General features: G+C 41.3%; 6 protein-coding genes and 2 long non-coding RNA genes across 8 annotated transcripts; all 8 read left to right on the top strand.

The window, feature by feature from the left end:
* Positions 1-38,999: 38,999 nt before the first annotated feature.
* On the top strand, positions 39,000-48,411 carry LOC108937235 (scavenger receptor cysteine-rich type 1 protein M130-like). The gene is made up of 13 exons (XM_029254137.1): positions 39,000-39,009; positions 39,581-39,886; positions 40,008-40,325; positions 40,512-40,832; positions 40,952-41,254; positions 41,347-41,421; positions 41,984-42,295; positions 42,452-42,619; positions 44,661-44,756; positions 47,184-47,255; positions 47,390-47,467; positions 48,058-48,180; positions 48,296-48,411. The coding sequence occupies exons 1-13, from the start codon at positions 39,000-39,002 to the stop codon at positions 48,409-48,411; spliced, it is 2,298 nt and encodes a 765-aa protein (XP_029109970.1).
* An 11,623-nt stretch (positions 48,412-60,034) lies between these two features.
* Positions 60,035-74,545, top strand: LOC114911070 (scavenger receptor cysteine-rich type 1 protein M130-like). Its single transcript, XM_029254136.1, has 19 exons — positions 60,035-60,056; positions 60,219-60,404; positions 61,181-61,366; positions 61,820-62,068; positions 62,485-63,207; positions 63,770-63,949; positions 67,740-67,900; positions 68,952-69,096; positions 69,218-69,535; positions 69,717-70,037; positions 70,153-70,455; positions 70,559-70,627; positions 70,971-71,198; positions 72,142-72,306; positions 73,232-73,324; positions 73,808-73,876; positions 74,000-74,068; positions 74,213-74,335; positions 74,427-74,545. The coding sequence occupies exons 1-19, from the start codon at positions 60,035-60,037 to the stop codon at positions 74,543-74,545; spliced, it is 3,729 nt and encodes a 1,242-aa protein (XP_029109969.1).
* Positions 74,546-95,205: 20,660 nt separating this feature from the next.
* Positions 95,206-104,032, top strand: LOC114911069 (deleted in malignant brain tumors 1 protein-like). The gene is made up of 8 exons (XM_029254135.1): positions 95,206-95,318; positions 97,452-97,784; positions 100,629-100,937; positions 101,198-101,512; positions 101,646-101,948; positions 102,229-102,543; positions 103,625-103,804; positions 104,025-104,032. Exons 1-8 carry the CDS (start codon positions 95,261-95,263, stop codon positions 104,030-104,032), a joined length of 1,821 nt encoding a protein of 606 aa, XP_029109968.1. The 5' UTR covers positions 95,206-95,260.
* Positions 104,033-106,081: 2,049 nt separating this feature from the next.
* LOC114911068 (scavenger receptor cysteine-rich type 1 protein M130-like) lies at positions 106,082-110,760 on the top strand. Its single transcript, XM_029254134.1, has 8 exons — positions 106,082-106,337; positions 106,536-106,841; positions 106,970-107,164; positions 107,479-107,799; positions 107,916-108,218; positions 109,003-109,230; positions 109,832-109,918; positions 110,681-110,760. The coding sequence occupies exons 2-8, from the start codon at positions 106,556-106,558 to the stop codon at positions 110,758-110,760; spliced, it is 1,500 nt and encodes a 499-aa protein (XP_029109967.1). The 5' UTR covers positions 106,082-106,337; positions 106,536-106,555.
* A 145-nt stretch (positions 110,761-110,905) lies between these two features.
* Positions 110,906-111,719, top strand: LOC114911073 (uncharacterized). Its single transcript, XR_003797868.1, has 3 exons — positions 110,906-110,962; positions 111,394-111,519; positions 111,663-111,719. It is a non-coding gene; the product is annotated as an uncharacterized LOC114911073 (long non-coding RNA).
* A 3,489-nt stretch (positions 111,720-115,208) lies between these two features.
* LOC114911067 (deleted in malignant brain tumors 1 protein-like) lies at positions 115,209-121,358 on the top strand. The gene is made up of 6 exons (XM_029254133.1): positions 115,209-115,321; positions 117,458-117,790; positions 119,932-120,240; positions 120,500-120,814; positions 120,953-121,255; positions 121,342-121,358. The coding sequence occupies exons 1-6, from the start codon at positions 115,264-115,266 to the stop codon at positions 121,356-121,358; spliced, it is 1,335 nt and encodes a 444-aa protein (XP_029109966.1). The 5' UTR covers positions 115,209-115,263.
* Positions 121,359-124,893: 3,535 nt separating this feature from the next.
* Positions 124,894-130,209, top strand: LOC114911066 (scavenger receptor cysteine-rich type 1 protein M130-like). Its single transcript, XM_029254132.1, has 10 exons — positions 124,894-124,906; positions 125,976-126,287; positions 126,483-126,788; positions 126,917-127,117; positions 127,426-127,746; positions 127,863-128,165; positions 128,260-128,331; positions 128,976-129,287; positions 129,804-129,890; positions 130,193-130,209. Exons 1-10 carry the CDS (start codon positions 124,894-124,896, stop codon positions 130,207-130,209), a joined length of 1,944 nt encoding a protein of 647 aa, XP_029109965.1.
* Positions 130,210-130,654: 445 nt separating this feature from the next.
* On the top strand, positions 130,655-131,692 carry LOC114911074 (uncharacterized). Its single transcript, XR_003797869.1, has 4 exons — positions 130,655-130,716; positions 130,852-130,929; positions 131,367-131,492; positions 131,636-131,692. It is a non-coding gene; the product is annotated as an uncharacterized LOC114911074 (long non-coding RNA).
* Positions 131,693-139,425: the final 7,733 nt, after the last annotated feature.

Raw genomic sequence — 139,425 nt, 5'->3', positions numbered from 1 at the left:
CCCCTTGCAGCCCTCATTCCTGGCCCCCACCTCAACAGCTGTGTTGGGAATGGAAGAAATGCACTTCTTGGTGATGTATCACTGAAAATGCTCCCTGTCACCAGTCCAGAAAATGCATTTTGGTGGTATGGCCTGCTAATGTCTTTGTTGACACAGTACATCGGTATGTTGGTGCAAAGAATTAGACCGAATACCACAGAAGGGGAATGAGATGGGCACAGAAATGAGCATATGTCCTCCTAGGTCAGCAAAAGGACAGTTGAGGAATAGTATGGTCCAAGTAATGATGGAACCAGTAGTTTAAGATGATGATATTTTCCAAGGAATAGGATGATTTGGCACAAATTGTTTGAGGGATACACACTTACACACTCAAGATGTATCACTAAAAAAAGGATTTTTGTGGCCTGGAATTCCGGCACAGGTTCTGGGCAGCTCCTTCTCTGAATACCTCAGCTCAATATGCAAAGCTGGTTGGATCCTCTGCAGTAAAAAGAGCCCCTTTCAGACCAACGCTGGAATTTTTGCAGGTTTCTTCACTGTTTGGGTAAGAAGAAAGCAGGAACTTTTTTGAATAAGTCGGTTCCAAGCACTAAAATGTCAATGTTTTCTCTTATCCAAACAGTGAGTGCCAGTTGGCATCTGTATCCCATGGGCATCCCATGGGTCCCATGGTCATTGTCTTTAGCCAACCTTGGGACTACACTCTGAAGAGCTATTACACAACTAAAAAGTAACAGTAATTTCCTTCATGTATCTGGCCTCCATCATATAAGCTGACTGTTTCCCAATGACCTGCAAAACTGATGGCAAAGGAGGAAAACACAAGGCTGCCTCCCCGTACAGGGCAGTTACCTTCTTTCGTTTTGCATCACAGTGCAGCAGTTGTAGGTGTAACTCAACAGCGCCCTCTAGTGCTCGCAACTCCTTCAACTCCTTACGCAACTCGACAACATCGCAATAAAACCACTAAAAGCTGCTTATCCCAAGCAGGGTTACAGCAAGCCAGAGGATAACCCCACAACACAGGGCATAAGCCTGGAGGGGACACCAGTCCATCACAAGGCACCCCAAGCAGGACTCGAACCCCAGACCCACCAGAGTGCAGCACCCAGCCAAGCCCACTGTGTCACTACACCACCTTCCACTAGAAGCAGTTAAACATTAACATAACATAAAACCAAGCCCAGATGTGGGGTGCAGAGGGTTCACTCTGTAATAAACATGACCAGCAGAGAGCACAGTGGTTATGGAGATGAACTTGAAATTTTTGGGGTGTTAGTTCAAGGCCCCCTTCCTGTTCTTGCTGCAGTAACATCAAGGCACTTACTGTGCATTACTCCAGTAAAAATACCCGTCTATGTATACAGATTAAATGTTGTACTTCACTTGGGTTTCTATGGACTCAAAAAACTGTGAAATACATTTAGCGTTGTGTTTATTCCGGGGCCCCTGTCTCGCCCCTCATGTGGGCATTTTTGGCTATGGTTTTTTTTCAAAATTTACTGGTTTCTACTCTTCCTAATCAGTGTAAGTAATGGACCCAAAGTAGTGTGGCACATGGTGCTCTGGGTTTGGATGGGGCGAAGAAGGACACACAGGAAGCGTTAATAATGAACATGTTATTAGCACAGCAACACATGACAAAATGATGCTGTCGGCCGAGAACCCTGTTTCCTCAAGGACCTGTACTTGAAGCCATCTGTAAGCGTTCATAATTGTATGTTTTATACTTTCATGCGGCTGGGAGAACAGTAGGTTTCTTTACATTAGCACCATAATGAACACGTAACACTTTGCTCTACGACGTTACGCTGTGCTACGACATCGCTAGTCAAAGAGTTGTTCAGCTCCATTATAATCTTATGGAACCACCGTCATATATGTACTCAGTGGTTAAGTGGCGCATGACTGTATACATATATATTTGTGTGTTTTGTAACACTGCTTTATTGTGACCTGTGAAGTCTTAGTGGAAAGAAAGACCGGCAGACCATTTTGAGAGTAAGCAAATTTTTATGAGTGAAATGATTTCCGCTGTGGTTAAAGTCACCCTACATTTGATGGTTGCCTAAAAATAACTTGACTATTGTCTAGTTGCTAAGGCTGCTGAGGAGTTCAAGATGGACAATTGCGTTTATTGGTTTAAACAGTAGGCTTCATCATCCCTCCAGTTTGACAGCATACCACCTTTAGAAAGTCCCCAATTTGAAGGTCAAAGCAAAAAAAAATCCCCCTTTGCCAGTGTATTTCCTGGACTGTGCACATGAGGCTTTTTGGGAACCAGCTAGGAAGCCTCGCCTGTTGTATAAATACGCAACAGCGCCCCAAGTGGTCAATTTACCTCATGGCAGCTGTCGTCCATCACTCTCCAGCGTCTTTCTCGGCCTTCCAGCAGCACCAAACCATGAATGTAAACGTCACCCCTCATCACTGTGTTGCGCATACACACAGTTTTTGTGTGTATAAATGATATGAATGATATATTTTTCTTAAAGACCACATCACACTAGTGAATAGGAACAGGAGGTCGCAGGTGTCCATTAGCACTTACACTTCTACTTTTCTAGCAGCAGCATTTCTGTAATAAGATAATAAATATTTTAGTGCTGCATTTGCTATTGAAGCCATGCAATGTGTAAATCCCAGCTAATATTCCATTTATTTTGGGGAATATCTATTCTATGTGATCTGCATTATAATTCAGACCATGTAATTAAGCAGGCTTGACAACTTTATGGTTATTGATTTTAATTTAATTTTTTTTTTCCTGCAGTCTTCCAGGCTCGTAGGATTTTGTACTTTAAACCTCATGGTGCAATACTTCTGTAATTACTAGCTTTGGATCAAGGTTTGGAGCCCACCTCCTGCTGTTGTATCCTTGATTAATGTACTTACCTTGAATGAATACAGTAAAATATTACCCAGCTGTATAAATGAGTAAATAACTGTAAGTAGCTTAATGGTGAGCTTCACTTCCACAGGAAAGTGGACACTGACTTCCAGGGTCTAGAAGAAGGAGATGCTATGCTGGAAATTTACCATGGTAGAATATCATCTTCACTAGTTTCACTTAACCCAGTCAGTGTTTTTTTTTTTCTTCTCTAGAGCGGAAGTTGAAAGTTTGAAAGTTCTTACCATACTTTGGTTCAGACTGTATGCTACCCTGAAGTTAAAGACTTGTACGAGGATCCACGTGCTTCATCATGGTCGCTATTGCCACGATTCTAATTAAGGTTGAAAACAAACCATTTGGCTCTGGACGGGTTGCTCTTGGCATGTATAGTGTTGTGGTAGAGTGTGTGCGTGTGTGAGTGTGAGTGTGAGTGAGTGAGTGAGTGAGAGTGTGTGAGGCGCAGGCCTGGAGGGGGTGGGGACACACCCTGGATGGGATGCCAGTCTGTCGCAAGGCACCCCAAGCAGGACTCAAACCCCAGACCCACCAGAGAGCGGGACCTGGCCAAGCCCACCGCATCACTGAGCCCCCCAGTTTATGAATACAAATATTAAAATACTGTAAAGGAGCTGAAGGGGCTGGTGTAAATAGTTGGTGTGAGTGTCTCTTCTTGTATGTAGTCCTGCTTTCCTTTCTGATAGGCTGTCATGTTACTGATGTTCAGTCTGGCCCTGGGGAATGCTGGGGTTTCAAGGGGTGACCCCCTAACCATTGTGTGAAGCAGGGGTACTCAGAGTGACCTGGGGGAACTCTAAGATGATCAGTTGATTGTGTGGTGTTGTTGCTTTTTATCAAGACTGCTGGTACTTTGGTGCTTGGAAGACAGCAGCTGTCTGAATGTGGCTGGTAGTTAGTGTTGCTAAGTGAGTGCTTTAGAATGTAGGGACCTGGTTGGTTGGGGCAAGAGTGGGATTTGCTGTCTGGAGTGCGTGCAACAACATCTGAGCTGTCCTCCCATTTAGCATGGAGAAGGGTGTCATACAAGGATCTTGCTTAGAAACCATCATAAACAATTATTTATAGTTTTTAGCCTTGGGATATGTCATCTAGTGTTGAAAAATCCTGCCATGCGGCGTTTATGTTTATTGATTTTATTTGTTTTCATTGGTGACCTTTTAGTACTTGCATGATGTTTTTAGAATTTATTTAATCATTGAACTCGGTCTCCTGAACCTTTCTCCAGTAGCTCCATGGGGGGATGCTATAATACAATTGGATTATCACTCAGTACAATGGCATTTCTGCCTGTAACATGCACATTTTATGCCCACAGTGGGTAAAAAAAAGTTTTATAAAAGGAGGCCAGTTGTTTTAGCTCTCCTGTTTTGTCAGCCATTGGCAGATTTAAAAGGAACACTTCAGTCCCAGTGCAGCACAGTGAGTGTTTCTCCAGTAATGATGCAATGTACTACACTGTGGCTCATTGAGCAATTCACATACATGTTTGCCCTGTATTTCTTGTTCACCTTTTAAATAATAATCATTTCAGGTGGTTTGGCACACAGCCGGCAGAACTCCTTCCTCACGATTGCTGGGTTGTCAGTTTGAATTGAAGCTCACTGGTTGTCTCTTTTAATGTGTGGCCTTCCTCCTTAGTCTTGGTGTTTCTGCTTTTCAAGAAGGAGAATGGTTTTCCATTTTTCATCCTTCCAGAGACGCTGTGTTCAAAAGGCACATGATTTTCTGAAAATGTATGATTTTACTTGCGTGAAATCCTGAAATCATTGATTAAGTTCCTCCATACTACTGCAGAACAGAAAAAGCTGAAGAGGTAGCAACCATCCCGCTGACAAAGGTAAGAGCACACTTAAACTGTCTCTATAAAATACATCTGACTTAATCTAATAGGTAAATCATAGTGACCTTCTGTGAGTGTCTGAACCCTGAGAAATCTTAGAATTCTGTGTGCTGTGGGGTTTCATTGGCTTTTCATTCAAAGGAAAATGTTGCTTTTGATATTGGTTTTGATATCAGATTTTAGTTTTGGGGATGATAGATGTTTGTACATGTTGCCTGCCCCTGACTGAAGGAGATAGCACTGAGGTTTTTATTTTTTGAGCAAATTTACTCACACACCATCTTTAGATAACATTTAACGGATAAATAGACTTAATGCTCATTCTGTAGCTTGGCAAAAAGAGTGTGTTTAAGCCATCCGGTGTGTCTCTTTTGCATGATGTATGAGGCTGATACTGGGAATGCAATGTTGCTATGCTTCTTTTATAGCTGTATCAGAATGACTCTTCATTCATTCCTGAAAAGAAAATGAAATTACATAGCTTTTCTCGCTGTCAGACAGCTTTTATGATTTTATGTTATTGTTTTATCAATATCATAACACTGTGCTTATGATTTTCTATCAGTGTGTTTAATATTCTATAGTACTGTGAAAACGTATTTGCCCCCTTTACGATTTTCTCTGTTCTTGCAGCTTTTTAAGAATACATTTGATCAGATCTTTTTTTTCAGTTTTATCAGCTTATGAATAGAGCATGAGAGAGAAAGTGAAAACAGTTTTGTTTTTGTGTAATTTCCTTGATGTGGAAGATAATGAAATGTGGAGTCACTGGTCTCATAAAGTGCTTGTCCCTTCACAGTCAGTAACTGGTTTCATCACCTTTAGCTGCTATGACCGCAACTAAATTATTCCTGAAACTGTTGACCATGATTTCACATTGCTGTGGAGGCATTTTGGCCCACTGTTCCATGCAGAACTGCTTTAGCTCAGGAAAAAATTTGCAGGCTTTTGCGCAGTAACAAATCTTTTCAGGTCTTGCCATAATATCTCAATTGGATTTTGGCCAGGACTTTGACCAAGCCATTTCATACCTTAAAAAAATAGCAAAAATAGAGAATGTGGAAAAAATACTTTTTCACAGCACTGCCATAATACAATAGATAAAGGGGCTGGAAGACAGATCACACTTTTAGCCAGCAGTTTAAATATTGTTGCTGAAGGTTTTACAGCAAGACAGTCTTGTCAAGTCACTCTCTTGTGTTGTCACACTCCTCTAAGAGAAGCAAACCTGTTAGTGGTGTTCATTCCTGCTGAATATTTATTTTGTTTAGAGTGCCCCCGATTCATATCAGCTCCCACTGTGTGCTGTTTCCTGTTGGAAACTTTCTGAGCAGGTGAAACTGGAAATCAAAGCATAATCTGAGTACAACTGTATGTTACTATAATGGTGACAAGTTAACACCAGACAGTGTTAGAAATCATTTTAGTGTGGTCAGTTTGAATATGCTTAACCATGATTTTAATTCCATATGTCTAGTTTGCTCTGCAGCCCTTCGGTAGAGCCAGTGCAGAGATAAAAGCATAACATTTCTTCCTATAGCTGACAGTTTTCTCAAAAGTGATTTATAATGTTATTATTACAAGTATTTACCCATTTAAAGAGCTGGGTGTTTTTTTATTGGGGCACTTTAGGATAAATACCTTGCTTAACAATACTATAGCTAGAAGTAGGGATCAAACCTACAACCTTTAGACCCAAAGGGAGCACCTCTAAGCACTACACTACCAGCTGTTCCAAGTTATACGTGTCTGCATGAAAACAGAAAAATGTTGTGCATAAATGAACAACTCTACAAACTCAGTTCCGTAATTCTGTCACACACACACACACATTTTCAGAACCGCTTGTCCCTTACGGGGTCACGGGGAACCGGAGCCTACCCGGCAACACAGGGCGTAAGGCCGGAGGGGGAGGGGACACACCCAGGACGGGACGCCAGTCCGTCGCAAGGCACCCCAAGCGGGACTCGAACCCCAGACCCACCGGAGAGTAGGACTGCGGTCCAACCCACTGCGCCACCGCACCCCCGCCTTAATTCTGTCACATTCATTTGGAATTTCATGCATGTAATCACCTTTCTCTAAGGTGTTTTATAATGTTAGGTTATGATACAGCATTTTTTTTTCATGAGATTTTAAAATAATCAGATGATTACCGCTTTAAAATATTGTTTAAAACATTCTAGACGAATCTGCAGTACCGTTGTGTCTTTTTCAACGTTGTAATGCACAGTAAGTCATTACTGCCATGGTAGAAGTGGGGGTTTCAGCAATGAGAAAAATGATATTTTCTGTGTCATTTGTCTTTTTTTCTATAAAAGAGGAAAGAAAAAAAAAAATTCCAGTACAAAATGAGTTAAATTTGAGATTAAATGTTCCTGTGACTAAGATTTAATTTTTTTTCATGCTTCCTTCACATCTGAACAGATCTTGGCTCTGCTAAAACAATTCATCTGAGAAAAAAATCTTTTTATGTGTCATTCCCATGGCCTGTGCTCTGAAAATCAGTACAGAAGAGGAATAGATGTGAACCATACATGAATAATGCATGACCCGGAATATTTCAAGCACAGCCATGCATTTGTCTTTCTTTTAATTCATCTTTACCCACCTTGTAATGAAGCTAAAGCATAAGTATGGAGAGCTTCTCTGCTAATTTGCACTCTATTTCAATTATTTTGCACTTCTATTTTTCTGTTTGCAACATGTGAAAGGCTTTGCACAGAAAAATTGTTTTGCTAATCATCTGAATAGATTTTTTCATTTTTTTTTTTAAAGAGGAGCATTTCTTAATCACATTTCTCATATTTTGCAACATTTTGAAGTGCCTTATTTCAAAATAATGTGTCATCCAAAGTTTGCTTTGTTTGTTTTCTACATGAAAAAATAAATAAAACAAAGACAAAATCATCAAAATCACAGATTCTGAAGAGAATGAATGATTTATCCATTTTTGCACTGAAATTCTTTTGTCTGTCATCCTTTACAGGATTTTGCTGCCTGTGTAATAAGAAATTTGGCATTGCAAGATGCTCCACTTTTTAGTTTACAAACATCCTTTTTAAGAGTCGTGTCTCTTTCGAAGTGTCTTTTTGACAACATGTCAGAATAGTCTTGGCCATTAACATCCCTGATAAATGCATACTGTAAGAGCTACAGCAACCCATACGCATAGCTATGCTTTATTAACATTTTCCTCCCCTATTTTTTTAGCACACTAAAGGTTACCAGCAGGGACTTTCAGGGGTTTGTGTTTACCTGGCATGGTTGCTTCTGTGAAATTACTGGGAAAATACTGTATCACATACAGTATAGATTAATCCGTAGCCTTAAACAGGGTACCAGTGTAATGTAGAGGTGGCATTATCTCAGGTCATTTTGTGAGCTAGCCTTTGGTCTTGTGGTCAAAATACAAATGCATGAACTTCAGGGTTATGAATTCAGCGCTGACCAGGAAGGTGAATATGGACCATATATCTGAGCCTGCCACTGCTCCAGCACTTAGGAATCTGTTGGTCTTCATGATGTCCTGTGGTATTTTGCGATGAATGGAAGGGAAAGAGTAGCTGGGGATATGAACCCCAGTCTTCCTGTACCCCTGTGCAGGTCCTTGGCCACTCCACCACAGCACTTGCATGAGAGTCTTTCTTCGATACTTGGGCCACTGAAGTTGGATCACCGAATGTCAACAATTCCTAATCACACTTTTAAAATTTTATTTATTTATCTATCTATCTATTACGGGGGTGCGGTGGTGCAGTGGGTTGGACCACAGTCCTGCTCTCCAGTGGGTCTGGGGTTCGAGTCCCGCTTGGGGTGCCTTGCGACGGACTGGCGTCCCGTCCTGGGTGTGTCCCCTCCCCCTCCGGCCTTACACCCTGTGTTCCCGGGTTAGGCTCCGGTTCCCTGCAACCCCGTATGGGACAAGCGGTTCTGAAAATGTGTGTGTGTGTGTGTGTGTGTGTGTGTGTGTGTGTGTGTCTATCTCTATCTATTTATGGGGGGGGGCACAGTGGGTTGGACCGGGTCCTGCTCTCCAGTGGGTCTGGGGTTCAAGTCCCGCTTGGGGTGTCTTGCGACGGACTGGCATCCCGTCCTGGGTGTGTCCCATGCCCTGTGTTGCCGGGTTAGGCTCCGGCTCCCCGCGACGCTGTATGGGACTAGCGGTTCAGATGGTGTGTGTATTTATTTATTTATTTGTATTTTTATAATGTACATTACATTACACAAGCTTACATTACACAAGCAGCTGCGTGAAGGTTTATCCATTGTATAACACATATGATCTCAAAGTTATAGAGCATGAACATTTACATAACATGAACTTAAGAGATCATGGGTAACGTGAGTCTGGAAGAAATGAGTTTTAAGACCCTTTTAAAATGTGGAAAGAGATTCGGCAGTTCTGAGTAAGAGGGGGAGGTTGAAGAAAAAGAACCTTTGTGCATCTGCTTTTGGACCTTCTGTGTGTGGGACCACCAAGCGGACAGAGGTGGACGAGTTGATGCAAAGGAAATACCTTAACCACCAGACTACCTGCTATGTGCTTCAAGAAGTACAGAGAATTAATAAAAAGTTGAATGTTTAGGTCAAGATTTAAACAATGAGCCATTTTGACCTATGTAAAGTGCCTTAACCACTAGGCCAAAGGATCCGAGTTATTGCAAAGTAGGATCTTGAAGTTAGAACCCTAACAAAAGTACACTGCCATCTAGTGGGAAATTGGAAAACTAACAGCAGTAGACTGTCATCTAGTGGGTAATTAGAAAACTAAGGACAGTAATGCATAAATGCATTTGTAATGCATACATTGCACATTTGCTGAGATGTACGTCGTTTTGGACAAAAGCGTCTGCAAAATGAATAAATGTAAATACACACACACACACACACATTTTCAGAACCCATACAGGGTCCCATACAGGGTCCCATACAGGGTCACGGGGAACCGGAGCCTACCCGGCAACACAGGGCGTAAGGCCGGAGGGGGGGAGGACACACCCAGGACGGGACGCCAGTCCGTCGCAAGGCACCCCAAGCGGGACTTGAACCCCAGACCCACTGAAGAGTAGGACCCGGTCCAACCCACTGCGCCACCGCGCACCCCTTAAATGTAAATATAAATTAGAAAACTAACGACAGCAGACTGCCATCTAGTGGGTAATTAGAATCCTAACAGCAATAGACTGCCATCTAGTGGGAAATTGGAAAACTAACAGCAATAGACTGCCATCTAGTGGGTAATTAGAAACCTAACAGCAGTAGACTGTCATCTAGTGGGATATTAGAATCCTTACAGCAATAGACTGCCATCTAATGGGAAATTGGAAAACTAACAGCAATAGACTGCCATCTAGTGGGTAATTAGAAAACTAACAGCAATTGACTGCCATCTAGTGGGAAATTAGAAAACTAACAGCAATAGACTGCCATCTAGTGGGTAATTAGAAAACTAACAGCAATAGACTGCCATCTAGTGGGAAATTAGAAAACTGACAGCAGTAGACTGCCATCTAGTGGGATATTAGAACCCTAACTACAGCAGACTGCCATCTAGTGGGTAATTAGAAAACTAACGACAGTAGACTGCCATCTAGTGGGAAATTAGAATCCTAACAGCAATAGACTGCCATCTAGTGGGAAATTGGAAAACTAACAGCAATAGACTGCCATCTAGTGGGAAATTACAATCCTAACAGCAATAGACTTCCATCTAGTGGGTAATTAGAAACCTAACTACAGTAGACTGCCATCTAGTGAGAAATTAGAAAACTAACAGCAATAGACTGCCATCTAGTGGGAAACTGGAAAACTAACAGCAATAGACTGCCATCTAGTGGGAAATTAGAAAACTAAAAGCAATAGCCTGTCATCTAGTGGGTAATTAGAAAACTAATAGCAATAGACTGCCATCTAGTGGGGAATTAGAAAACTAACAGCAATAGACTGCTATCTAGTGGGAAATTAGAAACCTAAAAGCAGTAGACTGCCATCTAATGGGTAATTAGAAGAGTAATAGAAATAGACTGCCATCTAGTGGGTAATTAGAAAACTGACAGCAGTAGACTGCCATCTAGTGGGATATTAGAAAACTAAAGACAGTAGACTGCCATCTAGTGGGTAATTAGAAAACTAACTACAATAGACTGCCATCTAGTGGGAAATTAGAAAATTAACAGCAATCGACTGCCATCTAGTGGGTAATTAGAAAACTAACAGCAATCGACTGCCATCTAGTGGGAAATTACAATTCTAACAGCAATAGACTGCCATCTAGTGGGAAATTAGAAAACTAACAGCAATTGACTGCTATCTAGTGGGAAAATAGAAACCTAACTACAGTAGACTGTCATCTAGTTGGTAATTAGAAAACTAACAGCAATTGACTGCCATCTAGTGAGTAATTAGAAAACTAACAGCAATTGACTGCCATCTAGTGGGAAATTAGAAACCTAACTACAGTAGACTGCCATCTAGTGGGAAATTAGAATCCTAACAGCAATAGACTGCCATCTAGTGGGTAATTAGAAACCTAACAGCAATCGACTTCCATCTAGTGGGAAATTACAATCCTAACAGCAATAGACTGCCATCTAGTGGGAAACTGGAAAACTAACAGCAATAGACTGCCATCTAGTGGGAAATTAGAAAACTAAAAGCAATAGCCTGTCATCTAGTGGGTAATTAGAAAACTAATAGCAATAGACTGCCATCTAGTGGGGAATTAGAAACCTAACAGCAATAGACTGCCATCTAGTGGGAAAATAGAAACATAACAGCAATCGACTGCCATCTAGTGGGTAATTAGAAACATAACAGCACTAGACTGCCATCTAGTGGGGAATTAGAAAACTAACAGCAATAGACTGCCATCTAGTGGGAAAATAGAAACATAACAGCAATAGACTGCTATCTAGTGGGTAATTAGAAAACTAACAGCACTAGACTGCCATCTAGTGGGGAATTAGAAAACTAACAGCAATAGACTGCCATCTAGTGGGAAAATAGAAACGTAACTACAGTAGACTGTCATCTAGTGGGAAATTAGAAAGCTAATGACAGTAGACTGTCATCTAGTTGGTAATTAGAAAACTAACAGCAATCGACTGCCATCTAGTGGGAAATTACAATCCTAACAGCAATAGACTGCCATCTAGTGGGAAATTAGAAAACTAACGACAGTAGACTCCCATCTAGTGGGTAATTAGAAAACTGATAGCAATAGACTACCACCTGGTGGGAAATTAGAAAACTATGAAGAGGGGGACACAGTGGCATAGGGGGTTTAGCCAGGGCCTCCTCTCTGCTGTGTATGGGGTTCAAGTCCTGCTTGGGGTCTCTCAGCAGATCAGCCTCTTCTGCTCTCAATCTTTTGCTGTGGGACTAGCTTCTCACTCTCTGTGACCCTGCTCTGGAGAATTGTGTAGAATATTGAAGACGTAATGACAATAGACTGCCATCTAGTGGGATATTACACACACACACACACACACACACACACACACACAAACACAAACACAAACACACAAGTCTGAAATCAGTTGTTCCAAGCAGGGTTTGCAGTAAACCAGAGCCTAGCCTAACCTAACTGCACAGGGTGTGGAGGGGCAGGGGACACACCCAGAATGGGACATCAGTCTGTCACAATGCATCCCAAGCAGACCTTGAATTACACACCCCTCAGACAGCTGGACCCAGCCAATCCTGCCATGCCAGTGTGCCCATGAGTGCAGAATTAGAAAATGACAATAGGCTGCCATCTAGGGGGAAATAAGAAAACTAATGACAGTACACTGCCATCTAGGGTAGTTAGATAAACTAATGACTGGAAAGCACCACAATGTGATTGGCTCTCTGGTCAAGTGGTTAGGGTTGCAGGTTATAGTTAAAGAAGTCTGAGGTTTGACTCTGTGTTTAGGGAACTTCTTGCTTTTCAATCTCTATGAACCTAATGTCTGTCAAAGGTACATGAGATGTTTGTAGACAGAGGCTTGTCAGCTCTGTAGATGTGGCTGAGTGGTTAGTGAGCTGCTCTACTAGATGGTAAACATGTGTATCAAGTTCTGTATGAACAACAACATGTGATGTTTTGACAACCCTGCAACAGTCACATTTAATAACACAAGTTCCCAAAAAATAAAGAAGCAGTTCAGGGTTGCTTCTGTGGTGTAATGGCTAAAGCCCTGGACTTAAATGAAGACACCCCAAGGTTCAAGTCTCAGACCAGCCTGTAAGGAACAGTATATGCAAGGTAAGTACAACAAATATATCCTACCTATCCAATGCATGACTGACTGTCCTTAGGACCAAACCTTCCTCTGTGTGCAGAGATGAAATTGACTGACCTAAGAAAGGTAAAAGCACAATGAAATGAGGTGAATGCAAGTGATTAGTAGAAAGGCACTTACAGAGGGCTTTTTTCCACATCCTGAAGCACTGGCACCAGAGGCAGGTGTACAATCCCTCCTAACTGGGGAATCAAACCAAGGATCTCATGGTTAGGAGTCAAGCTCCTTACCTGTTACACCACACCCCTAGAGCTCAGTCTTCTAACATCTCTATTGTTCCTCCACAGCTCAAGGCTTCAAAGAGAAAGGTAGGTTAGAGTGTCTTGCAATTAAAGAAACATAGCACTAAGACTTGAACCAGCAAGTCCAAAAACTTACAAGTGCACATTTGCACACAATGCCACCAAGCTTCTTGAGCTTTCGTCTCTGTGACTTTGCACCTGTGCCAAAGAGCTGAGCCACATGACTCAAGAAAAAACCACCTTGAAGTCACCAAAAGTGGAACATCAGGGGATTGAACCAGCAACCCTATCAAGGAAAGCACATGCACTTTCACAGCAGATTGCAGAGTCTCTTGGCTTCACTTAGTACCTACTTCCAAGGGTTAGGGCCACAGGGATTCAGCAAGCAGGACTCGAGTCAAAAACACCAAGAAGAACAATGCACACTGTTATCCACAGCCCTACCAAAGAATTGTTTTACGCTTAGGAGTACAAGCCATGTTATTCAAATGCTGTATGTCTGCTCTCAGAGGATTCAAACCCTCAGTGCAAGAGGTGACCATCCATCAACTGCAGTACCATATGGACCTATCACTCATCTCTCCACTGAAGCTCACTTTGGGTCACAAAGGAGTTGCAAACTGTTGTCTGAGCCTTGACCCAGACAGTGTTAGATCACAAAAGGGTTTAACAAGAAATGACAGGAGTATAAATGATTGTTTATATTAAATTGAGTACTTTACTCTCTGAAGAAAAGTGACATTCCTTAAAGCTCACAACAATGGACATTATTATAAAAGTAAACACCTTTGGTGCCACAAACACAAAGGGGGACACTGTTTTTTGACTCATGGGTGATTTTGATTTCATTTTATTTTTTTCGTTATTCTTTTATGATTTGCTTCTGAAAGTTCCCCCCCAAAATAAGCTTCTAATTATTGATGTGGATGTAAAGTTAAAGTAATTGTAACTTGTCAAATATATTTTAAAAATCACCCAAAGATTTCTGGGAAATTAAAAGGTAAACAAAAAAACACTCACAGGGGTATTTTGCCTTAGTACAAAAGCAGCAGAAAACATACCTACTTTGCATTGGTTTTTCATGTACTTGGGGTTAGTTTGGCAAGTGCCCACTGTGTGGCAGGTCTGGGGTTCAAGTCCTTCTTGGGGTGCCTTGCGGCTCACTGGTGTCCCGTCCTAGGTGTGTCCCCGCCCCCTCCAGCCTTGCACCCTGTAATGCTGGATTAGACTTTGGCTTGTTGTGACCCCGCTCGGGACAAGCGGTTTCAGTCAGTGTGTGTGTGTGTGTGAGTGTGAGACTCATGGATGGATGGAAAACTTTCTAGAATAGACTGCCACCTAGTGGCAAATTAGAAAAGTAATGACAATAGACTGCTAGCTACTGGGAAATGAGAACACTAAGGACAGTACACTGCCATCTAGTGGGAAATGAGAAAACTAAAAACAATAGACTGCCATCTAGTGGGAAATTAGAAACCTAATGAGAGTAGACTGCCATCTAGTGTGAAATTAGAAAACTAACGACAGTAAACTGCCATCTAGTGGGAAATTAGAAAACTAAGAAGAGGAGGGCACAGTTACACAGGTGGTTAGGCCAGCGGTTGCTCTCTGCTGCATTGGGGGTTCAAGTCCTGCTTGGGGTACCTTTCAGCAGATTGGTATCCCCTCCCTCTTTTGCCCTGGGTCTTGTATTGCGGGACTAGGCTCCAGCTCACTGCAACTCCTCTCTGGAGAATGGTGTGGGATATTAGCGAAGTAATGACAACAGACTGCCATCTAGTGGGATACTAGAGAAGTAATGACAATGGACTGCCACCTAGTGGGATATTACACACACACGCACTGTCTGAAATAAATTGTCCCAAGCAGGGTTACAGCAAACCGGAGCCTTACCTGACTGCACAGGCAGGGTGTGGAAGGGAAGGGAAGGGTAGGGTACACACCCAGGACAGGATGCCAGTCTGTCACAATGCATGCCAAGCAGGACTCAAACCCCAGACCCACCAGACAGCTGGACTCAGCCAAACCTGCTGCGCCAGTGTGCCCCTTGGTGCAAATTTAGAAAATGACAATAGGCTGCCATCTAGAGGGAAATAAGAAAATAAATGACAATACAGTGCCATCTGTTAGGTAATTAGATAAACTAACAACAGGAACACATCAGGGTATGAGTGGCTCTCTGGTCAAGGGGTTAGTGCTGCTGGTTATAGTTAAAGAAGTGTGGGGTTCAAATCTGCACTGGGGAACCTGCTTGCTTTTTAATCTCTAGGAAACTAATGTCTGTCAAAGGTACATGAGGTGTTTGTAGAAATAAGCTTTTCAGTTCTGGAAATGTAGCTGAGTGGTTCATGAGCTGTTCTACTGGGTGGTGAAAGCAGGTATCAAATCCTGTGTGAATAACAACAGCTTATATTTTGACAAACATGCAAAAGTCACATTTAATAAGATAAGTGCCCAAAAAAAAAGAGGCAACTCAGGACTGCTTCTGTGGTGCAATGGGTAATGCACTTTCCCTGAATGAAAGCAACCTGGGGTTTGAGTCTCAAGCCTCCCTCCTGTACATTTAAGGTAAGTAACAAATCTGTCATACTGAACCCATGTGTGATTGAATATCAGTATAACCAAGCTCTCCCAGGGGAGAGAGTCTCCAGTGTGGAGGAAAAGTTGACTCTTCAAAGAAAGTCAGCTAAGAAAGGTAAAAGCACAACTTAAATGAAGTAAACTACAAGTTAATAAATAAACTATTTTGTTCTTCTTAAAAAAAAGAATGTAGAAAGGCCCACTCACAGGCCAGTTTTTTTTCCTTTACACATTCACTCCAAAACACCCTTCCACCTCCATCACACACATCAATGGATCCTCAAGCGCTGGTACCGCAGGCAGTGGTGCGCTCAGGCAGAGGGTCCTTACTTACCTCCACAGGGAATCGAACCAAGGACCTCATGATCAGGAATCAATGCGCTTAACCTGTTACGCCACACCACTGCCCAAGGGTTACACCTTCTAACATCTCTGTTGTTCCTCCACAGCTCAAGGCTTCAAACAGAAGGGTAGATTAGGGTGGCTGGCAATTAAAGAAACATAGCACTGAGACTTGAACTAGGAACTTCTGAAACTTACAGAGGGGCATTTGCACACAATGCTACCAAGCTTTTGCATCTTCAACTTTGCACCTGTGCCAAACAGCTGAGCCACATGACTCAAGAAAAGTCCACACTGACGTCACCAAAAGTGTTACCCAAAGTACTACCAAAGAACTGCTTTGTGCTTACAAGCATGAACCATGTTATTCAACTGCCTTATATCTGCCCTCAGAGAATTCAAACCCCCAGTAGAATAGGTCACCATCTGTGCCACAAATACAAAGGGGGACAGTGTCTTTTGACTCATGGCTGATTATTATTTCTTTTTTTTGTTTCCCTTGTTCTTTTACGATTTGCTTCTGAAAGCCCTCCCCCTGCCAGTTACCTGCTAATAATTGATTTGGATGTAAAATTGTACAATTAAAATAACTGTAGCTTAAATATATTTTAAAAATCACCTAAAGGTTTCTGGGGAATTAAAAGGTAAACAAAAAAAGCACTCACAGAGTTATTCTGCCTTAGTGAAAAAGCAGCAAAAAACGGGCTTATTTAGCATCGTTTTTTGTGTACTCGCGGTTAGTTTGGAGCCCCACATGTTAGTGATCTTTTTATTTAGCTCTTTTTATTCAGAAATACTGTGCTTGTAATGCTGCATCAAAACTTGCACCAGTTGAGGACTCTTAGAAAAAAAATATTACTTAAAATACAGGTTTAATAGTACAAGTATTGAAAACAAACATCTTTACAAAGAGCCACGGCTGCCTTTGTCATGGTGCTGCACTAGTACCAGGTAACTTAATGGAAAAAATAAAATTTTTTGCTAAGTATGTGAAATTCCATTGACTTCGCTAAGGTTACCTGGGGTAGAAAGTTCTGGAAGTCTAGGTGGACTGGCAGATGCGCTACATTGGGCTTGTAGCACAGTAGACAATGTAGATTAAAAATAACATGGTCTGGGGACAAGAGTTTTCATGGAACTGTCCTGTCACCTATTACTTTTCCAGTCTGAAACACCCTCACTATTATTCATACATACATACAGATTCTGAAGTACCAGTGGATTTACATATACAGTCCATGCTTACCTTTCCCTGGGACTGACTCAACTTTACAGGCAAGAGTCAATCTTATTACCTGTTGCACTACACCACTTTCCAAGAGTAAGGCTTTGAAACACTTCAGTTTGCATCAAAATATTGGTTACGTTGACAAAGAGATAGAACTTCACACAGCAACCCTGACAATGTGCAACAAGGAAGAAGATGATATAAGCCCCATAGCTGCAAATTTCTCTGCTCTCAACCCATCTGGGTACATCATCAGACACAATAGGTGGCCGGCTATATCCATTGGAAAATGCGCAAACACCTGGGGGTCCAAGTGACTGATGAGGCTGAAAAACTCTGCAAGTACAAGAACCTGGAAACCAAAGTCAGTAGAATGTGCAATATCAAGAGCAGGGAGATAGATACCAGTAGTGGTGAGGGCATGAGGAGCAAGAAAGGCTCTATAACAACTTTGGAGATATAAACAGCCACAAAACCCATCAAGAAACACAGGCCAACAAAATGCATCTGAAGGTCAGAAGAGGAGAAGGCTGCAACGCACTTGTTCAGTTTCATTGCAATGTGTTCAGAACTGTAATTCATCTGTGGAAATCAGTTTTTTCTGCAACCTTTTTCAAAGAGTGTCAGTAAAAAAATACAACTGTTCTCCTCCTGTGGACGCAAGTCAGTATTGGAATTATATTCATAAAAAACTGAAGTTCTTTATACAAAGTCCAGTAAACTGAGAAGGTTATTTTTACAATATCATTCATCTAATGTCAATAACAGCTTCTCCTGAGCAAGGCTGTGGTGATTTGAAGCCTATCTTGGCATCACTGGGCACAAGGCTGGGGGAGCACACCCTGGATGGGGTGCCACACCATCACAAAAGTCTAACTGTTATACACTATTAATATTAATATTAGTTCTGGCAAAATTGTGACATAACTTTCATCTTGGATCAGAATACAGTGGAGGGATGGTACCTGCTGACCTGATGGCACCTGCTGACCTGATGGCACCTGTTGACGAAGGAGGTTGTTCTACCACCCCCAGGTAGGACACTTTTGAACAAAAGGGAGGTGGTGATGAAGCACACATAGGTAGCTTGACCAAAGCATTATCTACCTGACACTAGAATGAAGAAATGGTGGTATTTCTGTAATCCCAATTTAGGCTCATAAAGGAATCAAGTCATTTATGAACCAGCTGAGACAATTGGCATCTTTAAAAGATTAGACAACCATGAGGTGGGGAAAAAGTGTTCTTGAATCATAATGAATACTGGATCTGCTGAAGGAAATTCATCTATTCATCGACAATATAGAAGTCACTTTTTTTTTGTTCTCAAAGATGTATGTGACTTTGGTGAAAAGCATCTGCTAAATAAATGTAAATGCAATAAAGGGAGTTTTTTTTCCATGGTCTTTTGTAATTTGCTTTGCATCTTTCCATGTATTAGTATCTGGTTATCTGCTGCTATTTAGCACTAAATTGAAGGACATATAATAAAATGACCCCTGTAACTTTTCAGTTAATTGCAGTATTCAAAACAAAGTGGCTCTTATTAAATACAGCTCTTATTTCCTTTGAATTTCTCAGATCTTTAGACTTTTTTAAAATATGGTTGACATATTAATAAAATTGCATACCCAAGACCATCCATATGGAGCTTCTGTTGCAGCCTTAGTCTTGACAGAAGATACCATTTATTGTTTATAGTTTAGAAAGATGTGTGTGCTGCTTTAGTAATTTCACAGTACTTCACTTCTGGTGGTGTTGTGGCTCTTCTCAAGAAGATGCTACCGGTTCTTTGATGCCACCTGAAAGAAGCCCCGGACTAGCACCCGGGTAAAGTTGAAAGTGACTGGCCTCAGTACTTAATCTTTAACATAAGGACAATCACAAATCCCCAAAACAGGATTAAATTGTGATGCAAGCACTGTAAGGATCTTGAGCTGGGAAAAGTGGGTAACTTGTAAAGTGTAATCTGAACTGACATTATATAACCTGAATTACAAATTAAGGCACTGGATCCAAGTCAAAACAATATAAGTCTTGGTGGTGAAGCAAATTTTAGCGTAAAGTTTTCCATGGTGCCATTTTTCAGGAGGTGAGACAAATACAGCTTTAATGTCAACTTTGACATTGCCTATTGTGAAACAGTTTACTACCCCAAATCATTCATATATTGTACAAAGACAAGACACATGCCCAAGAGCTGTAAAGTTTTTAATACTGAGAAAAAGAAAATTCAGCCTTAATAGCCCTTCTACTACTTTATTCTCAGGAAACCTCAGAAAAATACAATCAGCAGAACAGAAACACCACAGCATGGCATCTGCAGTCCGCCTGACTGCTACAGCAGAACTTCGCTTTGCATTTCGTTTGATTCGGTAACATCAAAACACTCAAACAAGCTGTAAGCCAAATGAACAATAATCACTGGAACGTAAACTGAATTACTACATCTTTGACTTGACTTAAGTCCTTCCTCTTTAGCACAGAGGACCACAATTCAGTAATACTAAGAATCTATCAAAAACAAAATAAAGTACGTAGTGCAAAGAGGATGTGTATCTGAGAAAAAAAAAAAAACCTGTTTAAAAATATTGAAACGATCGGAGGGTCATCTATGCTGCTATAGAACAGATTTGGTGTTGTGGACCAATTCTCTGGCTTACATTCAGCTGCAGAGATCACACCCTGCAGTCATGCCAAGGTCTTTGACCACTTCATGGAATCAAGGCCAAAAAGATTTAATGTGGTCGCAGTCAAGGGCCCTAAACTGCTCATGGTGTCAGAGTAAACCGTAAGACCGCACTTGGCACAGCACAATCTTTATTACTTTAATTTTCAGTATGACAATAGTGTGATATGGCAGTCAGATGTAAGTCAAGAAGTTAATGAGTTTACTGTACCACATGGCCAAAAAGTAACACTGACCTATGAAACCCTTGGACAGCCTTCATACACAGGTTAACAATCTTAAGTCCATCACATCTTGGGTGTAAAAGTATTACTAGCTTTCAGCAAAATTTGCTGAGGTTTGCAGTTGTGAAATAGGGGTCTGATTGATGTAGGAGGTTCTTATCTGTACTTGACAAAGGGAATCAAGGTTTCAGTAACAAAAAAGTATTCAAGACAAATCAAAAAAAAAAAAAAAACTTTATAATAGCCCACATAAAAGCACAAAAACATTTTTTATATATACACACACACAAATTTACATTAATCAGCTATAGTTAAACAGCAGTCTTGAGGTTTGTAAACCTCTTACAACAAAATGTATCACTAACAAAGAACCTCCTCTCTTGTATTTAAGTGTAACTCACCCCTCACATAACTGGTATTTAATTTCTCTAACAAATACGCTTACTAATTGACTTACTAGCCTCACCCAAAGTAGCACTTCACCAGATTAATGTAGCCATAAAAACAAAAAAAGTGAATTAAAATAAAAAAAAAAAAACCCCAATTACTGACAAAGTACAATTTACCTTCAGTTCCTTAGGACTTTCCTCATAGCCACAGAGCAGAAAAGGTAACACTTCAGAGATCCATGCACAGATACATTTCCATTCCTCAAACAGGAGGGAACAGATAACAGTATATGCCACTGGAAGACACACCTGGGTTGGGAAGTGACTGGGAACAAATACACAGGTAACTTAAGTAAAATGGCTTTTTGGCTTTAAAACAACAATGAAACAGAAGATTTAACTTTTAATCAGACAGCTGAGAAATAAAATACAACACACTTTTTTTTAAATAACCCCCCAACATGACCAAAGACCAAAACAATACAGTCCAATACAAATATTTTGAGATATATAATTTCTTTATTATTATCATTGTTGTTGATAACAATAATAATAATAATAATAATAAAACTGCCACAACAGCTGAAAAACCAATCATCTTTCCACCTCCTGAAACTTTCTGTTAAATAGTCTTTAATTACATTAATTGGCCACACTTGGTGCTTCTTTCATCATAACAAACTCTAGGTGCAGTAAGGGGCTGGGTGTGTTGTATTGACTGCTTCCTGACGCACATTATTGTTATTAAATTGTTCTTCATTTGTAATGCAATAATACATTTCAGAAGTATTTTCTAGCCTGTCTAAAAGTGAAGTTAAAAAAGTGAAGTCAAAATATGCTGTTTTTCATTATTGAGAAAGGCCACCCCTGATCTGGCTGTTTTACTAATTCATTTATTCAATTAGGCTTTCAAAAAGTGTTTTTACCTTTAACTGTCATGTTGAGGGGAGCAGGAAATGCAGCTTAATGCATCTGTCTTGTAAAGGTCAAACTACCAAGGAGCGAAAGCAGGGAAGTGGGTGAAGTGTTGCCCTTGGCCTCCTTGTGCTCTGGCCTCCATCCAGGCTTTGAGGTTAATGTGATTTGGAGACTGACATTTGGCTTTCTAATTACTCTGAAGGTTTAAGCTGATGCAGGTATTCTGTGATGTCGTTAACTGATCCTCACCACCACCTCCTCCTTTTCCCATCCACCATCTGGATGGATTGCTGAAGAGGGGTGGACCTAGAGGTAAAGGGGTCAGTCTTATGCCTGTGAGCTGTCAGCTCATATGGGAGGGTGTTGGTTCTGCTCTTCTTGCTCTCTCTACCATAGGTAAGAGTCTTTAGCATGACCTCTAACTGCTTATTTGGTGAAGGTCAAAGGAGGGATACATAGTTCTAGAGCATCACAGTGAATGCATTTTCAATACTGGAATAAACTTTTGGTTAGCAATTAAAAAGGCTTCTTTTTCTTGAGGATTGTATTGCCTTGACATGACATGTGAATTTAGCGGTATTGGGATTAATTCTTTAGACCAAAGGAAAAAAAAAACTCATGGCTACTGGGAACCAAAGAATTGATGGTGTCCAGGGTATCATTACACTAACACTTACCTATCATTCACTTCTCCAGAGTGACTTGGTGTAATGTTAATCATTTATACATTTGAGTAATCATTGTGTCTGAATACAGTGTAAGTATCTTGTTCCAAGTGTACTACAGCAAGAGGTGAGATGTAAGCCTGGGTCCTTCAAATGTTGGCAGCTCTAAACACTGTTTCCTGCTGTGATGGTGTTTCCAGAATTGTGAATTGGTGAAATTTGTGACTGGAAAAGGCTTTTTTTTTTTTTTTTTTTTTTTTTTTTGAGGACAGTGGGTTGTCTTTCTGTATCATGTATGAATCATGTTGCACTGTTAATTTCATTTCACAGTGTTTATGTACTCATTTAGCTGCTGCTTTCCTCTAAAGTGATGTACAATGTTAAGGTTACACTCATTACAGGCTGGCAATTATTTGCACAGCTGAGTAACTTTTACCAGAGCAATGTAAGGTAAGTACCTTGCTAAAGGGTACTACAGTCAGAGGTGGGGCTGCAGCCTTTGGATTGAAAGGCAGCAGCTCTAACTACTACACTACCAGCTGTCCCCACAATTTAATGGCACATTTATTTTTAGTCTTCTGACACTAATTTCTTCAGCATAAGAGATGTTTGAAAGTAAAGTGTTTTAGTCACGAGAACAAACAAGTAGTCTACTGCAATTTGTAACACACTTGTGCCATCTATGAAGAAAGTGTGATATGGTCGCTTCCTGTAGTTGGGATCAGAAAACAAGCTGTACTTGGTGGATTTTTGCACAAATATTGTAGAACACTTGAATGTTGAGGGGATATCCCCTGCTGTTACACTTAACAGTAACATTCATGTGATTCATGATAATTGCCACCAAAACTTTTAAAAAAAAAAAAAAAAAAAAAAAAAAAAAAAAAATGAGAACTTGCATGTGAAATGTGTAACTTTTTGATTAAGTAACTTTAAATGGGTAATTAAAGTTAGACAACTACATGTGAACTTTCAAAAGTCTTTTACTAGCTAAGCACATTCCCTGCTGGTGGTCATGGTCTCCAGCCCAAGAAAAAGAACTTGGGCTGAAGATGGAACAGGGAGGGGGAAAAGCACAGATATAGTAGGGATAACAGATTACCTCCTAAAACTCCTCCTCTTGAGATTAAGGGTTTCAGAAATGGGAGTCAAAGCCTCTTTGGTACAAGGGCCTGTGTGATCTTGGTTAATACAAAATGGAAATACTTAGAATTAAATGGTAAAACTGAATAGATTGCAGAAGAGAGAAATAAAAGCATTTAAACTCATGAGAATTTGAGTCGGTCTTCTTCCTCTTTCTTTGTCTCAGGGCAATATGGCGTGTAACATGTCTGATATTGACATCCTCAAGATGGAGCTGCAGTAGCTCCAGAAAGAGGTGAAAAATGGATGGGAGCTGGTCCCTCTTGGTGTGCAGCAAGAGACAAAGGAACTGAAGAGACTACAGAATACACAACTATGCTATTCAACAAAGCAAACTACAGGAATGTTGAGCACCCCATTTAGGTGGATATTTGGACTGCTGTAGAAAGATTATTTTTTTTTTTTTTTTTTTTTCTCTCTCCCCAAAGTTTGTGATGGTAGGACATCTTGGTTCAGACTAATTCTCACACACCCATGTAATGATTATAGCTTTAAGAAAAGCTATAAGCACTATAATTACTTTAATGTATGTATATTTATATAGATACAAGAAAATTCTCACCTCAGTTATGGATGGTTGCAACAATGTCTCTTCCAAATACATAGTTGACACAGGTGAGAATGGTACCAGTGAAACCCAGTTCTTTGACCTAACTACTTGAAAAGGGTGTTTCTCTATCTGAAGAGAACGCAATCATACCTGTGACTTCTATACCAGGAAAAACCCCAAATGGTTCCCCCCACAACCATCCATATATCCTTGCTGTCCACTTATTGGCTCGAAGTGAAACATTCAAAGCCCCGTAGCAGTTCTGGGTGGTCAGGGTCTGTTGTTTGCCTGTAAATAAAGCAAGTTTAGCTATACAAGGTGTACCTTGTTTACTTTTTTTCCATCTGATACTTTTATTGGAGACACAAATTGTAAATTCATAATGCTAGACATTGCAGATGGAGCAATCCATGTTACCCTGTCTAAGGTCACAATGGTAGGACTTCTGGTGATGCTTTAAATATTTGTCATCTGTTGTCCTGCCTGTTTCCTCAAGCATTGCCCTGTCCAGAACATTGGGGTGGGGGGGATGGGCATGCTGATGCAGAGAATCTGTAAGATGCTGGCAAAAATACCAATGAAGTACTGAATCTTGTCAGTACTACCTGTCTACATGCATTTCACTTTGTGCTACTACACTGCTTCTTTTGGTCCAGTATTCCACTTAACATTTTTTGTTTGGACCGAGTTGGGTGCTGGAAAAGGCCTACTGGTATCAGTTTGGCATTGATCATTGACCTTTTATTAAAGTATGATAAGTACATGCAGTTGGTTGTTAAAAGTAAACACATTTACTGCAGTTCTCAAAAATCATTCCTGTAATCTTTTTGCTTACCATTTAGCTATTTGGCATTTTGTTGTGCTAGGTAGCCTGTGTTGCAAACCAGATGGAGTAAACCATTTGGGGTATTTCTAGGTGGGAGTCCTTGGGCACAACCAGCTTCACAGGGGTGTTTTACAGTGTAATGGGATAAGTGTTTTTAGACAGGGATATTTTTAAGAGACAATTGTATAATTTTGTTTATTTTTGTACTTTGGAATAGTTGTTGCTGTTATGGTGTAGCTAGGAAGGTGGAGTTACTGGTACAAAGCTGGGGCAGACAGGCACTCATAGCAAACAGGAGAGCTATGTATTGCTGTTGGTGTATGGGGTTAAGTCCATGGCTTTTAGGCCTTATGTTCTTTTATAACTTAATGTTTGTTTTTTGTATTTGGCTGGGGTTAATGTGTTTTGAAGAATGTCTTTTTAAGTAAAGAAAAATGAATCTTTTTGGTCCAACTACTTCAGTTCTCCACTGCTGCTTCCATCTGTTGTCTGTCCATACCCTCATGGGGGGGGGGACTTTTCTCACTTTTTCATAGGCCACAAAGATATCAAGAAGAAAATCAAAACAATTTTTGCTCCAGGGCCCTAAAGTACTAAGTACCTGAAGTGTTGAGGTTGTTCCTATGTTAAACACAGATTCTGAAGATGAATACCTGGAAGACATGTACTAGTGTATCCTCCTTTATTTTTCCTCCCTCTGCTGTCTGAAGGAAGCAGTTCCACCTTTCCACTAGCACGAATTAAGTACAATGATGGGAAAAGATCTGAAGTCTCAACAAAAATCAGGAAACATTCAGCCTGTTACTACAGATATGATTTCATTGATTTATCATGAATATACTGTATATCTGGAGACGCGACAGAAGATGTGCATGTAAAAGTCAAAAACGCCTTAGTTCACTATATGCTGAATAAAAAGATATCTGCACAATATGATGCATCGGCCACATAACATCTACTCTCCCTCCTACACTGGAGCGTAGCGTTCCTAGTCTTTTATTGTTTCTGAGTGAGACCTTCTTCTCTGGCAGTTCAAATGAAAAATCATATGTTGCCTGTCAGATATGGCTGAAAAAAAACACTGTGCTACTGTAGACACACAGGGTGGCGGTGTTAAGTTTAATGCAGTGCTCTTCCCTTTTCACATAACTTATTACAGGGCTTTACATTCTACTTATAAAAAAGTTTACTGTTAAACAGTATGCTGTGTTATGCCGGCGGCAGCGTCATACATCTCATGTTTACTGCCTCTCTTGACTGCATCAAGACTATATACCAGCTAGGTTTGTATAAATATACCCTATGATCAAAGCTATATCATCTAGGTTTCTATAAGTACACTATGATGTTCACACAATGACGAAATCGCCAAATGATGCATTTCTCAGGATGTGTCTTTAAGCGCCTCATGTCCGTATATAATATGACATGTATAACAATAAGAAACCTGAAAATGTTCAGATTTGTCAAGGCATCTCACCCTAAATTTTGTGCAAAAAGTCCCACCCCCATTTTCCACATGGAAGGTATGGTTCACCCAATTTCCATCTGAGACAGGAGCAATTTCCAAACAATCGTCAGCAAGAAGGACTGTCTCCACCCAATATCCATCGCATTCTCCACCCCACTTCCAACATTTGAGTTCCCGTCCAAGCTCCAGCTGACTGAAAGCAAGCAGTCTCTATGACAAGAATAACAGGTTCTACACAAGAGTTCAAACCATTAACAGAAACCAGAATGTTCACATTTGGCATGCCTGAGAGCAGCCGAATCAGTGGGCCACAGGTGTTTAACAAAATAGTAGAAGGTCCTTTTCCACAGAGGCAGCAGTACACATCTAGGAAAGGCAAAAAACCTTTCAGGGCTCACACTGGCACCCGAACACCCCAGCAACCCCCTAGAGGGTTTGTTTCTAGTTCAGGTGTTGCCCTCCTTTCAAAGAGGCCCCCCACCTTCTTCTTCCATTCGAAAGGTAATGGTGGACGAGAAGGTGAAAGGAGATCAGGAACAGAAACGTGGGGAGAGCTCTTGTCTTCACAGGAAGGCGTGCTCCATAGGGGGTGCGTAGGAGAATCCAGGAAAAGCACCAGCTGCTTCTCACACACTGCTGGTCATGAGCAGGCAGTCAGGGTTGCCAACAGAGCCTGACACGGGCAAGTGTGTAAACTCTACATCAAAGTGACGTAGGTCAATGGGTCCTGTCTGTAAAGGTAAGACAAGTAGAAGCATGTGTTGCAGAAATTCCAGAAAATCGAAACTTACAGTGTCTTGACTGATGTGATGATGACGATGATGATGATATGGCACATGGCACTGTTTGTCCACTGTAGCCTTTTAATTGAAGATACAACTCACCACAGTGGGCACAAATGGGGATGCAACCTTTTTGGCTACAGGGTCATCCCAGTTAATAGGTGAAAAAAAGCATGTGCCTTGATCTCCATCTGCAGGAAACAGAAGATGTGACTGAAAGCCATGTGCCATGAGCAACAGTGCAGTTACATGTACAGGCTGGATTGTGTACACTTGTCATACATAACAGTACATTCATCATCTGACATTGCTCTCCAAAGTGACTTTCAACATTAAGATGCTTTATACAATTGGGTCATTTGTACTGCAGCAATTCAGGGTAAGTGCTGTCATGACACGTCAGACATGACAAGTCAGACATGTCAAGTAGTGTAGTGTATATGCCTGCCAGGTGTTGTAAGAACAGATTCATAAAAACAAAGTTAAAAAGTGTGGTCTAAAAGTGGGTAAGAGACATTTTCAGTGCTTTTGTACGTTTCCCGCCATAAGTCTATCTCTAATTTTGCAAAGCTCTTCACTCATCTGTTACGGCTGCTGTTATAATGTCCCCTGAGCTCCTTGTAAGATCAGTAAAAAGAGAGTGTGCTTAAAAACTAGGTAAAACACTGGCTGGGATTCACAGCTGCTGCAGAAAAAGTGCCTTTTAGCAGCAATAGGATAAAAAGACAATGAGAGACGTTAAAAAGACCCTGCTTTCCCCTGTTGTTTTTACAGAAAAGCCCAGTAGCTTCTTCCTCAATTGACGTTCAGACCATGTTTAAAATATTATAGAAATCCTAATAACTGCATTGAGAGAAGTTGTTGATAATGAATGAAAATTCAAAATTTAAAGACAAGCTATGTATTTTTTTGTTATTAAAATGAAATGGTTTTTTGTGCTTAAAATACTCTTTATTTTTGTGTTTTAATTACTTATATGTGATTTTTCCCCAGGAACTGCTAATTTTTTTTCAATAAATATAACAATAATTTGACCCCCTCACAAGGGAAGTCTCACTAAACACATGATTTCACTCAACAAACCCTGTTACTTGAGGGATAGGGGTTTTGAACTCCTTGGAATTTTGCTCTGTCTATTAACTATATTAATTTCAAGTTAAAATTTACATACTGTATTACAGAACATGCCTTGGTTTATATAGAATCCTTTCAATTGGTAGTTAAAAGGTTGCCAGCTGAAATATGTTAACAAACATGTATTTCCATTATATCACTTTTAAAGTTGCAAACTTTACATGCTTGCTTACCACAAATTTCTGAAAGTAAGCTCTATGTGAATATGAAAGGGAAGAGCTGTCAAACTGTAGAGGCCCTGGAGATGGAAGAGTGTGATAATGAATCATGCAGCTGTGAGCTGTGGTTCGAGCGGAAGAGCGAGCGACGGGCTTCTGCTAAGCAGTGTGAGATGGTGCAGATAAGCATTAGCAAGGTCCCCAAAACCACTGGATAGGAAACTTCTGTAGGTAGCTGTGCTGTGATTGTATCAGTTTATGGATGAAGGGATTTCTGGGAACTTGGGACACAGCAAATGTAAAATAAAAAATCTCAGTAGTTGTTTCAGTTTGTATGGTGGTTAAATACAAACATTCTGACATTGTGACACTTATAAAATTACTACAGTGATAAAATAACATACTAAACAAAATCACTTAAAATTGTTATTACTATTATTGTTACAGGGCCAACAGACCATGGACATTGACTTAGCCTTAAGGTTGTGGGTTCAAGCTCACTGCTGTACCACAGCTTCATATGTAGATTATATACTGTGTCTCTTTGTAAAAAAAAAAAAAACACGAGTTAAGCAAGAGACCTTAGTCTGTAACACTTGTTAATCTAATTCATTTAAAGCAAATAATTTTGAAAATTCAGCCAAGGTCGGATGCATTGATTTTCAAAATATTAACCTTTATGTTGTGTCAAGATAATAACCCCATTACAACTGTTTGCTTTCTCATTCTTTGTCTTAGAGGTATTTCTATCTCTTTTCCTCTTTGTGCATTTCATGGTTATTGAAGCGGTCTTTCAGATGGGAGGTGTCTGCAAAAGAAATATGGTAAAAATGGTAACGTCTACAGCGGTACCTTCCTATTAGATACTCTACCTGTTTGAAACTTGTGTGTTTCCTGTCCTGTGTCTAATAAGGTAAAACGCAGTGTGATTGGTTGCGCTAAGCTTGGTGGAGGGCTGTGTCTTCACTTGGGTGCTGGAACATTGAGTAGCAACTCAGTTTCTCTAAGAGCTGTAGGTGAAGGTTAGTGTCTCCACATCACACAGAATAGTGTTTGTCTATTCTAATAAATATGGGGAACTGTTTGCTTCTCCTCTTCCTCTCTTTGCCACTTCTGCTCTCCTCGGCAGGTAAGACTATTATTTGTGTTTTTTAATCAAATATAGGTATGAATCAAGAACAATGGACAAAGTGTGGGAATCAAGCACTCGGTGACAGGACAACGAACAAGGTTTATGGAAGCATTTAGTCCAGTCAAGGTTTTGGAAATCTGAAGTAATTTAATTTTTATATTAAGGTCTCTTCAAATTACATTTGATAGTGGTGCCAGTAGTGACAGGAAAAAACATTTTGGCATTTGATATATAATTAGTGTTTTATTGTAATAATGATTTAGTTGTCTATAATGCAGAATGTATACTACTTTAGTTTAGTAAGGGTTTTAAAGTAAATGTTTACTATATCTACTAAGTCCGCTATGTTTCAAAAGAGAGACAATATGGTAGACTACAAGCATGCTCACATCCTTCTAGAACAAGTATTTTGGTGTTATCCAAACTGCTCTTATTGACTAAAATATGAAGAAAATAGGTTATATTTTTAAGGTTGGATAATTCTGTACCAATTTTAATAAATTACACTCCTGGACGTTGTCTGCGTAAACAATTTGTAACACATTCAACAAGATAATTCATACATTTACTACTTAATCCATCTCAAATGTGACCATTAAGCATTTATGAATACTTGTATATTTACATTTTTCTAAGAATGAAATGATCATTTTGGGAAAGTTTCATAATTTAGTTGCGTATCTCGTTTGATTTCTTGATCTGTGCTTCTTGCCTCTTTCCTTCCCTTATTTGTCATTATAGGGGTGTGTTATTGCACTGAAGGAGGTGTTTGCAAAGGAAACTGTTGTGTATTTTTGATATATATGGTAAAATATACAGTTGCATCTTCTGATTAGCTGTCTTACCTCCTTGAAACTTGCACATTTCCTGCTCTGTGTCTAATAAGGTAAAACTCAGTGTGATTGGTGGCGTTGGGCTTAGCAGATGCCTACGTCTTCATTTCAGTGATGCAACATTGAGCAGCAGCTGTGTCTCTCAGAGCTCAAGTTGAGGGTTGTTGTCTCCACATCGTACAGCACAGTGTTTCTGTGCCTTGTTAGCGCTGCTGTGGAGCTGTTAGTGAAATACTGTTTGTATCTTTTACTAATGGGAGTAAACAATACTATTTCAGATTCTTTTTGTGCAGCTCTTCTGCAGTATGTTATTTAAATTATAGGACTCCAAATGCATTGGTAACGACTTCAAGCCAGTGTGACAGACACAATTCGTTGAGAGTTGCTTGCCACATATTTTGATGCTGCAAATGCTGTGCAGTGTTGTAACTATCAGTCCTTGTTTAGCATTTGCGCAAAACATGTTGTACGAATGAAGTCTACTAATATGGGGAAAAATGTGCGTGGCGCAAACACGTGGGACGCGTTCAGCGGGTGAGGGTTTGTCTTTACATTTACATTTACATTTATTCACTTAGCAGACGCTTTTGTCCAAAGCGACTTACAACAGATACTATGTAGCGTTACTAGCCCACACCTTATTCACCAAGGTGACTACACTGCTAGATACACTACTTACAAGGGGTTACTCATCCATGCATCAGTGAAACACACTCACTCTGTGACACTCTTTATTTACATGTGCGACACGTCGGTGAAGGGGAAACTGTGCACATGGTAGGAATACTCTCTGTGCTCTTGGTGCAGGGCGTTGAAACTTCAGGGTCTGGAGTTGTGTTTCCTCAGGCTCTCGGGTCCAGTGTCCGTCTGGAACTCCCGAGTCAGTCTAGGTCTGATTATTACTAACAGGTGGGGTAAAATCACTACTCCTCACCATCCACCTCTCCCCTAGCCTGGGCGTACCACAATGTGTTATTAACTTTTCAATTAATATTTACAGCGTAAGTTTTGTATGCATCTAGGTTCCGTTCCGTTATCCTATCTTACCAGGGTTTACATTAACAAAATGGAAAGAAATGTTTAAACATCTCTTAATTTAATGAAATACCCATGCAAACGGATGGAAAGGACATTAAAATGTGTCACAACCAGACATCATCTTCATAGCCTATTAGATTAAAAAAAGTGATGAACTACAAAATTTTGTAAGACTTATTTCATTAGTTCAAAAAGACCTTTTCATGAATAGATTAAAACAAAATGACTGATCTGTAGATAACACCTGAAAAAAAAACTCAGTAATTTTTTCAGTTCCTTCAGATATTCCCTCGGATGTAAAATCTTTGCTGTACATTCTGAACGTCATGATGTGAAAGTAAAATTTTTACACTTCAGTAGTCCAATTGCCCATTTTCAACCAAGACATGGCAAAGACGATATATGTCTCTGTCCACTTGGCAACAGAACTTGAAGAAATTATTTCAAACCAGAAAAAAGTTTGATAATCGACACCCTACTCTGTCGAAACATGTAATAAAATTTGGCTGAAAACCAAAAAATATGAATGAAAAAGAAAAATATTTTCCCCCAGATCTAAAGATTGCCTGCAGTCTAACCAGGTCAAAACATCTGAGATGTTATACAAAGTAGTTTTTGGGTAGTGCTGTGGCAACACAAGTAAGCAGTTTGAATTATAATGATCAACCGCCATGATGAACGAGACGTTCTATGCCGAGCTGGGGATCCAAGATACCATTTAGCAACAATATCATTATTACTTGTAAACTGGCTTACAATTGTTACTTAATCTCGAATGCCCAGGAGGGGTGTGCAACCACTGGCCCGTGGAGCCCCAGAGGTTTTTTCTCCCTCACCTTTCAATTGGGCGTTTTGTTCCTTTCCCCGGTGGCCAGTAGGCATACTTATAGCTCTATGAAAGTACTTTATTACAGTAGCCATTAGTCGACTGTCTTTGTTTGTATCTGTTTTTCTTGCCTTATGCCTGTGTTAAAGTGCTCTGTGTCACTGTGTGAGAAAAGCACTCTATAAAAAAAATTGAATTGAATTGAATTCCATTTGGGACAGTAAACAGTACTATACATGCTTGAATACCCTGGGAATGTATGTACAGATGGTAAACCTGAATCACTGATTGCACATGGTGTGAACTACTAGGATCTGGTAGTATTAATGGTTTTCATAAGAGTTTGCACAAGAAAAAAGACTCATGATGGGGGGCTGTTGTGTCTCATAAAATAGCAGTGTCCAGTATTCACTCTTATTAATTAGTGCACATACTGTAGTTCCTCATCTTAGGCACAATTTATTTCCAAATTTTTGATAACTTTGCAGTGACAATCGCAGAACACAAAGAAAAATCAAGTTAGTTTCCTTATTTTAATTACTTTGTCACTTGTCTATTTTCTGAGATTTCTCTCTGTATAAGGGAAAAGCACCTGGCTTATTTGCAAAGCAATCAATGGCTGTAAAATGCACGCAGACAGGATGGGAGTGTGGAACCACCTAAATTCAGATAATTTCCACTGTGTTTACAACTTTGATGTTCATCAATGTTGGTGATCAATATAATAAGATGAAAAATGTTGCATGTCTGTGGGTTGGATAAGTCAACAACTGGGCCTGAACAGGAGTACACTTAAATGATAAAGTATCTGTGTCTGATCATCTGGGTCTATCTGTAGCATTTGTCAGAGTTTGTCTAAGTACTTCTTGTCTTCTTTCTCTAAAGGAACTGATGATGTCAGATTGGTGAAGGGAGGCAGTCGCTGTGCTGGGACAGTGGAGGTCTATCGTAAAGGACAGTGGGGGACAGTAGTTCAAAAATTTTGGGATGTTAATGATGCTGCAGTAGTGTGTAGACAGCTGGACTGTGGCTCTGCTATATCAGCACCTCGCAGAGCTCACTTTGGAGAAGGGTCTGGAAAAGAGCTTCTTACAGAAGTTTCCTGCAATGGGACAGAGTCTGTACTGTCCATGTGTCAGTCTGAAAATGCAGATCAAGCTAGAGCATTAGGTTTAATTCCTGCCCCTCACATATATGATGCTGGAGTGATCTGTTCAGGTAAGTAACTTTCTCCTAGCTGTCCATCATTGTAAAACTCACACTGTATTTTCTGCTTTGATTTTCTGCTCTCTTCAGCTGATCTTTGAGTCAAAAGATGTTAATATCAAATGTTGAAAGCAGGGGTTTCAAATTTTTCTGTTGCTTCTTTTTTTAAAATATTTATTTGAAATTAGTTTGTTGTTTGTCTCTGCACAAGTGGGATGGAACAAGGCAGAGTAAAAAATGCCGACAAACTTTAAAAGTAGGGGTGTCAGTTTTTCTAATTATAAATTTAAAATAAATTTGCTATTAAGCTGCTTTGAGAGCAAAAAGGCATGCTGTTTGTACCTGTTGGCCTCAAATTAGACTTTTCCGAAATACATCATGACGTACAGTTGATGATGCTAATGAAGCAATTGGTTATGGATGTTAGCCTTTTTCCTGTAGGTGATTAATAAGAAGAAATTAACTTGGTTTTAAAAAATTCTTTAAAAAATTGTTGACAACTGAGTAAAAATGTTTCTGTGTTTTTCATGAGGTTCTGAAATGGTTCAGCTAGTGAGTGGAGCTGATCGCTGCTCTGGGAGAGTGGAAGTGAAGTTCAATCAATCCTGGGCTACAGTGTGTGATGTTGACTTTGACTGGCAGGATGCTCAGGTGGTCTGTAGGGAGTTGGACTGTGGGGGTCCTTCAGCTCTACAAAAGGTGTCTCACTTTGGTCAAGGTGAAGGTCCCATCTGGTCTAAACACTTCCAGTGTGAAGGTCATGAGTCCTTCCTTCATCAGTGTCTCACCACAGACAGACCAGAGCAGAACTGTACACATGGAGTACAATTGACTTGTAAAGGTAAATATTTAAATTTGAAAGTCTCAGAAAAAACACATTAGGGATCTGTAATGCCAAATGACTGTGTTTGAACCACAAATACAAAGTACTAAATATAAATACATGCACAAACCTGAATATAAAAAAAATTCTTCTTACTCAGTGGTTGAGTCATCAGCGAGATGTAACTCATCCTCTCTAAGTTTGCTGGCTGTCTGAACAAACCTCATTGAGTGCCTCTGGCTTTAATTTAGTCACTGAGTTTTTTCTCCATCCCCAGAACCTGATGATGTGAGGCTGGTCAATGGAAGCAGCTCTTGTTCTGGGAGAGTGCAGGTGTTTCGTTGGGGACAGTGGGGGACAGTTTATCACCGTAACTGGGACATGAACGATGCTGCAGTCGTGTGTAGACAGCTGGACTGCGGTTCTGCTGTGTCGGTACCAAGTGGAGACCGTTTTGGAGAAGGTTCTGGGAAGATGGTCCTGGGTGATGTTTCCTGTAGTGGGACAGAATCTGCACTGAGGGAGTGTGGGTCACTGGATGGGAGGGAACACAACTTACCTCATACATTTGATGCTGGAGTGATCTGTTCAGGTAGGAGATGTTATGACAACAACTTTACACATAGGTTTGTTTGCACACAGACCATTTCACAAATCCATTGTTCTGACAGCTGTTTTTGGCTATTGCATTTTATGGCAAATTTTTCAAGACTGTAATTATTTATATCAATCCAGATATTGTGCGACTTGAGGGTGGAGCTGATCGCTGTTCTGGAAGAGTGGAAGTGAAGTTCAATCACTCCTGGGCTTCAGTGTGTGATGCTGACTTTGACTGGCAGGATGCTCAGGTGGTCTGTAGGGAGCTGGACTGTGGGAGTCCTATAGATATACACAGGGGGTCTCACTTTGGTCAAGATGAAGGTGCCATCTGGTCTAAACACTTCCAGTGTGAAGGTCGTGAGCCCTTCCTTCATCAGTGTCTCACCTCAGACAGACCAGAGCAGAACTGCACACATGGCAGTGATGTAGGACTGACCTGTTCAGGTAAATATAATGCATATTTTAATTCCTATTTGGAAAAGTAAACTTTTAGTCAGTTATTTTTGTTATTCTCTTTATGCACCAACTCTACAGATATGATGACACTCAATTAAAAATTCTCTGCATTGTGCTTATCAGCGGGGGGAGTGGGGGCATGGTGACACAGTGGGTTGGACCGGGTCCTGCTCTCTGGTGGGTCTGGGGTTCGAGTCCCGCTTGGGGTGCCTTGCGGCGGACTGGCGTCCCGTCCTGGGTGTGTCCCCTTCCCCTCTGGCCTTACGCCCTGTGTTGCCGGGTAGGCTCCAGTTCCCCGTGACCCCGTATGGGATGAGCGGTTCAGAAAATGTGTGTGTGTGTGTGTGTGCTCATCAGTGAGTGTCTTCTAAACTGTAGGCAAATGGTTCTATTAAGATTGTGTTTGTCAGTTCCTTCCTTTTTTAATGTGTTGACTAATAATTGTATTATGTATTTCTAGCTGAAGGTCTGCTGCTGTGGTCTAATTATTTCTCTTTTCCCAGGACCTGATGATTTGAGACTGGTGAATGGAAGCAGTCCTTGCTCTGGGACAGTGGAGGTGTACCGCTGGGGACAGTGGGGGACAGTAGCCCAGTATAACTGGGACTTAAACGATGCTGCAGTGGTGTGTAGACAGCTGGGCTGTGGCTCTGCTGTAGTAACACCAATTAGAGCTCACTTTGGAGAAGGTTCTGGAAGGGTGCTGCTCAGAGATGTTTCCTGCAATGGGTCAGAGTCTGCACTGAGGGACTGTGGAGCAGTTGACTTGAGACACATAGACTTCCCACACAAGTTTGACGCTGGAGTTATCTGCTCAGGTAGGATCCAGTATCTGGGAGACTGTCGACTGTAATGGTTGTCTAACACTCTATTTGCACTGTTAACCAAAATATCAGAGAGACAATTGGCCTAAGACAAAGGAACAGCACTCGTGGCAGAACTTTCAGATTTCTATCTTGAATATGGGGTTCTTTCTTTTCTAACGGAAATGCACGTTTATCATAAAATAGCAATATAGTAAAGCGTCCTATTACTTACAGATTTCAGGGAACGGCCCTTTCAATTAAAAATAAGGGTGGAAAAGTCCATTGGTCCATCCATTACCAGTATCTGCTTCTCCAAAGCAGGGTCACGGTAGACCAGAGTCTATCACACATGCATAGTGTGAGAAACAGGCTTCAGCCTGGATAGGGTGCAAATACATCCCATGGCAATTATACACACACACACACACACACACACACACACAAACACACATCTACTACAACTGCTTTGTGCTAATTTCAATATTTGTGATGAAACTTTACTAACATTTGTCTGAGCATTTCTACATTTGCATTTATTAATTTAGCAGAATTTTCTACATGTATTCCATTTTTCTATTTTCAGCTATTCCTTATTGATGAATTTCCTCTCAGGGATTAATAAAATAAGTACAGTATGATTATACAAAGTACGATTATATCACGTAACTATTAAAACAGGTTACTCACACTAACGTTAAAACAGGTTTCTCTCACACTGTTTAGACTTCATGACATGCTTTTATCCAGTAATTTCCAAGTTCTTTCTGAATTCCTCCTTATTGGGCCATTCTTTAAATTTTGCTTTGGTGCACTGGATCATTATATTGCCATTAATATATTCGGATCCATTTCACAGTCCACCAGTACAAATGCATTTTATATTCACAACCAAAAAACAAGTTACTTTTGCTAACTTTTAAGACCAGACTACCTTATCTGTTTTGCTATTCCAGATTTTTTACGGCTTGTGGGTGGAGCTGATCGCTGTTCTGGGAGAGTGGAGGTGAAATTCAATCAATCCTGGGCTACAGTGTGTGATGCTGACTTTGACTGGCAGGATGCTCAGGTGGTCTGTAGGGAGCTGGACTGTGGGGGTCCTTTAGCTCTACACAGGGGGTCTCACTTTGGTCAAGATGAAGGTGCCATCTGGTCTAAGAACTTCCAGTGTGAAGGTCATGAGTCCTTCCTTCATGAGTGTCTCACCACAGACAGACCAGAGGAGAACTGCACACATGGAGATGATGTGACATTGATTTGTACAGGTAAACTTTTAATGCTCACTTACTCCCTTGCTCGCTTACTTTAATTGCTTTACTTTCTTTACTTTTCATAACTGTTTCCAACTTGTCAAGGTCACGGTTGCCAGGACTTAATTAATTTATTTAGAAAATTATGTTTTGGTGGTTACACCCCAGCTGTCACAGCATGCACATCTTCTGAACCGCTTGTCCCACATGGAGTCGCGGGGAACCGGAGCCTACCCGGCAACTCAGGGCATAAGGGACACACCCAGGACGGGACGGGGCGCCAGTCCGCCGCAAGGCACCCCAAGCAGGACTTGACCCCCAGACCCACCAGAGAGGAGGACCCGGTCCAACCCACTGCGCCACCGCACCTCCCAACTGTCACAGCCTTATACGAAAACTCAAGTTTGTGTCATATCATCACAATAGTTAGCAGAAATATTTTTAGACAGAGGCTAAACCATATTGTCTTGTATCTATGTGCTTATGAAGTTGGGTGTATGTACTGAAATGCAGGTTAAGGACATTTCCCAACTTTCAGATCCAAGACCTTAAAATGTATGCAACTTGCACTGTCTGTATTGCATTTTCACATTTTTTGAAGGAAAACATTTTTCCATGCAGTACTCTTACTGAAGGGGGCGCGGTGGCGCAGTGGGTTGGACCGGGTCCTCCTCTCTAGTGGGTCTGGGGTTTGAGTCCCGTGTGGGGTGCCTTGTGACGGACTGGCATCCTGTCCTGGGTGTGTCCCCTCCCCCTCTGGCCTTACTCCCTGTGTTGCCGGGTAGGCTCTGGTTCCCTGTGACCCTGTATGGGACAAGCGGTTCAGAAAGTGTGTGTGTGTACTCTTACTGAAAAAATATCAGTCTCAAGGTACATTGAGGAGTGTGTTTCAGACAGTTACTCTGTCCCCTTTTCCTCCAGGACCTGAAGAGTTAAGAATGGTGAAAGGAGGCAGTCCCTGTGCAGGGACATTGCAGATGTATCGCTGGGGGCAGTGGTGGACAGCAATTCAAGTGTATGATGAGATGAAAAGGATCGAACCTCCTCTTAGAGTACTAAGCAGACAGCTGGGTTGTGGGCCCTTGCTTACTTCTTTGCAGTTCCTTGGTGGACCTGAATATGGAGGGTTTTTAGAAAAACCAGTGTTGACTGGTGAATATATCTGCAGAGGCTTGGAATCTGTAGTGTGGCAGTGTGCAGCAGATCTGTTCAATGAGATTGATTTTCCCCCCATATACGTCACTCAACTGACATTTTCAGGTATGAAACACAACATACAGCAGAGCACTTGGTTTTTCTCTGCTATCGCTGTGTTTTTCATTTCATCTCATTATATATAATATGTCTCCTATTTTTTGTTTTAACCTTTCATTCATTTTTAGTTTAACTGCTCATTCTTTCCTTATTGAAATCTTCCTCATTCAGACCTTCACAGAATCACTTCACTTGAGTGTTGAAAATAAGACATTCTTTATGTAGTGGTAAAAACAGTAAGCCTTACAATATTTCACTGTCAAAGTATTATGTTAAATTTACAAAATAAACTGATACGTTTATAAGTAGCACACTAAAAGTTTTCATGACTAGGATCATAGCTGTGTATCTGTGGTATTACAGAGCAATTCATCAGTGACTACAGTATATTAGTGATGAAAGCTGGTTTGTTCCTTTGTCTAAATGTTGACAATTCTACTTTCGGAAGGTTAAGTGCTTTAACTTTCAGGTCATCGAGGGATTCGGCTAAAAGGAGGAGCTCACTCCTGCTCTGGGAGACTGGAAGTCCAACATGGAAAGATCTGGGGCACAGTGTGTGATGCTGACTTTGACTGGCAGGATGCTGAGGTGGTCTGTAGGTCCCTGGACTGTGGGGAACCTGCAGAGGTGGTGGGGACATCCAGATTTGGTCCAGGAGAGGGACAAGTGTGGGCCGAGGAGTTTCAGTGTCGAGGAAACGAGTCTCATCTTGTGTTTTGTCCAAAAGCAGCACACAATCAAAGTTGTGCCCATGACAAAGATGTTGGACTGGTGTGTTCTGGTAAGAGCGTTCTTAATCTTAAACTTTTACACTGGGTGCATCAAATATATAAACGGGGGGGAAAAAAATTATATATAATATATATATATATGTTAAATCTGCAAGAGTTCCACAATGTTGCTTTTTATACAAAACTAGAAGTAAAAACTGAAACATGTTCCTGCATTTAATTCTGTATCTTTCTGCTGCTCCCAGGATACACAGGGGTCAGATTACTGGACAGTCTTGACCGTTGCTCTGGTAGAGTAGAACTGAAATACAATGGAAAATGGGGGACTGTGTGTGATGCATCGTGGGATATAAGAGCCTCTACTGTCCTCTGCCATCAACTGAAGTGCGGTCATGCTGTGGGACAGGCCTGGTTTGGAGAAGGCCATGAGCCCATCTGGGCTGATGTGTTTCAGTGCCATGGGAACGAGACTCGACTCTCCCAGTGTGCTGTGTCCCCATGGAGTCGGGCAGCCTGCTCTCATGGACAGGATGTAGGAGTCATCTGCTCTGGTGAGGACCTACAAGTTAAACAAAGCTGAAGCAACTGAAGTGTACATTCACTGAAATTATAGGAGAATTTTTAGACCATGTGAAATAATTGAAGAGGCATAATATCTTCATGTGTTTACAGGTTCGTCTCCGTCCCTTTCAGTTGGGGGAGTCAGGCTGCTGTCAGGGGGGAGTGACTGTGAGGGCTGGGTGGAGGTTTTCTATAACCAGACATGGTGGAGGATCCACAAGAAGTCCTGGAGCTTCACAGATAGTTCCGTGGTCTGCAGACAGCTCGGCTGTGGCTCTGCAGCGAAGGTCCGTCCATCTGGGGCAGGTGAAGGTGACAGGTGTGTGACGGGATTCCAGTGTTCAGGAACGGAGGCTCATCTGGGGACCTGCAGCTCTCCACAAATACTCACCTGCAAACCCAGAGACCAGGTGTTCATAATCTGCACCAGTGAGTGTTACCAATGACATTAGATATCTCTCCATGTGAAATATTGTTACTTCATTCATTTTACACAAGCCAGACCAGTTGAATTTGTCAGCTGACCATGGCCTTGCACAGTAACAGTTCTGACCTGAATCGTGAAATGTTTCAGTTGGAGTCAAGTTGCTTTCCTCACACTGTCTGTTCTTATAGACCACAGATCCCTCCGGCTGGTAGGGGGTGGTGCAGACTGTGCCGGGAGGCTGGAGGTCTTCCACGGAGGCTCTTGGGGGACGGTGTGCGATGACTTCTGGGGTCCGGCAGAAGCTCAGGTGGCCTGCAGACAGCTGCGATGTGGGACAGCCCTCAGCGGGCAGAACCCGGTACCAGCCTACTTTGGCCCAGGATCTGGACCCATCTGGCTTGGGCGACTGGGCTGTACAGGAAGCGAGTCATCCCTGTGGGACTGTCCCTCAGCATGGTTTGGGCAGCAGGACTGTGGTCACAGGGAGGATGTGGGGGTTGTGTGCTCAGGTAAGAGATGAGCAAAATTCAAGGCATGTTAACACCTTCACCTTGTCAACTGGTTGAATAAAACAGCTCATGATTTCAGTATTCCTGGTTCAGCCTCCTCTTTTCTCTTTGACACTTAGAACACAAGCTTCTGCGTCTGTCTGAGGGCTGCTTTGGCCATACAGAGGTCTACTACAATGGAAGTTGGGGGAGCGTGTGCTTTAATTTCATGGAAAAGACTACGGCTGCAGTGATCTGTCGTCAGCTCGGCTGTGGAGACAAGGGAACAGTTGATGAAACAATCTCCAGGCTCAGTCCTGAAGCCATAAGAGATGATGTTGTCAAATGTCATCCCCACGACTCCTTACTGTGGCAGTGTCCATTCTCACTATCTGGCTGGAACACTTGTACTGATTCCAAGATGGCTAAGATTTACTGCTCAGGTGAAGTACATACTCAGTCAACATACAGTAGTATATTGGTGTGTTTCTTCATATTTCATACATGAATTGATGCTTTTTGTTTCCTTTTTTAGAAGTTAATAAGTTTAATGTCCCTTTTGACTTCACTGACTGTGAATCGTCCACAGATCCACAGAACTCATGTTCAAGTAAGTAATTTGAGTAGAACAAACATGATTGTGCTCTTTTTTTATGATACTTGAATAAAATTTAATAAGTAAAATAAAAGCAAGTTTTTCTCATAATTTTATGTAACACAGGGAAATTAAGGATTTGAAATACAGTACGTGCATAGATAATAAACGTGCATAACACATCAGTGTCGTAAACAGTGATCCTATGAATGAAAACAGTTGTCACTTTCTATTGTAACTTGTTGTTGACACAATTTGAATATAATGATCTGAATAAACAGAAACACAACTGAAATTGGATATTATGAAGTTCTTTGAAAAAAAGCAGTATCACAAACTCCATTTTCATTCACTATTTTTGAATGGTTTGTCATTTATTTGCAGTGAATTTTTTTGGAAGGTTAAGAAGTATAATTTAGGAGCATGCTATAAATCTTTAGTAGGTGATGGATAGTGAATTTAATATATGCTCCTCCTAACCCCATTTTATACCTTAAGCTTTTTTTCTATTATGCCAACTTCCATAATGCAATGTTTCATAGGAACAAAACTAATGTGAACATCTCTCCCCTGTCAGGCCATTTGCCCGTGAGACTCATGGAGGGCACAGATCCCTGCTCTGGCAGGGTAGAGGTGTACCATAAGGGCTCTTGGGGGACCATATGCGATAATTTTTGGGACCTACAGGATGCTGAAGTGGTGTGTAGACAGCTGGGCTGTGGACCTGCACTCAAGGCGGAAAAGAGTGCCAAGTTTAAGAGGGGAGATGGTGCTATCTGGCTAGATGAGGTAAACTGCAGGGGCAGTGAGCTCTACCTGTGGCACTGTTCTTTTTCAGTGCAGCAGAGCAGCTGCTCACACAAGCAGGATGCAGGAGTTACCTGTGCAGGTAAATCTATAAGGGACACAAATGCCTGACTGTCACACACAAACTGTAATGGTGTTAATACCACTGATGCTGCTTAATATGTTGATCAATTATTTGTAATGGTTGGTATGGCTGTTTGTATTCTCAAAAAAAATGTTTTCTAAACCATCAAACAAGGTCGGACTGTAACTGCTTCTGACATATCTGGACCTCCGAAAGCCAAAAACCAGCCAAAAACAAAGCAGTCTCCCCCAGCACTGTCCTTTGTCGTGTTTGGATCCCTGATCTCGGTTCTTCTGCTGTTAATAACTGGACTCATTTACAAGAACACAAAAATGAGAAAAGGTAGGAGTTACAGTAGGTTTATACAGTTACTATGAGACAGTTGGGCTTTGGATTTGTCATGTAACGTAGAAAATTGACAGCAGTACATTACACCAAACTGAATAAAAATGAGACTGAAGAAAGTAACTTAAATTTGTAAGAAAAAGTTTTTGAACCCTTTGGAATTATTGGATTTCTGCATGAATGACTACTAAAATCTATATGATATATACTAAAATCTAAATGGTCTGATGTTCTTCTAAGATACAATGATAAATTTTGCAAACAGCAAACACAACATTTTAGATTTCCATGTCTTTCTTGATCAAATTATTTAAATAATCAAGGTCACTGATTGAGTGGGGGTTGGGCCAGGGTGTGAACCCTTGTGTCTAGTAACTGCTGGAACCTGTTTTCTTAACAGTACCTTAACCAAATGCTTTAGCGGCTGATCACATCTGCACAGAAGTTAAGAGACATTAAAAAATTATCTATTAAAAAATTTGTCAGTTAATATATTTTTGGATTGTCTTGCTTGAATAGAATATTTCTGGTCACATGACATTTTAATGGGATTGAGAACTCTGGCTTGGAGCGATGTTTTGTTTTCTCTGAACAATTTTGCTTTTACCAAAAACTTCCAAACTTGAGATGGCCAGCAATGTGGTTTTTGGGAGAGCAATGTTTTTTATGTTTTAACTTCCCATGAACAACACTCTTGTTCAGTGTTTTTCTTGTGCTGGATTTGTGAAGAGACATTATCAGATGCAAGAGATACCTTGGCCATCACCATAGGGTCCTTTGTCACTTTTTTTGAGAACTGTACAGTGTGCCCTTGCACCGATCGTACTAGAACACCCGCTTATAGGGAGAGTAACAATGATTCTGAATTTCTTTGGTGTGTAAACTGTGTGTCTGACTATGGGCTGATGGAGGCACAGTTCTTTAGAAATCTTTTTGTAACATTTATGAACTTCAGCAGCTTTTCTTCTGAGGTCCTCTGAAATCCATTTTAATCAGAGTATAGTATTGCACTCACATGGCATGACCCACAGGGACAATACCTCTAGGGGTCAGAGCAGGCCCTGCTTAGCACCACTAGCCCAGACCCCATGCACTTGGTCATAATCTGGTGATTAGTGAAACATAAAGGGAACAAACAACTGAGGCTAGATTGCAGATTCCAAATCAGTGTTCCATTGCGATTTCATGGTTAGTTACTTAGTTACTACACCTTAGTTACTCTCCTGGTTCTCAAGTCTTATCCCATTTTGCCATTTTGTCACGCTTCCTAGTTCAAGTCCTACTCACAGATCCGTGTTTCACTTTTCACCTCTGTGAAAATACATTGACTGTCTCTGTGGCTCGTGTTCATCGTTTCACCGCTACACTGTAGTTCCCAGTTTGGACTGTACGCTTTTAGATACACACTGCACGTGGGGTCACTATACTTTAAGTCTGTGTTCGGACGTTACAGACATATGCGTCTGTGTCGGACTCATGTCCGAACGCAGCACTTGAACAAGTAGAGTTTTTAGCTAATTATTATTATTATTATTATTATTATTATTATTATTATTATTGTGAGTTAAGGGGGACGCGGTGGCGGGGGGGCGCAGTGGGTTGGACCGGGTCCTGCTCTCCAGTGGGTCTGGGGTTCGAGTCCTGTTTGGGGTGCCTTGTTACAGACTGGCCTCCCTTATGCCTTGAGTTGCCGGGTAGGCTCCGGTTCCCCGCGACCCCGTATGGGACAAGCGGTTCAGAAAGTGTGTGTGTGTATTGTGAGTTAGGTGATTGGGTCACATTCTAGGAGTCATTCATCAGAAACTGAGAAAATTCTAAAGGGTTCACAAACTTTCTCATGACTCGAAATTTGCATTTATTTTTGCCTGGAGGGACACTAACCCCTGATTAACACACTGACTATAAAACTGATACCACTGGTGCTGCTTGAGATATTGATCAGTTATTTGTGATGCTGTTATTTGTGATGTTGGTATTCTTGTAGTCTGGGCAAAGCAACATTTCTCACGGCTCTTCTACTGCTGAATGTCCACTGTAGAACTTGCTACAAGAGAAGAAAACCAGCTACATCCAGCCATCTATGAAGAAATTAATTATAGTTTTAACAGATATGCTATTCAAGAAAGTGAGAATGGTGAGTTTAAATAACCTTTTCAATTCTGCATAACTATAACCTTCAGACAAGAAGCAAAAGTTGAAAAATAAGCGACTTTGGGTCTAAAGGCTTTAAGTTGTGAAGTCCTGGTAATAACTTGAAAATCTTCCAGTTGCATAACATACCAATATACGGAAAGAAAAGACACAAGAAATTGTACATGGATTAGCAAATTTAGCTTTCATGATGGAGTATATATATTCAGCTCTGTAACATTCTTGATGTTGTCCGAGTTTGGTCTTTTAATTTGGGCTGCACAGGACACTGCTGTCTTTATGCAGTGTATTCCGAAAGTATTCAGACCCCTCCACTTTTTCACAATTTTTGCAGCCTTACACTAAAATTGTTTAAAGAAGTTTCCCTCATCAGTCTACACTCGCTACCCCATAATAACAAAGTGAAAACAGGATTTTAGAATTTTTTGCAAATTTTTTAAAAAATAAACAAATATCACACTGACATAAATATTCAGACCCCTTCCTATGACATTTGAAATGTAGTTCAGGTGCATCCCATTTCTACTGATCATCTCGGAGATGTTTCTACACCTTATTTGGAGTCCACCTGTGGTAAATTTAATTAATCGGTCATGATTCGGAAAGGAACACAATTGTTTATATGACGGCCCAATATTGAAAATGTGTATCAAAGCAAAAGCAAACCTGTGAGGTTAAAGGAACTACCTGCAGAGTTTAGAGACAGGATTATGCTGAGGCACAGATCTGGGGAAAGCTACAAAAAAATTTCTGCAGTTTTAAAGGTTTCCAAGAGCAGAGCTGCTTTCATAATTCTTACATGGAAGAAGTCTGGTACAATCACAACAATTCATTTAGCTGACACCTTTCTCCAAAGCAGCATTACAGTTGTTAACCCATTTATACCAGTGGGTTATTTTTACTGGATCAGTTCAGGGTGAACACCTTGTTCAAGGGCACTACAACCAGAGAGGAGAATCAAACCCACAACCTTCAGAGCCAAAGGCAGTAACATTAACCATTATGCTCCTAGCTGTTCTGTAGTCTTAGCCCGTCTTTCTAGAGCTGATTGTCCAGCCAAACTGAGCAATTGGGGGAGAAGGGCCTTGGTAAGAAATGAAACCAAAAAGCATATGGTTACTCCGTTTGAGCTCCAGAGATCCTGTGTGAAAATGGCAGAAACTTCCAGAAGGAAAACCACCACTGCAACACTCCACCAATCTGGGCTTTATGACAGAGTACCAAGAGGAAGCCTCTCCTCAGTAAAAGATACATGAAAGTCCTCTTGGAGTTAGCAAAAAGTCACCTAAAGGACACTCACACTATGAGAAACAAGATTCTATGGTATGATGGAACAAAGATTGCACTACTTGGCCTCAGTTCTAAGTCTTTTCAGTGGCAGGGAATAGGATACTAGTCAGGGTCGAGCGAAAGCTGGATGGAGCAAAGTATGAAAGCCTGCTCCAGAGCACTCTGGATGTCAGACTGGGAAGAAGGTTCACCTTCCCATGGGACAATGGCCCTAAGCAAAAAAGCAAAGACAACACAGTAGTAGATTAGGGATAACTCTATGAATGCCCTTGAGTGGCCCAGCCAGAACCTGGACTTAAACCCAATCAAACATCTCTGAAAATACCTGCCCATCAATAGTCCCTCTTCAACCTGACAGAGTTTGAGAAGATCTGCAGAGAAGAATCACAGGAAATTCCACAGTTCAGGTGTTCAAAGCTTGTCGCATCATACCCAACAAGATTCTGCAGTAATTGCTTCCAAACGTGCTTCAACTAGGGATGCATGGTGGCACAGTGGGTCCGACTGGGCCCTGCTCTCCGGTGGGTCTGGGGTTTGAGTCCTGCTTGGGGTGCCTTGTGACGGACTGGCATCCCTCCCTGGGTGTGTCCCCTCCCCCTCTAGTCTTACACCCTGTGTTACCAGGTTAGGCTCTGGCTCCCCATGACCCTGTATGGGACAAGTGGTTCAGACAATGTGTGTGTGTGTGGGTGCTTCAACTAAGTACTAAGTAAGGGTCTGAATACAAATGTCAGTCATCCTTCAGTTTGTTTCGAATAAATTTTCAAACATTTCTGAAATCCTGGTTTCACTTTGTCATTTTGGGGTATTGAGTGTAGATTGATAAGAGGGAAAAATTTATTTAAATCATTTATTATAAGACTGCAACATTTAAAAAGAATGTGAGAGTGAATGGGCCTGAATACTTTCTCAATGCATTTGCTCAGTAATTAAGTACTGTGCTGATGAAAGCATTTTTTGTGAAGAAAATAAGGTAAATGAAGCATTTAATTGAGGTAGTTTCAGATTGTTTGAATACCTATATATTTACTGGGATATCTAAAAGTCAAGCTCAATTGACTACTTTTCTAAAAGGTTGAACAGACAAAAGGAATTGAACTAACTCTTGTTCTGGTGGCAGTAGCTAACTTCCTAGATGAGCTGCCCTCAGACTATGAAGATGTGGAGGAAATTGAAGGAGACAATCTATTAGGTAAGTGATTAATAGCTGCAAAATACAGCATCAAACTGATGAAAAACAAATCGCTCAGAATTCCATGCACTTGAGTTCCAGCATACTATCAGGGAAAACCATTGACCAGATGTTGCATTTGTGATGGTTTTCAGACAGGAGGAACAATGAAGGTAACCCAGAACATCATGGTAATGTTTCTAACAGCAAGAAAAACTTAGGAACACAGTCAGGTGGGATGTCTTCTTTTCAATGTAATTTTAATTGTCAAGTTTTTGCTCAGATCTTTATAGTTTATTAGATTTGTTTTAGAATGCTATTAAAAAAATGATACCATTCTCTTTTCATTGTGTTATGGTGGTAGTCAGTGTTTGCTAACAACTTTATTTTAGATCAGGGTTTCTAAACCTGGGTTGACTATAATAATGTTGCTGCAGGGCAAGTTCTAAAGTTTCAGTTTGGTAAGCTGATGTAATACTGAAATTATTCCCCCTTACAAGGTCATTGATCCTGCTCAAGAAATTTTCTTTATTATTAAAAGTATTACTGCTGAATTGCCCACTTACTTTGAAAATCAGAGTGAAGTTGAAAATGTGTTGCTGTGCATGACAATTCTGCGTGAAGGTAATCAAGGTTGAGTGTAATATTTTGCCCAAATTTATGAACATTCTTCTAAGGTTGAGTTCTTAGCCTTTACCTGATTCTCAAAGGGATCTATGACTTAGAAAAGATTAAGCACTTCTGCTTTAGATTTTGGTTAAATTATTAACATCAAAACTAGAAATGTTGTGAAAAAAACACTCTTTTTTGATGGTTTTAACAGATACTCTAGAGTACTACAATGACTCCACTGCACATCAGACCCTTGAATATGATGATGTCACTGTAGACCAGACCGTTGACTATAATAATGTTGCTGCGGGGCATGGTCTAAAGTTTCAGTTTGGTAAGCTGATGTAATACTGAAATTATTCCCCCTTACAAGGTCATTGATCCTGCTCAAGAAATTTTCTTTATTATTAAAAGTATTACTGCAGTTAAACTGTATGAATTTCTGACAGATTGCCATCCAAGTAATCCTATGGGACACCAAGCTACTGTGACATCACTTACCTGCGATCAAAGATTTGCTGAAGTTGACAGCATTGACTATGATGATGTAAGAAACACAATATAAAGAAAGTGGCAGAACGCTGTTAAAGTAACTTGACAATTTTCATTGCTCTTCAAGTGTATGAATCTTTCCCTTGGTTTTATTTTCATATTTCGGTTTTGATTAAATAATGTTATACACATTTTACCCAGGTTCTCAAAGAGAAATATAATTAAATGTTTAGTTTTGATTTAATATTTACTGCATAAATGAGATTTTTTCAGTGATTTCCAGTTGTTGGTTTTAAAAATGAGAATATTTTTTCACCCTATTAAAGCTTTTGATGTTAATACACACTTCCATAATTCTGGTTAATAGCTTTATTGTGAACATACCAATTTATTTTAGGTGTCTGAATGAGCATGTGATTTAAAATGTAAATATGTCAGCTGCTTTAATTCCAAGAGCCTAGATGCACAATACTGACGTAATGAATCATACAGCTTTGACAAAAGTTGACTGGCAATAGCTTAGAACTAGAACGTTTGCTTTAGTATCTGGGACACTGAATAGAAAAAAAAAAAACAGGTAGAATCTGAGGTCTGTATTACTCAATTGCTTAAATAGAATAGAATAAGTTATTCTTTTGAATAGAGTCCATAAAGCCTATGCCTTTCTGCTTTCCCTTCTATTTCAGTTTTCTTCTGTGTGTTTTTTTCGGGTGATTAGGGTCACAAAATGCATATGCAGAAGAAAGAAATCAGACAATACGTTCAAATGAATTTGCATTTCATTCATGTATAAATGTAGACGTTTTCATTTCTTGGAACCTGTCCTTCTGTTTAGCCAGGTACAATAGGCCATTTAGTTCAGTTTAATTCTTCTAATTCTTTAAATTCTTTGCATTTTGATATGCTTGGTGTTTGTGCTGCAGTTTGGTAATAGAACTTTGTGGACAACCCCAGAGTGAGACAAATGGCTTCTTCACTGATCGTAACTTTCAGACACAGTCAGCACAGTCAGTTTGTACCAGTAGTGTCTTCACTCATGCTTTGGTCCACGATCATCTCTTTCACTGCTGAAAGATGCAAAACGTAGGAAACTGTTTAGTAGAGTTACTAAACCTGAAGTGCATGGTAGAATTTTTAAGCATTTGGTTTTGGATGAAATTTATGCAATTATGCAAGAGCTAAGCAAAATGTCTACTGATCCACAAATTTAACTTTGAAATTTTGTTTTATTGCAGCTGTACTGAATTCTTTACACTTTTCACATTTTGAACACAGACATCCATGAAGAATACACGCAATATCATAAACTGAACACATATACCATCCAGTCATTCAAAAGGGGTTCTAAAACTATAGTTCGCACAACCCACTGCAGCCACTACAGCATGTCCACAAAAAAAGAACCTGCAAACAACTCTAGCAAAATAGTTTTGATAAATAGAAGGTACTAGCAAATTTGTCTTTTGTGGGAAAAGATTGTTGTAATGGTTGTTCTCATAGTATGTGATGTCAGAGGTAAGTGTTATGTCACAATAATTTCATTTTCAACTTATATTTGAGCAAAAAGAAAAAAAAAACTAACATTCAAAATGAGTGACAAAGACATATTAAACAACAGGGTCATGATAAATATCACAAGGAAGTGAACACAAATGTACCAATAAGTGAAAACTTCTGAAAAGCAAACACGTTATAATAAAACAATCCCAAATCCACAATAACCTTTATAACCAAAACCTACCCATACACAGTTCAAAGCCGCTTGTCCCAACAAGCCAGAGCCTAACCCAGCAACACAGAGCACAAGGCTAGAGAGGGAGGGGACATACCCAGGACAGGACAGCAATCCACCACTGGGCACCCCAAGCAGGACTCAAACCTCAGACCCACTGGAGAGCAGGCCCTGGTTTAACCTGCAACGCCACCGTGCTCCTCTTAACCAAAACCAACAACCACAAAACTCTTTTTCTTTCTGTTCTTGACTCTCCTCTGCCTTTAAATAGAGTTCTTAAATTGGTTTCACTGGCCATACTGGCTCATTTCTTCATAATAAGCCCTCCCCAGGTGAGGTCATTGGTCTTAGAGCTAGAGGTGTGGGCTAGGCTATTGCCTACCACAATTATGGTAGAATTATAATTTAATGAAACTAGTTTAACTTTCTTATACATGTAACAAAGCTTAGCGGCTTCTTATTTGAAAGCTGTTTATGATTATCACTGGAGTACTTTGATGAGGCTGTTGCACATCAGACCACTGAAAAAACAATCGCCACTGACCATTCATTATGACTGTGATATCTCTGTGGAGAAGAGTTTAAATTTTCAAAAGGGTAAATTCACCTAAGGAGGTTATTATGCACCCCAGTAATATGAATCTGAGCTTATTTCAAACTACCTGATAACTGTTTCTAATATAATAGAAATTAGCATTACTGTTAAAATCATATACGTCCCTGCCACATCTCCTTAAATGTTCATACAAAAAGGTCTAAGATCCTCCATTACTCAAGATTTTATGCTATCTACATGCATATGTAAAAATAAAAGGTTAAAAAATGAGGTGTCACATTTCCAAGAACCTGCTGATGAAATAGTGAGATAATGAATCATGCATCATGTAGTACAATACTTTTTGCAATACAAAAGGAAGGGGGAAGGACAGTGTAGCAGTGAGCAGCATGACATGGGTCAGTGAGATGATGGATTTGAAGATAAATTAACTGTCTGTGGATGAAATTTAAATTGTTTGTGAAAGTATCTGTGACCACTATTGGATGTGATTCTTTAGGTTCCTGGTCTAAGATCATCTGCAAATTATTGATTTAAAGATTTCTGGGAAGTGTGAGTGGATGAATGGAAACACCTTCAATGTAGGCTCACTTTGCAGTAGTATCACAGAGACTAGCCAGAGACTAGAGAGACATAGAAAGAGATAATAAATGTCACTACTGTGATGATGAACAGGGGACACGGAGGAGGCTGGACCCAAATGCAGGATTGTTTACTCAGAACCTAGGGATTCAACCTCATGGTCAGGAACGGGCGAATAGTCGATCAGTCGATTGGCGACCTGAACAGAGGCGAGGATCCAAAATTGTGGTTGAGGGACAAGATAGGTGATCGATATCAAAGAGATGTGGAACGGGACTGAGGAACGATGAGGGACAGGACTCGGAAGGGGAAAGCAAGATAGTTTCGAGAACACAGAGGGGACGGTTGTCTCGAGTGAGATTCCGCAACTGGGAAGATGCTTAAAAGTGTCTTTTATTGGGAGTGCATCCTATTGAAACCAGGTGCTTAATTGAAGGTGTGAGTGTGGTTGTGACAACTACAGTATTTGTAATATATTTATATATATAGAGAGAACGAACATTAAAGAAACTTTAATGCTCGCTTTTCCAATGTTTGTTAGCATTCACCTTTAGCTTTAGTATTTCCACTTTAGTTTCAGTCATGATTGTTTTCCTTTTCTTTGATGCATCACCATTACTTGAATTACATTTACGCTTTGGTGCCATGGTTAGAAGGGTAAAAACAAAAAAAGGGAGGAATGGTGCCGGATGGAAGCTCTATAGCACAGTCCCATAGTCGGTATGGTGGTAGCTTGGCTGCATGAACTTTGCTGAAGACCTCTTGGAAATCCGCATACTCATTGGGGATCTCCTGCTGGGGAACCCCATCCACCCCTTATATGGACATGGCTCGGCAGGAAAGGCACAAGCATGTTCACAAGCACTGGGCCCCCCAGGACACGAGCTTCCCTATACTCCACCAGAACACTGGATCGTTTCTCACCAGCCATGGAAAACCTAGTATGATGGGGGTGTCTGGGGCCTGAATGAGAAAAAACACCGCATTCTCCTGGTGGCAGACATCCACCGTCATGTGGAGAACTCGGGTGCAGGTGTCCACAACCCCAGAGCCTATGGGTTGCAGTAGAATTGTACTGATGCTACGCATCCAGGAGGGAAGACTTCATGATTTTAGAATCATTTACTAAAGTGATGTGGAGAAGAGTTTCTGAAGGTGGCAGATAAAGTAGACGAGCAGTGTGCAAATGATTTCTGACAAATGTGAATCAGAAAGGTTTCATAGCTTTTAAAATATGTCAGTATTCCCATTGCAGCTAATGACTTTGCATTGCTTTTTATTCCATGATACAATTTAAATGCAATGTTAGTTTTTCCTTACCTTCTCCAATAAAATCTTACTACAATAATTTTATTTACAAAGATAAAGAAAATATTTATTTTCATAGATTTTATGCATTCCAATAAAATAGTTTGTCTGTAAATTATTTTTTTTCTTTGGTTTATACAATTACCAGTAATTTTTTATGCCAATTTTTGGTTTGAAAAATATTAACCTTAGTAAAGCTCTAGTTTTGGTTTAGAGAAGCCGACAGGCATGTGACTGAAGTTTAAGGACATATGTATTTCCGCTGTGCTGGTCTGTAATGTTGTTTAGTGCATGCTGGCTTACCACAGCGATCTAAACACATATGTGAAGATGAAAGGTAAAAATGTAAGCTGCCTTCCTTCCAAGAGTCTGCTGATGAATTAGTGAGATAATGAATCGTGCAGCTGTGTTATGAAAGGAAGGGGGGAGATGGAGTAGCGCTCTGCAGCATGAGATGGTGCAATGAGATAAATACGATGAAAGGTACACTAATTTTCTGTAGAAGTATAGCCAGACCACTAGAGGGTATGATTCTTTAAGTTCCTAGTCTCTGATGATCTTCCCATTATTTGATTCAGGAATTTCTGGGATATATGAATGGATGGACAGAAACACCCTAGATGTTGTCTCAATACGCTAGTGTCTCAAACTGTCACAGTCGTTTCTGTCTCTTTTCCCCTCTGTGTTTTCTTGTTATTGGGGTTGTAGGAGGTTACAGTACTCCAGTGTTCCACAGTACAATTTATCATAATATATGGAAAAGAGACTGTTGCATGTGTTTTGAGGTTAGCATTTCATAAAGCACAACCAGCTGAATTCACTGTAATGTACAACTGTGAAAACAGTAAAAAAGGCTATGGCTGCATTGATCTGTCATCAGCTCGGCTGTGGAGGGAAGGAGATAGTCACTGAGACAACCTCTGGGCTCAGTCCTGAATCCATAGGAGATGATGGTCTCAAATGATGACTAAAATGATGGCTAAGATCCACTGCTCAAGTGAAGTTGACACTCAATCAGTAGAACTGTCTTCCTTTTATATTTCCTTTGTAGAAGTCATTAACTTTAATTTGCTTTTGGACTTCACTGACTGTGACTCTTCCACCTACAAGAGCTCATGTTCAAGTAAGTTTTTTTTTTAAAGAAACAGCAGTGTTTCCACCCATGACTTGAATGAATTGATGGATGAATCAAGGATGATGAACAATCACAATTACAGAGCAACTCTGTAAAATCAATTTAAATAGGTATGCAAATCATGCAATCTTTTTTCTAATAGCTGGTGGCACATGGTGTCTGCCAGCAGGATGTAATACTCTGTTAAGAGAAACAGATTTAAGTTTAATCAGAACAATGGGCAGTAACAAATCTAGCTTTCATTTAGCCTGTCTTGCTATACAGCCATTCCATTTGAGTTGCGTGATACACCCATTACATTATAGACTGGAAACTGAAATTGCTCATGGGACGTAAATGATAAAGTATAGAAACTCTCACCGAGGTAACTGCAAGATGTGTTAACATAATTAATAGATTTACTGGGATATCTAGGAATTTATTAAGATGAACTTCTTCAGCGAAAGGTAAATTGAGTGAAAACCAACAAGTAGAACTGACCCTCTCAGTTTTTCAGCATCAAGTATTGACTTTGCATAACAATTTTGTTATTATAATGCTTTTCTGCAGCTTCCCCAGAAAATCTTTACAGTAATTCCAGTGTTTCAGTGTACACACAGAGAAAAATGTTTTTGATTGTTCTCATTCCATTTTAAAAATTTTCTTATAAATGAAATAAATTGTACAAATAGTATTTATTCCTCACTTATTAAAGTTACTTTAGGTTTAGCAAAACTGTGAGTCACATGACTGAAGTTAACATACAGATGACCCAGTTTCTCATTTTACACTGTACATGCTGGTTTACCACATTTTATGTGAAGATTAAAGGTATGTCGTACTTTTGCTGCTGTATTTGTGCTGCCAAGAACTTGAAGATGTAGTAGCAAGATAATGAAGCATGCAGCTATGATATGAAAGGAAAGCAATGGAGGAGGTGGAGAGGGGGTAGGAGGGAGTGCTGTTAACTAGTATGAGATGGTAGAGTGAGGAAAAAAGGACAAAATGTTAAGAAACTCTCTATAAGGTTAATCTTTTTCGAAATGTCACCAGACGATTAGAGGTTAAACTTCATAGGGCTTGTGATTAATGATCTATGATCATTAAGAAATTATAGATGTATGGATTTCTGTGAAGGGTGTATGACTAGAAAAACTTCAGTTGTTGGCTCAGCTGTTGTATCTCAGATATTGATGAGGGAAACTGGGTAAGGTTAAAGTTCTTTTATATCCTGCTATGTTCTACTGTTTATTTAAGTGAATTTATACAATTGTTTTGAGACAAAGGGCAGCACTGTCAAAGTTAGGAAAAGCAAAAATGGGTATAACTTGCATTATGTCTGTTTTTTTTCCCAATTTGAATTATGTCTGTACATGTTTGATTCCGGAACTCAAATGCAACCTTTAGTATTGTCACTAGAGTGGAGCATGTCATCCTAATGTTATGAATTTATGAAATGTTTTTTCCACTTTTATGCACATAATTAAAAGTATTTTTCTCCAGATCAATGACTTATATGACCATTTGCCTTCTTTCTTCCTTTCTCTTACAGTTCTTCACATTCTTTGTCTTAGAGACATTTCAGTCTCTTTTCGTTTTACTTTTTTCATCATTATTGGGGCGGACTTTCAGATTGTGGGAGGTATCCACAAAGGAAACAGTGACATCTATTAGGTAAATATGGTAAAATGTTCAGTGGCATCTTCTGATTAGTTATTCCACCTGCTGTGTGTTTCCTGCCTTGTGTCAAATAAGGCAAAGCTCATTGAGATTGGGCTTAGCGGGAGGCTGTGTCTTCGTTTAAGTGCTGGAACACTGAGCAGTAGCTCAGTGTCTCTCAGAATTTAGGGTAAAAGTTGATGTCTCCACATCACACAGCACAGTGTCTGCCTACTCTGACAATGGGGAGCTGTGTGTTCCTCCTGCTCCTTTCGGTGCCTTCTCTCTTCTCAGCAGGTAAGAGCTCTGGTTTTTTTATTTAAGTCAAAAAAAAGATGTTGATCTTGGTCAAGAGCATGGGTCAAAGTTTGGGAGTCAAATGTCAGTGGCAGGTACATGAACAAGATTTATGGAAACACTTAGTTCAGTCAGCTTCTTTTTTCCCCATTGCACTAAGGAAAACAAAACACAAAAGTACACACACTAAAAAATGAATAAATAAAAAAAGAGAAAATGACATGGGAGTGACACAAGAAAAAGAATATCACAAAAACCAAATAACTGGGCAAATTACATGTTAATAAGGATATCATGGTAAAACTCTGAAATTCACTACTTATACATTTATGATGTTTATATTTACAACAGTAACCATTGCAGTGGGATGACTTATATAATCAAAAATATAATAGTGTAGATATTGTTCTTTCCCAGTATTATATTTTTCAACAAGTTCGTTAAAGGTTATGAAGATATTATTCTGAAAAAATGTGGCTCAGATGTGTAATGTCTTTTAGCTCTCAATCTTTGAGAAATTATTTTATTATTGATTTGAAAACCAGGGATGTGCCAAAATGGAGTGTATTTGGCATCCTTTTGAAGTAAGTAAGGCATCCTTTTGGACTCAGCAATTAAATTTTCTATTAGGCTGTCAAAGCTGTTGAAATGAATATTCTTAAAACAAATATGTGATTTTATAGTGCTGTTAAGGAAAGGCAAAACAAAAAGAGAGGTTTCCTTACACTGACTTCAATTTCTGTCCAAAGATGATCCTGTTGATTAGGATAACGCCATTTAGTAATGGTTTGTCGAATAATAATATTTTTAAAAGTTGGGTGCTTCTAGTTCTTTTTGAATTGTATGTCTCTGCAAAGTGTTGAGTTTAATATTAGGTTTTTCACTTTTCCAGTAAAAGTTTATTTTGAATGAAATCAGCAAATACTGGGCCAAACTGCAATCATTGCAAATAAGTAATTTTAGGTAGAATTTAGATAGAATATTTTTAATGGTTGCTGTTCTCCCCATCATTGAAAAAGGTAACCCCATCCAGCATTGTTTTTAACAGTGTGTAGGTTAAGGCTGAAATAACTCCGAAATACTGGAGGAAATATTGATGTCTAGATGCCTGATATTACCAGCGGGAAGGGGTAGAGACTATTTGAAGCCCGTCTGCCTTGGATAAATTCTGTTTGATCCGAATATACTATAAACGCAGTGACGAATTCGATTTGAGTGGTTATTGCCATACTGATAATTTTGACATGGTCATTAATAAGTGATAAAGGACCTTAACTAGAAAGCAGAGCTCGGTCTTTATCGGCCTTCGGAAGGACTGTAATAGTAGCTGCATTAATTTTTGTTGGAATCTTTCAGTAGAGTTTAATTTCATTAATCATTCGAACAAATAATGGTAAAAGTATCTGCCCAAAATATTTATAGAATTCTGCAGGGAAACAGTCAGGTTCACGTTATTATTAGACACATCTGGTGTTAACGGCAATTCAGATTCCTGTTGTCTTGTTAATTGTGGAAGCTTTATTCAAAAATGAATCAATATCGATTTCAGTCGGTTCATTGTTTGAAGTGTACAAATTTCTATAGAATGAACGAAAACTTTTATTTATGTCCTGTACTGTCGCCATCATATTCCCTGCTGGGTCCCTAACCAGGGGGATAACCCTTTTTTTTTATTACGTTTTAACATGTTCATTTACCAGATATGTTCCTGATCTGTTATTAAACGTAATCTCGACACATTTTTTTTTTTTTTTTTTAATCTAGCAGACGCTTTTGTCCAAAGGCGGCTTTCAATGAACTCTATGTGGTGTTCTCACACCTTATTCACCAAGGTGACTTACACTGGGTCACTCATCCATACATCAGTTAAACACACTCCCTCTCTCTGTCACTCACACACGATGTGGAAACCTGAAGAGCATGTCTTTGGACTGTGAGAGGAAACCGGAGCACTCGGAGGTAACCCACGCAGACACGGGGAGAACATGCAAACTCCAGACAGACTGAGCGGGGATCGAACCCACGTTCTCTCGCGGGCTGCTCTCCCAGGCGATGTGAAACAGCAGCTCGCCTCGCTGTGCCACCGTCGTTAAATCTAGTTCTAGCTTTGTTTAATTCTCTTTGGATTTATTCCTTATTATTATTTTGCCCATCATCACCGCTTTGAAAATTTCCCAAAGCAGAGAAGATGAGGTTTCTGGAGATTAATTCATTTCCATTTATTATGTCCGTGTTTCTTAAAGACATTGAAAATACTGAAATCTTCATCTTTTAGCAATGATGTGTTAAACAGCCATCGATTAGTATGGTATTTCACCTGCTTACTATTCAGATTAAAAAAAACTGGGACTGATCGCTAATTGTAACAGGGCGGATTTTAGTGTTAATAATGTCAAATATAATTGAGTTAGTAGAAAGAAAGAAATCGATATGCGGAAAAGATTCATTTACAGCGGAAAAGCATAAAAAAATCCCGTGACAATGGGTTCTTTAATCGGCATCTATCACTAAGAAGAAAGTGATTTAAATACTGTTGTAACGTTTCAATGGAGTGCCAGTTCCTTAAACTGTCTGAAATACTTGAATTATCCAGTGCTGGGTCAATGGCAGTGTTACAGTCGCCCCAACAACGATTACTGAATTCGAAAAATCAAAAGTGATGAGGGGAAAAAGATAAAATATTAAATTTAAACATCAAACTTGACAAAATTAAAAAAATTAGAACTTCCATAAATAAGATTAAAATAGATGAAATTGTTGTTGTTAATAATAATAATAATAATAATAATAATAATAATAGCCCCTAAGAAGAAAGTTCTTTAAAAAGGCACAGATTAATATCTTTTCCCCGCACACGATTACGGTCGGTAACAGTGTTTTTTTAATGAATTAATGAAACTGCTAACACAATTTAAAACTAACTCGACGAGAGCAGGTTACTGAAATATTTCATTAAAATGTGCAGATTTTAATTTCGGATAGTCATTTTCTTAAATGTATTTTTTGGATAAAGCATATGTTAACCTGTAGATTTAGATGATTCCAATTTTAGTAATTTTCGCCTGTGAGCCAATACCACGGACATTCCAACTAACAAATTTCAGTGACAGCAAATTTTTTAAAGTATTTGTTGTGAATATTAAAGTAGTTTGTCCTAATAAGACAACTCGTCATATCAAAATTTACAACAAGATTATTCCAAATAATTATTCTCCCCCTTTTCCAAATTTCAGTTAATATTCCCACCCTCATATTACTACATATTCTTAATTAATGAGTAGACATACTAGATGAAGAGCCTTCTCAAAATATACAAAAAGATTATTTAGAGCGCTAATTGAAGGGTTGAGTACTGAAAATAATAAATAAAAGTTATACTAGCCCAGTGGGCACAACACGTGGAACACATGTGGAAATAAACAGGTTATAAACAAATGGAATATACCTGAACATATGGCGTAAAAGGCAATTCGAAATCACGTGGATATATTATTAGGACGTGGAATATACATGCGACAGGTCCGTGTACGTTGCGTTCATTCGTTTTTTGATTCGAAAATGAAAAAAAAAAAGCGAATTACAATGTAAACTAATGCATAATCCATCAGTGGCTTCATCAAAAATGCAGATCAAATCAAGGAAGGGATTTGAGTAACATTATGAACGAACACACACACACACACACACACACACCACCTGAACCGCTTGTCCCATACGGGGTCACGGGGAGCCGGAGCCTAACCCGGCAACACATGGCGTGGGGCTGAAGGGGGAGGAGACACACCCAGGACGGGACGCCAGTCCATCGCAAGGCACCCCAAGCGGGACTCGAACGACAGACTCACCAGAGAGCAGGACCTGCGCCACCGCCCCCCCCCCCCCCCATTATGAACATTGCAGACTTTTACTGTAAGAAATGCCTGAAATTTATTTTGTATTCTATTGTGTTGCCCATAGAAGCCTGACATAAGCGGTGAGGTTCCAGTTGTATGAAAGAGTTTATGAAAAAGTTCAAAAAAGGACAAACGTCTTGTGATGGGGCTGTTCAGTGTCTTAGAATAGGAGTATGAACATATTGCAGCAGCTCAGTATCTCTCACAGTTGAAGGTGAAAAGTCCTTTTTTTTTTAAAAAAAAATGTTTTGGTTCAAAACTTAGTTTAAGGTCACTTGCTCAGTGGGAAGTAGATTAAGCAGATGTACTGGAAAATTCAGCAGAATGAAGTTGTTTTGAAAACTGACAGTTTTGTGAAATTATTAATTCCATAATATTTTAGATTTTTTTAAATGTTTATTTGTGTTCCCTTATTTTTACAGTGATGTGATGTTAGGGGTTATTTGCATCTTTGATCAATTTCCATTAAAGTTTAAATAGCTTTATTTTCTATTATTTTTCTCATCTGAAAATGTGAACTCATTTCAAGACGACAGTATAGGCCATGAAACCTACATGTATGAATCTGACTATGATGGTAGACTAATGCTTCATCCTCCGTTGTTTGCTTTAGTTAAGGAACTACTGCTAGAATTTTAAAAAAAATCACAAAGGGTTCTCTGTAAAAGTGCAAATTAATACTCTAACAAAACAACTCGAAAAAAACATAATTTACTCTCACATTTTGCTTTGTTTCCAGAAGATCATAATGTGAGGCTGGTGAGAGGAGGCAGTCGGTGTGCTGGGACGCTGGAGGTGTATCACAAAGGAGAGTGGGTGACAATAGCTCCTTATAATTGGGATATGAACGATGCTGCAGTGGTGTGTAGACAGCTGGACTGTGGCTCTGCTGTATCAACACCTGTGAGAGCTCACTTTGGACAAGGTTCTGGAGATGAACTCTTATTGGCTTTTTTCTGCTCTGGGTCAGAATCTACACTATCTCAGTGTCAATCGGAGGAGTTTTTTAAACCGAAGGAGTTAGGAATAAATCTGTTTCCTCACATATTTGATGTTGGGGTGATTTGTTTAGGTAAGAAGCAACCTGCAAAGTGGTCACAATTGACAGCGACAACATTGTTTTTTATCACAGGTTTCATTAACTAATAATTTTAAACAAGATTAAAATAATTTAAATTATTTTGAGAATTGTAGTGTTAAGTAACATTTTAACTAAGACCAATTTTACTGTTAGTACTTAATAGAAACCCTTTCAGAAAAATAACATGACGAATCATTGCAAATTATATTTTAAAAATATTTTTTCTACATTATTTAACAAATTCTTGCTTTTATATTTAAAACCACATAAGAATTCAGCCTCATGTGAGCATCATTTCAACACACACACACACACACACACACACCCACACACACAGTCTGAAACCACTTGTCCCAAGTGGGGTCACAGTGAACCGGAGCTTAACCCAGCAGCACAGGGAACAAGGGATACACCCAGGACGGGACGCACCAGACCCACCAGAGGGCAGGGCCTGGCCAAACCCACTGCGCACCTGCACCTCCCCATCATTTCAACAGCATATTGCAATCTGCCAAATGTAATATGTAAATATCAACATAGTGCAGACAAAAATGAATATTAAAAGCTGTGTATGATAACACATTTCCTTGATGAATTAATTATCAGCTGTCTCCTTCCAGGCCAGCAAGTGGTTCAGCTAACTGGAGGACCTTACAGGTGTTCTGGGAGAGTGGAGGTGAAGTTCAATCACTCCTGGGCTACAGTGTGTGATGCTGACTTGGACTGGCAGGATGCTCAGGTGGTCTGTAGGGAGCTGGACTGTGGAAATCCTTCAGCTCTACTCAAGGTGTCTCACTTTGGTCAAGGTGAAGGTCCCATCTGGTCTAAACACTTCCAGTGTGAAGGTCATGAGTCCTTCCTACATGAGTGTCTCACCTCAGACAGACCAGATAAAAACTGCACACATGCAGCACAACTGACCTGTAAAGGTAACTATTTAATTCTGACAATCTTTCTGGCAAACTCATTCCTTCACTAATATACAACACTGGATATTGTGCTGCAATTAATTTCCCCATTGGTTTTAAAAATTTGCAGAACATAAAAGGAGGTCTTCCATGTGTAGAAGAACAGAACTGATTAATACCTATATCATTTAAAAGGACATGTAGATACAGAGACATTCAAAGTTTAAACATGTGTAATTAGTGTCCTCCTTGGAAGCTTACTCTGCTCCCTTAGATTTCTGGTTTGTCACCAAGTCTCACTAAATGTCTCTGGTTTGTAATTCACTCACTGAGTTTCTTCTCCATTCCCAGAACCTGATGATGTGAGGCTGGTCAATGGAAGCAGCTCTTGTTCTGGGAGAGTGCAGGTGTTTCGTTGGGGACAGTGGGGGACAGTTTATCACCGTAACTGGGACATGAACGATGCTGCAGTCGTGTGTAGACAGCTGGACTGCGGTTCTGCTGTGTCGGTACCAAGTGGAGACCGTTTTGGAGAAGGTTCTGGAAAGATGGTCCTGGGTGATGTTTCCTGTAGTGGGACAGAATCTGCACTGAGAGAGTGTGGGTCACTGGATGGGAGGGAACACAACTTACCACATACATTTGATGCTGGAGTGATCTGTTCAGGTAGGAGACATCCTTACATCCGTATTTGTTTGTTTAGCTGATGCTACCTACATCTATTTACACATTTTTACAGCTAGATAACTTTATTGGAGCAATTTGGTTAATTAGCTTGCCCAAGGGTATTAGAGCTGAAGGGAGACTCAAACCTGTGACCTTTGGGGCAAAGGCAGCAGCTCTTAGATACTATGCTACCAGCTGCCCCTAAATGTTATGGCAACAATGTACATGCTATGAATTTTTGATAAGACCTTAAAGAATTGAATTTCAACATAGAACTGAATTATTATCTGATTCACTGTAGTTTAATAATTGTTGGTTTCGATGAATATGGTGTTACTTTATAATTACAGATTTTGTGAGACTTGTGGGTGGAGCTGATCGCTGTTCTGGGAGAGTGGAGGTGAAGCTCAATCACTCCTGGGCTACAGTGTGTGATGCTGACTTTGACTGGCAGGATGCTCAGGTGGTCTGTAGGGAGCTGGACTGTGGGGGTCCTTCAGTTCTACACAGAGGGTCTCGTTTTGGTCAAGGTGAAGGTCCCATCTGGTCTAAACACTTCCAGTGTGAAGGTCATGAGTCCTTTCTACATGAGTGTCTCACCACAGACAGACCAGAGCAGAACTGCACACATGGAAATGATGTAGAACTGATTTGTTCAGGTAAGCATAATGTGCAACTTCAACCAATTGTATATTTTTCTGGTTTGCCTGTATTTTTTTTTAGCCTTTTTATTTTTTGTCACTCTTTTTTTCATACAGGACCTAATGATTTGAGACTGGTGAAGGGAGGCAGTCGTTGTGCTGGGACAGTGGAGGTGTACCGCTGGGGACAGTGGGGGACAGTAGCCCAGTATAACTGGGACTTAAACGATGCTGCAGTGGTGTGTAGACAGCTGGACTGTGGCTCTGCTGTAGTAACACCAATTAGAGCTCACTTTGGAGAAGGTTCTGGAAAGGTCCTGCTCAGAGATGTTTCCTGCAATGGGTCAGAGTCTGCACTGAGGGACTGTGGAGCAGTTGACTTCAGACACATGGACATCCCACACAAGTTTGATGCTGGAGTTATCTGCTCTGGTAAGAGACCAGAACTCTAGGCAAAGTTAACTTCCTAAAAGTAGTTATTGTGCCTTTTTTAACCACATTTTTTAAAATCAAGCCAGTATATATATTAATGTTTGAGGATTTAGGGGGGTGCGTTGACGCAGTGGGTTGGACCGGGTCCTGCTCTCCAGTGGGTCTGGGGTTCAAGTCCCGCTTGGGGTGCCTTGCGATGGACTGGCGTCCTGCCCTGGGTGTGTCCCCTTCCCCTCCAGCCTTATGCCCTCTGTTACCAGGTAGGCTCCAGTTCCCCGCGACCCCATACGGGACAAGCGGTTCCGAAAATGTGTGTATGTTGAGGATTTGTCGTTTAGTTCAGATATTTGCAGGTTTTCATCCCTGAAAGTGTTTTATTTTACTGAGTGGGAATCCAGGCATCATCAACGTATCACCCCCCATTTTTAGACAAAGACTTTCAGCTTAATAGCACATACTGTATCCTGCCCTGTTCTCATACAGTTATTGGCTGCTTAATGAAAATAAACAGATTTACATTCTTAAGACTGATTATTTGACCCTTTCAGTTGTGTGATTGCAGATTTTGTGAGACTTGTGGGTGAAGATGATCGCTGTTCTGGAAGAGTGGAAGTGAAGTTCAATCACTCCTGGGCTACAGTGTGTGTTGCTGACTTTGACTGGCAGGATGCTCAGGTGGCCTGTAGGGAGTTGGACTGTGGGGGTCCTTCAGTTCTACACAGGGGTTCTCATTTTGGTCAAGGTGAAGGTGCCATCTGGTCTAAACACTTCCAGTGTGAAGGTCATGAGTCCTTTCTACATGAGTGTCTCACCACAGACAGACCAGAGCCAGACTTTATCCATGCTGTGGAACTAACATGTTCAGGTAACTGTAACATGAGGCTTCAGTTTGTTAAGTATTGTTTGATTTGCTCTTCTTCTAACCCCCCCACCCGAAAGACACAAACCTAAGTGAAATTCATATACCTACAAATATCACTAATAACAGTAATATTTTTTTTGAGCTCTTTCTCTGAAGATGTGAATTATCTATGGTATCCTATCTCTGAGTTTTTCTTTTTTCTGTCTCACAGAAAAACAATTAATAGGTATTTGTGATCTTGTGACTGACTGCATTGTGTGCCTACTCAGTTGAGGTCTGCTGGTAAATAGTAATTGACTTATTTTTCTCTTCAGGACCTGAAGAAGTGAGACTTGTACATGGTGGAAGTCCATGTTCTGGGACACTGCAGTTGTATCATGGGGGAGAGTGGAGGACCATAATTCCATTTATTTTGCCCTCTAGATACTTTGACCTTTCTAAACTTCAAAATGGTGCTGCAGTTCTGGGTAAACAGCTGGGTTGTGGATCAATGGAAACGGAGATGCTACTTTCACAAAGAGATGAAGATATTCCATATCAAGCATTGCTGACAGATTTTTTCTGCAATGGATCAGAATCTGTTCTGAAAGAATGTAGAATTTATTTCTATAGCGAAGTGGATTTTCCTCCTATGGGCATCCCTCAAGTTTTTTTTTCAGGTAACATATCTGACAAATCCCATGTCTTGTTAAACATTTTGTGGTTTTACATTATACATTAATAACATATATATTCTATATACTTACTGCCATATTCAATTTGAAATGAGAAATTGGGGTTATTGGTAATTCTTGTTTTCTTGCAGACCTAAAATGATCATTAACCACTTTGTAATTATCATCAATACATAAATACAATAAGTCAAAAATATCTAAATAGTTACACGTGGAACAAAGGTAGAGTGTCAGCAATGTAAGCTGATTACAGTCCCAAATGGCATTGAAAACATGTCAATTTTACTGAAATGGCCTTTGAATTAATTACAAATTACACTCAAGCAATTTGATAAGTTTTTTCCTAATTTTCACAAGATCTTTTAAAAGGAAACATGGACACAATTTTAGTTTTGACTGTTTTATATAAAAGTTAAATGCTGCATGCTAATTGCCTTACTAAAAAGAAAGTTTCAAGTTTATTGTTGTGCGCATAGTATGTATTTGCATTGCGCAATGAAATTCTTGTGTGTTTCCTGCAGACTGTAAAAGTAAGAAATACGAACCAGACGATGAATACACTGACCAACACTGAAGCATGATATACAACATTGAAATAATATATAGAAACACACATCATGTCTTTTCCTGTACCTATCAATGGGTGTGGGTGTTGAGTAGCCTTATGGCTTGTGAGTGGAAGCTGTCCCTGAGTCTTGTGGTACAAATGTTAATAGTTCTGTGCTGCTTCCCAGAGGAGGGAAATGTCTGAGCAGGGTGACAGGGGTCTTTACATTTACATACATTTATTCATTTAGCAGGCGCTTTTCCCCAAAGCAACATACATCTCATAGAAAATACAATTTGTGCACTACCTTAGGAGAAAGAGACATAGCTGCAGATGTATGACTCTTAAGTAAAGTTAGTATGTTTCCTTCACCATATGCACCAATGTTCATCACACAAGTAGCTCCATAAAACTTTATCAGAATATCGCCGATTCCTAATAACCTTCCTAGTAGTTTTTTTTTTTTTTTTTTTTGAAATGCATATAAACATTTATGTTACATTGCAGGAGTGCCTCTGTAAAGGACTGATCTGAGCATGATCATGAACATTTATACCTTATATCAACTTAAGAGATCATGGGCGAAGTGAGTCCAGAAGAGATGAGTTTTAAGACCCTTTTAAGTGTGGCCAAAAATTCAGCAGTTCTGAGTGAGAGGAGATAGCTGGGAGCAGTTCTGCTGATGCATTTGTAGGCCATATCCAGAATCTTAAATTTGATCCGGGGAGCTATGGGAAGTCAGTGCAGAGAAATGAGTGGGGGAGATACAAGCGAACGCTTCAGCAAGTTAAACACAACTCGGGCAGCAGCGTTCTGTATCAGCTGTAGAGGTTTGATGGCAGCAGCAGGAAGGCCACACAAGCGAGAGCTCCAGTAGTCCAGATGGGATGTCACGTTGGGCTGAGTCAGTTGTGAGGTAAGGACAGATCTTGTGGATGTTACGCAGAATGTATCTGCAGGTCTGGGTTGTGGTTTCAATGTGCTGAGAGAAAGATAGACTTGAGTCAATCATCACTCCCAGACTCTTAGTAGAGGAGGTAGGCAAAATGAGTGAGTTGTCCAGTTTGATCGAGAGATCATGACAGGAAGACAGGCTGGGTGGATGGTGTGGGATTTCTGTTTTAGAGAGGTTGAGCTGTAGGTGGTGATCAGACATCAATGCAAAGATGTCCAGTAGGCAGGCAGCAATTCATGCAGAAATGTCTGATGGTCCAGGTGGAAAGGAAAGGAAGAGCTGGGTATCATCAGCGTAGTAGTAGTAGTATTTGAATCCATGGGAGACAATAACAGGGCCAAGGGAGGAGATTAGTTCGAGAAGAGCAGAGGACCCAGTTGAGAGAGGCAGAGGCTTAGAGCGGGAACCTTGCCAGATGACTTGGTAGGATCTGTCAGAGAAGTAGGACTCAAACCATCTTAGTGCTGTTCCTTTGATCAACAATGCTGTTTACTTTTCTGAAGCACCGTGTGTTATAAACATATTTTACAGGGGGCAGCTGAGTTTGTGATAGGCTGGGTTGACCTCACCACCCTCTGTGGCATTTTGTCATCCTGGACTGACCAGGTATCATTACCAGGATGTGATTCTGCCAGTCAGGATGGACTGAACTGTGTGCCTGTAGAAGTTGGTGAGCATCGATCAAAACATGGATCTTCCTCAGATGTCTGAGAAAATTATAGCATTGGTATGCCTTCTTGAAGATGACAGATCTATGTTGCATCCTTGGTGAAGCTGACTAGTAGAGATTTAGAGCTACTGACCCTCTCCACAGGATCACCTCTGGTGTAGGGAGTGTGGTCTGCCACTTTCCAAGAATTCCAGACCAGCTCTTTCATTTTGTGGACATTGAGGAAAAGAGTATTATCCTGGGACCACTGTGTCTGAAGGCAGATTTTATCTATGTATTCCATTTCATCATTGCTACTGATGAGGTGGAGATAGTGATGTCATCAAATAAGTTAATGATGGAGTTGGAGCTGTGTCTGATCACATAGTCGAACATGAAGTACAGCTGGGGGCTCAACACATGGCCTTCTGGGGTACCCCTGTTGAAGATCAGTGTGGAAAAGGTGGTGCTGCCAACCCACACATGCTGAAGTCTTCCAGTTAAGGTTTCCAATGCCCAGCTGAAAGGGTGGTACTGAGTCCCAAATCTTGGAGCTTGATGATAGGGTTGGTTGGCACAACAGTGTTAAATGCTAAGCTCTAGTCTATGATCAGTACTTGGGTGTGCCAGAATGGTACAAAGTGCAAACTGATGTGGCATGCTGTGTAGACCGGTTGTGACTGTTTGTGAAGTGAAGCTAGTCCAAAGTATGTGGGATAATAGATTTAATGTGTCTCAGCACTGGATTCTCAAAGCACTTCATCACAATTGCAGTGAATGTCAAGGTTATTTATGGCCATTTATAATAATGTGTAAAGTGAACAGTTTGTTCTCTATCCTTTTAGGTCATCGAGGGATTCGACTAAGAGGAGGAACTCACTCTTGCTCTGGGAGAGTTGAGGTTGAGCACAGGGATACCTGGGGCACAGTGTGTAATGCTGACTTTGATTGGCAGGATGCTGAGGTGGTCTGTAGGTCCCTGGACTGTGGGGAACCTGCAGAAGTGGTGGGAACATCCAGGTTTGGTCCAGGAGAGGGACCAGTGTGGGCTGAGGAGTTTCAGTGTCGAGGAAACGAGTCTCATCTTGTGTTTTGTCCAAAAGCAGCACACAACTCTACCTGTAGCCATGACCATGACGTGGGACTGCTGTGTTCTAGTAAGAACGTCATCTTTCCTTGCAAATCACCATTTAATCTATATAAATATACTTGAGAGAGGAAAAATATTGGTATTTATTTATTTAGCTGATGCTTTTCCCCAAAGAAGCACCAGTGTTAATATAGCAACAACTTTTTGTGCATTTTTACATTTGCGTAATTTTTTACTGCTGTAATTTAGGGTAAGTACCTTGTTCAAGGGTACAATAGCAGTAAGTGAGATTAAAACTAGAAGCCTTTGGTTCCAAAAGCAGCAGCTCCAAACACTGTGCAATCAGCTGTCCCAAGTAAGAACTCTGAAGCCAGCGTTGCAGGGTACATGATATATTATGTAATCCATATAATAGTCAATTTTACAGTAGTATACATTTAAATTTATTTGTTTAGTAGATGCTTTTCTTCAAAACAACTTCTAGTGAACTCACTGTAGTGTTATCAGCCCACAGACCTTATTCACTAAGGTGACAGATTACTAGATACACTACTTTCACTGGATCACTTATCTGTACATCAGTAGAACATACTCCCTCTGTCACTCACACACTATGGGGGAACCTGGAAGAACATGCAAACTTCACACAGACAGAGTGGGGATCAAACCCATGTCCTCTCGCACCATTCAGGTGCTGTGAGACAGCAGCGCTACTCACTGTGCCACTGTGCTGCAGTAGAGAAATATTTAGGGTGTAAAATCAAAAGCTCTCTTCATTCCATTTACTTCCATTCTGCTGTTGTCAGGGTACACAGGGGTCAGGCTAATGGGTGGCCCTGACCACTGTTCTGGTAGAGTGGAACTGAGATACAATGGAAAATGGAGGACTGTGTGTGATGCATCATGGGATATAAAAGCCTCTACTGTCCTCTGCCATCAACTGAAGTGCGGTCATGCTGTGGGACAGGCCTGGTTTGGGGAAGGCAGTGGCCAAATCTGGCCTGATGTATTTCAGTGCCATGGGAACGAGACTCGACTCTCCCAGTGTGCTGTGTCCCCATGGAGTCGGGCAGCCTGCTCTCATGGACAGGATGTAGGAGTCATCTGCTCTGGTGAGGACCTACAGCTTAAATGAAGCTGAGACAACTGAAGTGTACATTCACTGAAATTATAGAAGCATTTGTAGACCATATCATATAATTGAAGAAACATAATATCTTCTTGTGTTTACAGGCTCACCTCCGTCCCTTTCAGTTGGGGGAGTCAGGCTGCTGTCAGGGGGGAGTGACTGTGAGGGCTGGGTGGAGGTTTTCTATAACCAGACATGGTGGAGGATCCACAAGAAGTCCTGGAGCTTCACAGATAGTTCCGTGGTCTGCAGACAGCTCGGCTGTGGCTCTGCAGCGAAGGTCCGTCCATCTGGGGCAGGTGAAGGTGACAGGTGTGTGACGGGATTCCAGTGTTCAGGAACGGAGGCTCATCTGGGGACCTGCAGCTCTCCACAAATACTCACCTGCAAACCCAGAGACCAGGTGTTCATAATCTGCACCAGTGAGTGTTCCCAATGAGATCTGATTTCTGTATTGTCATTTAACAGATCATATTCAAACCAGACCAGTTAAATTTAATGTCAGTTTACTGAAATATGGGAACGCTCCTGTTATTATTTTTACAATCCTGAAATGCTTTCGCTGAAGTCAAATTAGATTCCTCACACTATCTGTTCCTGCAGACCACAGGTCTCTCCGCCTAGTTGGGGGTGGTGCAGACTGTGCCGGGAGGCTGGAGGTTTTCCACGGGGGCTCCTGGGGTACAGTGTGTGATGACTCCTGGGGTCTGGCAGAAGCTCAGGTGGCCTGCAGACAGCTGCGATGTGGGACAGCCCTCAGTGGGCAGAACCCGGTACCAGCCTACTTCGGCCCGGGATCTGGACCCATCTGGCTTGGGCGACTGGGCTGTGTAGGAAATGAGTCGTCCCTGTGGGACTGTCCTTCAGCACAGTTTGAGCAGCAGGACTGTGGTCACAAGGAGGATGTGGGGGTTGTGTGTTCAGGTTCAGTATGGAAAAAATTTATCACATCATTTTTTTAATCTTGATTACTAGGTGAATGCAATAGCCCGATTACAATATTCCTCATTCAGCCTCCTCTTCTCTCTTTGACACTCAGAGCACAAGCTTCTTCGTCTGTCTGAGGGCTGCTCTGGCCATACAGAGGTCTATTACAATGGAAGCTGGGGGAGCGTGTGTTTTAATCAGATGGAAAAGACTACGGCTGCAGTCATCTGTCGTCAGCTCGGCTGTGGAGATAAGGGGACAGTCGATGAGACAATCTCCAGGCTCAGTCCTGATCCCAAATGGTTGGACAATGTCGTATGCCAGGATTACGAATCCTCTCTGTGGCAGTGCCCGTCCTCCCCTTGGGGGCAGAATCAATGCACAGAGACTGAGGTGGCTGACATCAGGTGTTCAGGTAAAGCATAATGCACACTGCAGTCATTTGCAAAAAACTAATTAAATATAGCACTCAGATTTTATGGTTTTCTATAATCTGTTCATCTTGTTCATTCCTGCAGTTGCCGAGAACAAGAATATTTCTGACTTTTTCAACTGCAGCATATCCAGCACAGAGAGCTCATGCTATAGTAAGCTTTTTTTGTATGCTGAAGTCACTGGTATTTATTGTATTGTAACTGCAAGGGCATGTTTTAGTGAGTTCTCTGTATATTATATTCTCTGTTCTCTCAAACTGAAAGTACAGCCTCACAACTAATTTTCTGACTTTCTACTAAATAGGTTTAAAACCAGAATGTTTGAATACCTTGCACTGAACCTAATGTACATGCAAACTCTGTTTAAGATTTATAGAACACAGGTATTGGTGGGTCAATAATGTCCAAGATGATAGCTAAGTGTTCCCATACAGTAATTCCTGGAAGTTCTGGATACACCCTGTGTTGCTAGTGTGAGCATTTCTTCCCCTGCTAGGTAATTTGCCCCTGAGACTGACGGGGGGCTCAGACCCTTGTTCTGGGAGGGTAGAGGTGTACCATAAAGGCTTCTGGGGGACAGTGTGTGATGACTCCTGGGACCTTCAGGATGCTATGGTTGTGTGCAGGCAGCTGGACTGTGGGGCAGCCCTCAGGGCTGAAAAGGGTAGCAGGTTTGAGAGAGGAAATGGCCCCATCTGGCTGGATGAGGTCAACTGCAGGGGCAGTGAGCTCTATTTGTGGCACTGTTCTTATTCACCGCAGCAGAGCAGTTGCTCACACAAACAGGATGCCGGAGTTACTTGTGCAGGTAAATCTGGGAGGGACACTTTTTGCACACATATACCATGTAAGCTACGAAGGTTTTAAGGTTACTTTAAACTGAGGTTAAAACGTGGAGGTTAAAGTGATTACATCTCATTTTAAACCAAAAGTTGTCCACCCTTGTCTTCTCTGTCTCAGGATATATTTGTTGTTATTCTAGATCCCTTCATTTGTTTTCTGTTTATCAGCTCTAGTTGGGGTTTAAATGATGGATTAAGATAACAGTAAAGCAAATGCATTAGTTAAAACCTGTAACACTGTATTGTATGTTTCCATAATGTAATATCAACTTTGAATTAGTCTAGAAATCATTAATAGTATAAAGCTTTATTTTGCTTGGTAAAAATATAAAAAATTGCATCCATATTCTTAAAATTTGAGAACGTAGAGAACTTAATGGTCAAAAAGGCTGAAGTAAATAAAATTCAAGATATACTCCTACAAACAGAGAAGGGTATTAGAATTAGAGTATTAGAGACAGAAATACAATGGGTTCTTCAAAATGTTTATTTTAATGTTATCCCAGAATAGTCTGAGCTGTATCACAATCATTATATTGAGATATATACAGGACTCTGCACTATGCTTTAAATAAATTATTGCACTTTTAAAAATCAGTGTTTAAATATTAAAGTTCAGCTTTGTCTTTCTCTGTCTTATATCCCAGGTTCATCATCCTTAACTGTGCCAACACCCATAGTTCATTCTGCTACTGTAACATATTTTTGATGTGGTTATTCTGACTGATTATTTTAACATGATTGAAGCTTATTGATAAAGTAACTTACTGTTTATTATACAGTCTGGTTATCTAAACTAAACCTTTGTTTAAATCCCCAACAAAGGTGGGAATACAATTGCTCCTGATATGACTCCACCTCCCAAAACCACCCAGTCCAAAACAGTCCAGTCCATCTCACCAGTGTCCACTGTGGTGCTTGGGTCCCTGATCTCAATCCTTTTGCTGCTTGTGGGTGGATTGGTGTACAAGAACTGGACACTGAAAAAAGGTAGGAATAGGAGGAGGTTGGTTTGTACAATTATTGAAAGTATGCATGCAAGCATAATTTTGGAATTTCTTGCGTAATTTAGGAAAATAAATTTTACATTTCCCAAATAATCTAACTTACAGTGACATAAAGGGGTACAGTGGCATAGAGAGTAGTGTTGCTGTCTCACAGTGTCGGGGTCGTGCTAGAGAACATGGGTTCGATCCCTGCTTAGTCTGTGTGGAGTTTGCATGTCCTCCTTGTGTCTGCGTGAGTTTCCTTGGGGTGCTCCAGTTTATTCCCACAGCCCAAAGACATGCTGTTCAAGTTCCCCCATAGTGTGTGAGTGACAGAGAGTGTGTTCCACTGATGTATAGACAAGTGACCCATTCAAGGTAGTGTATCTAACAGTGTAAGTCACCTTGGTGAATAAGGTGTGTGGGCTGGTAGCACTACATAATATGCATTGTAAGTCACTTTAGAGAAAAGCATCTGCTAAGTGAATAAATGTAAAGCACTACATTAAGAACATTTTTTACATTAATTAATTTCACAGATACTTTTCTCCAAAGCAACTTACAGTGTAAAACTACTTAGAATTATTTACCCATTTATACAGCTGGACAATTTTTACTGGAGTAATTCAGGGTAAATATCTTGCTCACTGGTATTAGAGCCAAAGGTGCGATTCAATCCTGCAAACTTTGGGTTCAAAAGCAGCAGTTCTAATCACTACGCTATCAGCTGCGTGATTTGGCCAGCATAGCTGTGTGGGAAACAAGCTGTCCCTGTGAGAAAAAACAATTTTTCCCAAGTTTATCTTCCAAATAATATGTAAAAGACAAAAACTATCATTTCCATTTTTTAAAACCAGGAAAACACAGTAGTAGTTTGATCTCTGATCTTGGACCCACTCTACATCCATTTCTGTAAATTCCCTCTGCAGAAGTTACCAAAAACAAAGATCAGCTGGATCCAGCCATCTATGAGGAAATTGATTTCATAACTACTCAACAATCTAAGCAAGCAAGTCACAATGGTGAGTTCAGGCAACTTTAAAAACTGACAAGAACTGTCTTTACATATCACAGATTCTTTTGAACATTCAGAACAACTTCTTAAAAACATGTCATGTCTGTTTGGTTCTCTTTTGAGAGGCACAGGAATAGCTCAAGTATAGCTAGGGCCATTAGGAATTCTATCTTTCATGTATGTGGAATCAGAGGTAGCTTGGTAACGGCATTACCGTTTTTATTGCTTATATGCAGTTATTCTATTTGGCTTGTATGATGCACTAATTACGTTACAAATTCAGTAGTTAACTAGTAACCAGGCCAAGCAGTTTATGAAAAAAACAAATGCTAACTCAAACCTGATAACACTGTCAGTAATGTAGTTTTAGCTTCTATTATCATGATCTATTAATTAACTGAGATAACAAATTAAATTGTTTAAATAACCACTGCAGCAAAAGATACAATGACCTAAAGAAAAGTCAGAATAACTCTTATTCTTGTGGCAGTTGGTGATGTCTCTGAGCTGCCCTTAGATCATGAAGATGTGGAGGAAACTGAAGGAGACAATTTGTTAGGTAAGTATTTTGGTGAGTACCTTTAAACTGATAGAAAAATATTTCTGAATAACTGATAGAAGAGCATTTCAGGAGGAATATAGATCTGCAATTTTAATTTTGCACCTGCGATTTGTTATTTAGAGACTAAAAATGAGCCAGAAAACTATGATGATGTTTCAGCTGTCCAGAAGAATGCCGAAAGAGTTTCAGGTGAGATTTGCAATGACATTTCTTTGGTGTTTTTTTTTTTTATACTTTCTTCTGGTAATCTTGTTTCAGTTCAAAAGACATTATTTGGGGGAAAATGTAAAAGTGACCTCTCTCTCTCTCTTCACCTTGTGGTTGTGGCGGTAGATACACTGGAGTTCCGTAATGAAGCCCTGACACATCAGACCTTTGACTATGATGATGTCACTGAAAGCCAGAGTTGTGATTATGATGATGTCACTGTGGAGCAGGGTCCAGCCTCTCAGTTGGGTATGTAGATTTAATGTGATCATGATCTTGTGCAAATATTTCAGTTAGGAATGAAAAATATTACTGTTAAAACCACATGCATGTCTGACAGATCGCCACCAAAGTAACCCTGTGGTACAAAGGGCTGTTATGACATCACTCAAACATGATGGAAGACTTCCTGAAGTTGAAAAAACTGACTATGATGATGTGGGTGATCAGATTCTGTAAGAGTGAGAGACATAAGAAAAGTGGCAAAGTAGTACTAAAATAAGTGTTGACAAGTGTGCTTGACAGAAAATTTATTGCAATGTTCCTCAGTTTTTAATACATATAAATATTTCTGAATCAAATAATGTTATCACTGAGCTTTTGGTTACCTACCTGTTTAAATGCAATCCTGTTACTTATATTCACTGGATTCTTAAGGAAAAAATCAAGGATAATCTTTATTTACATTAATAAAAAGTGCTTTTAACTAATTGACTTTGATAAATTTTTATAAATTAAAAACTTTGACTGTGAAACAATTTTTGACCTCTCATTAAATCTGCTGAAATTCATACACACACACACACACACACACACACACACTGTCTGAACCGCTTGTCCCATACAGGATCGTGGGGAACCAGAGCCTAACCCGGCAACACAGGGCATAAGGCTGGAGGGGGAGGGGACACACTTAAGATGGGACACCAGTCCATCACAGGGCACCCCAAGTGGGACTCGAACCCCAGACCCACCGGAGAGCAGGACTCGGTCCAACCTACCGTACCACAACCATGCCCCCCTCTTGCTGAAGTTAACTTGCATATTTCTGTCATTCTGGTTTATAATTTTCCACAGTACATACTGATTTTACTGCAGGTGTCTACATACATGTAAAGATGTAAGCAGCTGTAGTTTTGAAAGCCTGAAGATGTAATAATGAGATAATGACTTACATAGCTTTGATATGAAACTGCAAGGGATGGGTTAGGGGGATGAGAAGGTACTGCTAGACAGCACAACATGGTAGAAAGAAATAAACAGGAAATAAGCTAAGAGTTTTCTCTATTTGAATTCTTTGTATAAGTGTCTGTAGACCACTAAAAGGAGAAGTTCTGCAGGTACCTGCTCTGTGATTATTCAAATTATGGATGTTTGACTGGCCTGGAAGCAGTGAAGTACATCCGGTTTAGTGCAATGACTTAGTTTGGGTTTTTTTACTCAGTGTTTAAGATTCAACTTTGTCTACATTGTGTCTATTGAATCAGGAGTACATGTGGAAATTGATTTTCAGGCAATGTTACAGCCATAAATTCAATATTGTCTATGTGACATCAACACAAAGAAGTTCATCCAGTCATCCATTTACATTTAATTATTTAGCTGGCTCATTTTCTCCATGCTGACTTGTTAAGCTTTTGCAGTTTTCCCATTTATGCAACTGGGTAATATTCACAGGAGCTATTTAGGGTAAATATGCAGCTCAAGGGCATTCCAGAAGGAGGTGGGACTCACATGAGCGACCTCTAGATGCAAGGCAGTACTATGCCTCCTGCTGACCCATGAAAAATTAAAATTACAAGTTTAAAAAGCTCAAAAATATTTTTGGTTATAAATTCAATACTCAAGCTAGGTGCTAAGATAGTTAAAATAGTCATTTAACTTCTCTTTGCAAACAGAGAAAAACTGATACATTGTATATACATATCCAATTTAATTGTTTTTCAGAGTTTTATCACACATTTCTGCTTGTTTGTATGTTTGTAAAAATGTTTTTTTTTTTTCTTTTTTTTAATTGATAAATGTCATTAAACCTACTTTTGTTTGGCAGAGTCTGGAAGTCATATGATTCAGGTTTAAAGACATATGAATGTAAACTGTACATGATGGCTTACAAGAGCTGTCTGTATGCATGTGATGCAAGATAAAAACATAAGCTGGCGTACACGTGTAACGCTGGTGCAGCTTTGATATGAAAGGAAGGGGGGAGAAGGTATAGTGTTAGAAGAACCTTAGAAGAAGACTCTTCTACAGTCTTCTACACTCTATTTCATAAATAGTGCTTTTTTCATTTAAACAATGTCTCTAAAACGATAAATAATTTACATATCGGACTGTGCAGCCTATTCCTTTCTTCTGTTCTACAAGTATTTTGTGTCTCTGTCACAGAGTTGTTTCCATGTCTTTTCCGCTCTCTCTGTTTTCTTGTTATCGGAGTTGTAGGAGGTGTCTGTACTCTTGTGTGTTTTTGGAATATATGGCAAAAACAACAGTTGCATCTTCTGCTTAGCTGTCAAACCTGTATGAGCCTCTAGAGCATTTCCTGCCCTGTGTCTAATATGGCAAAGCTCATTGCAATTGGTGGCATCAGGTTGGTTGGAGAACTGCGTCTTCATTTAAGTGCTAAAACACTGAACAGCAACTCAGTGTCTCCAAGTACAGGGTAAAAGTTGGAACAGCATTTGTCTACTCTGATAAATATGGGGAACTGTTTGCTTCTCCTCTTCCTCTTTTTGCCACTTCTGCTCTCCTCAGCAGGTAAGACCATTGCTTGTATTTTGGAGTGAAATACAGGTATGAATCAAGAACAAGGGTCAAAGTTTAGAATCAAGCACTCAGTGACAGGACCAAAATCAAGGGAACATTTAGTCCAGTCAGGTTCTTGGAAATACAGTGTTTTATTTTTTCCCATTCATCCATCCATCCATCCATCTTCCTCCGCTCATCCGGGACCTGGTCGCGGGGGCAGTAGTCCAAGCAGAGCCCCCCAGACTTCCCTCTCCCCGCACACCTCCTCCAGCTCCTCTGAGGGAACCCCAAGGCGTTCCCAGGCCAGCTGGGAGACGTAGTCTCTCCAACGTGTCCTGGGTCTGCCCTGAGGCCTCCTCCCAGTGGGACATGCCCGGAACACCTCACCAGGGAGGTGTCCAGGAGGCATCCGGAGCAGACGCCCGAGCCACCTCAACTGGCTCCTCTCGATGCGGAGGAGCAGCGGCTCTACTCTGAGCTCCTCCCGGGCGACTGAGCTCCTCACCCTATCCCTAAGGGTACGCCCAGTCACTCTGCGGAGGAAACTCATTTCCGCTGCTTGTATCCGCGATCTCATTCTTTCGATCATGATCCAGAGTTCATGACCATAGGTGAGGGTAGGAACGTAGATCGACCGGTAAATTGAGAGCTTCGCCTTACAACTCAGCTCCTTCTTCACCACAATAGACCGGTACAATGACCGTATTACTGCGGACGCCGCACCGATCCGTCCGTCAACCTGCCGCTCCATTTTTCCCTCACTCGTGAACAAGACCCCGAGATACTTAAATTCCTCCACTTGAGGGAGCAACTCCCCCCCTAACCCGGAGGGGGCAATTCACCTTTTTCCGACTGAGAACCATGGCCTCAGATTTGGAGGTGCTGATTCTCATCCCCGCCGCTTCACACTCAGCTGCAAACCTCTCCAGTACACGCTGTAAGTCTTGATTCGATGAAGCCAACAGGACTCAAGTGACTCAAGTTTACAACCTATACATACATTCCCAGCATACTGCACTGTCAGCCGTACCAACAGAATTCAGACTGCTTACTATTACTTGTACTGCAGAATTTATACTGCCCAAAAACCGCTTTTGTGAAACATCTCAGATATTTTAGCAATGAAGGTCAAACTGAGTTGGTCAATGACTGACTCAGTCAACTCAACAGTTTTACTGGAGATTTGAAACAACAACAACACAGAGACAAGGATTTTGCATCAACTAGCACATAACTACTGAAATTCATGCAGTTTGGTTTCCAAAATGTCCAACAAAAGCTGCTCCACAATGAATTCAAATAAAGAGATTTGGGAGTAATGGCAATCAACACTGCAGGACATCTGCAGCATGAAAATGTGTGGCAAGTGATACTCAGATGTGTCTGTTTGTAGCGTCCGGACGGGAGTCCGACACGGACGCGCGTTGCTATTACGTCCAAACACAGACGAAATATATAATGACTTCACGTGCAGTGTGAGGTTAGACGTGTACGGTGAGTATTGTAAGACACTCGGTGGAAGTGAAACAAGAAACACGAGACCAGGAAACACACACGGTGTTGGAACTACGGTGAACAGTGAAACGCTAATCTGTGAGTCTGACCGCAACCCTGAGACGTGACGAAATACCGGACAGGAACGATGGACCAGGACTGAAGAACAAGAGGCAGGAACTGACGGGACGGGCACTCGGGACTGGAACATGCACACCTAGAAAACAAACTGAGGGAACAAGAGACTACCAATCGCCAACGAAGCACAAGAGAACTGCTGATTAAGAATCCGCGACTAGTTCTGCTCCGCTGGCTCCTTTTATACCTCCATGTCCTACGAGACTGTGAGGTGATAGGTGAGCGTTAGCTAGCGGCACTGAGTGGCGCCGCCTCTGACCAGGAGGGGCAGTGACCCCGTGGGATGTGACAGTACCCCCTCCTCCAGGGGCGGCTCCAGCCGCAGAACGCCGGCGGGTAGGCGGTCGCCCCCGCCGTCGCGGAGCAGGCCGATCTGGATGACACTCATGGAAGTCCTCAATAAGAGCTGGGTCCAAGATGTCCCGTGCTGGTACCCAAGACTGCTCCTCCGGCCCATAGCCCTCCCAGTCGACCAGATAGTACAGCGTACCCCGTCTCCGTTTGGAGTCCAAGAGGGCCCTGACGGAGTAGGCAGGAGAACCATCCACATCCAACGGTGGAGGTGGAGCAACTGCTGGGCTCTGCAGGGCGGAAACACAATGGGGCTTGAGGCGCGAAACATGAAACGTGGGACAGATACGATAATGCGAGGGCAACTGAAGACGGTAAGAAACCGGGTTGATCCTCTTCAGGATCTTGAAGGGGCCGATGAAACGGGGGGCAAGCTTCCTCGAGGGCAAATGCAGTTTGAGATCCTGGGTGGACAACCATACTCTCTGCCCTGGCTGGTACAATACAGTCCTACGCCTTTTGTCGGCCTTCTCCTTTTGGTGGGATACCACCTCCTGGAGACGGACATGTGCGGATTCCCACACCGACTCACTCCTCTTGTACCAGTCGTCCACAGCTGGCAACCCACTGGTCTCCATCGTCCACGGGAACAGCGGAGGCTGGTAACCGAGCACACACTGGAAAGGAGTTAAGTTTGTGGACGAATGGACCAGGGAGTTCTGGGCGTACTCTGCCCAGGGGAGGTATCTGCTCCAATCCGCTTGATTCTGAGCACAGTAACTCCGCAGGTAACGTCCAACCTCCTGGTTGAGGCGTTCCACTTGCCCATTAGACTGTGGATGATAACCAGAGGAGAGGCTGACTGAGACTCCTAAGCGGGCAAAGAAGGCCGTCCAGACTCTTGAGGTGAACTGGGGTCCCCTGTCCGAGACGACATCCTCTGGCAGGCCATACAGCCGGAAGACATGTTGGAACAGCAGTTCCGCGGTCTCCAGGGCTGTAGGTAGACCTTTCAGAGGAATCAGTCGACAGGCCTTGGAAAAGCGATCTATGACGACCAATATGGTGGTGTTTCCATCAGAACACGGAAGATCAGTAAGGAAGTCCACCGCTATATGGGACCATGGACGGTTGGGAATCGGGAGTGGCTCTAAAAGCCCTGCTGGCAGCTGCCGTGGGACCTTGGCCTGGGCACATGTGGTGCAGGCAAGGACGAAGTCTCGTACGTCCCGTTTCATGGATGGCCACCAGAAGCGTTCAGCGAGAAGCTTCAAGGTTCGGTTGACCCCTGGGTGTCCTGTACTTGGACCATCATGGGCCCAGTGTAGGAGCTCGGACCGAACAGTGGACGGGACGTATTCTTTGTCTTGGGGCTGCTCGTTGGGACCGGGTTCTTGACGTTGGGCTGCTTGGATATCGTCCAATAAAGCCCAACGGATAGGAGCCACAAACTGCGTCGGGGACAAGATGGTGTCTGGTGGGGAGAGCTGAGGCGATACCTCGAACAAACGGGACAGGGCATCGGCCTTGCCGTTCTTGGAGCCAGGACGATAGGTCACCGTGAAACGGAACCTGGTGAAGAACATGGCCCACCGCGCCTGTCTGGAATTGAGCCTCTTTGCCTTCTGCAGATACTCCAGGTTCCGGTGATCAGTTAACACTAAGAATGGGTGCGTAGCCCCCTCTAACCAATGTCTCCACTCTTCTAAGGCCATCTTTATGGCTAAGAGCTCCCTGTTTCCTACATCATAATTCTGTTCAGTAGGCGACATCTTGTGTGAGAAATACGCACATGGATAGAGCTTCAGGGGACTTCCCTGGCGCTGTGAGAGCACTGCCCCTACCCCGGCCTCAGATGCATCAACCTCCACAATAAAGGGCAGTTTGGGATCAGGGTGCTTCAGGATTGGGGCAGAAGTAAAACGCTTCTTTAGGTCTTCAAAGGCCTGACTCGCCTCAGGAGTCCAGGTCAGGCGCCTAGGGGCTCCTTTTAACAGAGCAGTCAACGGGGCTGCAACGGAACTGAAGTTCCTTATGAAGCGCCTATAGAAATTCGCAAAACCTAGGAACCGTTGCAGGTCCTTTACTGTCTTTGGCTGGGGCCATGACAGAACTGCCGAGACCTTCTGTGGATCCATCGTGACCCCGTTGGGTGTTAGGATGTACCCCAGGAAATCCACAGAGTGCACATGGAACTGGCACTTCTCCCCTTTCACGTACAGCTTATGTGCTGCCAGCTTTTGCAACACCTCCCTGACATGTCCAATATGCTCCTCACGGGACCGAGAAAAGATCAGGATATCATCCAGATACACTAATACTGAGCGATTAATTAGTTCTCTGAGTACTTCATTAACAAAAGCCTGGAATACGGAAGGTGCATTCGCCAGGCCAAAAGGCATGACCAGGTACTCATAATGGCCGAGGGCGGTGCTAAAGGCGGTCTTCCACTCATCCCCTTCCCTAACGCGAATCAGGTTATATGCGCTCCTAAGGTCCAGTTTAGTAAAGATGGTAGCACCGGAAACCTGTTCGAGGGCCGACGTGATAAGAGGCAAGGGGTGCGGGTACTTCACAGTAATGGCATTTAGCCCCCGATAATCAATACAGGGGCGCAAACCCCCGTCCTTTTTCTCAACAAAGAAAAAGCCAGCGGAAGCTGGAGAGGTAGACGGCCGGATGAATCCGGCTTCTAGTGCCTCCGTTATATAAGCCTCCATTGCCTGATGTTCAGGTTGAGAAAGAGGGTATACCCGCCCCCTAGGGGGTGTAGTGCCCGAAAAAAGATCTATAGCACAATCCCAAGGTCTATGAGGAGGCAGTTCTGCAGCCTTGTGTTTGCTAAACACCGCCACTAGATCTGCATACTCCCTTGGAAGCTGCAGGGGCAGATCTGCATTAGGGCTCTCTATGGATGTGGAGTTACAAGATGTCTCCAGGTGTTCGGGACACTGCTGTCCCCAAGACAGCAGTTTCCCCTCCCTCCAAGAGATAATAGGGTCATGGGTGCATAACCATGGATATCCCAAAATAATGGGGTTATCAGGGGACTTAATCAGATAGAACCATATCTGTTCCTTATGGAGTGGCCCTACCTGCATAGTAACGGGCTCTGTGCGCTGCTCTACACGCCCCGACCCGATTGGAGCGCCATCAATAGCTTTAACAGCCAGGGGTTTGGGGCATCGGGCACAGGGCAAGCCCCAGGACGCGGCCATATCATGATCCATGAAATTCCCTGCAGCGCCACTGTCTACCATAGCTTCCGTCTGCTGCTGCTGGAAACCCCAGGATACTGTAACTGGTAATGTCAACAGGGAGGTATGGAGAGATACATCACTCACCAGTAAGTCGGTCCGTTGGGATCCACGGGGTGGCCGCACTGGACAGGAAACCTGCACGTGATCCGCAGCTCCACAGTAAAAGCACAAGCGTTGCAGAAAACGGCGCCTCCTTTCCTCCTCTGTCAAACGCCCGTTACTGAGTCGTATTATTCCCTGTCTGACGCACTGTTCTTCGAGCCCTGCACAGCTGACAAGGTTGCGTGCTTGAGCCGGCTCACTGTCCACAGGGCTGTAGGGCACCTGCTGCCCTGGCGGCGTCGGGGTCCGGCTGGACCCGGAGTTGCTCCGGTAATCCGGCGAGAACTCCTGAGAGAGTGGTCTTGACAATCGGGGGCTGGATGTCTTCTCCACTGGAGACCTGGAACGCACCTGAAAACTCTTGGTGCTGGGGAAGAACTGTCTCTCTGTCTTTCTGTCTGGGCTAGGGGGTGACTCTGGAGAGTAGGGCCCTGGGAACAGAGAGGCTGGACTGGAGATTGAGTATTCTGTGTAATTCTGGTTCTCACCTCTACTACCTTGCAAAGCCTCCGGGAAGGGAACGGACAGCTGCTCAGTAGCGCTGATCCCATTGGTCTGCACAGGGCTCGTGGGCTCTGCGCGAGGACCCGAGGAAGCATAAAGACGATCAAAAAGACATGTCCGCCAATCATCATGCGTTTGCGAACTGGTCGGATCGGCGCCCCGCCCACCGTGACTGAGGAGTCGTGTCAACTGCTCCAACTGATCTGTGAGGCGGCTAGCGGCGTTTGCGCAAACCAGGAGCCGTTCTTGGTTCGCCTCTGTCAGATCCGCCAGCTCACGCCATTCCGCTGAAGTCATATTAGCAGGCGGATTCTTCTGTATCGTCCGGACGGGAGTCCGACACGGACGCGCGTTGCTATTACGTCCAAACACAGACGAAATATATAATGACTTCACGTGCAGTGTGAGGTTAGACGTGTACGGTGAGTATTGTAAGACACTCGGTGGAAGTGAAACAAGAAACACGAGACCAGGAAACACACACGGTGTTGGAACTACGGTGAACAGTGAAACGCTAATCTGTGAGTCTGACCGCAACCCTGAGACGTGACGAAATACCGGACAGGAACGATGGACCAGGACTGAAGAACAAGAGGCAGGAACTGACGGGACGGGCACTCGGGACTGGAACATGCACACCTAGAAAACAAACTGAGGGAACAAGAGACTACCAATCGCCAACGAAGCACAAGAGAACTGCTGATTAAGAATCCGCGACTAGTTCTGCTCCGCTGGCTCCTTTTATACCTCCATGTCCTACGAGACTGTGAGGTGATAGGTGAGCGTTAGCTAGCGGCACTGAGTGGCGCCGCCTCTGACCAGGAGGGGCAGTGACCCCGTGGGATGTGACACTGTTACATTGGTATGAAGTCATTACCTGTGGATTTGGATCCATATGATTAAAATAAAAAACTACAGGACAGCTGCACAAAAAGAATTTTAAATTATTGTATTTTTACTAAAGGGGAGACCAGCAGCTCAACAGAGGGCAGAGAAGTATTTTGCTGTGTCATGTGAAGACATCGATATTCAACTTGAGCTCTGAAAGACACCGAGCTGCTGCTCAATGTTACAGCACCCAAGTGAAGACGCTGCTCCCTCCCATCACCCCCACCAAGCCCAGTGCCACCAGTCACACTGAGTTTTACCTTACCAGACACGGGGCAGGAAACACTGCAGAAACTCAGAAAAGGAAAACAACTAATCAGAAGGTGCCACTGCATATTTTACCAAATATAACAAAAATACACCACTGTTTCCTTTGCAGGCACCTTCATCAACTCAACAGCACACCCCTATGATGATGATGATTCAGAAAGGAAAACACAAAAAATGGTTTTGAACAAAGAACAGAACAAGAAATGGAATCAGCTACATAGCTCAAATATGAAACTTCCAAAAAAACAATTTAATTATTACATCCATGTAAATGTCTAAGTACACTTGAGAGCCTAATGGTTACCACAAACATGCTGTGACTGTACATAAAATCATTTACGTAGACTCAATGTCCAAGACTATATTTTATACAAGTTGTTATAAAAATAATTCAACAGCAAAAAAATCACTATCTTATATGTTTAGAGCAATAAAACCAGTATAAACAACAGTATAAACCCATCATGTGAACTGTAAGGATCCAGTGGTATTAATGCTATTGATAAGTGTGAAAAGCAAAAAAAAAAGGGTTTTACTAGTACTGCACTATTACTGTACACTAGCCTCCACATGTTAGGAATAGCTAATATATGAATTTTTAATGATTTCACAAAAAAAAATCAAAGAAACCTAAAACAATTATTTTATGTACTTTTGGTAACAGTTTCTTCACTTGTCTATGTCCTGAAATTTCTTTGTAGCAAAGTCACAGCAGGATGCGATTATTCACCAAACCTTTAGATGGCAAAACAGTGCATGGTGATAAAATTGGAGCAGGAAACCACCTTAATTCAATTAATTTCTACAGTGTTTACAGCTTTGGTGTTCTACGGTGTTGCGGGCCAGTATAATAAGATGACAAATGCTGGACCCATTTATGGGATCAATCGGTGAATAGCTGGGACTTGATAATGTGTCTCAACATAAGAGACATGATAATGTCTGTCAATCTAATGGTTCACGATTGTCTGTCAGGACTGTAATTTCTCTGTACTGATTCAGTTCTCTTTCTCCAGGACCTGAGGATGTAAGGTTGGTGAAAGGAGGCAGCCGCTGTGCTGGGACAGTGGAGGTGTATCGTGAGGGACAGTGGGGGACAGTAGTTAATTTTTATTGGGACATTAATGATGCTGCAGTGGTGTGTAGGCAGCTGGACTGTGGCTCTGCTATATCAGCACCTCTCAGAGCTCACTTTGGAGAAGGTTCTGGACAAGAGCTTCTTACAGAAGTTTCCTGCAATGGGACAGAGTTTGTACTGTCCATGTTTCAGTCTGAAAATGCCAATCATGTCAGAGCAATAGGTTTTATTCCGTCTCCTCACATCTATGATGCTGCAGTGATTTGTCCAGCTAGGTAACTGTTTCCCAGCCATCCTTCACTGCAAACCTCACACTATTTTCTGCTTGATTTCCTGCTATTTTTGGTTGATCTTTGATATCTATTTGCAGAAAAGATGCCAGAGTAAACAGTGCTACCATTAAATGTTAAAAGGGTATCATAGTTGGTGTGGTCTGATCTTCAAAATATGTTTTTCTCTATTGTTCAATTCAATTAACTTTTTAGAGCAATTTTCTTACTCAGTGATACAGAACACTGAACAAAGCATCAGGGGCATTATACAAATGAAAGTTTGCCTATATATTATCCTGACAATCTGGTTAAACTAGTAACAAATAGTTGTGCTTCTTGTTGTGAATACTGAATACATATTTTAAACATAAAGTTCAAGCTGAGAAAAGTATGCCAATCTCTGTATATAATTACTGGGACAATTCTGTTGCAGCAATAACCTCCAGCAGACATTTCCTATAGCTGCTGATCAGACTTGTGCAATGGTCAGGAGGAATTTTAGACCATTCCTCATCACAAAGCTGTTTTACACACACAGGCCACAATCGCTTGTCCCAAGTAGGGTCGCGGCAAGCCGGAGCCTAACCTGGCAACACAGGGCGTGAGGCTGGACGGGGATGGGACACACCCAGCATGGGACACCAGTCCATCACAAGGCAGTCCAAGTGGGACCCACCAGAGAGCAGGACCTGGCCAAACCCGCTGCGCCACCACACCCCCACTAATGTTGTTTCAGTTCATGGATATTTCTGGAATTCCTTATGTGAACAGGTCACTTCATGTCATGTGACAGCATGTTAATTCAGTTGAGATCTGGACTCTAGCTCGGCCATTGCAAAACACAATTTTTCTTGTTTAAGACATTCTGTTGTAGACTTTTTCCTGTCTTTTGGGTCATTGTATACAGTAGTTGCATTACCCAACATATATTAAGCTTCAGGTGATGAGCTGCAGTGGGGGGCATGGGGGCGCGGCAGGATTGGCTGGGCCCTGCTCTCTGGTGGGTCTGGGGTTCTAGTCCTGCCTGGGATGCCTTGCAATGGACTGGCATCCCCCCCTGGGTGTGTCCCCTCCCCCTCCAGTCTTGTGCCCTGTGTTGCCAGGTTAGACTCCAATTTGCAGTGACCCCGCTCGGGACAAGCGGTTTCAACCAGTGTGTGTGTGATGAGCTGCTAGCCAGAAATTCTTCTGTAAAATTTCTTGATACAATTTTGAATTCATCATTTCCTCTATTATAATAATTTTACAGGCCTTGAGCAAAGCAGTCCCAAACCATGATCTGTTTTTTTCACTAAGCCATCAAACAGTTTGACTAATGGATGGAGCTGATCACTGTTCTGGAAGAGTGGAGGTTAAGTTCAGTCACTCCTGGGCTACAGTGTGTGATGCTGACTTCGACTGGCAGGATACTTAGGTGGTCTGTAGAGAGCTGGACTGTGGTGGTCCTTCAGCTCTACACAGGGGGTCTAACTTTGGTCAAAGTGACGGTTCCATCTGGTCTAAATACTTCCAGTGTGAAGGTCACGAGTCTTTCCTACATGAGTGTCTCACCTCAGACAGACGAGAGCAGAACCGCACACATGAAGTACAACTGAACTGTCAAGGTAATTTGACAGTCTCTTTGTTGCAAACTAATTCTTATACCAAAAGATTACAAAGAATATTTTCCTATACAGTTGGTCCCAAACTTGTAAAGTTTTGAATGATGAATTTTCTCCAGTATGAACCTTTTCGAGCAGTAGTCAGTTTTTATTAATAGAAAGAGCTAGCATACAAATTTAAATTGTTTGCCAAAGTGTCACCTGGTGAACAGACAGATAAAGACTGAATTGTAAGAGCTGGCTGTAGTCAAAGGAGTGGATAGGGGGTAATAGAAGTAAAATACAAGGTGAACAAGGCATAAATGGTCCTATGCTTCTGCATTTAGGCAGTCAGTAAAGTGCCTCTTCTCCATCATCCTTTACCTCCAAGTAATCCCTCCAGCTCAAAGTTCATGGACAGGTCTTCTGAGAAAATAACATATAACTTAAATCAGTTTTTTTTTTACAATGAAACTTCCATTTTTATTATTATGGCTGTAATAGGTAGTGAATTTCATACAATGTGGAGGTAAAAGAAGGGATCTCTTTGCCGCAAGTGAGCTCCAACACCATGGTCCCTTTCTTTATTAGGCTTTCTTATTTATACAGTTTCATAAATACTCCTGTCATGCGGTTCAAAACACCCAGTTGCAAACATGGGCCAACCCAGCTCACCAGAAGGAGAGGCTGTTCTCCTCCTTGCTCTTCACAGTCTCTGAAACGTAGAGAGAGACTGTAATGACCTACTTGTGTCAAAAATGACCTGGTATTACAACCCACCCCGCAGAGATGTCCAGGCTGCTGGACATATTTATTGCATCTATTTATTTAGAAGACATTTTCATTAGAAGTGAAGTACAACTTAGAGGAAGTAGAGGAAAAGTTATAGATGCAGATATGTGAAATTCTTGGATTACAGTCGTTTTTGCAGATCTATGTTAGCCGCGTAGAAAACCGATGAGCCCCGTCTGCACCTTTTTGCTATTAGATCACAAACTTTTTGAATAACAAATCAACTACCATCCCAGTTAAGTGTGTAAGTATGACACCAACTGCAGTTTCCTAATTAAACACTTAATGAATACCAAACAGAAGCTTTTCTACTTTGAAAGAGTCTCAATAGTTTAAATAGACAAAACAAGTGAGGAAATTTGTAATTCCAAAAGACAGTATATGACAGAAAAATATAAAAATATGCACAAACTTGTTTATGCATAAAATACATGCTTCTTTTTTTCCACTGTTGTTGGCTGGTTAGTTACATAGAACTTTCTTGCCTTTAGTTTGCTGGTTTGTCATTGAGTCAAACAAAGCTCACGGAGTATTTTGGTTTGTAACTTAGTCACTGAGTCTCTTCTCCATCCCCAGAACCTGATGATGTGAGGCTGGTCGATGGAAGCAGCTCTTGTTCTGGGAGAGTGCAGGTGTTTCGTTGGGGACAGTTTATCACCCTAACTGGGACATGAACGATACTGCAGTCGTGTGTAGACAGCTGGAATGCGGTTCTGCTGTGTCGGTACCAAGTGGAGACCGTTTTGGAGAAGGTTCTGGGAAGATGGTCCTGGGTGATGTTTCCTGTAGTGGGACAGAATCTGCACTGAGGGAGTGTGGGTCACTGGATGGGAGGGAACACAATTTACCTCATACATTTGATGCTGGAGTGATCTGTTTAAGTAGGAGATGTAGTTATGAAAACAATTATCTACTTAAATATTCTGCACACAGACCATTTCACAAATCCATTGTCTTGACGTCTACTTTTACCTTCTATATTTTATGTTTAACACTGTTCAATTACTTGAATTGTGGCAGATTTTCTGAGACTTGTGGGTGGAGCTGATTGCTGTTCTGGGAGACTGGAGGTGAAGTTCAATCAATCCTGGGCTACAGTGTGTGATGCTGACTTTGACTGGCAGGATGCTCAGGTGGTCTGTAGGGAGTTGGACTGTGGGGGTCCTTCAGCTCTACACAGGGGGTCTCACTTTGGTCAAGGTGAAGGTCCCATCTGGTTTAAACACTTCCGGTGTGAAGGTCATGGGTCCTTCCTGCATGAGTGTCTCACCACAGATAGATCAGTGCAGAGCTGTAGACATGGAAATGTGGGGCTCACCTGTTCAGGTAAATACAAGAACATCTTCATTCCTATTTAGAAAAGTAAACTTTTAGTCAGTTACTTCTGATCTCTGACTGTCTTCTAAGTTGTACACAAAAGATTCTCTTCTTTATTAACAAAATGTCTGTCAATTCCTTCCTTTCTTTTAATGTATTGATTAATATATTCATTCCCTATTTGTATCTCATAAGGTCTGACATTGTGGTCTTACTGACTACTGTTTTCCCAGGACCTAATGATTTGAGACTGGTGAATGGAAGCAGTCCTTGCTCTGGGACAGTGGAGGTGTACCGCTGGGGACAGTGGGGGACAGTAGCCCAGTATAACTGGGACTTAAACGATGCTACAGTGGTGTGTAGACAGCTGGGCTGTGGCTCTGCTGTAGTAACACCAATTAGAGCTCACTTTGGAGAAGGTTCTGGAAGGGTGCTGCTCAGAGATGTTTCCTGCAATGGGTCAGAGTCTGCACTGAGGGATTGTGGAGCGGTTGACTTCAGACACATAGATTTGCCTCACAAGCTGCTGGAGTTATCTGCTCAGGTAGGATACAATATCTGGTATGAGACTGTAAACTGTAATGGTTCTCTAACACCACATTTGCACTTTAAAGCAACATTTCAGAGAGACAATTGGAGTAATATTGATGGTGTGGAACTTCGGGTTGAACTTTCAAGTTTCTACCTTGAAAAATGACTTATTTTTCTTCTAGTGAAATTGCACTTGAATTGCAGCTGTAAATATTGAACTCTGTTTGTGGCCTTTAAAGGTTTTATGACAGATCTAAGGTGAGCTGAAGGTGTACAACGAAATGGTGTGGGACTGATTTGTACAGATGTAATTTTTAGTACTTCATAAATTGATTCCAACAATTACATTTTTCTGGTTAAACTCTTGCTATTATACTCATATGATAACTTTGCTTTCTGAAATTTCATCACAATTTACTCAGCAGAAATATTGCTGAAAATGTTAAATTCCTTGTAACTGAATCTCAGCTCTACTAGCTTATCATTTTCATTTTAGTCAACAGAGGATTTCCAAATTGTTTTACTTATAGCCTTGTATTTACACTTACATTTATTCATTAGTAGACGCTTTTCTCCAAAGTGACGTACATCTCATAGAAAATAGAATTTGTGCATTACCTTAGGAGAAAGAGACATAGCTGCAGATGTGTGACTCTTAAGTACAGTTAGTTTGTTGCCTTCACGGCATGCACCGACGCTCATCACACAAGTAGCTGCATAAAACTTCACCAGAATATCACCAATTCCTCATCACCTTCCTGATAGTTTTTTTTTTTTGAGATACATTTATGTTACATTGCAGGAGTGGCTCTGTAAAGGATTGGTCCAAGCTCGTTCATGAACATTTATACCTTATATCAATTTAAGAGATTATGGCAGAAGTAAGTCCGGAAGAGATGAGTTTTAAGACCCTTTTTAAATGTGGACAAAGATTCAGCAGTTCTGAGCAAGGGGGGAGGTCATTCCACCGCTGCGGAGCCAGAAACAAGAATGTTCATGCTTTACTTTTCATGCATGGGACCACCAAGCGGGTAGATGTGGAAGAGCATAGCAGTCTGGCTGGGATGTAGCAGATGATCAAGTCTTCTAAATAGCTAGGAGCAGTTCTATTGATGCATTTGTAGGCCATAGCCAGCGTCTTAAATTTGATCCAGGTAGCTATGGGAAGCCAGCGCAGAGAAATGAGTAAGGCAGATACATAGGAATGCTTTGGCAAGTCAAACACAACTCGGGCAGCAGCATTCTGTATCACCTGTAAAGGTTTGATGGCAGTAGCAGGAAGGCCACACAAGAGGAGTTTCAAAAGAAATGAAAGAGATATTTACTCTACCTGTTTATGAAGTTGATTGTATGAACACCGTAAATTCATGTTAATAGCGTTTCTGAACTTACATATCCACAACTAAGTCCAAAAGGGTTTTGCAACATGTACTCTGCTGTATTGCATTTTTTCTAATTATGGGTATATGGCATGTTTGTGATACTTATAAACCGGGTACATAAAGCATGTTTTTCCATGCAGAACTGAGTTCAGTGATAACCATGATCATCTGACTGTAGAAATATTAGTCTAAAGGAACTTTGAGGACTGCATTTCTGACAGTCACACTATTCCCACTCTCTCTCCAGGAACTGAGGAAGTAAGGATGGCGAATGCAGGTAGCCCCTGTGCAGGGACATTACAGGTCTATCGCTGGGGACAGTGGTGGGCAGGGGCAGTAGGTCCAGTCTCTGCTGATATAAAAAGGGTTAAATAGCCTTCTACAGTGGCTGGCAGACAGCTGGACTGTGGTTCATTTCAGTTCATTGGTGGACCTGCGAATGAACAGGTTACTGAAAGTCAAGTCTTGGTTCGTGAAGATTTGTTTACTTCCCATGCACATCTATCAAGTGACTTTATCAGGTAGGAAGTACAATATGCAGCACACATGGTTCCTGTTTCATTTCAACCAGTAATTCGTTTTATAGTCATTTACCTGCTCATCCTAGAGGGGTGCAGTGGCGCAGTGGGTTGGATCAGGTCCTGTTCTGTAGTGGGTCTGGGGTTCAAGTCCCACTTGGGGTGCCTTGTGACGGACTGGCTTCCTGTCCTGGGTGTGTCCCCTTCCTCTCTAGCCTTACACCCTGTGTTGCCGGGTAGGCTCCGTGACCCCGTATGGGATAAGTGGTTCGGAAAATGTGTGTGTGTGTGTGTGTACCTGCTCATCCTGTTCTCACTTTTTTAAATTTAATGTGAAAACAAAAGTAATGATCCAAGACGAATGAAGCAACACTTGCATTTCTAAGTTCAGGTCTTTTTCTCCTTGGTATAATGTTAACATACACCAGAATAAATGGGGGCGCAGTGGTGCGGTGGATTTGGCTGGCGGCTTCTCTGTGGTGGGTCTTGGGTTCAAGTCCTGCTTGGGGTGCATTGCAGCGGAATGGTGACCCATCCTGGGTGTGTCTTCTCACTCTTTAGCCTCGTGTCTTACGTTACTGGGTTAGGCTCCAGTGCGCTGCAACCCTGCTCGGGACAAGCAGTTTCAAACTGTGTGTGTGTACACCAGAATATTCAGGACTGCCAAAAGCTGTCTTTTCATAGAGGTGGTCACACTTCCTTATGACCAACTAATCGAGTGCATTTTATTACCAACATCTGGCTATTCATTACATTTACTTTACATTTATTCATTTAGCAGATGCTTTTTCCAAAACAACGTATGTCTCTGAGAACAAAACACAAAGTGCATTACACCAGTGGAGAGAGTTGGATGCAGACACATGATTCTTAAGTAGTCCATTATCTTCGTAATTCCAAAAGAGGCTGTAAGGGTGTATTTCATTGTTTCCACATAGTTTTTTGCATTTTGGTTTATTTTCTGTAGGATAAAGAAATAGTGAAATCTTGTGTTTTTTCTTGTATGTGGCAATAGTTGTTTAATTATAGAAGTTGGTGAGGACTTGATGATAGTTATTTTTGGCCTGGAATATTTAACCAATTGAACTAAAAGAGAGTTTTCACATGACTGTACTTCTGATGTGTCTGAGGTATCACAGAGAAAGTCATAAATGACTGTGGTGAAGTGTGAGAAAACTTTTTTATACAGAAATGTATTAAAAGCAGATTATTTTCCTCTACTTTGAACTTCACAAGAAATGGCTGAACATGAACGGATGGATGAATGAAGAGATTGACTTCTGTATCACCCCAGGTCATCGAGGGATTCGGCTAAAAGGAGGAGCTCACTCCTGCTCTGGGAGACTGGAAGTCCAACAGGGAAAGATCTGGGGAACAGTGTGTGATGCTGACTTTGACTGGCAGGATGCTGAGGTGGTCTGTAGGTCCCTGGACTGTGGGGAACCTGCAGAGGTGGTGGGGACATCCAGATTTGGTCCAGGAGAGGGACAAGTATGGGCCGAGGAGTTTCAGTGTCGAGGAAACGAGTCTCATCTTGTGTTTTGTCCAAAAGCAGCACACAATCAGAGTTGTGCCCATCACAAAGATGTTGGACTGGTGACAATAAGTAGGATTAACTTTCCTTCTGGTGACAGTTTGGTGAACTCTTGATGAGATACCTTCATTTTACAAAAGTATAGAAGAAACTGAGATATTGAACTACACTTTGATATGAAAGCACAAAAAATATAGGTGAGGCGGGTGGGAAGGTGCTGCTAAGCAGCATAAGATGGTAAATTCTCTGCTGAATATATTACTTGAATTCAAGGAACTGAATTCAGTCACAAGGGGGTGCGGTGGCGCAGTGGGTTGGACTGCAGTCCTACTCTTCGGTGGGTCTGGGGTTCGAGTCCCGCTTGGGGTGCCTTGTGACGGACTGGCGTCCCGTCCTGGGTGCGTCCCCTTCCCCCTCCGGCCTTACGCCCTGTGTTGCCGGGTTGGCTCCGGTTCCCTGTGATCCCGTAAGGGACAAGCGGTTCTGAAAATGTGTGTGTGTGAATTCAGTCATCAAGTTATATTTTATTTAAGGAGCTGGTGATTTCTCCAGATTGACTTGTTAAGCTGTTTCTGAGTGACCTGAGCATTTGCAAAGGGACTGAATGAACAAGATTTTATGAATAACGGAATGTAACTCATTAGGAGAGGAACATTTTTCAGCCTTTACTAGTAGCATAGTGATTAGTGCTGCTGATTTTGGACCCAAAGGTTGCAGGTTTTAGTCTCATGTCAAGCTGTAGTAGCCTTGAGCAAGGTACTGAGTTGCTACAGTAAAAATACCCAGCTGTTTAAATGGGTAAATAATTGTAAGTTGCTTTGAAGAAAAGCATCAGCAAAATGAATAAATGTATTACAGTTTCAACTGTCAAACATTTTGAGGAGCAATTTAAGCTTAGTATTGTGCTCAAAGGTACTACAGCAGGATTCAGACCACGGGCATTTTAAGTGCAAGGCAGCAATACACTACCTGCTGCTTTAACAGGTGCAACATCTGTGGTGGAATCTGTTTTGTGGTTATGCTATACGACTGAATACGGTAATGACGTAGGAGCTTACAGACTAGCTGTGGGGGAGTTTTTCTTGTTTTTTTTTCTAGAATCTTGCATGTGGAATAAGGCACGTTTCAGCTTGTTTATTAAGAAAACTTGTTGATTTGTTGAAATTGATTTGGAGTGAATCCTGGGGAATTTTTAAGCTGGCAAATCTTTTAAAATGCTTCCATGAAATCATCCAAGCAAGGAGAAAGGTGAGCTTTGAGAACACAGCAACCACAGAATGATCACAATACAACACACTGCAATTCAGTAATAAGACATCAACCTGAACTATTCAAGTATGCAGTCATTCACTTTGGGTTGCGTGGGACACCAGCATCACTTAGCATTAGATTTGAAATGCAGCGCTCTATTCGTTGGAGGATTCATGGGGAAGACGTAAAGAAGAGAAGTCACAGTGACAGTTATTTCCTCCAGCTTCTCAAAGTAATTCGTGTTCAAATAATTGTTGTTTAATTTTCATTTACATTCACAGAAAAACGAAATAACTTTTTTGCAAACTGTTTGGAAAATGTTTTTAATTTACCCTCTCTATTAAAGCTACTTTGAATGACAGAAGCTTGCAGTCATATGACAGAGGTTTAAGTCCATATATATTTCCGCTATGAGGGATTATCATCTTAAACTGTACATACTGGTTTACCACAGCTATCTACATGCATATGAGAAGATGAAGGGTAAAAATGTGAGCTGCCATACTTCCAAGAGCCTGGCGATGAAATACTGAGATAATGAATCGTGCATCGTGCAGGTGTGATATGAAAGGAATGGGGGAGATCGCATAATGCTCAGTAACAAGACATGGTGTAACAAGATAAATAGGATGACAGGTCATTGTACAGTCTGTAAAAGCACTGCCAGAGACCACCAGAAGTATGTAATTATTTTCAAATTAATGACAGGGAATTATGGGAAGGTTGAATGAAAACACCAGAGACATATGTTCAATTGCTGTAGTGTCTCAGACAAAAAGAAAATAGTTAGAAGAAGACTCCTACATTTCACACTTCATTTTTTAAATACAGTTGTACTTTTTTCGCAATATACAGCCCATTCCTTTCTTTTTTCCATTCGTTTGCAGCTGTTGTCTCTGTCACAAACACATTTCTCTTTTCCCCTCTGTGTGTTTCCTCATTATCTGTGTTGTAGGAGGTGTCCACATTGTAATATTTCTTGGTAGATTTGGTAAAATGAATCATGGTACTTTTTCATTTGCTGTTATACCTGTGTGAGGGTTGAGAGCATTTCCTGCCCTGTGTCTAATAAGGTAAAACTCAGTGCGATTGGTGGCGTCAGGTTCGGCTGTGTCTTCATTTAAGTGCTGTAACACTGAGCAGCACCTCAGTTTCTCTGAGAGCTGTGGGTGAAGGTTGGTGTCTCCACATCACACAGAACAGTGCTTGTGTGCTCTGCCAACTATGTGGAGCTGTTTGCTTCTCCGTTTCCTCCCTGTGATTCTTCTGCTTTCTTCAGCAGGTAGGAGCTCTGGTTTGGTTTCTTGAGTCTGATGTAGGCATGGGTTCTGGTCAAGAGCACGGGTCAAGTCTGGAAAGCATGCATGTAGTGACAGGACCACGGACAAGGTCTACGGGAACATTTAGTCAAATCAGGTCTTTGGACATGTGGTGTTTTTTTCTCAATAAAATTAATTAAATTAAAGGTTAATTAAAGTTAAAAATCTTTTCAAAATTGTATTTGACTTCTGCCAAAAGTAAGGTGAGAAAAGTGATATCGCAATAACAACGGCTTGTTCTTCTTCTTCTTGATAAGAGCGCTAAATTAAATCTTTTCTATCATTCAGAGGAATGATATGTCAACCTACAAGCATCTCCACGCCTTTCTAGTGCACATCATATACTGTATTAATGTAAAAACTTTTTAAATAACTGAAATTTATTTAAGTAGGGGATTTTTTTATTCTTTGCATTGTTGGATAATTGTTTGTAGCAATTTGTATAAGTCACAGTCTTGCCCATAGAGAATCTTTGCATGAAATTTGGAATGCATTCATTAAGGTAATATATATGTGGTTATTACTTGAACCACTGAAATGTCACCACAGGACACTTATACTTTGTACTTTTCCTTCATAGACCTTATTAAATTGTCATTTCTCTTCAACTATCACTCATTCCATTTCTTCTTGTGTGGTTCTTTGTCTCAGAAGAATTTGTGTCTCTTTTCCGCTCCGATTCATCATTATAGGGATGTGCTTTTCAGTCGATGGAAGTGTCCGCAGAGGAAATAGTTGGGTATTTTGTATATATATGGTAAAATGTAGAGTGGCATCTTCTGATTAGCTGTTCACTTGTTTGAGACTTGTGTGCATTTCCTGCCCTGTGTCTAATAAGGCAGAGTTCATTGTGATTGGTCGTGTCGGTGAGGGCTGTGTCTTCATTTAAGTGTTGAAATGTCGAGCAGCAGCTCAGTGTCTCTCAGCTCAGGGTGAAGATTGGTGTCTCTTCATCATACAGAACTGTGTTTGTCACCCCTGTTACACCTGGGGACCTGTTTGTCTCCCCATTAGTGAAGTTCTTTTTGTGCAGCTGCCCTTAGTCTGTTCATTAAATCACAGGGCTCCAATAAATATTGGTAATAGCTTCAAACCAATTCAACAGACGCATTTAGTGAAGACTGACTTGCACGTGTTTAGATATTGCAGAAGTTCTGCACTGTTGACCACCTCTACCTCCAAATCTCGAATTTTGAATCTGTTGTGGAATTGGCTGAATGATATGTTCCTTGCCCTTAACTTGAACATTTTAAAACAATGACTTCAAGAAATTCTGTGGGGATGTTCTAAAGTTTGGAAGGAAAATCCTTGTCTCTGTTGTTGTTTCTAGTCTGCAAGTGACTAAAGTTGTTGAATTAATATCCAACTTTAACTTTATAACTTTATAGCCAAATTGAAACAACTGCAATATGTCACTGTCATGTTTGGTCTTTTTCGTGCCAACACAGGTCAGTGTGACTCCTGTTCATATGATACAGTTCTATACCCAGGGAATATATACATATATACTGTACATTTGAGTCACCCACTGTCCCACCCATTTGAGGCTGAGAATCCAGTGGTATTAGAGTTTTTGGTAACAGTGTGTAAAGGGAAAAACAAAACTTTATAATGGAGCTCTCATTTCTCTTAAAACATATTGCAATATAATGTGTTCACTTTTAGTGTACGCCGGCTGTTCATATTACAAATGATCCGTTTTTGAAATAAACAGAAACAAACAATTTTTCAAGGTATTTTATTTTTTTCTTCACTTGTCTGTTTCCTGAAATGTCCCTCTCTGGTGAAGTAAAAGCAACCTGTGTTTATTTGCAGAGCTGGCATTTTGCAGTCAAATTTACCAAAACTGAACAGAAGTCTGGTAGCACCTTAATACGACTCACTTCCACAGTGTTTACAACTTTGGTGTTCATCATTATTGGTGATTAATAAAATGAGAAGAAAAAATGTTGCACATGTCTGTGGGATGAATTAGTGAACAGCTGAGCCTGAACAAGAGTACACTTGCATCAAATGTCACTCTGTCTGATAGTCCAGGATTGTCTATAGTGCCTGTGAGAGTTTCTCTAAATACCGCCTGTCTTGTCTCTCTCCAGGACCTGAGGATGTAAGGCTGGTGAAGGGAGGCAGTCGCTGTGCTGGGACGGTGGAGGTGAATCGTGAGGGACAGTGGGGGACGGTAGTTAATTTTTACTGGGACATAAATGATGCTGAGGTGGTGTGTAGAGAGCTGGACTGTGGCTCTGCTATATCAGCACCTCGCAGAGCTCACTTTGGAGAAGGTTCTGGACAAGAGCTTCTTACAGAAGTTGCCTGCAATGGGACAGAGTCTACACTGTCCATGTGTCAGTCTGAAAATACAAATCAAATCAGAGCACTGGGTTTTATTCCAGCTCCTCACATATATGATGCTGGAGTGATTTGTTCAGGTAGGTGACCTTTCATATCACACAAATTAAGACAACTGCCCCAAAAAACATCCCAGAGTAAAGCAATGTCCACATTAAATGTTAAATGTAGAGATGTTATGGGTATTTCTAGTTATTTAATTTCTGCAACAATTTTTAATTTAAAATCAGCTTTTTATTAGGTTGTTTAAATACCTACACAATACGGCATACAGTTTGTAAGTGCATCATGAAGTAACATTAAAGAGCAAAACATTGTACGATGCTAATGAAGTGTGGCAAGAACTGGTGGTGGATGTCAGGGTTCTTCCAGTAGATGATTAAGTACCAGAGGTGGGTAATAACAAGTTACTTTTATTTAATTCGTACTCAAGTAAAATTTAGAAGAAATTGTACTTTTCAGCGAAAGGCATGGTGGCACAGTGGATTGGACCGGGTTCTGCTCTCCAGTGGGTCCGGGGTTCAAGTTCTGCTTGGGGTGCCTTGCGGCAGACTGGCGTCCTGTCCTGGGTGTGTCCCTTCTCCCTGCGGCTTTACGCCCTGGTTTGCTGGGTAGGCCTCGGTTCCCCGCGACCCCGTATGGGACAAGTGGTTCTGAAAGTGTGTGTGTACCTTTCAGAGTAAATTTGGACAGTGATACTTTTTACTGTTACTCTGTGGGTGGCATGGTGGTGCAATGCTTTTTGTCTCAGTGCATCTGAACGGTGTGAGAGAAGACGGGTTTGATCCTTGCTTAGGGATCTTCACAAGTACATTTGTAACGGAGGACTGTACTATGTACTATGACTGTACTCCATTATGTTTGTCACCCTCTTTTCATTATTTTTTAATTAAAAAAAAACAATAATTATTTAATTTTCATTCCTTCAGAACTGAGTCTATTAGAGATAAGCACAAGGTCTTATGTAGATTTAACTTGGTAGTGTTTATTGTGAGTCACAGTTACATTTATGATGGACAGTTAAAGATGTGTCTTTACTGTCAGATGATTTCACTGGCCAAGTTTGCTAGCAGTGAGACCAATCAAAGTTGAGTCTTGATAAGTCATAGCTACCGTTGAGTTTAATCTCTTTTTGATTAGGAAAAGAGTTCATTCATCTAAGGAAATGAAGTGTGAATTTAAACATGTTCAACATATAAAGAATATTTCTTTTAATGTATTGTGAAAATTTCAGACATCCCAAGTCTCCTGGAAATCAGTCTAAGAGTGATTCATAATCTCCCAGAAATGGTCCACACTCCCATTTTTTTTGTTGGTGATACCCCGTGCCAAAGGAAAACAAAAGAAAGATCAGCAATTAATTGAATTATATACCTGTGATTTTGTTTTGTGAATTGTGCCAGTCGCAAGTTTTCCCTAGAGGAATGACCCCCATCCTCTATTTTTAATTTTTTTTCACTTTAGCTAATTATTTAATTATATTGACATCTTTTTTTTTCCAAAGGAGGACTTCACTAGACTTCCCCGAATATTAGTTTTTCAAAGTTGGGATGTGTGGATTGAATAGTAAAAGAGTTAAAGATGTTCTCTTGCTCACACAGGCATTGGCAATATACATATGCCGCCCTGTTATTTTTTTCTTATTCTAATTCTTTTTTTCAAACTGTGTTTTTGTTTATTTTTTTGCCCTTCATTGGTTCAGGAGAGAATGAAATTAACTCAGGGAGTCTTTTCCAACTGTAGCTAGGCAGCAGGTTTTGTCACAGAAAGAATGGGGTCTTTCATTTGTCACAAGCACACACACACACACACACTTTCAGAACCGCTTGTCCCATACGGGGTCACGGGGAACCGGAGCCTACCCGGTAACACAGGGCGTAAGGCCGGAGGGGGAGGGGACACACCCAGGACGGGACGCCAGTCCGTCGCAAGGCACCCCAAGCGGGACTTGAACCCCAGACCCACGAAAGAGCAGGACCCGGTCCAACCCACTGCGCCACCGCACCCCCCTGTTTATCACAAGCAAACAACTTAAAATCCTCTGTAAAAACCAACTGACCATGTACGTCCAAAAGCATTGGACCATTTTCCAGCAATGACAGGAGTTATTCTGACAAACTGTACTTTTAATGTACAGAACAATTAACTTACAATAATTGATTGATTTGCAGTTTCTGATTCTGAAATTATCATTTGTAATATTCATGTCTATTAGCATCTGAAACATTTCTAAGTGGTCAGCCATAGCAGGGATCCATTTACATAAGTACTTCTCTGTAATGTTATACACAGTGTTTCTGAATTCAGTTTTTTTCTCTTTTTTATGGTCAGCACAAGGTCACAGCAACACACAGGCAGAGACTAAACACCGAGAAATAGCAGATACATAGACCATGGACAAAAGATCATACTAAATCATTGGTAGCTTCACAAAAAGGTGTCAACAATGATTATTCTGCAAATAAAAATGATATATCCAGCACCCCTTTAGACAGCCAATTCGGGAGCCCGAAGTCCACAACTGAATTTGAGAATGATCAGTTATATAGCTCTGAGCCAGAACCAAATTCTTTCTTATGTGTTCTAGGAAATTTGTAGTAGTGTAAAAATACTTTCTATCATTTTCTGCAAGGTCTGAGAACAGCAGAAAAAAGACCTGACATACAAGACCACTTAGAAACATGTATGCTCATCTAAACATAGAAAGAGGTTCTTATGTTATTGAGCAAAAAAGAGGTTTCAACCAAGGTAGAAGAAACAAGTACCTTCAGTAAGTTTTTGGAGGACAATTTTCTTTTACTTGAGGAGCTGAGAAATGGTGTCTGAATTCTCTACCCATATGTTAATTCATTGTTTAATTGTTGGACAGTCCTAGATTAAATAAAAAAGTCAAGTGTATAATATGCTTCTGTCTCTTTCAACAGGTCGTCAAATGATTCGACTAATGGGTGGAGCTGATCGCTGCTCTGGGAGAGTGGAGGTGAAATTCAATCAATCCTGGGCTACACTGTGTGATGTTGACTTTGACTGGCAGGATGCTCAGGTGGTCTGTAGGGAGCTGGACTGTGGGGGTCCTTCAGCTTTTCACAGGGGGTCTCACTTTGGTCAAGGTGAAGGTCCCACCTGGTCTAAACACCTCCGGTGTGAAGGTCATGAGTCCTTCCTTCATGAGTGTCTCACCTCAGACAGACCAGAGCAGATCAGCACACATGGAGTACAACTGACTTGTAAAGGTAAATATTCAAATTTGAAAGTCTCAGAAAAAAACACATTAGGGATCTGTAATTCCAAATGACTGTGTTTGAACCACAAATACAAAGTACTAAATATATATACATGCACAAACCTGAATATAAAAAAATTTCTTCTTACTCAGTGGTTGAGTCATCAGCGAGATGTAACTCATCCTCTCTAAGTTTGCTGGCTTTCTGAACCAACCTCATTGAGTGCCTCTGGCTTTAGTTTAGTCACTGAGTCTCTTCTCCATCCCCAGAACCTGATGATGTGAGGCTGGTCGATGGAAGCAGCTCTTGTTCTGGGAGAGTGCAGGTGTTTCGTTGGGGACAGTGGGGGACAGTTTATCACCGTAACTGGGACATGAACGATGCTGCAGTCGTGTGTAGACAGCTGGACTGCGGTTCTGCTGTGTCGGTACCAAGTGGAGACCGTTTTGGAGAAGGTTCTGGAAAGATGGTCCTGGGTGATGTTTCCTGTAGTGGGACAGAATCTGCACTGAGGGAGTGTGGGTCACTGGATGGGAGGGAACACAACTTACCTCATACATTTGATGCTGGAGTGATCTGTTCAGGTAGGAGATGTTATGGCAATTGGAGACAATGTGTTTACACACAGATCATTTACTAAATGTTCTCATAGTTACTTTTCACTCCAACATTTTATGGTAAATTTTCCACCACTATCGTATTATTTTATAATTACAGATTTTGTGAGACTTGTGGGTGGAGCTGATCGCTGCTCTGGGAGAGTGGAGGTGAAGTTCAATAACTCCTGGGCTACAGTGTGTGATGCTGACTTTGACTGGCAGGATGCTCAGGTGGTCTGTAAGGAGTTGGACTGTGGGGGTCCTTCAGCTTTACACAGGGGGTCTCACTTTGGTCGAGGTAAAGGTTCCATCTGGTCTAAGAACTTCCAGTGTGAAGGTCATGAGTCCTTCCTGCATGAGTGTCTCACCTCAGACAGACCAGAGCAGAGCTGCACACATGGAGTACAACTGACTTGTAAAGGTAAGTACAACATGAGCATTATTGAACTATTCTTATTAGAAAATGTACATTTTTAGTCAGTTACTTTCTGTATTCCATGTTTACAGGAACTATAATGATATGATGTTATTCAGATAAGAAGTGGTTTGTGTATATCACTGAGTGCTTTCCAAATTGTAAGGATGTCCCTTTTTTGAATTGTTCATCAGTTCCTTCCCTTTGAAAATATTCATTAATAATGGTATTACTTACTTGGAGCTAAAGGTCTGCTGCTGTCGTCTAATTACGTCTCTCTTCCCAGGACCTGATGATCTGAGACTGGTGAATGGAAGCAGTCCTTGCTCTGGGACAGTGGAGGTGTACCGCTGGGGACAGTGGGGGACAGTAGCCCAGTATAACTGGGACTTAAACGATGCTGCAGTGGTGTGTCGACAGCTGGGCTGTGGCTCTCCTGTAGTAACACCAATTAGAGCTCACTTTGGAGAAGGTTCTGGAAGGGTGCTGCTCAGAGATGTTTCCTGCAATGGGTCAGAGTCTGCACTCAGGGACTGTGGAGCAGTTGACTGCAGACATGTGGACGTCCCACACAAGTTTGACGCTGGAGTTATCTGCTCAGGTAGGATACAGTATCTGGTATTAGACTGTCAGTTGTAATGGTTTTCTTTCACCCCGTTTGCACAGTACACCAATGCATCGGAGAGATGGTTGGTGAAATAGGGAGGGTATGTGTCATACTGTGGTGCATAGTGCCATGTGTTCGAATGGGAGAAAGAAGGATACTCAGACAGCATTTATCTGAATTGTTTTATTAGAACACCCAAACACAGGGAAACGATACTTTCAGTTTTGGAAGCCCATTTCCTCCCTAACCTGCACCTCAAGCTAGGCTTCCCACCTAGTTTCGCACACCCAGAGTCTCTCTCATCACATTCCTCAACACAGTCACCCCATCATTTCCCCAGAAGTGCCCCCAGTGGTTGCACACTTACATTTCACATTTTTCCCATAATGCAACGATTTACAATAACCACATTCCCTGCTCGAACACCAGTAATGCAGGTCATTATAGTACTATAGCACTATAGTAAAATATCCTCCTCTTATTAAACTGCTAACCTTAGGACATTGCTATTTCAAGTGAATGGAAGAGTGGAAAAAGTCCATCAGTCTCCATATCTTCAGTAACTGTTTGTGCAAAACAGGGTCACAGTGGACCAGAGTCTAGCCCAGAAGTATAGGTTGTAAGAGAGGGTATACCATGGATAGGGTACAAGTATATCATATGGGAATCACACAAAGACACACACACTCATAGACTCACACACACCTACTACCGCTGCATTCAGTTAATTTTTGATATATGTGGAGAACCTTCATTAACTTTTTCCTGATCATTTCTGAATTTATTTCAGTCTACAGCTGTCCCTGGTTTCGCCACAAATGAAAGGAGTGACCCAGTTTCTGTCAGACTATTTACACGTAATGACACGGCTTTCTCTAGCTTATAGTATACCTGTGTTACTCCTTATTAATTTCTTAATGTAGTCTTCTTAGATTTTACACTTGAAGATTACCTTACTGGTTCACTATATTGCCATCAGTGCAATGAAATACAAGGTACAGCAATTCGTAATCAAACACTGAGTTGCTTTTGCCAATTTTAAAGCCAGACTGCTTAACCTGTTTTCGGATTCCAGATTTTGTGCAACTTGAGGGTGGAGTTGATCGCTGTTCCGGGAGAGTGGAGGTGAAGTTCAATCAGTCCTGGGCTACAGTGTGTGATGCTGACTTTGACTGGCAGGATGCTCAGGTGGTCTGTAGGGAGCTGGACTGTGGAAATCCTTCAGCTCTACTCAAGGTGTCTCACTTTGGTCAAGGTGAAGGTCCCATCTGGTCTAAGAACTTCCAGTGTGAAGGTCACGAGTCCTTCCTTCATGAGTGTCTCACCACAGACAGACCAGAGCAGAACTGCACACATGGAAGTGGCGTGGGATTGATTTGTACAGGTGAATTTTTAATACTTTAACACTTCCTTTACTTCATCGCCATGTAATGCTCATAACACTCTTACTCTTATGCTCTTGTGTGATCCCTTAGCTTTCTGACATTACAATTCATTCAGCAGAAATGTTTGTGAAAATCTCATTTTGTCTGTAATTGAAAGTGAGAAGTACTCCTTTTAGTTTTTATAATCATTAAATTGAATTAATATAAACTTACCATAATTCCAAATCCAAGACTTTAAAGTTTATGAAACCTGCATTATGTTGTACCTTTCTCAAATAAAGAACATTTCAAAGACTTCAAACTTGGTACCTAAAGGACATTTTTCAATAGAGTTGTGCTCTCCTCTACACAGCCTTAATGGTTGTGTCAGCTAAACTCCCAGCTAAACTCCCAGCCCTCACACGACTCTGAAGACATGTGTTTATTTTGCCCACAGGTTTAATGGTTTTAGGCAAGGGGTGAAACTAAGGGCATAAAAATGAATATACAGTATATCAATAACCTATGTTCACATAAGCATACAAACCATAATGCATCACAACCTTACTAATCTAATGTACAAAGTAAATATGCATTACTTAAAATAATCCTTAAAGATTCACTCTGATTTATCAAACATTAGCAGACAATTTTTACAGTATTTCCGTAAGGCAGCACTATCAATAACGATTAACATGACTACTCAAAATTATAACATCTTGTGACAAAATGGAGACTACAAGATTCATAAAGTGAAACTGAATGAAAACATACAGGCGATGCTGTTGCAGGGTTGAGGATGGAGAGAAGTTCACCATGTGCATTGATGATAACAACAGAACTACTTCCTGTCAAAGAAGAAGCGTAAAAGTCTGAGTAATACTTAAAATATACAATGAACCGCCAGTAGATGGAATCAGCTCACATTTTGCCTACTACAAACATGAAAAACAATTTACGTCTAAATAATTCAATATTTGCTCAGACAGAATCATAATTAGTTTACCAATAACTTCACTGTAACAGCACAACAGTAATGCATGAGTACAGTACACCAGCAGTACTAGTTTCCTGAGAGGGAAAATTTTTCATTCCTGTTGACAGCGTCTACATTGAGGATTGCATTTCAGGGGGTGACTCTGTACCTTGTCTTTCTAGGACCTGAAGAAGTAAGGCTGGTGAATGGAGGCAGTCCCTGTGCAGGGACATTGCAGTTCTATCACTGGGGACAGTGGTGGCCAATACGTTCAGTATCTGCTGATATAAATCGGGCTGTAAATGCTATCTCAGTGCTGGGCAGACAGCTGGGTTGTGGGCCTTTGGAATTCCTTGGTGGACCAGAATATGGAGCAGTCTTTGAAAAAAAGATCTTAACTGGAGAAGATGTCTGCAAAGGGTCTGAATCTAAACTGAGTGACTGTTTAAAAGATCTTTTCAGTGAAATGGATTTCCCTTCCATGTATTTCGGGCAAATGACTTTTTCAGGTAGGGAACAATCTACATCAGATTATATTACATTTTTCCCTGGTATCTTTTTTTTAATTTCATTTTTATTATGTGTAATGTTTCAACCTCCCTTTTTTGTTTAATTGGTTATTACTTTCTCCCGAAAGCATCGTCATTCCTCAATTTATTAATCACACCAAATGTCAATGTGCAAAAGAAGAGAATGTTCTCTTAGTATACACACACTTTCTGAACCACTTGTCCCATGCGGGGAAGCAGAGCCCACCCAGTAATACAGGGCGTACGGCCGGAGGGGGAGAGGACACACCCAGGACGGGACGCCAGCCCGTCACAAGGCACCCCAAACGGGACTCGAACTCCAAACCCACTGGAGAGCAGGACCCGGTCCAACCCACTGCACCACCGCGCCCCCCTTGACTGTACTACATTTACATGATTTTTACATTTATTTAGCAGACACTTTTCTCCAAAGCGACGTACAGCTCAGAGAATAATTGTGAAGTGAATAAAGATGATCTTTTCCACTATGAAAACACTGATAATTCTAATTTCAGTAAACAAAGTACTGTAACCTTAAAAGCAATATTTTTTTTTATATATATTGAAATGTATCATATGAGCAAGTAATTCTCTTTCTTACATCAGGTCATCGAGGGATTCGGCTAAAAGGAGGAGCTCACTCCTGCTCTGGGAGACTGGAAGTCCAACATGGAAAGATCTGGGGAACAGTGTGTGATGCTGACTTTGACTGGCAGGATGCTGAGGTGGTCTGTAGGTCCCTGGACTGTGGGGAACCTGCAGAGGTGGTGGGGACATCCAGATTTGGTCCAGGAGAGGGACAAGTGTGGGCCGAGGAGTTTCAGTGTCGAGGAAACGAGTCTCATCTTGTGTTTTGTCCAAAAGCAGCACACAATCAGAGTTGTGCCCATGACAAAGATGTTGGACTGGTGTGTTCCGGTAAGGTCTTCCTTCTCTGAAATCATTGTAAATATTAGCTTTTACATTACGTTTGCTAAAACACATGAAAAAATAAAAATCTAATTTAGCAAGGTCCTCAGTGTTGTGCTTTACTACAATACAGCAATAGTAAGAGTGATCGAGCAAAAGAGAACAACTGCCTGAATTTAACCACTTTGTTCATTCTGGTGTTCACAGGGTACACAGGCCTTAGGCTAATGAATGGTCCTGACCGCTGCTCTGGTAGAGTACAGCTGAGATACAGTGGAAAATGGGGGACTGTGTGTAATGAATCATGGGATATGAGGGCCTCTGATGTCCTCTGCCATCAACTGAAGTGCGGTCATGCTGTGGGACAGGCCTGGTTTGGGGAAGGCAGTGGTCAAATCTGGCCTGACGTATTTCAATGCCATAGGAACGAGACTCGACTCTCCCAGTGTGCTGTGTCCCCATGGAGTCGGGCAGCCTGCTCTCATGGACAGGATGTAGGAGTCATCTGCTCTGGTGAGGACCTACAGGTTAAATGAAGCTGAGACAACTGAAGTGGATGGATATTCAATGAAATTATAAAAGCACATACATGCCCAGCCCATATCAAATGATTCAGAGACATGTCGCCTTCATTTTTACAGGTTCGTCTCGGTCCCTTTCAGTTGGGGGAGTCAGGCTGCTGTCAGGGGGGAGTGACTGTGAGGGCTGGGTGGAGGTTTTCTATAACCAGACATGGTGGAGGATCCACAAGAAGTCCTGGAGCTTCACAGATAGTTCCGTGGTCTGCAGACAGCTCGGCTGTGGCTCTGCAGGGAAGGTCCGTCCATCTGGGGCAGGTGAAGGTGACAGGTGTGTGACGGGATTCCAGTGTTCAGGAACGGAGGCTCATCTGGGGACCTGCAGCTCTCCACAAATACTCACCTGCAAACCCAGAGACCAGGCGTTCATAAGCTGCACCAGTGAGTGTTCCCAATGAGATTTGATTTCTGTATTGTCATTTAACAGATCATATTCAAACCAGACCAGTTAAATTTAATGTCAGTTTACTGTGATATGGGAAAGCTACTGTTCTGACTAGTTGCTATTTTCACATTCCTAAAATACTTTAGCTGAAGTCAAGTTAGTTTCCTCACACTGTGTGTTCTTCCAGACCACAGGTCTCTCCGGCTGATGGGAGGTGATGGAGAGTGTGCTGGGAGGCTGGAGGTTTTCCATGGGGGCTCCTGGGGTACAGTGTGTGATGACTCCTGGGGTCTGGCAGAAGCTCAGGTGGCCTGCAGACAGCTGCGATGTGGGACAGCCCTCAGTGGGCAAATCCCGGTACCAGCCTACTTTGGCCCAGGATCTGGACCCATCTGGCTTGGGCGACTGGGCTGTACAGGAAGCGAGTCGTCCCTTTTGGACTGTCCCTCAGCACGGTTTGAGCAGCAAGACTGTGGTCACAAGGAGGACGTGGGGGTTGTGTGCTCAGGTACAGGATTGGAGAGATTTTATTTTCTTTATCTTCATCTTATCTACTGGATGAGTTCAGAAGCCCATGATGACAATATTCCTGGTTCAGCCTTCTCTTCTCCCTTTGATGCTCAGAGCACAAGCTTCTGCGTCTATCTGAGGGCTGCTCTGGCCATACAGAGGTCTACTACAATGGAAGCTGGAGAAGCGGGTGCTTTAATTACATGGAAAAGACCACAGCTGCAGTCATCTGTCATCAGCTCGGCTGTGGAGACAAGGGGACAGTCGATGAGACAATCTCCAGGCTCAGTCCTGAACCTACAGGAGATGATGGTCTCAAATGTCGCCTCCATGACTCCTCACTGTGGCAGTGTCCATTTTCACCATGGGGGCAGAACACTTGTACTGATCGCAAGATAGCTAAGATCCACTGCTCAGGTGAACTTTACAGTAAGCCCACATACAGCAGTATATTGATGTATTTCTTCATACGTTATTCATAAATTGTCTTCCTCTTAAATTTTCTTTGCAGAAGCCGATAAGGTTAATTCCCCTTTGGACTTCACTGACTGTGGCTCTTTCACGTACAAGAGTTCATGTTCAAGTAAGATTTTGAAGAGAAAAATCTTGACAGTAGTCTTTTTTACGGAGCAGCAATGTTTCATCTATGACTTCAATGAATGAATGAATGAATGAATGAATTGGTGTGTCTTGAGAAGAATAAAAATGTAAAATTTCTGCATAGAATTTTAGTGTCTTAAACAATAAATCCATGTCATCCCATGAATGAAAGGAATAGTCAGTTCAACCACAACACACATTTTCATTACACAATTTAAATAAACAGAGGAAGAAAACATAAGCTGTTACAGAGCAACTTGAAAGAAACAAAAATCTTTATTTCACTATTTTAAGGGTATTGTCATTATTTTCTAATGTGTTGTTTCATAGGTTTCAAACTATTTGAAAATGGTATGAATCTTTAGTAATTACTTATTAATGCTTTTAATTTGTTCTGCCCCAGCCATATTTTCCCCTTGAAAATATGTTTATTGGTTTTGATACATGTTTATTCTAACTGGCATGACATGGTGTTTCTTAGGAACACAGCTGTCAAATTAAAGCAGAAGAGAGGAGGATCACAAGAACTGACTGTATCTGTTGGATAAATGTGATCATCTCAGTTCTTGGTTGGCTAACATGAGTCTCCCCCCTCTGCTAGGCCACTTGCCCCTGAGACTCATGGGGGGTGCAGACCCTTGCTCCGGCAGGGTAGAGGTGTACCATAATGGCTCTTGGGGGACCGTATGCAATCATTTTTGGGACCTGGACGACGCTGCAGTGGTGTGCAGGCAGCTGGGATGTGGAGCGGCCCTCAGGGCAGAAAGGGAGGACAGTTTCAAGAAGGGAGATGGTGTCATCTGGCTGGATGAGGTGAACTGCAGGGGCAGTGAGCTCTATCTGTGGCACTGTTCTTTTTCAGTGCAGCAGAGCAGCTGCTCACACAAGCAGGATGCTGGGGTTACCTGTGCAGGTAAATCTGGGAGGGACATGAACCCCTGATTATCACACTGACTGTAATACTGTTACTACCACTGATGCTGTTTGGTGTATTTATCAGTTGTGGATGATATTGTTAGCATTCTGAACAAGACTTTGTCTAAACCTCCATTCAAGGTGGAGCTATAACTGCCCCACTAGTGACTGGACCTCCCAAAGACCTTCAGTCCACAACACACCAGTCTGTCCCAGCAGTGTCCTCTGTGGTTCTTGGGTCCCTGATCTCACTTCTTCTGTAACTGTTGGCTGGACTGATGTACAAGACCTGGGTGATGAGGAAAGGTAGGAAGTTAGTTAGTTTAAAAAAAAAATTTGTTCTAAAACATTCAGTATATGGATTTGTGATATAATCTGGACACTTTCAACAGTACAATGCATATATGAAGTTGAATAATAGCAAGATGAAAAAGAGTAACAATTCCGCTTTTATTTTTGCTTGAGCAAAACAATGTGCTTCTCGTAGTTCTTATGCTGCTCCACATTCTCTGTAGAACTCATCAAGAGTGAACATGACCGACTAGATCCAGCCATCTATGAGGAGATTGATAACAAATATACTATCCAAGCGACAGAGCAAGGTAAGGTTAAAGGACCTTTTCAACCCCCGAATAACTATGATCGCATTTTATAGTCACTACAGAAGAGCAAATAAATGTAGAGAAGATACAGACAGCTGTTGAAAAATTTAAAAACTGGACTGTAAGAGTGTCTGATTTGTGAAGACACAACAATACATGAAAAGTATATCTTCCAGCCTCAAAATATATTGATGCAGGTATTAGAACACCTTGACTACAAGAAATAACATAGTAAATGCAGCTTTTGTGGCCAAGGAAACATAGTTAGCTTTGTAACATTCTTTACTTTGTCCTAATTTTCAGTAATTTGGGTTACATGAGGCGCCAATGTCTCTAAACATTCAATAATCCAGTGAGCTGCACAATTAAAGCATTTTCTGGGAACAAATATTTAATGGTCTGTCAGTAAAAGGTGAGTTACTAGGTGGTACTTTTGGCTTTTCTCATCATCATTTTATTTAGTAGGGTGTCTAGATCAACCACTTCAGCACACACACACACTGTCTGTAGCTGCTTGTCCCAAGCGGGGGTCGCGGCGAATGGAGCCTAACCTGGCAAAACAGGGCGTAAGGCTAGAGAGGGAGGGAGGGAGGAAGGGAACACACCCAGAACGGGATGCCAGTCCATCACAACGTACCCCAAGCAAGACTCAAACCCCCACCCACCAGAGAGCAAGCACAGCCCAAACCCGCTACGCCACTGTACCCCCAAGAACGAAAACAGGCAAAACAATAACTGAACTAAGACCTTCTCTTTTCTAAGCTGATGTGCTAGACCAGCTGCCCTTAGACTATGAAGAGGTGGGGGAAACTGAAGGAGACCATCTGTTAGGCAAGTTATAGGTGTCTTTTAAATATCATATGGATTTAAAAACAATTTCGCTAAATTTTAAGCACTTCAGTTTTAGCATATTTTCAGGAACATAAACCTGCTGTTTGAAATCTGCATCTGTGGCTGTTTATTTAGATAAGAGAAAGACTGAAGGTAGTCCAGAAGATCACGGTAATGCTTCTATGCCAAAGAAGATCCAAGAAACACAGTCAGGTAGGATTTGCCCTTTGCCTCGACATTTGTGTCTTTTTATCAGGATTTTTGTTCCACGAATGTTGGTTAACTATTATATTTGTTTTAGCATCCTATAAAATTATAATACTCTTTCCAAGTTGGTTTGATGGTACCGAGTCTGCAGTAACATCTGTTTGTAAAAAACCCTTTTTGAACAGTGTATATGTATTTATCACTATGCTATTGGTGTCTAAGACAGTTCTGTGTGAGAGAAATTAGTTTTCAGTACAGTGTTTAGCTGAAATTTAAAGACAATTTTCTAAGGGGGGTCCTGTAAAGAGAATTTTAAGTCGACATGGGGCCTAGAAACGGTTATGCAGCTCTCCTTGAGATTTTGGTCCAATTTTTTTAACATCAGAGTTAAAAATGCTGTGAAAGTCACACATATTCTCTTCTGATGATTTTCACAGTAGATACACTGGAGTACTACAATGATTCCCCTGCACATCAGAACCTTGAATATGATGATGTCACAGTTGACCAGAACAGTGACTATGACGATGTTGCTGTGGAGCAAAGCCTGAAGTCTCAGTTAGGTAATCTGATGTAAAACTGAAATTATTCACCCTTTCAAGGTCACTGATGTTGCTCAGGAAATTACATTATCTATTATGCAAACCACTTTTGCAGTTCAGACCATATGAATCTCTTACAGATCTCTATCCAAATAATCCTACAGGACACAGAACTATTCCAACATCACTGACCCATGACGAAAAACTCCCTAAAGCTGACAGCACTGACTATGATGATGTACGAGAGGAGCCTCTGTAAGAAGAAGGAACATGAAGGGACTGACAGGATAGTGTTGAAAAACCTGCTGACAGTTGTGTTTGATAATGTTCTATTGTTCTTGAAGTGTTTGAATATTTGCTTAGTCTTCAAATGTTGTTTTATTTTACCAGTTTCCTTCAGAAAATGGCTAATGATTTAGTTTTTAACTATGAAAATTGAATTTTTCTATAAATGAAGTATTTTCCTTCTGTGGCACACTCTTTTTTGTGTGAGAACATTTAGACACCATAAAGCTTCTGAAGTTGCTATGAAGTACCTTGTTGTCTTTTTTTGGCTTCATATTTAAAATACAAATTTCTAACAGGTATCTAACTGTGTATGTGAAAACAAGAAATAAAAATGTGAGCTGCTGTCATTTCTAGAGCTGTAGTACTGAATTTACAAACATGTTGCTTCCTTGATACCAAATGAAGGAGGGAGGGTGAGGCAGGGTAACACTAGGCAGCCCATGGTAAAAAAAAAACAGGATGAAAGTTGAAGAAACAGTTTTTTCAGTTTAAGGTGGTCTCCAGACCACAGGATGACTACATCGCATTGTCTATAACTGCTCATTCCAAGCAGGGTCTTGGCAGGCTGGAGCCCACCTGGTAATGTGGGGCTGGAGGGGATACAGTATGGATGGGATACCCGTCCACCACAATGCACCCCAGGCAGGGCTTGAACCCCAGACCCACCACACAGCAGCCATAGGCCAAACCAGAAACACCACTGTACCCTGTCCCCTCATGGCTTAGTGCAGTTCCATTGTTACACAGTCTGTGAGTAGTATACAAGATGGTGCAAGAAGTGTTTGAGAAGCCTGAATGACTGGCAACAGCTTAGAAATAAAATCAGCTTGTTGTAGTGTTATCAGCCCACACACCTTATTCACCGTGGTGACTTACACTGCTAGATACACTACTTACAAAGGGTCACTCATCCATACATCAGTGGAACACACTGTCTCTCTGTCACTCACACACTACGGGTGAGCCTGAACGGCATGTCTTTGGACTGTAGGAGAAAACTGGAACACCCAAAAAAACCCACGCTGACACAGGGAGAACATGCAAACTCTGCACCCGGGTGCTGTGAGACAGCAGCGCTGCTGTTTATATGCAGTTATTCCATTTGGCTTCTTTGATGCACCAGTTTTATTACAGATTCAGTAGTCACATGTTATCCAGGTCGAAATGTTTATAGGGAACATGATAAATCAAGGTTGATGCTCTTAGTGATGTACCCTCAGGTACTAGTAATGTGCGATGTTTATTTTCTTGGATATTTGATGAAATTGCTGAGGTAAACACTGTAGTAAAAGATAAAATGAGTGAAAGGCAATAGGTAGAATTAATCTTTATTCTGGTGACAGTTTGGTGAACTCTTGATGAGATACCTTCAATTTACGAAAATATAGAAGAAACTGAGATATTGAACTACACTACTTTGATATGAAAGCACAAAAATATAGGTTAGGCGGATGGGAAGGTGCTGCTAAGGAGCATAAGATGGTAAATTCTCTGCTGAATATATTACTTGAATTCAAGGAACTGCATTCAGTCATCAAGTTGTATTTATTTAAGGAGCTGGTGATTTCTCCAGATTGACTTGTTAAGCTGTTTCTGAGTGACCTGAGCATTTGCAAAGGGACTCAGTGAACAAGGTTTTATGCATAACGGAATGTAACTCATTAGGAGAGGAACATTTTTCAGCCTTTACTGGTAGCATAGTGATTAGTGCTGCTGATTTTGGACCCAAAGGTTGCAGGTTTTAGTCTCATGTCAAGCTGTAGTAGCCTTGAGCAAGGTACTTACCCTGAGCTGCGCCAGTAAAAATACTCAGCTGTTTAAATGGGTAAATAATTGTAAGTTGCTTTGAAGAAAAGCATCCGCAAAATGAATGAACGCATTACAGTTTCAATTGTCAAACATTTTGAGGAGCAATTTAAGCTGGGTATTGTGCTCAACGGCACTACAGCAGGATTCAGACCAAGGGAATTTTAAGTGCAAGGCAGCAATACACTACCTGCTGCTTTAACAGGTGCAACATCTGTGGTGGAATCTGTTTTGTGGTTATGCTATACGACTGAATACGGTAATGACGTAGGAGCTTACAGACTAGCTGTGGGGGAGTTTTTCTTGTTTTTTTTTCTAGAATCTTGCATGTGGAATAAGGCACATTTCAGCTTGTTTATTAAGAAAACTTGTTGATTTGTTAAAATTGATTTGGGGTGAATCCTGGGGAATCTTTTAAAATGCTTCCATGAGATCATCCAAGCAAGGAGAAAGGTGAGCTTTGAGAACGTAACAACCACAATAAATCGCAACATAACACACTGTTAGACCACAACCTGAACTGTTCAAGTATGCAGTCATTCTCTTTGGGTTGCATGGGACACCAGCATCACTTAGCATTAGATCTGAAATGCAGTGCTTTATTCGTTGAAGGATTCATGGGGAAGACGTAAAGAAGAGGAGTCACAGTGACAGTTATTTCCTCCAGCTTCTCAAAGTAATTCGTGTTCAAATAATTGTTGTTTAATTTTCATTTACATTCACAGAAAAACGAAATAACTTTTTTGTAAACTGTTTGGAAAATGTTTTTTTTTATTTACCCTCTCTATTAAAGCTACTTTGGATGACAGAAGCTTGCAGTCATATGACACAGAGGTTTAAGTCCATGTATTTCCGCTATGAGGGATTATCATCTTATACTGTACATGCTGGTTTACCACAGCTATCTACATGCATATGAGAAGATGAAGGGTAAAAATGTGAGCTGCCATACTTCCAAGAGCCTGGCGATGAAATACTGAGATAATGAATCGTGCATCGTGCAGGTGTGATATGAAAGGAATGGGGGAGATCGCGTAATGCTCAGTAACAAGACACAGTGCAACAAGATAAGTAAGATGACAGGTCATTGAACAGTCTGTAAAAGCACTGCCAGAGACCACCAGAAGTACGTAATTATTTTCAAATTATTGACAGGGAATTATGGGAAGGTTGAATGAAAACACCAGAGACATATGTTCAATTGCTGTAGTGTCTCAGACACAAAGAAAATAGTTAGAAGAAGACTCCTACATTCCACACTTCATTTTTTAAATACAGTTGTACTTTTTTCGCAATATACAGCCCATTCCTTTCTTTATTCCATTCGTTTGCAGCTACTGTCTCTGTCACAAACACATTTCTCTTTTCCCCTCTGTGTGTTTCCTCATTATCTGTGTTGTAGGAGGTGTCCACATTGTAATATTTCTTGGTAGATTTGGTAAAATGAATCATGGTACTTTTTCATTTGCTGTTATACCTGTGTGAGGGTTGAGAGCATTTCCTGCCCTGTGTCTAATAAGGTAAAACTCAGTGCGATTGGTGGCGTCAGGTTCGGCTGTGTCTTCATTTAAGTGCTGTAACACTGAGCAGCACCTCAGTTTCTCTGAGAGCTGTGGGTGAAGGTTGGTGTCTCCACATCACACAGAACAGTGCTTGTGTGCTCTGCCAACTATGTGGAGCTGTTTGCTTCTCCGTTTCCTCCCTGTGATTCTTCTGCTTTCTTCAGCAGGTAGGAGCTCTGCTTTGGTTTCTTGAGTCTAATGTAGGCATGGGTTCTGGTCAAGAGCACGGGTCAAGTCTGGAAAGCATGCATGTAGTGACAGGACCACGGACAAGGTCTACGGGAACATTTAGTCAAGTCAGGTCTTTGGAAATGTGGTGTTTTTTTCTCAATAAAATTAATTAAATTAAAGGTCAATTAAAGTTAAAGATCTTTTCAAAATTGTAGTTGACTTCTGCCAAAAGTAAGGTGAGAAAAGTGATATTGCAATAACAATGGCTTGTTCTTCTTCTTCTTGATAAGAGCGCTAAATTAAATCTTTTCTATCATTCCGATAAATGATATGTCAACCTACAATCATCTCCACGCCTTTCTAGTGCACATCATATACTGTATTACTGTAAAAACTTTTTAAATAACTGAAATTTATAAAATAGGGGATTTTTTTTTCTTTGGATTGTTGGATTATTTTTTGTAGCAATTTGTATAAGTTACAGTGCTGCCCATAGAGAATCTTTGTAAACAATTTGGAATGCATTCATTAAGGTAATATATATGTGGTTATTTCTTGAACCACTGAAATGTCACCACAGGACTCTTATACTTCGTACTTTTTCCTTCATCAATCTTATTAAATTGTCGTTTCTATTCAACTATCTTCTGTCACTCATTCCATTTCTTCTTGTGTGGTTCTTTGTCTCAGAAGAATTTGTGTCTCTTTTCCGCTCCGATTCATCATTATAGGGATGTGCTTTTCAGTCGATGGAAGTGTCCGCAGAGGAAATAGTTGTGTATTTTGTATATATATGGTAAAATGTAGAGTGGCATCTTCTGATTAGCTGTTCCCTTGTTTGAGACTTGTGTGCATTTCCTGCCCTGTGTCTAATAAGGAAGAGTTCATCGTGATTGGTTGTGTCGGTGAGGGCTGTGTCTTCATTTAAGTGTTGAAATGTCGAGCAGCAGCTCAGTGTCTCTCAGCTCAGGGTGAAGATTGGTGTCTCTTCATCATACAGAACTGTGTTTGTCAGCCCTGTTACACCTGGGGACCTGTTTGTCTCCCCATTAGTGAAGTTCTTTTTGTGCAGCTGCCCTTAGTCTGTTCATTAAATCACAGGGCTCCAATAAATATTGGTAATAACTTCAAAACAATTCAACAGATGCATTTAGTGAAGACTGACTTGCACGTATTTAGATATTGCAGAAGTTCTGCACTGTTGACCACCTCTACCTCCAAATCGCGAATTTTGAATCTGTTGTGGAATAGCCTGACTGATATGTTTCTTGCCCTCAACTTGGACATTTTAAAAGAACGACTTCAAGAAATTCTGTGGGGATGTTCTAAAGGATGGAAGGAAAATCCTTGTCTCTGTTGTTGTTGTTTCTAGTCTGCAAGTGACTAAAATTGTTGAATTAATATCCAGCTTTAACTTTATAACTTTCTAGCCATATTGAAACAATTGAAATATGTCACTGTCATGTTTGGTCTCTTTCGTGCCAACACAGGTCAGTTCGACTCCTGTTCATATGATACAGTTCTATACCCAGGGAATATATACATATATACTGTACATTTGAGTCACCCACTGCCCCACCCATTTGAGGTCGAGAATCCAGTGGTATTAGATTTTTTGGTAACAATGTGTCACAAAAAAACTTTATAATTAAGCTCTCATTTCTCTTAAAATATATTGCAATAAAATGTGTTCACTTTTAGTGTACGCCAGCTGTTCATATTACAAATGATCCATTTTTGAAATAAACAGAAACAACGAATTTTTCAAGGTATTTTAGTTTTTTCTTCACTTGTCTGTTTCCTGAAATGTCCCTCTCTGGTGAAGTAAAAGCAACCTGTGTTTATTTGTAGAGCTGGCATTTTGCAGTCAAATTTACCAAAACTGAACAGAAGTCTGGTAGCACCTTAATACGACTCACTTCCACAGTGTTTACAACTTTGGTGTTCATCATTATTGGTGATTAATAAAATGAGAAGAAAAAATGTTGCACATGTCTGTGGGATGAATTAGTGAACAGCTGAGACTGAACAAGAGTACACTTGCATCAAATGTCACTCTGTCTGATAGTCCAGGATTGTCTATAGTGCCTGTGAGAGTTTCTCTAAATACTGCCTGTCTTGTCTCTCTCCAGGACCTGAGGATGTAAGGCTGGTGAAGGGAGGCAGTCGCTGTGCTGGGACGGTGGAGGTGAATCGTGAGGGACAGTGGGGGACAGTAGTTAATTTTTACTGGGACATTAATGATGCTGCAGTGGTGTGTAGACAGCTGGACTGTGGCTCTGCTATATCAGCACCTCGCAGAGCTCACTTTGGAGAAGGTTCTGGACAAGAGCTTCTTACAGGAGTTTCCTGCAATGGGACAGAGTCTACACTGTCCATGTGTCAGTCTGAAAATACAAATCAAATCAGAGCACTGGGTTTTATTCCAGCTCCTCACATATATGATGCTGGAGTGATTTGTTCAGGTAGGTGACCTTTCATATCACACAAATTAAGACAACTGCCCCAAAAAACATCCCAGAGTAAAGCAATGTCCATATCAAATGTTAATTGTAGAGATGTTATGGTTATTTCTAGTTATTTAATTTCTGCAACAATTTTTAATTTAAAATCAGCTTTTATTAGGTTGTTTAAATACCTACACAATAAGGCATACAGTTTGTAAGTACATCATGAAGTCATTTACTGTGTCTTTACTGTCGGCTGTTTTCTTTTGTTGATTTCACTGGCCAAGTTTGCTAGCAGTGAGACCAATCAAAGTTGAGTGTTGATAAGTCATAGCTATCGTTGAGTTTCATCTCTTTTTGATTAAGAAAAGAGTTCATTCACCTAAGGAAATGATGTGTGAATTTAAATATGTTTAACATATAAAGAATATTTCTTTTAATGTATTGTGAAAATTTCAGACATCCCAGGTCTCCTGGAAATCAGTCTAAGAGTGATTCATAATCTCCCAGAAATGGTCCGCACTCCCACATTTTTTTGTTGGTGATACCCCGTGCCAACAGAAAACAAAAAAAAAGATTAACACACACACACACACACACATTTTCAGAACCGCTCATCCCACACGGGGTCACGGGGGAACCGGAGCCTACCCGGTAACAGAGGGCGTAAGGCCGGAGGGGCAGGGGACACACCCAGGACGGGACGCCAGTCCGTCGCAAGGCACCTCAAGCGGGACTCGAACCCCAGACCCACCGGAAAGCGGGACCGCGGTCCAACCCACTGCGCCACCGCACCCCCTAAAAGATTAACAAGTAATTGAATTATATACCTGTGATTTTGTTCTGTGAAATGTGCCAGTCGCAAGTTTTCCCTAGAGGAATGACTCCAATCCTCTATTTTTAATTTTTTTCAATTTAGCTAATTATTTAATTATATTGACATCTTTTTTTTTTTCCAAAGGAGGACTTCACTAGAGTTGCCCGAATATTAGTTTTTCAAAGTTGGTATGTGGTGGATTGAATAGTAAAAGAGTTAAACATGTTCTCTTGCTCACACAGGCATTGGCAATATACATATGCCGCCCCGTTATTTTTTTCTTATTCTTAATCTTTTTTCAAACTGTGTTTTTGTTTATTTTATGGAGAAACATTTTTTGCCCTCCATTGGTTCAGGAGACAATGCAATTAACCCAGGGAGTCTTTTCCAACTGTAGCTAGGCAGCAGGTTTTGTCACAGAAAGAATGGGGTCTTTCATTGGTCAAAAGCAAACAACTTAAAATCCTCTGTAAAAACCACCTGACCATGTACCTCCAAAAGCATTGGACCATTTTCCAGCAATGACAGGAGTTATTCTGACAAACTGTATTTTTAATGTACAGAGCAATCAGCTTACAATAATTGATTTGCAGTTTCTGATTCTGAAATTATCATTTGTAATATTCATGCCTATTAGCATCTGAAACATTTCTAAGTGGTCAGCCATAGCAATGAACCATTTACATAAGTACTTCTCTGTAATGTTATACACAATGTTTCTGAATTCAGTTTTTTTCTCTTTTTTATGAACAACACAAGGTCACAGTAACACACTGAACACTGAGAAATTGCAGATACATAGACCAAGCGCAAAAGGATCATATTATATCATTGGTGGCTTCACAAAAAGGTGTCAACAATGATTATTCTGCAAATAAAAATGATATATCCAGCACCCCTTTAGACAGCCAATTCAGGAGCCCAAAGTCCACAACTGAGTTAGAGAATGATCAGTTATATAGCTCTGAGCCAGAACCAAATTCTTTCTTATGTGTTCAAGGAAATTTGTAAAAGTGTAATAATACTTTCCATCATTTTCTTCAAGAAGGTCTGAGAACAGCAGAAAAAAGACCTGACATACAAGACCACTTAGAAACATGTATGCTCATCTAAACATAGAAAGAGGTTCTTATGTTATTGAACAAAAAAGAGGTTTCAACCAAGGTAGAAGAGAGACAAGTACCTTCAGTCAGTTTTTGGAGGACAATTTTCTTTTACTTGAGGAGCTGAGAAATGGTGTCTGAATTCTCTACCCATATGTTAATTTATTGTTTAATTGTTGGACAGTCCTAGATAAAATAAAAAAGTCAACTGTATAATATTCTTCTGTCTCTTTCAACAGGTCGTCAAATGATTCGACTAATGGGTGGAGCTGATCGCTGCTCTGGGAGAGTGGAGGTGAAATTCAATCAATCCTGGGCTACACTGTGTGATGTTGACTTTGACTGGCAGGATGCTCAGGTGGTCTGTAGGGAGCTGGACTGTGGGGGTCCTTCAGCTCTACAAAAGGGGTCTCACTTTGGTCAAAGTGAAGGTCCCACCTGGTCTAAACACCTCCAGTGTGAAGGTCATGAGTCCTTCCTACATGAGTGTCTCACCTCAGACAGACCAGAGCAGATCAGCACACATGGAGTACAACTGACTTGTAAAGGTAAATATTCAAATGTGAAAGTCTCAGAAAAAACACATTAGGAATCTGTAATTCCAAATGACTGTGTTTGAACCACAAATACAAAGTACTAAATATAAATACATGTACAAAGCTGAGTATAAAAAAATTGCTTCTTACTCAGTGGTTGAGTCATCAGCGAGATGTAACTCATCCTCTCTAAGTTTGCTGGCTTTCTGAACAAACCTCATTGAGTGCCTCTGGCTTTAGTTTAGTCACTGAGTCTCTTCTCCATCCCCAGAACCTGATGATGTGAGGCTGGTCAATGGAAGCAGCTCTTGTTCTGGGAGAGTGCAGGTGTTTCGTTGGGGACAGTGGGGGACAGTTTATCACCGTAACTGGGACATGAACGATGCTGCAGTCGTGTGTAGACAGCTGGACTGCGGTTCTGCTGTGTCGGTACCAAGTGGAGACCGTTTTGGAGAAGGTTCTGGAAAGATGGTCCTGGGTGATGTTTCCTGTAGTGGGACAGAATCTGCACTGAGGGAGTGTGGGTCACTGGATGGGAGGGAACACAACTTACCTCATACATTTGATGCTGGAGTGATCTGTTCAGGTAGGAGATGTTATGGCAGTTGGAGACAATGTGTTTATACATAGATCATTTCGTAAATCCACTGTTCTGATAGTTACTTTTCACTCCAACATTTTATGGTAAATTTTCCACCACTATTGTGTTATTTTATAATTCCAGATTTTGTCAAACTTGTGGGAGGAGCTGATCGCTGTTCTGGGAGAGTGGAGGTGAAGTTCAGTCACTCCTGGGCTACAGTGTGTGATGCTGACTTTGACTGGCAGGATGCTCAGGTGGTCTGTAGGGAGCTGGACTGTGGGGGTCCTTCAGCTTTACACAGGGGGTCTCACTTTGGTCGTGGTAAAGGTTCCATCTGGTCTAAGAACTTCCAGTGTGACGGTCATGAGTCCTTCCTGCATGAGTGTCTCACCACAGACAGACCACTGCAGAGCTGCACACATGGAGTACAACTGACTTGTAAAGGTAAGTACAACATGAGCATTATTGAACTATTCTTATTAGAAAATGTACATTTTTAGTCAGTTACTTTCTGTATTCCATGTTTACAGGAACTATAATGATATGATGTTATTCAGATAAGAAGTGGTTTGTGTATATCACTGAGTGCTTTCCAAATTGTAAGGATGTCCCTTTTTTGAATTGTTCATCAGTTCCTTCCCTTTGAAAATATTCATTAATAATGGTATTACTTACTTGGAGCTAAAGGTCTGCTGCTGTCGTCTAATTACGTCTCTCTTCCCAGGACCTGATGATCTGAGACTGGTGAATGGAAGCAGTCCTTGCTCTGGGACAGTGGAGGTGTACCGCTGGGGACAGTGGGGGACAGTAGCCCAGTATAACTGGGACTTAAACGATGCTGCAGTGGTGTGTCGACAGCTGGGCTGTGGCTCTGCTGTAGTAACACCAATTAAAGCTCACTTTGGAGAAGGTTCTGGAAGGGTGCTGCTCAGAGATGTTTCCTGCAATGGGTCAGAGTCTGCACTCAGGGACTGTGGAGCAGTTGACTGCAGACATGTGGACGTCCCACACAAGTTTGACGCTGGAGTTATCTGCTCAGGTAGGATACAGTATCTGGTATGAGACTGTCAGTTATAATGGTTTTATTGCACCCCATTTGCACAGTACACCAATGCATCAGAGAGATGGTTGGTGAAATAGGGAGGGTATGTGTCATACTGTGGTGCACAGTGCCATGTGTTTGAATGGGAGAAAGAAGGATATACAGACAGCATTTATCTGAATTGCTTTATTAGAACACCCAAACACAGGGAAACGATACTTTCAGTTTTGGAAGCCGATTTCCTCCCAAACCTGCACCTCAAGCTAGGCTTCCCACCTAGTTTCGCACACCCAGAGTCTCTCTTGTCATATTTCTAAACACGGTCACCCCATCATTTCCCCAGAAGTGCCCCCAGTGGTTGCACACTTACATTTCACATTTTTCCCATAATGCAACGATTTACAATAAGCACATTCCCCGCTTGAACACCAGTAATGCAGGTCATTATGATACTATAGCAGTATAGTAAAATATCCTCCTCTTATTAAACTGCTAATCTTAGGACATTGCTATTTCAAGTGAATGGAAGAGTGGAAAAAGTCCATCAGTTTCCATATCTTCAGTAATTGTTTGTCCAAAGCAGGGTCACAGTGGACCAGAGTCTAGCCCAGAAGTATAGATTTTAAGAGAGGGTATACCATGAATAGGGTACAAGTATATCACATGGGGGGGGGGGGGGGGGGGTGCAGTGGCGCAGTGGCGCAGTGGGTTGGACCAAGTCCTGCTCTCTAGTGGGTCTGGGGTTCGAGGCCCGCTTGGGGTGCCTTGCGATGGACTGGCATCTCATCCTGGGTGTGTCCCCTCCCCCTGTGGCCTTACGCCCTGTGTTGCCGGGTAGGCTCCGGTTCCCTTCAACCCCATATGGGACAAGCGGTTCAGAAAGTGTGTGTGTGTGTATATCATATGGGAATCACACAAAGACACACAGACCTACTACTGCTGCATTCAGTTAATTTTCGATATATGTGGAGAACCTTTATTAACTTTTTTTCTGATCATTTCTGAATTTATTTCAGTCTACAGCTGCCCCTGGTTTTGCCACAAATAAAAGGAGTGACCCAGTTTCTGTCACCCTATTTACACATAATGACACGGCTTTCTCTAGCTTATAGTATACCTGTGTTACTCCTTATTAATTTCTTAATATAGTCTTCTTAGATTTTACACTTGAAGATTACCTTACTGGTTCACTATATTGCCACCAGTGCAATGAAATACATTTTACAGCAATTCACAATCAAACACTGAGTTGCTTTGCCAATTTTTAAGGCATTCTGCCAAACCTGTTTTGCTATTCCAGATTTTGTGCAACTTGAGGGTGGAGCTGATCCCTGTTCTGGGAGAGTGGAGGTGAAGTTCAATCAGTCCTGGGCTACAGTGTGTGATGCTGACTTTGACTGGCAGGATGCTCAGGTGGTCTGTAGGGAGCTGGACTGTGGAAATCCTAGAGATACACACAGGGGGGTTCACTTTGGTCAAGATGAAGGACCCGTCTGGTCTAAACACTTCCAGTGTGAAGGTGATGAGTCCTTCCTACATGAGTGTCTCACCACAGACAGACCAGAGCAGAACTGCACACATGGCAGTGGCGTGGGATTGATTTGTACAGGTGAATTTTTAATACTTCAAGACTTACTTTACTTCATCACCATGTAATGCTCGTAACACTCTTACTGTTATGCTCTTGTGTAATCCTTTAGCTTTCTGACATTACAATTCATTTAGCAGAATTGTTTGTGATAATCTCATTGTCTGTAATTGAAAGTCAGAAGTACTCCTTTTAGTTTTTATAATCATTTAATTGAATTAATATAAATTTACTATAATTCCAAATCCAATACTTTGAAGTTTTTTAAACCTGCATTATGTTGTACCTTTCTCAAATAAAGAACATTTCAAAGACTTCAAACTTGGTACCTAAAGGACATTTTTCAGTAGAGTTGTACTCTCCTCTACACAGCCTTAATGGTTTCACAGTCAGCTGAACTCCCAGCCTTCACACGACTCTGAAGACAAGTGTTTATTTTGCCCACAGGTTTAATGGTTTTAGGCAAGGGTGAAACTAGACACAAAAAAATTAATATACAGTATAACAATAACCCATGTCCACATAAGTATTCAAACCATAAAGCATCACAATTCGATCAATCAAATGTACAAAGTAAATATGCATTACTTAGAATAATCCTTAAAGATTCACTCTGATTTATCAAACATTAGCAGACAATTTTTACAGTATTTCCGTAAGACAACACCATCAATAACGGATAACATAGCTACTCAGAATGATAACATCTCGTGACAAAATAGAGACTACAACATTCATAAAGTGAAACTGAATGAAAACATACAGGCGATGCTGTTGCAGGGTTGAGGATGAAGAGAAGTTCACCATGTGCACTGATGATAATAACAGAACTACTTCCTGTCAGAGAAGAAGCATAAAAGTCTGAGAAATACGTAAAATATACAAAAAACGTCACATTTTGCCGACGAACATAAAAAACTATTTACGTTCAAATATGTTCAATATTTGCTAAGACTTCAACTCAGATCGAATCATAATTAATTTACCAATAACTTCACTGTAACAGCACAACAGTAATGCACGAGTACAGTACACCAGCAGTACTAATTTTCTCAGAGGGAAAATTTTTCATTCCTGTTGACAGCGTGTACATTGAGGACTGCATTTCAAGGCGTGACTCTGTACCTTGTCTTTCTAGGACCTGAAGAAGTAAGACTGGTGAATGGAGGCAGTCCCTGTGCAGGGACATTGCAGTTCTATCACTGGGGACAGTGGTGGCCAATACGTTCAGCATCTAATGATATAAATCGGGTTCTAAATGCTATCACAGCGGTGGGCAGACAGCTGGGCTGTGGGCCTTTGCAATTCCTTGGTGGACCAGAAAATGAAGTAGTCTTTGAAAAAAACATCTTAACTGCAGAAGATGTCTGCAAAGGGTCTGAATCTAAACTGAGTGACTGTTTAAAAGATCTTTTCAGTGAAATGGATTTCCCTTCCATGTATTTCGGGCAAATGACTTTTTCAGGTAGGGAACAATCTACATCGTCATTCCTGAATTTATTAATCACACCAAATGTCAATGTGCAAAAGGAGAAAACATTCTCTTAGTATACACACACACACACACACTTTCTGAACCACTTGTCCCATTCGGGGTACTGGAGCCCACCCAGCAACACAGGGCGTAGGGCCAGAGGGGGAGGGGACACACCTAGGACGGGACGCCAGCTCGTCACAAGGCACCCCAAGCGGGACTCGAACTCCAAACCCACTGGAAAGCAGGACCCGGTCTAACCCACTGCACCACCCCCCCCCTCCACTGTTCTCTTAGTAGTTAAAAAAAAAAATCTTACACAATTTTCCTGTCAAATTTCACAGATAAAAAAACGAACACACACACACACACACATTTTCAGAACCGCTCGTCCCATACGGGGTCACGGGGAACCGGAGCCTAACCCGGCAACACAGGGCGTAAGGCCGAAGGGGGAGGGGGACACACCCAGGACGGGACGCCAGTCCGCCACAAGGCACCCCCAGCCGGACTCGAACCCCAGACCCACCGGAGAGCAGGACTGTGGTCCAACCCACTGCACCACCGCGCCCCCCAAAAAAAAAAAAACGAACAATTATGTTAAATTTACAAAATACACACACACACACGCACTTTCTGAACCACTAGTCCCATACGGGGGTCGCAGGGAACCGGAGCCTAACCCAGCAACACAGGGCATAAGGGGAGGGGACACACCCAGAACAGGACACCAGTCCGTCGCAAAGCACCCCAAGCAGGACTCGAACCCCAGACCCACTGGAGAGCAGGACCCAGTCCAACCCACTGCGCCACTGCGCCATCGCGCCCCCCTTGACTGTAATACATTTACATGATTTTTACATTTATTTAGCAGACACTTTTCTCCAATGCATCGTACATCTCAAAGAATAAAAGCGAAGTGAAGAAAGCTGGTCTTCTCGATGATGAAAACACTGATAATTCTAATTTCAGTAAACAAAGTACTGTAACCTTAAAAGCAAGAAATTTTTCTAATATCAAACTGTATCATATGAGCAAGTTATTCTCTTTCTTACATCAGGTCATCGAGGGATTCGGCTAAGAGGAGGAGCTCACTCTTGCGCTGGGAGACTGGAAGTCCAACATGGAAAGATCTGGGGAACAGTGTGTGATGCTGACTTCGACTGGCAGGATGCTGAGGTGGTCTGTAGGTCCCTGGACTGTGGGGAACCTGCAGAGGTGGTGGGGACATCCAGATTTGGTCCAGGAGAGGGACAAGTGTGGGCCGAGGAGTTTCAGTGTCAGGGGAACGAGTCTCATCTTGTTTTTTGTCCAAAAGCAGCACACAATCAGAGTTGTGCCCATGACAAAGATGTTGGACTGGTGTGTTCTGGTAAGGTCTTCCTTTTCTCATACCATTGTAAAAATTAGCTTTGACACTGTTTGCTAAACATATAAAAAAAGAAAAATCTAATTTAGCAAGGTCTTCAGTGTTGTGTTTTACTACAATACAGTAATAATAAGAGTGATTGAGCAAAAAAGAAAAACTGCCTGAATTTAACCACGTTACTCATTCTGGTGTTCACAGGGTACACAAACATTAGGCTAATGAATGGTCCTGACCGGTGCTCTGGTAGAGTACAGCTGAGATACAGTGGAAAATGGGGGACCGTGTGTAATGAATCATGGGATATGAGGGCCTCTGATGTCCTCTGCCATCAACTGAAGTGCGGTCATGCTGTGGGACAGGCCTGGTTTGGGGAAGGAAGTGGCCAAATCTGGCCTGATGTATTTCAATGCCATGGGAACGAGACACAACTCTCCCAGTGTGCTGTGTCCCCATGGAGTCGGGCAGCCTGCTCTCATGGACAGGATGTAGGAGTCATCTGCTCTGGTGAGGACCTACAGGTTAAATGAAGCTGAGACAACTGAAGTGGATGGATATTCAATGAAATTATAAAAGCACATACATGCCCAGCCCATATCAAATGATTCAGAGACATGTCACCTTCATTTTTACAGGTTCGTCTCCGTCCCTTTCAGTTGGGGGAGTCAGGCTGCTGTCAGGGGGGAGTGACTGTGAGGGCTGGGTGGAGGTCTTCTATAACCAGACGTGGTGGAGGATCCACAAGAAGTCCTGGAGCTTCACAGATAGTTCCGTGGTCTGCAGACAGCTCGGCTGTGGCTCTGCAGTGAAAGTCCGTCCATCTGGAGTAGGTGAAGGTGACAGGTGTGTGACGGGATTACAGTGTTCAGGAACGGAGGCTCATCTGGGGACCTGCAGCTCTCCACAAATACTCACCTGCAAACCCAGAGACCAGGTGTTCATAATCTGCACCAGTGAGTGTTCCCAATGAGATTTGATTTCTGTATTGTCATTTAATACAACAGAATCAAACCAGACCAGTTAAATTTAATGTCAGTTTACTGTGATATGGGAAAGCTGCTGTTCTAACTAGTTATTATTTTTACAATCCTGAAGTGCTTCAGCTGAAGTCAAGTCAGTTTCCTCACACTGTCTGCTTCTGTAGATCACAGATCTCTCCGGCTGGTGGGGGGTGATGGAGAGTGTGCTGGGAGGCTGGAGGTTTTCCACAGGGGCTCTTGGGGGACGGTGTGTGATGACTTCTGGGGTCTGGCAGAAGCTCAGGTTACCTGCAGACAGCTGCGATGTGGGACAGCCCTTAGCGGGCAGAACCCGGTACCAGCCTACTTCGGCCAAGGATCTGGACCCATCTGGCTTGGGCGACTGGGCTGTACAGGAAGCGAGTCGTCCCTGTGGGACTGTCCCTCAGCACGGTTTGAGCAGCAAGACTGTGGTCACAAGGAGGATGTGGGGGTTGTGTGCTCAGGTACAGGATCGGAGAGATTTTATTTTCTTTATCTTCATCTTATCTACTGGATGAGTTCAGAAGCCCATGATGACAATATTCCTGGTTCAGCCTCCATTTCTCCCTTTGATGCTCAGAGCACAAGCTTCTGCATTTGTCTGAGGGCTGCTCTGGCCATACAGAGGTCTACTACAATGGAAGCTGGAGAAGCGGGTGCTTTAATTACATGGAAAAGACCACAGCTGCAGTGATCTGTCATCAGCTCGGCTGTGGAGACAAGGGGACAGTCGATGAGACAATCTCCAGGCTCAGTCCTGAACCTACAGGAGATGATGGTCTCAAATGTCGCCCCCATGACTCCTCACTGTGGCAGTGTCCATTCTCACTATGGGGGCAGAACACTTGTACTGATAGCAAGATGGCTAAGATCCACTGCTCAGGTGAACTTGACAGTAATCCCACATACAGCAGTATATTGATGTATTTCTTCATATGTTATTCATAAATTGTCTTCCTCTTAAATTTTCTTTGCAGAAGCCGATAAGGTTAATTCCCCTTTGGACTTCACTGACTGTGGCTCTTCCACTTACAAAAGTTCATGTTCAGGTAAGATTGTGAAGAGAAAAATCTTGACAGTAGTCTTTCTTATGAAGCGGCAATGTTTCATCTATGACTTCAGTGAATGAATGAATGACTGAAAGAATGAATGAATGAATGAATCAGTGTGTCTTTAGAAGAATAAGAATGAAAAGTTTTTGCAAAGAATTTTAGTGTCTTAAACAATAAATCCTTGTGGTCCCATGAATGAAAAGAATAGTCAGTTCAACCACAACACACATTTTAATCACACAATTTAAATAAACAGAGGACGAAAACATAAGCTGTTATAGAGCAACTTGAAAGAAATAAAAATCTTTATTTCACTATTTTAAGGGTATTGTCATGAATTTCTTATGCATTGTTTTCATAGGTTTCAGACTATTTGAAAATGGTATGACTCTTTAGTAATTAATGATTAATGGTTTTAATTTGTTCTGCCCCAGCCATATTTTCCCCTTGAAAAAATGTTTATTGGTATTTATACATGTTTATTCTAACTGGCATGACGTGGTGTTTCTTAGGAACACAGCTGTCAAATTAAAGCAGAAGAGAGGAGGATTACAAGAACTGAATATATGTACTGGAAGTGTTGGATAGATGTGATCAACTCATTTCTTGGTTGGCTAACATGAGTCTCCCCCCTCTGCTAGGCCACTTGCCCCTGAGACTCATGGGGGGTACAGACCCTTGCTCCGGCAGGGTAGAGGTGTACCATAATGGCTCTTGGGGGACCGTATGCAATAATTTTTGGGACCTGGACGATGCTGCAGTGGTGTGCAGGCAGCTGGGATGTGGAGCGGCCCTCAGGGCAGAAAGGGAGGACAGTTTCAAGAAGGGAGATGGTGTCATCTGGCTGGATGAGGTGAACTGCAGGGGCAGTGAGCTCTATCTGTGGCACTGTTCTTTTTCAGTGCAGCAGAGCAGCTGCTCACACAAGCAGGATGCTGGGGTTACCTGTGCAGGTAAATCTGGGAGGGACATGAACCCCTGATTATCACACTGACTGTAATACTAATACTACCACTGATGCTGTTTGGTGTATTTATCAGTTATGGATGATATTGTTAGTATCCTGAACAAGACTTTGTTTAAACCCCGATTCAAGGTGGTGCTATAACTGCCCCACTAGTGACTGGACCTCCCAAAGACCTTCAGTCCACAACACACCAGTCTGTCCCAGCAGTGTCCTCTGTGGTTCTTGGGTCCCTGATCTCACTTCTTCTGTTACTGTTGGCTGGACTGATTTACAAGAACTGGGTGATGAGGAAAGGTAGGAAGTTAGTTAGTTAAAAAAATAATCTATGCTTATACATTCAGTATATGGTTTTGTGATATAATCTGGACACTTTCAACAGTACAATGCGTATATGAAGTTGAATAATAGCAAGATGAAAAAGAGTAACAATTCCGCTTTTATTTTTGCTTGGGCAAAACAATGTGCTTCTCGTAGTTCTTATGCTGCTCCACATTCTCTGTAGAACTCATCAAGAGTGAACATGACCGACTAGATCTAGCCATCTATGAGGAGATTGATAACAAATATACTATCCAAGCAACTGAGCAAGGTAAGGTTAAAGGATCTTTTCAAACCCCGAATAACTATGATCGCATTTTATAGTCACTACAGAAGAGGAAATAAATGTAGAGAAGATACAGACAGCTGTTGAAAAATTTAAAAACTGGACTGTAAGAGTGTCTGATTTGTGAAGACACAACAGTACATGAAAAGTATATCTTCAGCCTCAAAATATATTGATGCAGGTATTAGAACACCTTGACTACAAGAAATAACATAGTAAATGCAGCTTTTGTGGCCAAGGAAACATAGTTAGCTTTGTAACATTCTTTACTTTGTCCTAATTTTCAGTAATTTGGGTTACATGAGGCGCCAATGTCTCTAAACATTCAATAATCCAGTGAGCTGCACAATTAAAGCATTTTTTGGGAACAAATATTTAATGGTCTGTCAGTAAAAGGTGAGTTACTAGGTGGTACTTTTGGCTTTTCTCATCATCATTTTATTTAGTAGGGTGTCTAGATCAACCACTTTAGCACACACACACACTGTCTGTAGCTGCTTGTTCCAAGTCGGGGTCGCGGCGAGCTGGAGCCTAACCCGGCAGAACAGGGCGTGAGGCTAGAGAGGGAGGGAGGGAGGGAACACACCCAGGATGGGACGCCAGTCCATCACAAGGTACCCCAAGCAGGACTCAAACCCCCACCCACCAGAGAGCAAGCACAGCCCAAACCCACTGAACCACTGCCCCCTCCAAACCCAAAACAGGCAAAACAATAAATGAACTAAGTGTTTTTGATTTTAAGGTGATGTGCTGGACCAGCTGCCCTTAGACTATGAAGAGGTGGGGGAAACTGAAGGAGACCATCTGTTAGGTAAGTTATGGGTGTCTTTTAAATGTCATATGAATTTAAAAACAATTTCGCTAAATTTTAAGCACTTCAGTTTTAGCATATTTTCAAGAACATAAACCTGCTGTTTGAAATCTGCATCTGTGGTTGTTTATTTAGATGAGAGAAAGACTGAAGGTAGTCCAGAAGATCACGGTAACGCCTCTATGCCAAAGAAGATGCAAGAAACACAGTCAGGTAGGATTTGCTCTTTGCCTCTACATTTGTGTCTTTTTATCAGGATTTTTCTTCAAAAAGTGTTGGTTAACTATTATATTTGTTTTAGCATCCTATAAAAATATAATACTCTTTCCAAGTTGGTTTGATGGTACCGAGTCTGCAGTAACATCTGTTTGTAAAAAAAACCCTTTTTGAACAGTGTATATGTATTTATCACTATGCTATTGGTGTCTAGGACGGTTCTGTGTGAGGGAAATCAATTTTCAGTACAATGTTTAGCTGAAAGAGAATTTTCTAAGGGGGGGGGGGGGGGGTCCTGTAAAGAGAATTTTAAGTCGACATGGGGCCTAGAAATGGTTATGCAGCTCTCCTTGAGATTTTGGTGCAATTTTTTTAACATCAGAGTTAGAAATGCTGTGAAAGTCACACATATTCTCTTCTGATGATTTTCACAGTAGATACACTGGAGTACTACAATGATTCCCCTGCACATCAGAAGCTTGAATATGATGATGTCACAGTTGACCAGACCAGTGACTATGACGATGTTGCTGTGGAGCAAAGCCTGAAGTCTCAGTTAGGTAATCTGATGTAAAACTGAAATTATTCACCCTTTCAAGGTCACTGATGTTGCTCAGGAAATTACATTATCTATTATGCAAACCACTTTTGCAGTTCAGACCATATGAATCTCTTACAGATCTCTATCCAAATAATCCTACAGGACACAGAACTATTCCAACATCACTGACCCATGACGAAAAACTCCCTAAAGCTGACAGCACTGACTATGATGATGTACGAGAGGAGCCTCTGTAAGAAGAAGAACATGAAGGGACTGACAGGATAGTGTTGAAAAACCTGCTGACAGTTGTGTTTGATAATGTTCTATTGTTCTTGAAGTGTTTGAATATTTGCTTAGTCTTCAAATGTTGTTTTATTTTACCAGTTTCCTTCAGAAAATGGCTAATGATTTAGCTTTTAACCATGAAATCTGAATTTTTCTATAAATGAAGTATTTTCTTTCTCTGGCTGCCACTTTTTTTGTGAGAACATTTAGACACCATAAAGCTTCTGAAGTTGGTATGAAGTACATGGTTGCCTTTTTTTGGCTTCATATTTAAAATACAAATTTCTAACAGGTATCTAACTGTGTATGTGAAAACAAGAAATTAAAATGTGAACTGCTCTCATTTCTAGAGCTATAATATTTGTCACACCCTCCACCTCCGCACAACAGGGAACATCTGCTACTGATCACCCGACGTACACATAAAAGGGGAGCTTGGATCGCAGCAAGATGTGGATCCTTGTTCAGCCTTGCTACTCACTTGTGTTTCTTGCCTTAGCTCTCCTGACTTCCTTGATTCCTCGCCCTTGCCCTCGTCCTCGCCCTTGCCCCGCTCCTTATTTTCCTGTTCCCTCTCCTGTATCTCCACGATGCCCTGGTTCACCACAACTTCTCGCTTGATTACCGGATTTCGACTCTCGGATTCTCCCTGTATGTCGTTTGCTCCTCGGTGATCCTCACCAGCTTCTCGGACAATGATTTTCGGATTTCCCTCAGCGAAGTATGCCTCCGCTCTGCACTTGGGTCCAACGATTCACCTCCCGGACGGAAACATGACAATACTGAATTTACCAACATTTTGCTTCCATGATACCAAAGGGAGGAGGGAGGGTGAGGCAGGGTAACACTAGGCAGCCCATGGTAAAAAAAAAAAAAAAAATAGGATGAAAGCTGAAGAAGCAGTTTTTTTATGTTTAAGATGGTCTCCAAAACACCGGATGATTACATTGCATTGTCTACAACCCCTGATCCTAAGCAGGGTCTCAGCAGGATGGAGCCCACCTGATAATGTGGGGTTGGGAGAGGAGAGGACACAGCCTGAGCGGGATGCTGGTCCACCACAAGGCACCCCAGGCAGGGCTTGAACCCCAGACCCACCACACAGCAGCCATAGGCCAAACCGGGCCACGCCACTGCATCCTGCCCCCTCCAAGCTTAGGGCAGTTCCATTGTTACACAGTCTGTGAGTAGTATACAAGATGGTGCAAGAAGTGTTTGAGAAGCCTGAATGACTGGCAACAGCTTAGAAATAAAATCAGCTTGTTGTAGTGTTATCAGCCCACACACCTTATTCACCAAGGTGACTTACGCTGCTAGATACACTACTTACAAAGGGTCACTCATCCATTCATCAGTGGAACAATGTGTCTCGCTGTCACTCACACACTATGGATGAACCTGAGCAGCATGTCTTTGGACTGTAGGAGAAAACCGGAACACCCGAAAAACCCACGCTGACACAGGGAGAACATGCAAACTCTGCACCTGGGTGCTGTGAGACAGCAGCGCTGCTGTTTATACGCAGTTATTCCATTTGGCTTGTTTGATGCACCAGTTTTATTACAGATTCTGTAGTCACATGTTATCCAGGTCAAGATATTTATAGGGAACATGATAAATCAAGGTTTTATCTACACTCTTAGTAATGTACCCTCAGGTGCTAGTAATGTGTTATGTTTATTTTCTCAGATATTTGATGAAATTGCTGAGATAACCACTGTAGTAAAAGATAAAATGAGTGAAAGGCAACAAGTAGGATTAAACTTTTTTCTGGTGACAGTTTGGTCAACTCTTGATGAGATACCCTCAAGTTACGAAAATATAGAAGAAACTGAAGGAGACAATATGGTAGTTGGGTGTTGATGGAAACTTTAGATGAACTTGTGAAAAAACAGATTGGCACAAGTACCCTAATTTGAACATTTCATGAAGGACAAAGGTTTGCTGTTTGAATGTTCTACCTATTGATATATGGATGAGTGACCCATTGTAAGTAGTGTATCTAGCAGTGTAAGTCACCTTGGTGAATAAGGTATGTGGGCTGATGGCACTACACAGAGTTCATTGGAAACTGCTTTGGAGAAAAGCGTCTGTTAAATGCATAAATGTAAATATAATATAAATGCATCTATGATTGATATTTAAAGAGGACCCAGAAAGACGGATATGTGAAATTAATTCAGAAACATTGACCACGATGATGTGGGGGATCCAATTCTGTAAGGGTGAGAGACATAGCAAACGTTGGAGAACAGTGCTAAAGTGAGTCTTGACAGCTGCACTTGAAAGTTTATTGCTCTTAAGATGGACAGAAATTATTGCATCAAATAATGGTATAACTTGGCTGCTAGTTCCATAACTCAGTTTAAATGCAGTTTTGGTGGTTTTTCCATTGGCTTTTAACGAAAATGCTGAATTCAAGCATAATTTTTTTATTTGTAGAAATGAGTTTAGACAAGTTATTTTAATATGGTAATTACTTCAGATTTTAATTTCTCTTTATAAATGAAAACAAATAGTCACTGTATTTGGGCTGAAAATGTTTGTTACCTATCTAATTAAAGCTGATGAAATTAATTTGTATTGTGGCATGCAGCACCATGGGTTTGGATGAGGCGAAGAAGGACACAGAGACAGCATTCATGACAAACAATTTATTAGAATAACAGCACCAGGGAAATAATACTCTCGGTCCAAATACCCCATTTCCTGTAGAACGTGTGTTTACAGCAAACCTTCCCAACCTCCTTATCACCCCCAAGCTTTCCCCAACACCCCCGCAGCCACAGTCACCCCATTATTTTCTCCGTAAGTGCCCCCAGTGGTTACACACATATTTAACATTATTTCCCATAATGCAACTATTTACATTAAACACACACTCCCTCTTACAACAGTAACGCGGGGTCGTTACAGTATATTTCTGTCATTTCATGTGTCTAGTGCCTAAATGCATGTGAAGATAAAAGGTAAAAAATGTGTGCTGCTGTACTTCTGAGCATTTGCAAAGGGGCTCAATGAACAAGGTTTCATGAATGTAACTCATTAGCAGAGGAACATTTTTCAGCCTTTACTGGTAGCGTAGTGTTTAGTGCTGCTGCCTGTGGACTCGAAGCTTGCGGGTTTTAGTCTCACGTGAAGCTGTAGTAGCCTTGAACAAGGTACTTACCCCGAGCTGCTACAGTAAAAATAGCCAGCTGTTTAAATGGGTAAATAATTGTAAGTTGCTTTGAAGAAAAGCATCAGCAAAATGAATAAACACATTACAGTTTCAATTGTCAAACATTTTGAGGAGCAATTTAAGCTTAGTATTGTGCTCAAAGGTACTACAGCAGGATTCAGACCAAGGGCATTTTAAGTGCAAGGCAGCAATACACTACCTGCTGCTTTAACAGGTGCAACATCTGTGGTGGAATCTGTTTTGTGGTTATGCTATACGACTGAATACGGTAATGACGTAGGAGCTTACAGACTAGCTGTGGGGGAGTTTTTCTTGTTTTTTTTTCTAGAATCTTGCATGTGGTATAAGGCACATTTCAGCTTGTTTATTAAGAAAACTTGTTGATTTGTTGAAATTGATTTGGAGTGAATCCTGGGGAATCTTTAAGCTGGCAAATCTTTTAAAATGCTTCCATGAGATCATCCAAGCAAGGAGAAAGGTGAGCTTTGAGAACACAGCAACCACAGAATGATCACAATACAACACACTGCAATTCAGTAATTAGACATCAACCTGAACTATTCAAGTATGCAGTCATTCACTTTGGGTTGCGTGGGACACCAGCATCACTTAGCATTAGATTTGAAATGCAGCGCTCTATTCGTTGGAGGATTCATGGGGAAGACGTAAAGAAGAGAAGTCACAGTGACAGTTATTTCCTCCAGCTTCTCAAAGTAATTCGTATTCAAAAAATTGTTATTTAATTTTCATTTACATTCACAGAAAAACAAAATAACTTTTTTGCAAACTGTTTGGAAAATGTTTTTTTTTATTTACCCTCTCTATTAAAGCTACTTTGGATGACAGAAGCTTGCAGTCATATGACAGAGGTTTAAGTCCATATGTATTTCCGCTAAGAGGGATTATCATCTTATACTGTACATGTTGGTTTACCACAGCTATCTACATGCATATGAGAAGATGAAGGGTAAAAATGTGAGCTGCCATACTTCCAAGAGCCTGGCGATGAAATACTGAGATAATGAATCGTGCATCGTGCAGGTGTGATATGAAAGGAATGGGGGAGATCGCGTAATGCTCAGCAGCAAGACGTGGTGCAACAAGATAAATAAGATGACAGGTCATTGAACAGTCTGAAAAAGCATTGCCAGGCTACCAGAAGCACGTAATTATCTTCAAATTAATGACAGGGAATTATGAGAAGGTTCAATGAAAACACCAGAGACATATGTTCAATTGCTGTAGTGCCTCAGACACAATGAAAATAGTTAGAAGAAGACTCCTACATTCCACACTTCATTTTTTAAATACAGTTGTACTTTTTTCATTTACGCAATCTCTTTGAAAAGACTGTTAATTTACAGATCGCAATATACAGCCCATTCCTTTCTTTTTTCCATTCATTTGCAGCTATTGTCTCTGTCAAAACACATTTCTCTTTTCCCCTCTGTGTGTTTCCTTATTATCTGTGTTGTAGGAGGTGTCCACATTGTTATATTTTTTGGCAGATTTGGTAAAATGAATCATGGTACTTTTTCATTTGCTGTTATACCTGTGTGAGGGTTGAGAGCATTTCCTGCCCTGTGTCTAATAAGGTAAAACTCAGTGCGATTGGTGGCGTCAGGTTCGGCTGTGTCTTCATTTAAGTGCTGTAACACTGAGCAGCACCTCAGTTTCTCTGAGAGCTGTGGGTGAAGGTTGGTGTCTCCACATCACACAGAACAGTGCTTGTGTGCTCTGCCAACTGTGTGGAGCTGTTTGCTTCTCCGTTTCCTCCCTGTGATTCTTCTGCTTTCTTCAGCAGGTAGGAGCTCTGGTTTGGTTTCTTGAGTCTGATGTAGGCATGGGTCCTGGTCAAGAGCATGGGTCAAGTCTGGAAAGCATGCATGTAGTGACAGGACCACGGACAAGGTCTATGGGAACATTTAGTCAAGTCAGGTCTTTGGAAATGTGGTGTTTTTTTCTCAATAAAATTAATTAAATTAAAGGTTAATTAAAGTTAAAAATCTTTTCAAAACTGTAGTTGACTTCTGCCAAAAGTAAGGTGAGAAAAGTGATATTGCAATAACAACGGCTTGTTCTTCTTCTTCTTGATAAGAGCGCTAAATTAAATCTTTTCTATCATTCCGATAAATGATATGTCAACCTACAATCATCTCCACACCTTTCTAGTGCACATCATATACTGTATTAATGTAAAAACTTTTTAAATAACTGAAATTTATATAAATAGGGGATTTATTTTATTCTTTGGATTGTTGGATTATTGTTTGTAGCAATTTGTATAAGTTACAGTCCTGCCCATAGAGAATCTTTGTAAACAATTTGGAATGCATTCATTAAGGTAATGTAAATGTGGTTATTTCTTGAACCACTGAAATGTCACCACAGGACGCTTATACTTTGTACTTTTTCCTTCATAGATCTTATTAAATTGTCATTTCTCTTCAACTATCTTCTATCACTCATTCCATTTCTTCTTGTGTGGTTCTTTGTCTCAGAAGAATTTGTGTCTCTTTTCCGCTCCGATTCATCATTATAGGGATGTGCTTTTCAGTCGATGGAGGTGTCCGCAGAGGAAATAGTTGTGTATTTTGTATATATATGGTAAAATGTAGAGTGGCATCTTCTGATTAGCTGTTCACTTGTTTGAGACTTGTGTGCATTTCCTGCCCTGTGTCTAATAAGGCAGAGTTCATCGTGATTGGTCGTGTCGGTGAGGGCTGTGTCTTCATTTAAGTGCTGAAATGTCGAGCAGCAGCTCAGTGTCTCTCAGCTCAGGGTGAAGATTGGTGTCTCTTCATCATACAGAACTGTGTTTGTCAGCCCTGTTACACCTGGGGACCTGTTTGTCTCCCCGTTAGTGAAATTCTTTTTGTGCAGCTGCCCTTAGTCTGTTCATTAAATCACAGGGCTCCAAAAAATATTGGTAATAACTTCAAACTAATTCAACAGATGCATTTAGTGAAGACTGACTTGTACGTATGTAGATATTGCAGAAGTTCTGCACTGTTGACCACCTCTACCTCCAAATCTCGAATTTAGAATCTGTTGTGGAATAGGCTGAATGATATGTTTCTTGCCCTTAACTTGGACATTTTAAAAGAACGACTTCAATAAATTCTGCGGGGATGTGCTAAAGCAGGGGTCTCCAACCTTTTTCTGAGTGAGGGCTCCCTGAAGGGATAAAATAGTCTATAGGGCTACTTGTTTAATATACTCAAAAAATATATAATTTGTTATAAATATGACAAATCGAAACACAATGGTGCTTTTTAAACTTTCAATTAACAACATTATGTCAAAGGGATAATAAAATACCTTGATATGTGTATAAGTATATGCCCAGATGAGGCATACAGTTTTGCTTTTTTTACGAGAAATTCTGTCTCCCACTCCTCGTCAAAGTAATAAGTCTTTTTGTTTTTTGCAGGACCTGGTGCACCATCAGCCATAATTAATCCTTTGTTGTTTTTTGTTATAGTTGTTTTCACCTTGTTTATGCCGTCAGCTCGCTACCGCCTCAAGAATAGCCTATGGGAAACGAACTCTACGTACGTTAATAACATGCGTAAACTTCCAAATATTTAAATTTTTTAAATGATGATTTTATTTTATGTTTTAATGTTATATGATATGTTAACATAACACTTTTTCATTTTTTTGTAAGTATAATAAAAAAACTAAAATCAATAATTAAAATTGAGCCTATTTATAGAACGTGCTTGGCGGGCGACTCGCAGACTACATGCGGGCTACCAGGTGCCCGCAGGCACCATGTTGGAGACCACTGTGCTAAAGGATGGAAGGAAACTCCTTGTCTCTGTTGTTGCTGTTGTTTCAAGTCTGCAAGTGACTAAAATTGTTGAATTAATATCCAACTTGAACTTTATAACTTTCTAGCCATATTGAAACAATTGAAATATGTCAGTGTCATGTCTGGTCTTTTTCGTGCCAACACAGGTCAGTTTGGCTCCTGTTCATATGATACAGTTCTATACCCAAGGAATATATACATATATACTGTACATTTGAGTCACCCACTGCCCCACCCGTTTGACGTCGAGAATCCAGTGGTATTAGATTTTTTGGTAACAATGTATAACAAGAAAAACTTTATAATGGAGCTCTCATTTCTCTTAAAATATATTGCAATAAAATGTGATCACTTTTAGTGTACACTGGCTGTTCATATTACAAATGATCCATTTTTGAAATAAACAGAAACAGAATTTTTCAAGGTATTTTATTTTTTTCTTCACTTGTCTGTTTCCTGAAATGTCCCTCTCTGGTGAAGTAAAAGCAACCTGTGTTTATTTGCAGAGCTGGCATTTTGCAGTCAAATTTACCAAAACTGAACAGAAGTCTGGTAGCACCTTAATACGACTCACTTCCACAGTGTTTACAACTTTGGTGTTCATCATTATTGGTGATTAATAAAATGAGAAGAAAAAATGTTGCACATGTCTGTGGGATGAATTAG

Source organism: Scleropages formosus, chromosome 8 (genome assembly GCF_900964775.1).
Source record: "Scleropages formosus chromosome 8, fSclFor1.1, whole genome shotgun sequence".
In the NCBI taxonomy this organism is placed as follows: Eukaryota; Metazoa; Chordata; class Actinopteri; order Osteoglossiformes; family Osteoglossidae; genus Scleropages; species Scleropages formosus.
This window is presented reverse-complemented; position numbering and strand designations above follow the sequence as displayed.

Excerpts from the sequence above, each read along its gene's own strand:
- LOC114911068 (XM_029254134.1), top strand. The coding sequence starts at position 106,556 with ATGAATGGTCCTGACCGCTGCTCTGGTAGAGTACAGCTGAGATACAGT. Across the intron at positions 108,219-109,002 it reads AGCTAAGATCCACTGCTCAG|GCCACTTGCCCCTGAGACTC; the intron begins GTGAACTTTACA and ends CCCCTCTGCTAG. Across the intron at positions 109,231-109,831 it reads TGAGGTGAACTGCAGGGGCA|AACTCATCAAGAGTGAACAT; the intron begins GTGAGCTCTATC and ends CATTCTCTGTAG.
- LOC114911067 (XM_029254133.1), top strand. The coding sequence starts at position 115,264 with ATGTGGAGCTGTTTGCTTCTCCGTTTCCTCCCTGTGATTCTTCTGCTT. Across the intron at positions 120,241-120,499 it reads AGTACAACTGACTTGTAAAG|AACCTGATGATGTGAGGCTG; the intron begins GTAAATATTCAA and ends CTCCATCCCCAG. Across the intron at positions 120,815-120,952 it reads TGCTGGAGTGATCTGTTCAG|ATTTTGTCAAACTTGTGGGA; the intron begins GTAGGAGATGTT and ends TTATAATTCCAG.
- LOC114911066 (XM_029254132.1), top strand. Across the intron at positions 126,288-126,482 it reads TGTTGGACTGGTGTGTTCTG|GGTACACAAACATTAGGCTA; the intron begins GTAAGGTCTTCC and ends TGGTGTTCACAG. Across the intron at positions 128,166-128,259 it reads GGCTAAGATCCACTGCTCAG|AAGCCGATAAGGTTAATTCC; the intron begins GTGAACTTGACA and ends TTTTCTTTGCAG.
- LOC114911069 (XM_029254135.1), top strand. The coding sequence starts at position 95,261 with ATGTGGAGCTGTTTGCTTCTCCGTTTCCTCCCTGTGATTCTTCTGCTT. Across the intron at positions 100,938-101,197 it reads AGTACAACTGACTTGTAAAG|AACCTGATGATGTGAGGCTG; the intron begins GTAAATATTCAA and ends CTCCATCCCCAG. Across the intron at positions 101,513-101,645 it reads TGCTGGAGTGATCTGTTCAG|ATTTTGTGAGACTTGTGGGT; the intron begins GTAGGAGATGTT and ends TTATAATTACAG.
- LOC114911070 (XM_029254136.1), top strand. The coding sequence starts at position 60,035 with ATGTATGAATCTGACTATGATG. Across the intron at positions 67,901-68,951 it reads GTGGGGAACCTGCAGAAGTG|GCCTGGTTTGGGGAAGGCAG; the intron begins GTGGGAACATCC and ends GCTGTGGGACAG. Across the intron at positions 73,325-73,807 it reads TAAGCAAGCAAGTCACAATG|TTGGTGATGTCTCTGAGCTG; the intron begins GTGAGTTCAGGC and ends TTCTTGTGGCAG.
- LOC108937235 (XM_029254137.1), top strand. Across the intron at positions 41,422-41,983 it reads TCCACAGAACTCATGTTCAA|GCCATTTGCCCGTGAGACTC; the intron begins GTAAGTAATTTG and ends CTCCCCTGTCAG. Across the intron at positions 47,468-48,057 it reads AAACTTAGGAACACAGTCAG|ATACTCTAGAGTACTACAAT; the intron begins GTGGGATGTCTT and ends TGGTTTTAACAG.